A 144,179-nucleotide genomic window follows, 5' to 3' on the forward strand; every position below is an offset into this window, starting at 1 on the left:
TTGTAGGATTGTCTAGGTATCCTTTTCTCATTGATTTCTAATTTAGTTCCATTGTGACTGAAGAGTATAATTACAATTGTTGTGGTCTTTTTATGCAGGATGTTTTAATGACCTGACTGCACTCTAGTAATATAGAGAGGCAATGAGGACTTTATATTTTACAGGTTCTATTAATGTCAACTAGCTTAAGTTAAGGTCATATACACCTATTGATTTTTTCATTAATTACTAAAAGTAATGTTAAGACATTTTGTTGTACTTTTTAATGTCTTGGTATATATTTTACCTAAGGAAATGTTTTTTAGTAAGTAAGATAGCAAAGTAGGCTTTAAGATGCACTATATAGAGTCACAGGTTGATGTGATGAAAACATAGGTCAAACTAGTCAAAGGAACTCTTAACTATACATGTGCAAAAAGGAAGTTACGGCACATAGTTTGACTAATGTGGTTTGTAATATTTGTGAGATCCTTAGAGTTTTACAAATGAGAACAATGTCAAGCTAAACTCATCAATTAGAGCTTGTTATTGCTATTTTAAAATTCTTATCTCTGATATATCACTACTAAAATGTGAGTATTGTCTATATAAGGGAATCTTCACTTGACTACAGCCAGCAAGAAACTTAAAGCAGAATCCAGAGTGTGGGTTCCTGTTCCATCCCATAATCCATTCATCTCCCTGCTCAATCTACAAAGCCTCAACTACTCTCTCTGTGAAAAGAAAATTATTTTTTCCTAGATAGATTCACAGCAGAATTCTAGCAGCCTTTCAAAGAAAGTCTACAACCAATACTTTTGAATTTTCTTAAAAAATTAAAACAGAAGGAATGCTTCCAAACTCCTTCTATGAAGATAGTATTACTCTATACCAAAATCTAAGAGAGATTGATGGCTCCAAGGACCCATGTCAGATGCTCATAACTGTCTGTAACTAGAGCTCTAGGGGCGCCGTTGCCCATACTCACCTGCATAACACTCCTACTCACATATACATAGCTTTTAAGTTAAAAATAATACTAACTTTGGAGTCAAAGTCCTACTATACATGTTATCATTGAAATTAGAATGAATGAGTGCTGGCATTGGCTAATAATCCTAACCCATGCTTCCCTCCCAAAATAATTGTCATACTATCTTTATAATGTCACTTATGAGATAACTGACTAAACACAAGATTGATGAAATACACTAATGTCAAGATGAAAGAGTTTCAAATGTGGGACTCTCATCAACATGCTTTGCCAACAACCTTACACTGCTAACCATGCAGACTGACATATTTGTATCTAATTATTTTATTAATTAAATAATAAGCAGGTGAGTTTTAATATAATTTATAATATATTTACTACTTAAATAATTCTAGGAACTTGGAATGTGGAAAGTATTTCCTAGATTGATGTCAGTTTTTAATAGAAAAATTTAAAGTCTCCTTAATATTTGAATGTAACAATAATGGAAAGGGGAGGTTTTCATGTGGGTTAGAAATTCACTGAAAAGAAATAGTAAATGCAATTTAAAGTCTTTTACTTGAATATGTGGGTGACAAATCTGGGAAGTGGCCAAGAATGCAGAAGAAAGTCAAATATCTTGCTTTCCTCTATTGAAAGAATGGGTTCAGCATTAAATAGTTTCCATTTCCTGTGCTCCAGTTGAAGAATGCATAAATCTAAATGTCACTATAAACTAAAGATAAAATTACTATAAAACATGGAAAGTATTTGTGGAAAAAGAACTGCAGTGGGATTTAAGAGGATCCCAAAGTAAAAGTATTATTGTATAAGGAAAATTTAGTTAGGAGCTACTGTTATGATTTCCAGCTTAGTGGTAAAGCAAATCCCTTATGTAGTTATAATAGCAAACCATTAGTTCTGTTTGCCTTCTTACCTTCTCTCAATAAAAATGAGCTTTTGTAAACAATGGCTTCTTGGAATAATGGGTAGGGACATTTGTGCCCATTCTTTCTATTACGTATAGATTACACACATAGACATTAATTACAGAGCAAGCATGAAAATAGTTTGAAATGTAGAGAGATGACAAAACCCAAGCAAGTATCTTATGATAAAGTGATGAATTTTCTTGATCTTCTTTTTCTGTCTGTTTTACTTATCCCAGTCTTGAAGCCAAAGGAGCCAGCGATCACCTTTAGAAATAGCAAGCGTTAGACCAAAAAGGTTTAATGTAATCCCATTCTCTCTTTTATTAGAAGTACCATTTTCTTTAACTGAAGGACAAAATGGATAGCCAGATTCTCTCCTACCCTGAATGCATTAAAATGCCCAAACTTGAACTAGGGCAATTTCATAGAGACTGACTATAAAATGGTTGTCTACCTCCAAGTTTGGAGTCATGTCACAGGTGGCAAAGTAGATAGTCAGAAACTTTACCACTGATCAACAACAAGGCTACTCATGTACCATAGTGTTATCAGAGACTGAGTGGGGGATAGTAATGAGAAATTTACATTCTGCAACCAGGTTGAGACACCACTGTAGGAGAGGGAACCCCAACATCTGCTCAGAAATGATCACTTTTAATCTCATCACTATTAAAGGATATATGGTGAGAAACTTTGGCATGTACTTCTTTGTGAACATGCTGAAGCATCTCCACAAACATATCCACCTCTCCTCTTGGGATGGAGCCGGAAGAGGAGAATTAAATCATCTGGAGACTAATAACATAAGACCCAAATGACCGGATTTCAAAGAAAGTGGGAAGATGCCAAGCTACATAATAAATGAGTGGATAGATAGAGGCTCACAGAGAGACAATCATATTACAATGTTTTGCATCAATGGGCCTTATCCAGAGCTTAGGAAGATGCTTGAGACCAATGAAAGACAGAGACCCAAAGCAAAGAGACACTTTTTCATCAGAGATGAAAGAGAACCAAAGAGAATGAATGAGCTAAAAAATACAGCAATAAAATATAAACTTAAGGACAAGTTCAAAAGAACAGAGTAGAGAAAACAGAGTCAATGGAAAGCAGAACAACTGGAATTATTCCATCCAAACAGCACAGACAAAATACAAAATGTATACTAGGGACCAATAGCATCATGGTGATTAATTTTATTTGGTTATACAACAGCATTCTGATATTTGAACAGAAACTATGTCAGATGTTTCTATAAAAATATTTCTAGAAGAGACTAAGATTAACATTTGTAGACTTTGAATAAGACAAATTATTCTCCAGAATGAGTTAAACTCATCTAATCAGTAGAAGACTAGCTTCCAGGCAAGGACTTCTCTTAATCCAAAGCTCTCCTGAGTCATTCATTAGTACATTGGGCCAAGTGTAGCCCATTTTGTCTTGTCAAACATCTATAAAAACATCTATAATTGCTTAAAATGATTCCTCAAATATCATACGTGTGTGTGTGTGTGTGTGTGTGTGTGTGTGTGTGTGTGTGTGTATCCCATTGATTTTCTTTCCTTGTATATTACCAGTGTATGTACTGTAAAGGTAAAGACAACCTTTATGTCTGAGTCTCAAATTGATAGAAGAAAACAGGTAGAGCTAAAAGAGAAATAATGGGGGGAAACATTGGGAAAAATCATTAAAACATGATCCAGGAAGATGAATGAAACTCAGAGTAAACTCATGTCACTACAAAGACCTGTCACTGGCAGTTATGAATTAAGATGAAGACACAACATACTCAAACTTATGGGACACTTTGAAAGCAGTGCTAAGAGGAAAGTTCATAACACGAAGTGCCCACATGAACAAACTGGAGAATAGTCACACTAGAGAATTGACAGCACAACTGAAAGCTCTAGAACAAAAAGAAGCAAACTCACCCTGGAGGAATGATGCCAGGAAATAATCAAATTGAGGGCTGAAATCAATAAAGTAGAAACTAGGAAAACAATCCAAAGAATCAATGTAACAAAGAGTTGGTTCTTCAAGAAAATCAACAAGATAGACAAACCATTATCCAAACTTACTAAAACGTCAGAGAATGAACCTGCAAAATAATAAAATCAGAAATGAAAAGGGGGATATAAAGACAGACAAAGAGGAAATACAGAGAATCATCAGGTCATACTTTGAAAATCTGTGCTCCTCAAAATTTGAAAATCTAAAGGAAATGGACAATTTTCTGGGTAGATATTGGTTATCAAAATTAAATGAAGAACAGATAAGCAATTTAAATAGACTTATCAGGCCTAATGAAATAGAAGCAGTTATCAAAAGTCTTCTAATCAAGAAAAGCCCAGGGCAAGAGGACTTCAGTAAAAAATTCTACCAGAAATTCAAACAACAGCTAATATCAATTCTCCTCAAAGTGTTCCACACAATAGAAGCAGAGAGTCATTGCAAACTCCTTTTATGAGGCTTCAATAACCTTGGTACCCAAGCCACACAAAGACATAACAAAGAAAGAGAACTACAGACCAATATCCCTCATGAACATTGATGCAAAAATACTCATTAAAATACTGACAAATCAAATCCAAGAACACATCAGAAAAATCATCCACCATGATCATGTAGGCTTTATCCCAGGGATCAGGGATGGTTCAACAGATGAAAATCCATCAATGTAATCCACCATATAAACAAACTGAAAAAGAAAAACCAAATGATCATCCCACTAGATACTGAAAAAGCCTTTGACAAAATCCAACACCCCTTCATGATAAAGATCTTGGAGAGATCAGGAATAACAGGAACATACCTAAATAATAAAAGCAATATACACTAATCCAACAACCAGCATCAAACAAAAAGTAGAGAAAGTCAATGCGATTCCTCTAAAATCAGGAACAGGACAAGGCTGTCCACTCTCTCCATATCTCTTCAATATTATACTTGAATTTTTTTGGTTTGTTTTTTCTTCCATTTTTATTTAAATTAGAAACAAACTTGTTTTACATGTCAATCCCAGTTCCCCCTCTCTCTCCTCCTCCTCAGCCCCCCCCCATCAACACCCTATCCCATACCCTTTCTGTTCCCCAGGGAGGGTGAGGCCTTCCATGGGGGAATCTTAAGAGTCTGTCATATCATTTGGAGCAAGGCCTAGGCCCTCTCCCATGGGTCTAGGCTGATAGAATATCCCTCTATGTGAAGTGGGCTCCCAAAGTCCATTCCTATGCTAGGGATAAGTACTAATCTACTACCAGAGGCCACTTAGATTTTGGAGGTCTCCTCCCTGACATGCTCTGTCAGGGGGTCTGGAACAGTCCTATGCTGGTTTCCCAGCTTTCAGTCTGGGGTCCATGAGTTTCCCCTTGTTCAGATCAGCTGTTTCTGTGGGTTTCTCCAACCTGGTCTTGACCCCTGTGCTCATCACTCCTCCTTCTCTGCAACTGGATTCCAGGAGTTCAGTTCAGTGTTTATCTGTGGGTGTCTGCTTCTGCTTCCATCATCTATTGAATGAAGGCTCTAGGATGGCATATAAGTTAGTTTTCAATCTCTTTATCAGGGGAGGGCATTTAAGGTAGCCTATCCACTGTTGCTTAGATGGTTAGGTGGTGTCATTCTTGTAGATATCTGGACATTTCCCTATTGTATAGTATTTCTTAAGTCAAGGGGATACAAATTGGAAATGAAGAAGTCAAACTTCCACTATTTTCAGATATGATAGTTTACATAAGTGACCCTAAAAACTCTACCAGGGAACTCCTACGGTAGATAAACACGTTCGGCAAAGTGGCAGGATACAAGATTAACTCAAAGAAATCAGTAGCCCTACTATATATAGACTATAAATGGGCAGAGAAAGAAATCAGAGAAACATCACCCTTTAAAGTTGTCACAAACAACATAAAATACCTTGGTGCAAGAACTTTGAGTCTTTAAAAAAAGAAATTAAAGAAGATACCAGAAAATGAAAGATCTCCCATGCTCTTGGATAGGTAGAATCAACATAGTAAAAATGGCAATCTTGCCTAAAGCAATCTACAGATTCAATGCAATCCCCATCAAAATCCCAGTACAACTTTTCACAGACCTTGAAAGAACAATACTCAATTTTATATAGAAAAACAAAAGATCAAGGATAGCCAAAACAACCCTGTACAATACAGGAACATCCGGAGGCATCACCATCCTTGATTTCAAGCTCTATTATAGAGCTATAATCCCCAAAACAGCTTGATATTGGCACAAAAATAGACAGGTAGACAAATGGAATAGAGTTGAAAACCCTGATATTAACCCACACACCTACAAACACCTGATTTTTGACAAAGAAGCTAAAATTATACAATGGAAAAAAGAAAGTATCTTCAACAAATGGTGCTGGTGTAATTGTATGCTGGCAGGTAGAAGACTGAAGATAGATCCCTATCTATGGCCAATCACAAAACTTTAGTTCAAATGGTTCAAAGACCTCAACATAAATCCTCCACACTGAACCTCTAGAAGAGAAAGTAGGTGGTATCCTTGAACAAATTGGTACACGAGACCACTTCCTGAATATCACACCAGAATCACAGACAATGAGTTGGACAATTAATAAATGGTACCTCCTGAAACTGAGAAGCTTTTGTAAGGCAAAGGACACAGTCAATAAAACAAAATGTCAGCCCACAGAATGGGAAAAGATCTTCACCAACCCCACATCTGACAGAGGGCTTATTTCCAAAATATACAAAGAACTCAAGAAGCTAGTCAACAAATTACCAAATAATCCAATTAAAAAGTGGGGTACAGAACTAAATAGAGAATTCTCAATGGAGGAATCTAAAATGGATAAAAGACACATAAGAAAGTGCTGAACATCTTTAGCCATCAGGGAAACGCAAATCAAAACAACTCTGAAACACCATCTTGCTGGTATCAGAATGGCTAAAATCAAAAACACCAATGATAGCTTACACTGGAGAGGATGTGGAGAAAGGGGAAAACTCCTCCACTACTGTTGGGAGGGCCAACTTGTACAGCTACTTTGGAAATCAGTATGGCAGTTCCTCAGGAAAATGGGAATCAACTACCATAAGATCCAGCAATTCCACTCTTAGGCATATATATCCAAAAGATGCACATTCATACAATAAGGACATCTGTTCAATCATGTTCATAGCAGCATTATATTTGTAATAGCCAGAACCTGGAAGCAACCTAGATGCCCCTCAACTGAAGAATGGATGGAGAAAATGTGGTACATTTACAGAATGGAATACTACTCAGCAGGGGAAAAACAATGGAATCTTGAAATTTGCAGGCAAATGGATGAAACTAGAAGAAACCATCCTGAGTGAGGTAACCCAGTCACAAAAAAGACAAAACTAGTTTGTACTCACTCATATATGAATTTTAGGCATAGAGCAAAGAATACCAGACTATAATCCACATGCCAGAGAAGCTAGGAAACAAGGAAGGTCTTAAGAGAGACATGCATGGTCCTCTGGAGAAGTGGAAAGGGGCAAAAATCTCCTGAGCTAATTGGAGCATGGGGGATGGGAGAGGGAGCTAGAAGTAAGAAAGGGGGAGAAGAGGAGGGGAGATGAGCACATGAGTGAGCAAGAAGATTTAGGGGAAGAATTGAGGAGAACAAGAAAAGAGATACCACAACAGAGGGAGCCATTATAGGTTTGAAGAGAATTCTGGCACTAGGAAAATGTACAGAGATCTACAAGGTTGACCCCAATTAACAATCTAACCAGTGGTTGAGAGGCTACCTTAATTGCCCTTCTCCAATAATGAGATTGATGACTACCTTATATAACATCCTAGAGCCTTCATCCAGTAGGTGATGGAAGCAGACACAGACACGCACAGCTAAACCCTGAGATGAACTCTGGAATCCAGTTGCAGAGAGGGAGGAGTGACGAGCAAAGGGGTCAGATCAGATGGAAAAACCCACAGGGATAGCTGACCTGAACAAGAGGTTGCTCATGGACCCCAGACTGATACCTGGGAGAACTCCTGCTTGTGGGTGTCAGTTTGGAGGTCTGGGCAATCTATGGGGCCTCTGGTAGTGGATCAGTATTTATCCCTAATATACGAATGGACTTTGGGAGCCCTCTCCACATAGAGGGATACTCTCTCAACCTAGACACACAGGGGAGGGCTTAGGCTCTTCTCCAAAAGATATAACAGATATAACAGATGTTTCCCCATGGAAAGCCTCATCCTCCGTGAAGAGCAGAAAGGGGTTGGGATGGGGGGGGGCGATCAGAGGAGGATTGGAGGGAGAGGGAACTGGGATTCACATGTAAAAGAAGATTATTTCTAATAAAGAAAAATCAAGAAACAACCTATAAAGCAAAGTTTTTTTTTGGTTTAAATGTAGATTCAAAATCCACCCTTGTATTGATAACTTCTCTGATCATTCAGCTTTTATCCTGATATCTGACTCTGGGTTTTTATTATTAAGACTAATTGGGATTAGTCAGCCCAGTTCATGGAATTTAGTTATGGTGGGCAGAGTGGACTAAGTCAGGGAGAAACTGTATAGAGCATATACTGAGCCCAAGTACACTTCTTCCCTCCCATGAAAAACAAATATTTTCAAAATGTTTCACTGAAAAGAGTATTCTTTTTTTGTTTCAGAAATGTTCTAGTTTAGAAGGTTCTTTGAGATGCATTGGTATGGCATTAGGCAAGAGGCCTTACTCATGTGGTGCATCACACATACATACCACGTACACATATACATATACACATATACACATATACAAGCATACACACATGCACATGCATGCACACAAACACACACATACATAGACAAACACATACACACATATACAAACACACACATATGTACACACATATACAAACATACACACATTCACATGTGTGCACACAAACACACACATACATAAACACATGCATACATATACAAACACACATGTATGTACACAATACACACATATACAAACATACACACATACACATGTATGCACACAAATACATACATACATAGACAAACACACACACACACACACACACACACACACACACACACACACACACACACACCATGAATCCCTCAAGGCAGCTTTGTTATGTGTTGGGAAGTCACTGCTGCTCTCCTGTACTGGACCTTCAGGAAGTTAGCTGGCATGAATGTAGTTGGACAAATGGCAATGAAGCTTTCTTGAGATTTTTATTTCAAATAGTCAACTTGGAAATCAAAGAATTTATATCACCATATAAGAGGATGGATTAGCTGTGAATCCCCAGGATCGCTAGAGAAACTGCATCCTCACAGATTAGGTGTTAAGAGTTCAGGAGCAAGGTGACTTTCCATCCCCAGAGAAGCAAAGCAAATGCAACTCACTGATAACTGAACATGCAGCTGGACACTAAGCCCCCTAGAATGCAGAGGAGCTGTAGGATCAAGAACAAGAAATGGCCAGCGTGAACTTCCTGATGGCTCTTCTATGCCCAGCAGTCAGATAAGGTTTTCCTGTGTGTTCTCTCTGAATGTAAAATGTTCAGGGAGGGGGTCCGGGGAGAGTCTCTACAGAATCCATTCAAATACAAATATGCAAGGAATGCACAGGAGAAAGCAGAGATCTTCTGTTTGCTTTGCATTAGGGATGGATTCCTGATATTCACTGTCCCAGGCAGAAACACCAAGGCCAGTTCCTAGAAACCAACTTTCTTGCTTTTGTGGCCCTTTGGCAGGCTTGTAGAGAGCATTATCCACTGCACAAATAAAAGACCTGGGCTTCTTGTTCCTTCACTCTAGCTGCTTTCCTTAAGTTGGGAATTGAATGGCAGATTCCACCTTTCAGCCAAGAGCTCAAGATAATAGTATTTGAGAATTCAGAACATAAAGGACCTCCTGGGTAGCTGTGTTGTGCAATCACACAGTAAGCTAATGTCACTGCCATGAGACTCCACTTGAATCTAGAGACTGGAGTGTGAACCTTCCTTTGGGTATCCATTATTACGTTAATTTCTTCTCTTAAGCTACCAACAGCTTATAAGACAAATGACTTATGAATGTGGAATGGAACTAACTCATTCACTATGGAAAGCTTACCTATGAAAAAGCAAAAGTTAGCTTCCAGGCAGCTTGATGGCCAACTTGTAACCAGAGGACTCTGGTTACAATTCAGATAATCTCCGATGTGCAACTGTAGGGGATGCTGTAGCCACGCCTACTTAGGGGCTGGCTACAGGTGTGCCTGACCATGCCTTCGAGGGCGTGGTCAGGGTGATGTAGAGTGAGAGGCTTTCAGGTGGCTGGTTTTGGTTTTGGTTTCACTTTCAGCTTGTTGTACAGACTGCTGCCGCACAGGCTGGCTAGGTTGCTCTGTAAGTAAGGCTTTTTCCCTATTAAAATCCCTTGTATTTCTACCTGTCTCCATATTGGTAATTTCCCACATGCAACTGAACTACAGTTTTAACTAATGGAAGTGCCACAGACTACATCCTGCACATCACTGAACTTCTGCTACATTATAGGCCACCATCGTGTTATGTCACTGCTTCTATCAAGACCTTCCTATCTAATTTCCTCATGGCTAGACTTGAGAAAGCACCTTGGGTACAGAAGAGTCTAGCCCATCATAATATTGGGTAGTATTTATTGAATTACAACTAAGTATCAGCCACTAGCCAGGTTCTGCAGGTATTATGTTATTCAATGCTCACTGGGGAGAGAGACATTGTATCTATATCCCATGACCCATTTGTAACTGGTGTGTAGCCTGCTCTGAGATTGCATCTGTGCTAACTTATGAGGAGACTGGCATTGAATTTCGCCTCTTAATACTCATGCTCATTCTCCTACTGAGCCCATGTCACCAAAGAGTTCAATCCTCAGGGGACAAAGGGAATGTTGCTTTGGGACAGTGTCAGGATGCTGGTACATTTTAAGCCCTCTGAAGCTATCCTTACAAACTATTCCATATAGCATAGAAGGTGAATCCACCTGGTGGCATGAGTTTCTTTGTATGTTGCTCAGGACATTCTTTTGGGGCTGGTAGCTTTTGATAATTCCTTCTCTAAATTAAGCTTCAATCATTTGTCTGACCACACATGTTGTCTTCAGAACTGAATATGTTCTGGAGACAGAAGCTAGGGTATTTGTGTCATAGGCATTGTTTTTGTCAGTTTTATCCAAGGGAAGTACCGCCCACTATAGCCAAAATGACATTGAACTCCTAGTACATCATGAACCACCACAGTTGAAAGTCTTTTTCCATTTTTCTGAAGACCTTCCAGACTAATTTCAATATGGCTACACTTCAATAGTGTGCATGTCCATTTGTTCTCAGCCACCTCTCTTCTTTGCTGCCTACTCCTATACCCAGGACTTTCTTACATAAACTCTTCTCCTAATCTCCCCTGTTTCTGCTTTCATGTCATGCTTTGTGACACCTTCCCCTCTTCTCCCTCCCCAAATCACTTCCTTCTCCTTCTTGCTCCTCTTTCCCATTTAACAGTCTACAGAGAGACACACATATACTTAAGCACATACACAATTTTTTGATTATTTTTTATTAGTTCAAATTAGACCAAGCCTACTTCACATGTCAATCCCTGTTTACTCTCTCTCCCCTCCTCCCCCAACCTTCACCAACCCCCCACCCCATCTCTCCTCTGCTCCCAGGGAGGTTAAGGCCCTCCTAGAGCCTTCATCCAATGGCTGGTGGAAACAGAGGCAGACACCCACAGCTAAACACTGAACTGAAACCTGTAACCCAGTTGCAGAGAGGGAGGAATGATGAGCAAAGAGGCCAAGACCATGCTGAGGAAACCCACAGAAACAGCGGACCTGAAGAAGGGGGAGGGCATGGACCCCAGACTGATGGCTGGGAGGCCAGCATGGAACTGATCCAGACCCCTGAACATGGATGTCAGTGAGGAGGCCTCGGCACTCTATGGGGCCCCTGATAGTAGATCAGTATTTATCCCTAGGGTACGAAAGGACTTTGGGAGCCCATCCTACATGGAGGGATGCTCTCTCAGCCTGGACACATGGGGGACGACCTATGCCCTGCCCAGGATGACATAGCACATATACAATTTAAATCTAGATTCTGAATAATACAGACAATATGACATCCATCTTCCTGACTCTAGATTATTTCACTTAACATAATGATCTGCAGTTTAATCCATTTTCTTGTAAATGTGGTAATTTTACTTTTCTTTGATGGAACTAAATAACATTCCATTGTGTCTAAGTAGCACATTTTCTCTATCCGTTCATCTGTTGATGTACATTTAGGCTGGTTCTGTTTCTCAGCTATTGGCAGTGGTGCTCACCCCTTAATCTTTTCACCTGTAAACAAATTACATTTTTTAGAAAGCTCACCTTCCCTTTCAGCTTTGTTTTCATAATCTAGTTTCCTTGGCATCTACATATAACTTAAGATAGCAAATTAGAGTCTTAGTTTTCAGTCTCAATATGAAAGGGACAAAGAGAGGAATGGTTTCATAATGGCTTTTGTAAGCAGTCATTGATGTCTTCTGTATTCAACGCTGCAAAAAAAAAAAATTCATTCCACTCAAGATTTTCTTACTTCCCCCTCTCTCCATCCTAAATAATTTAAACTACTACCTTAAATAGCCACTGTACCCAGCCATGTTTTCCTACATACTTATTGCCTTATATGAGTAAAGGTACCAGAGGCAAAGAGGACACAATAGATATTCATCAGCATATCATTTCAACACAGAGCAATAACTAACTTCTGTCAGATAATCTGCATACTCCCATCGTGTCATTAGAAGTCACCACTTAGATTTGTGTTTCCATCCTGTTTCAATGTTGAGCAAATCAGACACAAGATATGTGTAAATAATGCTGAAACATCTGGATGAAAAGGAAGAAAATCAATTATCTGGATGTTTTGTCTACACAACATCAAAACATGTAAGCTCTGTGTAGACAAAACATTCAGATGATTGAATACTGCACTTTTCATCCAGACACTTTGCTGTCATGTGGACAAAAATCACTGCCAAGTTAAGACAAAGGAAAAAACAATCTAAAAAATGTAAAACACACAACAGAGCAAAACTTGCCTGATTTAAAGAATGTGATGGGATTGTTCCTAAGTCTGATGTGGGAAAGGGAGACAAGATAGTGTGCCGAATCAATTTCTGAAAACTCTTAAGTCATATTACAAGAATCATTTCACAGTTTCATAGTTATCTTAATAAATCATGGGCATGTTAAGAGGCACTTCATAAAAACACACAACCACTTTTTATTTGAGGCTGTGTTTTCAAATGAGATGGTGTGTTTACAGAAAAGGACAGTGATTCCTCCATGCCAATTTGTTTTCTGCAAGGACAAAAGCGGAAATTAATTCTAGTTGTCTAACAGTAAGTTGACTTACCAGGACAAAGTCAGTAATTATTCACAACCAGAGAGCAAGTAGCTGCATTCATTTCTTTTTCACAATCAGCCTATTGGTTTACTTACACAAAATATGTTTACTAGTAATTGCTACTCCTAGTTCACAGATACAGAACTGGGTCATGAAGATGAACGAAGAAACTTACCAATGTCTCACAAAATGGTCATTTCTACAAGTTCTATGGTGCTTAGCAGAAGTATTTATTTAATAGACCTTATTTTGAATGGGATATCTTTAAATAATAAATTTCAGAAAATGGATATCACAGTTCCTAAAAATCTGGGAATTATAGTTATACACACTACTATTCTATTTCATTTGACTTCACATTTATCACTATTATTCCATGTTCTAAACCAAGTAGACCTAAATGAGAGTCAACTCTGGGGAAAGGAGTTACTAATATTTGATGAGAACAGATATTATTATCCATGAAGAGCCTGACAGAAGTGTCCTTACTGGCCATCTGATATGACTGAGGGAGATAATATAGTAAGTTTCATGACTCACTGTCATATTCCTTCTTAGGTGTACAGCTCCAAAGGATGCACACAGAGGCCATTGGGGACACTACCTTCAGAGTCAGCTTTATTCACTTTCATTGTTTGGCAATGGCTTGGTTGGATGGGATAGAAAGAATGAGAGGAACTTTCCTGCCAAAACTTGTGTGATCAGAACCCAGTGGACTTGAACTTTCCAGGTCAAAAAAACATCAAAAATGTCATCTGGAGGGGAATGGGTCTGCAGAGGACAGCCATAGGGTGTTCCACTTGGGCTGTAGAAATGTATTACTCACAGCAAAGAAACTCACTCTTGTGATAATCCCTGAGTCTGCAGCCACTCCGGACGAACTGGAGATCACTGTGATTTATGAGTGTGGCATCAGGACTGGAACACAAACTCATATGCATTTCTGAGCAGGAGCATCAATAAACTGATTATGGAATTAGATGGCAGCAATGGGTATGACCCTGAGAAGATCCTGAGACGTACTGAGTTTTACCTTAAAAGGGTAGGGGGGTTACAGTATGTAACTGGCATTGCAGTTTAAAGAAAAGTATACCAGGCTAATTCAAATGGGTTCTTGGACATCAAATGCACAAAGCAGTATTTTGAGGATTTAATGTAAATGAAACAGAAACATATGGAGCAAATTTTTGCAAAATTACACACAATTTCAAAAATTAAGGGGGAAATGTTCTTGGCAAAACATAGTTGTGTTTTATCTATTCCAAAATATTTGAATAATAAAGCAAGACATTTCATAAACCAAAATACAGCTGTTTTTTCCATCCATTATATGTTTGTTAATTACAGTACTTCTCATTAAGTGCAGTTATCCTTGTATTGGAAAAAACAGCCAGTCAAGTACCCAGGTACAGAACTACCAATACTTAGGATATTTTAGAACACAAAGCAAGGCCACCTTGTGTAAAAGCTGCTGTAACACATTAAGCATTATTTTAAAGGAAATAGTATTCTCAGAAACAAAGGAGAAAGTTTTTCACACTATCTCCCTTGTTAAATTTAAGAGCCTAAGAATCACTAAGGTGAGTTAATCTTAAGCATCTCTCTATCCCTGCTACATGTTAACATCTCTGGGCATCCAAATGTCATTGCTACTGGAAGGTAATTCTTCTGCATGATATAATCAAATGAGGTTACAAAAGATAGATGCTTCCACATCTATCACAAATTTGAAATTATCCTGCCAAAGCCTTGACATCATTTCAAACCACACCCACGCTTATTTTCTCCTTTATCCTGCTGAGTCCTACGCTGTAAGTTCTCAGACAGCACTGCCAAATGTCCCTTCCATAGTGAGTTGATAGTATCTACAGGTCCTTTATACCTGTGAAGGTGGAAGTAGTTTTGACTTCCTACACATCTGCTCAGTGTAGTTTCTTCAAGGAAATTTCCTGGAATTCCAGGTTCCATTATTTACCCAGTGACTTTTTAATTCTACAAAGGCCAGAACATGGTTTGCCATCTCTCTTTCTTCACTGTCTTGCCCTCTGGAATATTCCTCTACATGGACAGACATTTAGTATTGTCTACTGTTCTCTAATAGTTTCAGGACTATCAGGAATTGCCAAGCGGTTGGAGTTTAAGTTATTAGTTAAGTGGCATTGACTACAAGGTAACAAGGAAATATTGGCGAAGTGTGTCCCAACTCACAAAGAGCAACATCTGAATAACTATAATTCAGGCTTAGAAAAGGGAGTGCTACACTTAGCTACTGGACACAGTTCAAGCACCTTCACAGATCTACTTAGAACTGGCTGTTTCAAAGCCTTGGAAATCTGCCCTGCTTTTAGGTCCATTGAAACATTCCGGGTTTCTCATATGATGGCAATCCCCCCACCCCTGCCTCTTGTCGTGTCATCCTGTGTCTTAACAGTATTGATTCTGATGGTCTGTGTCAGGAACAAGGATGTACAGCAGCAGAGAGGCAAAGCTCTTGTGTGTAGATTTTATTCTTCTGATACCATAGACATCTCTCTTCCTCAGCAGCTACATAGATAGCTGAACAACCAAAGAGAAAAAAGGATGAATTTACTGAATATACTGCCCCAGAAAGAATGTTCTGGGAAGCAATGTTCCATGCAGCCTTTCGGGGGACATCCTGTGTATCTACATAACCAGCTGAGTTTTCCAGTGAAGCTGTCATCAGCTTGGTGACATAAACACTTGGATTTTATTTCTCCCACTGCTAGACTTGGTTTTCCCTCTAGTCTTACTTCACTAAGATTGCAAAGTTTGTTGTAAAGAAATGCTAGGCATCTTGGATGAGATAATCAATAATAGGAAGACATCATTTGGAATAGCATGCCCCCACCTGTTTGGAGACAATGGGGATATGGATGTGAGAGCAACCGTCACCAAAGCTTCATGTATTGAAAACAGAGATATCAGGCAGCTGGAGACCAGGAACCCCAGAAAGTAAACTGACTGATATGACTGATGGGTGTAAAGAACATCGTGACAGCAAAGATGGTGGAGAAAACTGGGTATTTCCTTCTTCACATCAGACACTTGTAAGAAATGAGACTTAAATAAGAATTTTAAAGCATGGGGGCCTCTATGAAGGTTCTCTTTCTTCAGACATAAAAAATACACTGTATTGAAAACCAGGTCCTGTATTTGATCATTGGGGTGGTAGAGTTGTTGAGGTGATGTGTAGGTATTGTGTAAGTAAGTTCAAATCTAACAGGAATAATATAGGAAAGGGGACTGACAATCTCCCTCCCCCAGATCACAGAATTCTGCCAACCTGCAAATGAATCTCCTCAGAGTAATGAAGGAGAAAAACTTACTTTGCCTAAAAACTGCATGAGGACCTGAGTGGAGGTGCCTCTCAACATATCTTACCAATTTCTCCCAGAGTTCCTGCTCACAGCCCCCCACTGTAACTCCATTTTACTGAAGCAAAGGACTTAATCGTCTAAGGGAAAAGAGATCGATTTATGAGCAGAAATGGCAAAACAGGAGCAGGAGTGGGTTTGTTGTTTGATCTGTAGAAATCCATGGTGATCGTGTTTAAGAGAACCAGCAAGATAAAGAAATCCTTAGATGACTGAAATTTTCCTTGTTTGAGCAGTAAAATGTCAAAGTAAGAGGAGCTATGAGATGGTGCCAACATAGAAAAAGGAAATCCTAACGTTTTACCTGGTGTCTAGATCTAAGTTCATGCATAGTTCAGGAGACATGAGTTAAAGGAACGCTTGATAGTTGGAGTGAAGTAAACAGGAACCACACTCCCAAATGCTCCCACCAAAATAAGTCCATGGTCAACATCCAGGACCACTATGCTTTCTCACACAGTAGGATCCTACTGTGATTTAAATGGTCAAAAATTGCCTGCCTGGTCTTCTATTTAGGATAGACACTTTAAAGAGATTTGAGAGAAACACAGATGCAGAGCACTTCCAAAAATGTGCTTAGAGATGGTATTGAATGCATAGAGTTAGATTAGAAATTAAGCAGTAAGGTAGGTGAAAACATTAGTTACATGTGGTTAGGGAAGATGACAAGATGGCAGATTAGAGAGGAAAATTTAAATTAGGAAGGTGTCAGGCAACGTTCTCTTGTATGATTTCTATTTGTTCTCAGGAACTTCAGAGTGTCTGCTACATGGGTAGAAGAACAAAATAAGTTTTGCTCATAGCTATTCAAGAGAAAAGGTTCCGGAGTTCTTTTTGTCTTTCTTAGTTTTTAATTAATTTCGAAAGAAAGCCTTCATGCAGTGAGACTAAGGCAGGCAAAAATAGATGCCTGGGGTAAATCTCCGGTTAATGGGAAGGTGGTGATAGTGGAAAGACAGATTGGTTTGGCCAAGTTTCACTCTGTTCTTGCAATCTGGCCTTGGGCTAGTGGATTGGAATTGAAAAGGGTCTAGGGAGACATTAAATAGAAAAGAACTTTTGGAGACTGTTTCAGCTGAGGCTGTAGAAAATGAGCTTGAGGAAGAGTTTATATGCTCACACTTTCTCAAGTTTTGCAACAAGGAGAAGGAAAAGACATGAAACACAAGAAAAAAGGCAAAATATAATTATGAGGTGATACATTACCTAGATGACCACATTTTTCAAAGGAACAGTGCTATTGTTGGAATATAAAATATACCCGTGTGTCGAAGACTCAAAGCAGTGTTCAGAGACGTGGCTTTGAGGGAAGTGATTGGATAACAAAGACCTTTATTTCATCAATGAATTAATCCATTGGATTAATTTGATTGCACAAATGCCAGGCATCAATAATTGGCTTTAATTCAAGCTCCAGGGGATACAATATCCTCTTCCTGATGATGGTAGTACCTGTACATATGTACAAACCCACATAGAGACAGCCACTTGCACACATAACACAATAATAAAATAAATCTTTAAAAATATTTGTTAAGTGATATCCATCCAGAAAATTGTCCATTTCCTTTAAATTTTCCAATTTTGTGGAGTTTACAGGTTTTCAAAGTATGACCTGAAGATTCTCTGGATTTCCCCAGTGTCTGTTGTTATGTCCCCCTTTTCATTTCTGATTTTGTTAAAATCTATTTCAGATAGATCCATATCTATCACCATGCACAAAACTTACATCCAACTGGATCAAAGATATCAGCATAAATCCAGCCACACTGAACCTCTTAGAAGAGAAAGTGGGAGGTACCCTTGAACAAATTAGCACAGGAGACCACCTCCTGAACATAATGCCAGTAGCACAGATACTGAGATCAACAATTAATAAATCTAACCTCCTGAAACTGAGAAGCTTCTGTAAGGCAAAAGACACAGTCAAAAAGACAAAACAGCAGCCCACAGAATGGGAAAAGATCTTCACCAACCCCATATCTGACAGAGGCTTATTTCCAAAATATACAAAGAACTCAAGAAGCTAGTCACCAAAATACCAATCAATGAAATTAAAAAGTGGAGTACAGAACTAAATAGAGAATTCTCATTAGAGTAATATAAAATGACTGAAAGACACTTAAGTGCTCAAAATCATTAGCCATCAGGGAATTGCAAATCAAAACAACTGTGAGATATGATCTTATTCCTGCCAGAATGGCTAAAATCAAAAACACCAATGACAGTTTATGCTGGAGAAGATGTGGATAAAGGAGAATGCTTCTCCATTGCTAGTAGGAGTGCAAACTTGAAAGACCAATTTGGAAAATCAGTATGGCAGTTTCTCTGGAAAACAGAAACCAGTCTATCTAAATATCCAGAAATTCCACTCTTAGGTATATACCCAAAGGATGCACATTCATACAACAAGGACATCTGTTCAACTATGTTCATAGTAGCATTATTTGTAATAGCCAAAACCTGGAAGCAACCTAGATGCCCCTCAACTGAAGAATGGATAGAGAAAATGTGGTACACTTACACAATGGAGTACTATTCAGTGGGAAAAAAACACAATGAAATATTGAAATTTGCAGGTAAATGGATGGAACTAGAAGATACCGTCCTACATGAGGTAACCCAGCCACAGAAAGACAAACATGGTATATACTTACTCATATACAGATATTAGACATAGACCAAAGGTTTACCAGATTACAATCCACATTTCCAGAGAAGCTAGGAAACAAGGATATCTATAAGAGAGACATACACGGTCCCCCAGTGAAGAGGAAAGTGACAAGAGCCCCTAAACAAATGGGGAGCGTGGGGATGGGATAGGGAAGAGAAAGAGGAGGGGAGAAGAAGAGGGGGTAGGAGAACAAGAAGGATCAGGAAGATTGCGTTGGGAGATAAATAGAGGAGAGCAAGAAAAGAAACACATCAATAGAGGGGCCACTATAGGTTTAAAGAGAAATCTGGCACTAGGGAATTGTACAGAGTTCCACAAGGATGACCTCAACTAGGAATCCAAGCAATATTGGAAAGGCTACCTTAAATGCCCTTTCCCCATAATAAGAAGGATGACTACCTTAAATACCACTCTAGAGCCTTCATCCTGTAGCTGATGGAAGCAGAACCAGAGACCCACATTTAAACACTAAGCCAAACTCCTGGAATCCAGTTTCAGAGAAGGAGCATTGACAAACAAAAGGATCAAGACCATGTTGGAAAAACCCACAGAAACCCACTTGCTGACCTGAGCAAGTGGGAACTCATGGACCCCAATGTGACAGCTGGGGACCAACATAGGACCCAAGCAGGCCCCCTTAATGTGGGTGTCAGCTAGGAGCACTGGGAAGTCTATGAGGACTTTCTTTTTCCTTCATGTTCTGCTTCCAGGCTTCCAGGAGATGGGCTGGCTGCCTTATCTGCCACACAGCATTGCTGCCACGATTTTCTGTCTTGCCTCAGGCCAAAGCAATGGGTCCAGCCAAGGAGACTGAAAGTTCTGAAGCTCGGAGCCAAAAGAAATCTCTACTTCCTGAAGTTAATTTTCTCAGATATTTTGTTAGGGTGATAAGAAACTGACTAGTACAAGAAATGGCCAATGGCTTTTGGCCAAATATGAAGTTGATTAATCACTAAAATGAATAATCGATTTCAGCTAACATAAAAATAAATTATACATACTGACAATTAACAAGTTATAAAATAAATTAATTGATGGGAATAAAAGTACGAGTTATATATTTTATCAGATTAGAATAGCATACTTCCTAACCACTTCTGAAGAGAGACTAGAGTACATATTTTCACAGTCAACTCTGACATTTTTGTTATTTGCAAATGTCTCCAATAAACTTTAAAAAAAATTATTTTTTTTTTGAAATTGTAATTATATATTTTTTCCTTTCCATTCTTCCTTCCAAAGCCTCAAATATACTCCTCCTTGCTGTCTTTGAAATTCATGGCCTTTTTCATTAATTGTTGTTACATACAAATATGTATATCCATATCCATACATATTCTTAAATACATCAATACAACCAGCTCAATATGTGTGGTGTTGCTTGTATGTATGTCTTCAGGGCTGACCATTTGGTACTGGATAACCAGTTAGTGTGTTCTTCTCTGTGGAAGACTATTTCTCATGATCTCAGCATTCCCTAGTGGCCTGTAGTTCTTTGTAAAGGGTCGAAGTCTTTGGGACTTAAGAAAATTTCCCGATAAAAAGTGATGGTAGTAAAGAATCTGGTGTGACTATTTTTAGATCCTTCCTGATTTTCCTTATGTTTAATAACTATTTTAAAGAAAATAAAAACTTTCCAGAGGAGCAAAGCAGAACCTCTTCAGTGTTGCTAGGCACTTTTTCAATGTATCTATCTGGTGGATATCATCAGTCTAGTGATAAACCCAAGTAATGCTCAAAGATTATTCGTTGTCCCTAGACAGCTCTTGTGCTATGTGACCTCTTCCTTCCTTCCTTCCTTCCTTCCTTCCTTCCTTCCTTCCTTCCTTCCTTCCTTCCTTTGTTTCTGTGTGTAGTATGCAGTGTATGATATGTGTTTGTGTGTATGTGAGTAGGTGTGTGCACATCTGTGTGAGTAGGTGTATGTAAGCAAGTTTGTGCACATCTGTGTGAGTAGGTGCATGTGAGTAGGTGTGTGTACATGTGAGTAGGTATATGTGAGAAGGTGTGAGTACATCTGTGTGAGTAGGTGTATGTGAGTAAGTGTATGCACAACTACTTATGTGTAGTGAGTAGGCGTATGCAAGAAGGTGTGTGTACATCTGTGTGAGTAGGTGTGTGCACATCTGTGTGAGTAGGTGTATGTGAGTAGGTGTGTGCACATCTGTGTGAGTAGGTGTGTGCACATCTGTGTGAGTAGGTGTATGTGAGTAGGTGTGTGCACATCTGAGTGAGTAGGTGTGTGTACATCTGTGTGAGTGTACATGTGGAGGCCACAGCTTAGCAGGGAGTGTATCCTCCTTTCATTGCCACTTTTTTCTTTTTGAGACAGTGTCTCTCACTGAACATGGAAATCACAGGCTGTCTGGGATAACTTACTGGTATCTCCTAGAATCTGCCTGCCTTGGCCAACTCCATGTGCTAGCATTACTGATGGCCATTGCTACTCTTGGCTTTTATGTGGATTCTGAGACTCCAAACTCAAGCCATCACACATGAAATTTACTGTGACCAAGGCAACTTATGACAGAAGAAGCTCTTTCCCTACTGGGTCATCACCCCAGCCCTGTCTAGCCCTTCTCTATTTGTCACAGCCCCATGGGTCCTCAAGATTTTACCGAGTTTCTTCTAACACAACATCTGTTATCATAAAGATACACACAGAGAATCAAGTGGTTGATATAGACCATGAATGTTTAATCAGAAATAAAATTAACACCTCATTTAGGTACTGTTGATAGAACTGTTTCCCTGAATGACACACTGTTGGAGGTGAACATCATGCTAACCAGGTTTAATTATTTTAATTATTTTTTAAAGTTATTTTTATATTATTGTGCTAAAATACCATGACCAAGGCAACCTATAAAAGAAAGTGCTTTTAATTGTCTTACCCTTTCAGAGTTAGAATTTCTGAGTATCGTGGTAGGAAGCATGGCAGCAGGCAAGCAGGTAGGCATGGTGCTATAGCAATATGTGAAAGTTTATATCTTGATCCATAGCAACCATGAGGCAGGGGGAGGAGAGGAGGGAGAGAGAGAGAGAGAGAGAGAACTGGGAATGGCTTCACTTTTGAAACCATAAGCCTGCACCCAGGGACACACCTCCTTCATAAAGACAACACCCTCACACCCTCTAATCCTTCCCAAATAGTTCCACTAGCTGGAGGACCAGGTATTCAAATATATGGGAGCCATTCTCTTTCAAACCACCACAACAATGTATGCATGTATTGAGGCACTATACTGTGTCAGTCAACATAAAGAATGGTTATGAGTCATTTACACATAAGCTTGATAAGCAGTTTCTGAGCTGACTCTTAAAGTGGCCCCCCATATCAGGTCTCACTTTCTGATTCTTTCCAAGAAAGGGATGGATTTTCTTCACACATGTGAACACTTTTCAAAAGGATCTATTTTAAGGGCTCCTGGACGCCGAATTTGCGTCGTAGTTTGTTTTATGGAGCTCTTTCTACAGCCTGGCAGTTACATAGCCTTTTCTTACCCAAATCATGTAACATTGAAACCTCAAGAGCATTGGCTTACATAGTGTGTGGGAATACTGAGATCTCAAAATGGGATATTTTGAGAGCCCTTCAGATAATATGCACCACCTTTCACCTACCTGTGTTTGAAGTAGGATACTAAATTTCACACATGTTTGTAATAAACACACTAGGATATTTAGAGCTATCTAAACCTTTTTCTTTGTTTTTTTCTTAGCTTAATATAATGGAGAGCAAAAATTATTTGTTCAGTGAAAATGTCACATTTTGTGAGTCATTCATTCAGCGATGTTTGGTTAATTTGATTTTGTTGGGCATTTTTATATATCTGATATAAGAGGACTTTTGGCACTGGCAGCATATTAAAGTTAGAAAAAAAATAACCATGTAGCCTAGAATTGGGAAGACTCAATTGCATCCAGATGAGGGCCAAATCCACTTCAGATTCCTAAAGCAAACAAAATTAATTGTGTCAAAAATTAATCCTTTGGAGACCTCTGGAATGCATATTTATCACTATCGTAATTACTGTGGCATTCTGGTGACCCTATTTTGTATTATTTCACATCCACCTCCTGCTTTTTTGTCTTCCCTTTGGTTCATCATCCTTCCTCTTTCTGATTCACATCATTTTTGTGAACCCAGAATCAAAAGGTGGAATTGAGGCAGGTATATGGATAGCATTTGAGTTACTAAAATGTTTTCCGAGTTTTACTTCTCTCTGGTTAAAGGCAACAGCAGCTCATCTAACTTCCTTGGCTTGTGGAGCTCCATGCCCTCCTTTACCCAGCATGCCTCAACAGTCAATCATCCTGAGGGTGACATGTTTGGGTGTCTTACCTGTTTAAGGTCAAGTTGGAAGTTTTGAATGGCAATTTGGGAACAAATGAAAAGAACGTTATCAATGGAAATGGGGGAAGAGGTGGACCAAGACCACTTGGATTGCTGTATAAGATGATATGACCTGTGCATAATGGTTCCTGGTTGGTTTATGTCAGCCTGTCATAGATTTAAATGCCTCCCAGTTCATGTGGCGGCAAGAACAGTATGGAAAGCAGCAGTGAAACCCTTTACCAATGCCCAGAATGCACAGTGTCCACTTAAGAACAGTGTGACCTACCTCATTCCCTCGGTGTTCCCAGCATTGGTACACTAAAACGTTAAATTATTTTAGCCTCTGAAGAACTCATTTTCAATCAATATCACAGACTCCCCTGTAACTCCTCTGTATTCATCCATAAACATTATGGGGAAAATGGGGACTTATACTAAAGTAAGAATCTGTGCTTTAACATATATGATTACAAAAGCTGTAAGCAGAAAATTTGATATTGTCTGGTTATTGTAGACTAAATACTTGTGCCCACTCACCACAAAGATTTATAAGTTGAAATCATGTCCCTAATGCAATAACTAGGAAATGAGGTCTTTGAATGGTATAGGGGGGCAGCTGAACCAGGAAAGATGGAGTCTACCTAAGTAAAGTACAAATATAAGGCTGCTATCTCCTCTACTGTAGTAATACAAGCACTTATCTGGATTCTGGTTGACAAATACCCAGAATGGCCAGTGGCTTAATCATGTTGATTGGCCAGTGTTTTGAACATCAGATTCAATTACTTCTGCATCAATATTCAACACAGACCTGATCCACTGTAATTATATGATACAGTACCAAGTGAGACAATGAGCTGATTTTTGAGCCAGCCCAGAAAAATGGTAAATTATGCTCCAACTATTAACTACTTTGGGCCATAAGGCATTATTTCTAAAACTGATTTTGTTCCTCACTCCAACTCTTCACAAAGTTAAACCCAGGGACAGATGATGTACATATGAAAAGACTGTGAAACAACTCATGAGAATGAACTGAGAAACAGGATGACTGGAAGAAGCACAGCTCTGCAGAATGAAAAATGAATGTGGGTGTCAGTGAGGAGACCTTGGAAATCTATGGGGCCTCTTGTAGTGGATCAGTACTTACACCTAGCAATGGAATGGACTTTGGGAGCCCATCCCACATGGAGGGATACTCCCTGAGCCTAGACACAAGGCGGTTGGCCTAGGCCCTATCCCAAAGAATATGGCAGACTTTGAAGACCCCCTATGGAGGGCCTCACCCTCCCTGGGGAGCAGAAATGGTATGGGATAGGTAGGGTTTAGTTGGGGGAGCAGGGGAAGAGGGGAGGGAGAGGGACCTGGGATTGGCATATAAAATAATTTTCTTTCTAATAAAAAGAAAAAAATAATAAAGCATCTATTTATCTTTCAGCCAACCAGCAGGCCATCCTGCTAACACAGCAGTGTTAGCTGTTTCTTGCACAGGCATGTGGAGCCCTCAATCCATATGCATGAGTTTGACTCCTTGACTCTTCCAAAGCCATATTTTACAGCATTTTCTTAATCTCTCATGAATTCAAGGTGGTTCTAAGAAAATAAGAAGATTGCTCTATTTCTATGTTGAAAGGGGCCTTTTTTGTATTTATTTTAAGCCCAAGTAAATACATTTCTTTTAAAAGATTTTAAATTTAGCCTGTTTTCTCTCAATTAATCATGTTTTTTATTTGCAAAAAAGCTCCTACATTTTTACCATATGTATGAACTCAAGAAACTACTGTTTTAAAATAATCAGCACCAGTTATTCTTAAAGCATAGTACAAAAACATAGACACAGTTTACTGAGTGGTCTTCCTGTGTCTTTAGGAATCTCCAATGACTTTGATTTATAATATATGCCATTTTAATGTCCCAAAGTAGGCTGATAGGCTTATGTAAATGATACTCAGATTCTGCAATGTAGCTTAGACAGCCTGTTAGGCATAAATAGGCATTAATGTTTATAATGCTAGGCACAAAAGAGAGGTAAAATTTTTATAGCCTGACTTTATACACCCTTAAAAGAAACTTGAAAGCTGTCACTACACATACTAAAATGAAACAACCAAATGTCACAGGAATGACAAATGATGTGTGGTGCTATATATTTCAGACATATAAACCGTAGTCAGCCAGGTGTGGTGGTACTCGCCTTTAATAATTTCAGCACTCAGGAGGCAAAGACAGGTGGATTTCTATGAGTTCAAGGTCAGCCTGTTCTACAAATCAAGTTCTAGGACTGCTAGTGCTACACAGGGTAACCCTGTCTCAAACAAACTAATGATAACAGCAAAAGAAATGATAACAGCATGTAACTACCAAATCTGTAGTTAAACCAAATTTTTCTAATTTCACTCAAATGTTGAATATTAGACTTAGCATCATGTACATAGACTTTTTCCCTTTTGAACAAACCCAATGGAGACTTGATATTCATCTACATACCTTTGTAATATTTATTTTATAAACCCAAATCTGCAGGGCCTAGGGCAAGTTAGTGAAAGCTTTCTCAGACCACTGGAATGAATCATCTCTAGTATCATCTAATCTAAGTGTCTATGACTTGAGATTATCCCCAAACAGGAAAAAAAAAATCACAAAGACTTAATTCAAACACTGTAAACAAACAGTTGTGAGAATCTAGTTTTGTACCAGGCTTGATGCTTGCAATTGTTTAAAGTACCCCATTCTTCTGGACACTGTGGGCCCTGCACAGATGACCTTTGGGACTAAGACATTTGTGCCTCCACCTCCTAGGAAAATTATTTAATCTATAGAAGCTCACCTTTACCAAAGGAACTCACCTCAAATCACATCTCCCTTCTAATGTAACTATGAAACCAAAGACCTGTCTGCATTGCCTCAGGTTATGATAGTGTTGAATAATCACCTAACTCTGAAGAGTTCTTTGTGGGACCTTCTAGGGCTTCTCTTCCATCTCATTTCACTATCTCCCTTTGGGACATACTGTCTTCTTCATTTTCACCCAAATATTGCCAGCATCCTCTCATACACAAAACACAAAACATGTTGATTAGGGTTCCTATTGCTGTGAAGAGGCACCATGACCGTGGTAATTCTGATAAAGGGAAACAATTAATTGGGGTGGCTTACAGTTTCAGAGGTTTAGTACATTACCATCATGGTGGGACATGGTAATGTGTAGGCAGACATGCATGCACTACATCTTGAACAGAAGGTAATAGGAAGTGAACTGTCTCACCGGGCTTTTAATTTAAAATTTTAATGGAAATTTAACACAGAGCTATTAAAACCAGGACCCTTCTCATATATAGACAGGGCTCTCTGGAAAGTGCTATAATGCCAGATGGTTTCCCATTTGGTTTCAATAGAGTTGAAAAGAAGTATTTCTACAAAGATGGACAGAGACTGATAGAATACTGTCATCTTCAGAATGATAAGAAACAATAGAATGAAAGAAATGAAATGTCATAGCTCCTGCATTAATGACTCACTGTAAGATGACAGAAGAAAGCCCAGAAATATTGCAAGACCTAGAGGACCAGGAAGTCTAGTATGAAGCAATCTCTCTTAGAAATGTCTGCATAAACAAAACTGGAACAATAGCAATATCAATGGGCATGTCAGTGTGGAAGGGTGGAAATGCTGAAGGATTCCACCCCTAGAGAAATAACTAGAGGTAACTATTGACTTCGGCAAGAGGGAGAATTTATCTTCTCCAAGGGATTAGCCCCTTCACTGGTTGTTCAATGCAGAGTGTTCAGCCTTGAAATCATGCACACACAGATAACCAGAAGGGACTCAGCAGTTTCTATTTATATGCATACATAAAGATATTTGGAAACATATGTATAACAAATATAAGCAAAGGAAAAAAGGCTATCAGCTTGAGAGGGGCTATGGAATGGGTCTAAACAAAGGTAGGTGGGAGAAACTGGGATTAGGAAAGGGGGGAGTGCTGTAATTCTATTTTGTTTGTTTTGTCTTTTTAAAGAAAGAAGCCAGGTGTGGTGACACATGTCTTTAATCCCAGTACTTGGGAACCAGAGGCTGGAGGATCTCTGTGAGTTCAAGGCTGGCCTGGTCTACATAATGAGTTGCAGTACAGCCAGAATTACATAGAGAGACCCTGTCTCAATTCTCACCACACCAAAAAAGAAAAACAATAAAAGAAAGAAAAACAACACTGTGCTTATTTTAGCTCATAATGCGGGACTATTGAAGGAGAAGGTGCTGAAAGCCATATCTAGGTTAAGTTCAGGAAAGGTTGGTCATTAGTAAGGGTCTGCACCCTGAGAGCATCATAGGAGAGCCACAAAGTTTTTAGTAGCTGAACATGGAGGGAATGTGAAAGAAGACAATTAGCCAGGAAAGGGAGACCTGAACTTTTAAAGTAAATCAAAGACAACCCTGTCTGTCTAGCCCATAGTGTGATAGTTACTATTCTTCCTGAAGAAATGCTTGTAGAGAGACACACACACACACACACACACACACACACACACACACACACACACACACACACACACACACACACAGAAATATATTTGGGAGGCAATGGATTATTATTTAAACCGGGGTTTCCAGTTCATTGTTCTATAGTTTATGAAGTTCTGTGTTGAAAAGCTGTGCCTTGCCTTGATAGAAAGAGGTATTTGCAGCATTACAAGTGACACCAAGACTTTGGAACATCAAGAGAATAAGTCAGTGTTGTCAGTGGCTTCTGAAATGATGCCATCTGAATGGAGGTGACCTCTCCATCTGTAATGTGTTTTTGGACCTTTGTTGGCTTGCTGTCTCCTGTTGTGTGTCAGGCAACACAGGCAGAGCTGAGCTCTGCAACCAGTGCTGGTCCATAATTCACACTGAGAAACTGCCTCAAAGTCTGCTGTCATTTCCTTTTAAATCTGGGATCATAATCTATAGCATCACTAGCCAATACAACTCTAACAATAATGGAAGGCTTCATGTTCTTTGCAGACTAATCAAGTAGTTATATACATCTATTCAGCACTTAAAATGCTGGGAAACCCAATGTTTATGTAACTTTAATTGATTTATATTTAAGTGTACACCACCACCACCTAGGGTTACCTTATTGGAGAGTACAGATACAGGCTGCTACGTAGGTGCTAAAATCCTGTATTGCCTTTTCTCCACGAAGTAAGGAAACTCTGCCCCTTGTGTAAGTAATTGTGACATTTCTTGACTTTACTGAAGGTAAGTGCTCATTATCATACTTGATCAGCCTCTGATAGCAATTCAGCTTGCTACCACTTGAAACTAAAGTTGGAAATCTGTAGTCTGGAGGTTAAATGTAGCCTGAGGGTAGTTTTTGCAGAAAAACAGAAAAAACGGAAAAGCAGTAACAGTGGCATTGGAACACAGCATGCCCACTGGTTTAGAAAATCAACTACAACTGCTCTCCATGCAACAATGGCACGGCTGGATCATTTTGGCAGGGACAACCTGGGAAAGTGGAAAATATTTCTTCTAGATTTTACAAAATAAACTTGCCCATCCCTGAAGTAGAATAAAGTTAAAAACAAAGCCCAAATATTGTCTTTGTGTTTTCAAAACTATTTTTATCAGATGAGACTTTCACATCAACATGTTGGATGCTTTTCAACTTTATCATTTGACACTAATCAAATGTTATTGCCTGGGTAAGTTCAACCTTCACCTAGCCTCGATGCAAATTTTGACAGACTGGTCCTCATTTTTTGATAGCCTGTGTCTGAATAAATGACCAGACCCTGTGTTTGCCTGCTGGTGATTTCACAATGCTTCCCAAGACCTTGGCAATTCTTCTACGTGATCTTTCCCTCTTTCTTTTAAAAAATATAAAATTTAGTTATGGACTGTGGCCCCATTCACTGGTTTCCCAAACTTATGGGCTGGATTTATCCACATAGCAAAATATGCAAACTATCACTCATTCAATGTGGAAATATTAGTACTATTTCTCATTTTAAGTGAGATCCAAATTTGCATGAGACTTCTATTCTATCCTTGGCTTCTTTGACTTATCCATCCAGAAATCATGATGCATCTCAATCTTCTGCCTCACATTTACATGAGTGATGAAGATTCAAACTATCATCTTCATGTTTGCATGGCCAAGGCTTTAGGCATTGAGATACTTATACAGCCTCATAAGGTCTAGTTTTAGTGTGGAGGAAAAGATGGTCCTAACTTTTCAGTTTCACATTTCTGACCAGTTATTCAAAGAGTATTGAAAACCCAATAACCAAGCCTCTGTGAGGGCAAAACAAAATGAGCCAGTATGGTATGTAGTTGGGCTTGTTTGTACCTACTAAGCATGGCCTGGTCCTAATAGACACATTTCCCATCAAAGAAAAGGAATGAAAATACCAAACACCATGAATTAAGTAACTGCCCACATAAAGAATCCGTTAATTCACTGATGCTAAGTGCATCACCTTCACACTGATTACTGCAATTCTTGTACACTTACTTAAAATCAGTTTCTCATGTGAAGTATAAAATAACTCTTCGAACAAAGTAATAAACTTTTTTCTTGCTTGCTTTTTCACAGACTTCATGTCTTGATGAAAGTTAGAGTTTTCAGCATAAAATGTTGAATACATTTATACGCATACATGTACATACATATACACATACATGTACACACACCCACGTTGAACCTTGCATTAAAACACAATGATATTACTAAGCTACTTAAATATTATTTTACATATATAGTTTGGATTACATATTCAATTATGCTATGAGGTCTTGTAGGTGCCAATTTGGCAACTGACTTGCTAAACAAAATAGTCTGGAGTGAATTATAACATCACAGTGCCAACACAAATTCTTGTGCTTCTGTAACATCTACATAGATATTTGTATCCAGTCCTGAGTCTAGAATATGGTAATATTTTTAATTATTCATGTTTCTTTTATTTTTTCTTTTGCTTGACTTGTAACATATTAATATAATGGTTTTCTTGTGCTTTTTTTCTTTCATTATTTAAACTTTGTTTTCTGGTCATGTTTATGTCTTTTTATGTTTTTTTTCAGATTTTTTTATTTGAATTAGAATCAAGATTGTTTTACATGGCAATCCCAGTTCCCTCTCCCTCCCATCCTCCCTTACCAACCCCCCAACTAAAGCCCTACCTATCACATATCCTTTCTGCTCCCCGTGGATGGTGAGGCCTTCCATAGGGTGTCATCAGAGTCTATCATATCCTTTGGGATAGGGTCTAGGCCCACCCCCATGTGTCTTGGCTCAGGGAGTATTCCTCTATGTGGAATGGGATCCCAAAGTCCACACCTATGCTAGGGATAAGTACTGAACTACTACAGGAGGTCCTGTAGATTTCCGAGGTTACCTCAATGAAATCCATGTTCTTGGGGTCTGGATCAGTCCCATCCTGGTATCCCAGCTATCAGTCTGGGGAGCAAGAGTTCCCTGATGTTCTGGTCAGTTGTTTCTGTGGGTTTCACTAGCCTGGTCTGGACCCCTTTGTTCTTCACTCGTCCTTCTCTACATCTGGATTCCAGTTCAGTTCAGTGATAAGTTGTGGGTGTTGGCTTCTACTTCCACCAGCTGCTGGATGAAGGCTGCACGATGGCATATAAGGCAGTCATCAATCTCATTATCAGAGGGGGGCCATTTAAGGTAGCCTCTCCTCTGTTGCTTAGATTGTTAGCTGTGTCATCTTTGTAGATCTCCAGATATTTCCCTAGTGCCTGATCTCTCTGTAAACCTAAAATGTCTCCCTCTATTATGGTATCTCCATTCTTGTTATCTTCTATTCTTCCCCTGGCTCACCTTTCTGCTCCTGCATGTCCTCTGCATCCCTCCTCATCTCCCCTTCTCATTCTCCTAGCTCCCTCCCCTCTTCCTGTTCTCTCAATTTGCTCACACTTCCTTCTCCCTGGTTCTTCCTAAGTGTTGGGAAGGCAGTAGTGGAAGAAGATGCAGAGGCTATCTGTCAATTGACCATCCTTTGAAAAGCAGCAAATCTATCCCGTGGCACTGTGTGGGAGTCAGAAGAAGCAGGTCTGCAGCAGATGCTCCCGAATCATGCAGAGTGGCTTTTACTGAACTGTTTTCTCAGCATTATTCCAGTTCTGCCCATTATGAATCAAGATGGATAACATCTATGGTTCTGTTTATCGTGGTATGTAGAATGTTTTACTAGGACTTTCATGTCTTCTTGATGTGACCCCTCTACCATCTTTCCTTCTGATCACATTAAAGAGAGATTGCCTTGAGTTAGCAATGCTATGGCAGGCCAACACTGCTTATATTACATGCTGAGACTCTGGGGCTAATACAAAGGGTGGGGAAGGGGAATGAACTCTGTCCCAGTTTCTGCCCTTTCCTTTTCTCCTACTTCTCTGATTTCCTCCTCACACATTTTGTCAAGTGTAACTTCGCGTACCATCCTGAATAATATCATCTGTGATGAGGTAAAGAAGATGAAAAGGAATAGGTTGCATTCTACTGTGCCATCAAAGAAAGAGAGAGAGAGAGAGAGAGAGAGAGAGAGAGAGAGAGAGAGAGAGAGAGAGAGAGAAGAAGGAGAGAGAGAGAGAGAGAGAGAGAGAGAGACAGATAAAGAGGAGGAGATAAGGACAGAGAAGAGCAGGGGAGAGAGAAGGGGATATAAGGGGAGAGAGGAGAGGAGAAGAGAAGTTGGGAGAGAGCAGAGGAGAGCAAAGCAGGAATTTGACATTCTTTTTCCTTTTCCAGGGTGTGCTGGTTAGTCATGACTGCCAACTTGAATGGATCTGTGAGGAATTTTCTTGCTTGGTTCATTGAACTAGGAAGACATACCCTAAAAGTTAGCAGCACATTCCAGTGGCAACCAGACAAAAAAGAAGTGAGAAAAAGAAATACTTTTCCTTTCATCTGTTTGTTTTCACTTTGTGATGGCATGTTCTTCCATATTGTTGAGAAATTGTGATCCACAAGACACTGAGTGTAGTATGCAGAAGGGAGAAGTGCTGATTTTCAAACATCATAGTTAACTGCATGAGACTGGGGACTTCTTGGCAAACATTTCTCCTTATAACAAATTTGTTTTCAGAAAATGTAAAGAACTTTCCAAATTGAACATTAGAAAATGCAGTAAGTCAATAAAAATGCAACCAATTTGACGAGCCATTTCAATAAAGAAGGTGTGTGAGTCATATAAACATGTTAGTGACGTGCAACATAATTAGTTAGAAGTAAAACATAATTAGTTACTTATGAAATATAAATCAAGACCACACCGTGATACCACAGCAAACTCACTAACTGTTAACACCAAGACCCATACTGCTAATATTAGCAATTATTTAGGACCCAGAATTTTCAAACAAGCTGGTATAAATGTAAACTTTTGCTCATCCTTTGAGTAACAATTCTGTAGTTCCTTTAGAAATAATAATGTATGTCTTGTTTGAATTGAATATTGTACTCACTAGAATTTAAGGAAAGGAAAGTCTTGTTGATTGAGAAAGACTGGGCTGTAAATGACTTACAGCAATCCAAACCTGAAAACAACTCAAATGTCCATTAGTGGCTGAATATACACAAGTATGCTACATCTCTGCAGTGGGATGCCACTCAATAATAAAAATGAATTATTGATGTCCTCTCTCAGGTGAATCTCAAAGTAAGTATGTTAAGTGAGAAAAGTCAGAGAGAGAATAGAGGACAGATTGAATGGTCAGACTTAAATAGAATTCTAGGACATGCTAACCAAACTATAGTAACAGAAAGAAAAGCAGTTGTCACCTAAGGGTGAGGTTGGTTGTATCAAAACCTGCCAACCAAGAGGCTACAGGGGTCACAAAAATAAATTATAAAGATTGTGAATATGTTAATTACTGTTACTGTGTTTCAAAATGTATCAAATTGCACACAGTTCAAGAACTTTCAGGAAAAATAATAACATTCAGTTTATTTTGTAAACTGTATTTCAATAAAAACTTCTTATGTAAAGAAATGCCCCAGAAACCGTGGGGGTCTCTTTCCCACCCCTGTATTGGCAGAGGGTCTGGAATTACTAGCAGCACCCCCAGGTCTCTGCCCTGAGCATATGGATCTGGGGCAGGTGAACATATGGCCTGATCTGGACGTTCTAAAGAAATGGCCTTAAAGTTATTAAAAACTACAAAGAAGGACTTTGGTAAGAGTTTTGGTAAGTTTTTATGTTGACTGAGAAATGAGAAAAATGTAGGAGAGTAAAGTAATAAAGAGGGAAAGTGAAAGAGAAATTTGTCTAAGAATTTCTAAGGGAATCAGAGGAATGAACTGAAGTTATATAGAAAGTTATAGAGGGTCACAGAAGTCGTAAAAGGTTAGAGGAAAGTCGTAGATAGTCAGAGAAAAGTTTTAGAAGGTCAGAGGAAAATCATAGAAGGTCAGAGGAAAGTCATCAAAGGTCAGATAAAAGGTTGTTAAAAGTCAGAGAAAAATGTAAACTATGTTTGTTATGGTTTCTCATACTTACAAATACTAAATTTCAAAAATTGGTAATATAAGCTAAAAATTTAACCATATTAAGTTAATTCTATTTAAAAAGTTCTGTTTATTTCTCAAGTAAATTATGTATGCTTGTTTTAAAAAGTTCTATCTGTTTCCTGGAATAACCTAAGTTCTGTTACAAGCATACAGCTAAAACAAATGGTGCAGGTTACCACCATTTTGCATTCAGTCACATGACAAGCTGGTCACATGGCTGGCTGGTAACCATTTTGCTGAAGTTGAAAAAGATAATTGGACCGCCATCTTGACTAAAGGTGACCACATAGAAATTAAGAGGTACCATCTTATAAGCAAATTTTTCAATTAAGATTTAAAATGTTAATGCTTCTATATATTACAAAAAGACATTAATGTTTGTGCCTTTAAAATGTTTTTATTAATGTTTCAATTTAGAATCATTTTTAAGCAAAGCCTGACAATGTAAAGTTCTAGTTTTATAAAAGCTGCTAATCTAAGATTTTAAAAATACAAATTAATATAGTTTATGTTTTCAGAAGTTAAGCTTAAGCAAGCAACTAAAATGTGTACATGTAGCTACTGTTTAAATTCAACTGTGCTAAGTTTCAACTATTTTACTAAGTTAAAACCTGTTACAGTCAGACTAAAAATTAATTACAGAAATAAGGCCTTACCTAGCCACCTATGCGCTTAAGGCAAGTAACTAAAACAAACAGACAGAACTCTAATGCTTCAGAGACCTGCAGAATATGACATTTAAAATGATATTTTAAAAGTTTGTAATATCAGACAGACTGCCAGATCCTGACAGTGACCCAAAGTCTCCAAAGATGATTATGAGGCACCCCACTTTCTGCACCTGGTTGATGACGATGCTGACCAGTGAGCAAGATGCTCAAATATGACAGCTGCTGTCTGCCAGGACCTGATCAAGACTGTGAACAAAACCGCTGGATATTGGAAAATTTATTGTACCCCCTTTTCCTAGATAAAACAAGGTCAGTCTTTTCCATGTCCCTCTTCCACAGAGAGAAGAAACCTCTCACCTTATAGGCCTGGCAAAGATCACTGTTATTTGAGATTTCTGCCTCCAACGCTAATGGAGAGACTTGGGTATGGATAATTGTATATGGATTGGCTCCTGTCACTTTTTCATAGATTTGGAAACTGTATAAAATTTACCATTCTCAGATATCTGAAATATTAATTATTGTCAGCATCAGGCAGTCAGATCCACAAGACTATAGTCAGCTGGGTAGCTGATAATGTAGTGACTACCTACTGTTCAGTCACAAGCTCAAGCTTTTTAGGTTTATTTTAGTTGTCATCTAAGTATAAACTTAAAGGACTTTTTCATCAGGCCAAAGGCACCTCTGTCCAATCCATACCTGCTTTCTGGACAGAAGACAAATGTACATGGTTCTAGACCAAATTTATAGTTTTTGCTAGGACTCAAAATATATGTTCCTTCTGTTTGAACAGATATCTGTTTTTTCTGCACTGTGGATTTCAATAAATAAGTTTTAACTTCTGTTCCCAGTTTAAATATGTCTTAAACAGGTTTCTGCTTCTGGCAGACACATCTGAGTATCAGTTGCTGACTACAGCTTGCCCCTAAAGAACTGCGAGCCCTGGACTTGCTGGGGATGTGAACCAGTCCAACTGATGTGGACATCCCTGTCTCTTCAACAGAGTCTGCCAACCAGCTGCTTTCTGATTGCCTGAATTCCCCTTTTGCTTTTGGCTAGCATTTCAGCCTTCTTGGGTCCCTAACTTTGTCCCAAAGTCAGCAGGAAGTAGCATGGAAAAGAATACATCACCCATTTTCCCTGGTTGAAATGCTAAGTCAAAATAAACTCCCTTATATAGGGGTTGCCAATATCACTCACTCCCTGATGGGAACATCAGAGAGACAGCAATTCCATGATTAGAATCTCCAAAAAAGAAAATAGGGGAATGAAGGGACCAGCTCCCCATTTCAGCAGCCATAACAGCCTAACACGTGCCTGTCTGACGTTGCTTGGTCACTAGAAGGTCAGATGCCTGCCTTGTGGCAAGGAATCAATCAGAAGTTAGCTTGTGGTGCTATGCTTTACAGCTTTGAGTGTGCCTTATGGACAAGTGCAAGGCAACGACGGGCAGAGCATAACAACCACTCTGGGAGGGCCTATAAGCCATAATAATCAGTTGACCAATCAACACAGGGCAAGTCCTCCAAGCCTGGAGGAACACTAATCCTGAGCCTATGTGTACCCTTAGACACTCCCCTACCCTGCCCTATAAGATCTTTGTCCCATGGTTTCTCGGGGCCTTTTCCCAGCCATCCACAATGGTGGATGGATGAAAGGCCCGAGCTAATGGGGTTAGCTCATTAAACAACAGCAATAAGGCCTCTTGCTTTTTGCATCAAAAAAAAAAAAAGAAAGAAAGAAAGAAAGAGAGACAGAAATGCCCCAGGAAAGAGCTATGGAAAAGAACACAGACACAAATGCAAACAAGAACTGCATGTCTGTATCAAAAAACAGAAAAGTTTAACTATTCATCATAATACATGAAATAAAAAGCAGTCTTAGACATATTAGAGTTTAAAAATGAACACATTTTTTTTGCTTTTGGAGACTTTCATTTATCCTGAAATAGTATGTTGTGTGTGTCTTTATAAAAATAGAAGTGAAAGTTATAAGCAAAATGATTAAAAGTTAGAAAACAGATTCAGGAGAGAACAAAAAGCTAGGGATGTGCACACCTGTAATTCTCGAACTTAGGACGTGAGGCAGGGGATCAGGAGTTAAAAGTCATCCTTAGCTACATAGAAATTTGTAGGCTCTATAAGTCCTTATCTCAATATAAGAAAGAAAAATGAGGATAATGTCAAATTAACAAAGATAAAGTGTTTTTAGGTTCTGGCTATTACTAATAACAATGCTATGACCATAGTTGAACAGATGTCCTTGTATGAATGTGCTTATTTGGGTATATGCCTAAGAGTGGAATTTCTGGATCTTAAGGTAGACTGATTCCCATTTTCCTGAGAAACCACCATACTGATTTCCAAAGTGACTATGCAAGTTTGAACTCCCACCAGCAATGGGGAAGTGTTCCCCCTTCTCCACATCCTCTCCAGCACAAACTGTCATTGGTGTTTTTGACTTTAGCCATTCTAACAGGTGCGAGATAGTATCTCAGAGTTGTTTTGATTTTCATTTCCCTGATGGCTAAGGATGTTGAGCAATTTCTTAAGTGTCTTTCAGTCATTTTAGATTCCTCTATTGAGAATTGTCTATTTAGTTCTGTACCTCACTTTTTAATTGTATTATTTGGTGTTTTAGTGACTAGCTTCTTGAGTTCTTTATATATTTTGGAGATCAGCCCTCTGTCAGATGTGGGGTTGGTGAATATCTTTTCCCAGTCTGTGGACTGCCATTTTGTCTTGTTGACTGTGTCCTTTGCCTTATAGAAGCTTCTGAGTTTCAGAAGGTCCCATTTATTAATTGTCAATCTCAGTGTCTGTGCTACTGCATAATGTTCAGGAAGTGGTCTCCTGTACCAATTCGTTCAAGGGTAGCTAGCTCCCATTTTCTCTTCTAGGAGGTTTAGTGTGGCTGGATTTATGTTGAGGTCTTTGATCCATTTGGATATAAGCTTTGTGCATGGCCATAGATATGGATCTATCTGCAGTCCTCTACATGTCAGCATCCAGTTATACCAGCACCATTTGTTGACGATGCATTCTTTTTTCCATTGTATAGTTTTAGCTTCTTTTTCCAAAATCTGGTGTTTGTAGGTGTGTGGGAGGCATGGGAGGCATGGGAGGATGGGAGGGAGAGGGACCTGGGATTTATATGTAAAATAAGATTGTTTCTAATCTAAATAAAAATAAAAATAAAAAAACAAAGATAAAATGTATTTCAAAACAAAGGGCAGGCTGGCTCCATGCATAAAGGCTCTTGTCACACAAATCTAACTACCCTCAGTTTATTGTTCAGAAACCATGTAAAGGTGAAAGGAAGTTAGGAAATGGCTCCAAAAAGTTGTCCCTAAAGAAGCCATGACACCCATGCCCACACAAATATCAGACACACACACATACATACATACATACACACACACAAAAAAAAAAAAAAAAAAAAAAAAAAAAACCACCAGAAGAGTCACCACACCATGAGAAACTAGCCAGGCAAAACAAAGCATAAGAAATGAAACAAGACCAGAACCCAGCTTAAGCAAGTCAAAGACCACAGTGCTTTGTGAGCAATTGTGTGGTGGACATCTTCATCTAACACAAAAGTGGGGTCTTACAGTGCACAATAGTAATACACACATGGTCTGATGATGCTAAAACTGAGTTATTCTGAAACAAATGACCATGGAGCCTGTGACTCTGTCCTCAAGCAACACTGACTCCTATATTTGTTTATAGACAAAAATACTTATAAAAGTCACTGCTATGGGTGCTGAGGCTGGCTATATCAGCAAATAAACTGGATTGGGTGATTGCTCCAATGAAATTTGTTTTATTAGTAATTATCAAGCTGATTAAATCACTTGCAAACATGTTTTAAATTGTGCCTTTCTGAATTGTCCGCAGAGAGTAAATTTTTCTATCATTCAGTTTTAAAAGGCCTTCCTAGTGGTGGCTCAGAACAGTGTCATCAGTAGAGGTATTGAGAGCTGTTTCAATTCTTCGGCTTGAGAGGCATAGATAGAGGGGGCTTCCTTTATCTGTACTGTTTCTGAGCGGAAATATGAAATCAGTACTTCCTAAAAATAACATGATAGCATCCATCCTCTGACTCTCTCTGACATTGCTGCACGTCCCACCACTATCTTGGGTTTTTTGGGATGAGAAACGAGTTAGAAAGCATCTTCCAGATGCATGGTTCAAAAGTCAGGATTGTAATAATGTTGCCTAAAGAATTCCCAGCACCAGGGATTCTCCCAAAGAATGCTAAAGTCATGTTTATTCTCCACTCCTGCAGGCCTGAGCAGCCTGTAGCCCCTCAGACTTCAGGCTGCCAAGAGAAACACGAAAGTGAGAAACTATCTCTGAGAAACAGCCCAGCCATGCTTGCTGGTACTCCTCTTCTTGTTTTCTTTTTCTTTTCTTTCTTTTCTTCTGTTTCTTTCATTCTTTCTCAGCATGTCAGGAAAATCAGGTCAGTTAAACATTTTTTTTAAATAAGTCATTTTCCTTCATTGATTGTAGGTTTGCCTGGCTGAAAGTCTGGCTAAATAACCAAGGAAAAATAGCTTTTAAGAAAAGGAAAAGCATGCTACAGAAACACAGTAATGGAAACACTTGGTGTTGATTCTTTCAATATAAAATGTTTCATCTCTTCAAGGAGTGTTGCCTCTAAGGGAGTTGGCTCTGCCCTGGCAGGAAAGGGCAATGAAAGACCCCCCTGGTATTTAGAGAAAGTCAGAAGTGTGTTATTCTAAGATACTCAGTCCTTCCCTAAATCTACCACCTGGTTTTATCAAGGGTAAAATAGCATGAGGTATGCCCCTGGCTTCTCCCTTTCCAAAATGATTCACTCACTCAAGTGAAAGTTCACTGTAGATCCTTCGGTGGGCGCCTGAGCCTCAGAGCCCTCATCCAGTGGCTGATGGAAACAGAGGCAGACACCCACAGATATACACTGAACTGAACTCTGGAACTTAGTTGCAGAGAGGGAGGAATGAAGATCAAAGGGGTCAGTACCAGGCTGGTGAAACCCAAAGTAACAGCTGGCTTGAACAAGGCTGCTGTCTGGGAGGCCAGTACAGAACTGATCCAGACCCCTGAACATAGATGTCAATTAGGAGGCCTCCGCACTCTAGGGGGCCCCTGGTAGTGGATTAGTATTTTTCCCTGGTGTAAGAAGGGACTTTGAGAGCCCATCCCAAGTTTAGGGATGCACTCTAGGCCTAGACACATGGGGGAGGGCCTAGGCCCTGCCCAGCATGATGTGGTGGACTTTGGGGAGCCCCCAGGAGCCTGACTGGGGAGTGGAGGGTGCGGGGGGAGGGAGAGGGTGAAGGAATTGACATGTGAAACAAGCTTGTTCCTAATTTGAACTAATATAAAATTAGAAAAAAGAAAGTTCACTGTGTTTGCCACTCAGATAAAACTGCTAAAATATCTGATTACATATTTAACTACACATGAAAGTAGACAATAGATTATTCTACCTTATAATCAGGAAGGTTTATCTAGTGCAGTTCTAACAGAAGACACTGAAGTGTTAGGATCATTAGATGGGGATTTATTATGTTTATTCAAAGGGTGCTTCGGCCCCATTTCTCCCTTTATACCTCATCTAAAAAGGCAAAGAAATGCCATATGGTGGTTTGAATGAGAAATTCCACATAGGCTTGAGTATTTAAATACTTGTTCTCCAGTGGGTGGTGTTGTCTAGTGAAGTTGTAGAACCTGCAGGAGGTGCAGACTTGATGGAAGAAAGATATCCCTGGTTTCCAGGTTTTGAGAATTTATAGTCTTATCCACATCTAGTTCACTCTCTCCCATTCCTTTTTATGGCTGAAATGGGGTCAGCTGGTTCACTGCTCTGGCCTCTCACCGCCACACCTTCCTGACAACTATGGATTCCCACTCCTGAACCATAAGCCAAAATAAACACTTCCATAAGTGGATTTTAGTCATAGCATTTTATCATGGCAGTGGAAAAGTAACTGATACATGCAAATTTTGAGAGAACATCTACTATCTCTTTGTCTCCACTCACTTTAACTGGCCCCAAGATGAAAACTGCTCTTAATTCTGTGATTTCTTTGCTGTTCATTTTAGATGTACATTTTTTTATTTGTGCTAGGGGTGGTGACTGAGAACACTGGAAGATGATGTCAGCTCCACTGGTGCTGAAGCTACAGTTATCAGCAGCCCTGGGTGGGGGCTAAGAACTGAACTTGGGGCCTCTGGAATAGCAATCAGTGCTGGGAACTGCTAAGTCCTTATCCCAGCCTCTATTTTAGGGCTTCTTAGTCAAGGAAGGTCATAACATGGATGGATCTGTATGATGTGCAAAGAATCTAAGTTCTATGGCTGTTTGGCTTTGTGCTCTAAGTCAGTCAGTAGTACCTGGAGGTTGATGGTGTGCAGATCACATCAGAAGGAGTTTCCCAGGAGTACTGAACACAGAGCACTAGACTGCAGAAGCAAGAGCTCATGGATGAGAAAAAAAATACCAAAAGGAGACAGTGTAAAGTCCCCAAAAGAAGACCATAGGTTACACAGGCTATAATGTTTTATGAAGTGATAACAAGGAAAAGGGTCACTTCTTAGATGTCTTACTGCTTAAGTTTTTTTTTTGGATGTGAGGTTATGGAGTATCAATGCTCTTAAACACATCTTTTAACAACTATAGCCTTTTTAAAGAGAAATATGGATTTACCTCATGGAAGATAATTCCAAAACTAAAATTATCTGACATCTTATTTAGCATGGACTAAAAGGCAAATCCTATACACAGGGACATGCAATGTCTGTGAAATTAATTCTTCAGCCAAAGCAGCTTGTCCACCAGGAAGAATGAACACATGCTACTCCCATGTTCCAGGACCAAGATGTCTGTCTCTGCTTCCATCAGCCACTGGATGAGGGCTCTAGGATGGCATAAAGAGTAGTCATCAATCTCATTTTAGGGGAAGAGCTTTTAGGTTATCCTCTCCACCATTGCCTGGATTGTCAGATCATGTCATCCTTGTAGGTCTCTGGAGATCTCCCTGGTTCCAGATCTCTCCTCAAATCTATAGTGGCTCCCTCTAATATGGTATCTCTCATCCTGCTCTCTCTCCTCTATTCTTCCCCCTACTCAATATCTCTGGTCCTCCATTTCCTCTCCTCTACTCCTCTTCTCATGCTCTTATTGTGGCAGCACCCTCTCCCCTACCCTCATGCTCCCAATTAGCTCAGGAGTTCATGCCTCTTCCCATTCCTGGAGTCTATTTATCCCTTAGAGTCCTTCATGTTTCCTAGTTTCTTTGGTGAAGAGGATTATAGGCTGATAATCCTTTGCTCTATGTCTAAAATTCATATATGAGTGAGTACATACCACGTTTGTCTTTTTGTGACTGGGTTACCTCACTCAGGATGGTTTCTTCTAGTTCTATCTATTTGCCTGCAAATTTCAAGATTCCATTGCTTTTTTCTGCTGAGTAGTACTCCATTGTATAAATGTACCACATTTTCTCTATCCATTCTTCAGTTGAGGGGCATCTAGGTTGCTTCCAGGTTCTGGCTATTACAAACAATGCTACTATGAACATGGTTAAACATATATCCTTGTTGTATATATTTAACAATGAACATGCATTATTTGGGTATATACCCAAGAGAGGAATGGCTGGATCTTGAGGTAGATTGATTCCCATTTTTCTGAGCAACGGCCAAACTGATTTCCAGAGTGGTCTTACAAGTTCTCACTCCCACCAGCAATGGAGGAGTGTTCCTTCTTCTCCACATCCTCTCCAGCATAGATTGTCATTGGTATTTTTGATTTTAGCCATTCTGACAAGTGTGAGGTGGTATCTCAGAGTTGTTTTGAGTTGCATTTCTCTGATGGCCAAGGATTTTGAGCACTTTCTTAAGTGTCTTTCAGCCATTTCAGATTCCTCTGTTGAAAATTCTCTGTTTAGCTCTGCACCCCACTTTTTAATTTCATTGTTTGGTGTTTTGGTGACTAGCTTCTTGAGCTCAAGAAATTTTGCTACTGTTATGAACCATAATGTAAATATCTGATATGCAGGATATCTGATATGTGAGTCCAGTGGTTTGTTTGTCCCCAAAGGGATCGTGACCCACAGGTTGAGAACTGCTGAGTTAAAGGCAAGCATTCGTTTTTTTGTTTGTTTGTTTGTTTTGGGTTTTTTTGTTTTTTTGGATAATGAACTAAGAGGAGCAGATGATTCTCAACTCATCCCTTGCCTTTGATATTTGTTTCTTTTCCCATACAGAACACCTTTTACTGAAAAGCTTCCACTTCCTCCTAAAGATGGGGATGAATGTCTTTCCATTTATGACCTTAAATAAACCCAACTAGATGGGATTCACATAAGTCATCTTAAAGCTCTAGATAATTACAAACACCCTGAACTGTGAGACTAAATACAGAAGAAAACAGAAGCTAGAGCCCTCTTCCAGAAAAAGATGGAAGCAGATGGGGAAATCCACAACTAATCATTGGACCAAACTCCTGGAGTACAATCAAAGTGAGGGAGGAGTGATAATATGAACAAAGGAGTCAAGGCCATGATGGAGAAACCCACAGAATCAGCTGATCCAAGCTAGTTAGAGATCACTGACTCAGGTCTGACAAATGGGGAACCTGAATAAGACTGAACTAGACTCCCTTAATGTAGGTAACAATGGTGTGACTAGGTCAATATACGAGGCCACTGGCAGTGGGTCCAAGATCTAACACTAATGCACAAACTGACTTAGTGGAGCCCATTCTATAGAGAGATACCTTGCCCAGCCTAGACACAGGGGTGTGAGGGTGGAGAGGTGCCTTGGTCCTGTCTCAAGGAGATGATGGGACAGACTTAGTAGACTTCCTAGGGGTGGGAGGCCTTACCCTCTCAGAGGAGCAGATGGGAGATGGGGGAGGAGTGGAAGGAGAAAACAAAATCCTTAAAACTACTCTGCAATGACAACTTTATTTGCTTGAAGTGTGAATTCCTCTCCCTGCACTGTTCAGAAGGAATGACACTGAGCTGAATTGAAGGTGGGCTCACACTCCAGGAGCTTGCCCTAGACTCCACAGAAACTATAAACAGGCCTCGCTATTTTAGGTTTTATATGTGCCGTTCCCAAACTGACCACATCTGCCTAACCTGAAATGAACATGAACTTCTCTGGCTACAACTGACTTCAACATGCACAGAAAATATGATGGATTTTTCTCCTGTGTGAATGCCAGATGCAGACCAGATGTGTGTGTGCTATAGCCCGTTGGCCTCTTAGAGGCCGTCTGGACATTTACACTATAGACAGTCTCTGCTTTAGGATGACTTTGAGGTAATTTACTACAAACAGGAATTACCAAATGTGATTGTTGTCACTTGAAAACATCTACACTGTGGCATGTCATCACCGCTTCTTCCTTCTTCATCTCTTAGTGCTTTGGCTGTGTTTCCCATCTGTGAATGGATGTACCCTCTGTATCCTACAGGACCCACCCACATGTCAGAGGCCCCAGGAAGCCTCATTCCATCCAAGAGTGAACACCATCCTGCCTCTGTGCAAGTCCTGCTTTGCTCTACATGCCGATGTTTTTTTTCCTATAAACCAGACCTCTGTTCGCCTCTGGAATGCCATGAAGCAAGTCGAGCCCCTTCTTAGCTAAGGATGTTACCTTGTATTTCTCATAAGAACAAAGTTCTATGGCCAGGCATGTTGCATCAGCCCTCCACCCACAGCAACCCCATGCACAATTTTTATAAAAATGTCTTCATTCCTTCCAACATCTAGACCAGGAGATACATACCTCCACACACACACACACACACACACACACACACACACACACACACACACACACACACACACACTGGCCCAAGAGCCATCTCTAGTCCTCTGTTTTTGTATATCCTGCCAGCTTATAATAATTTTCACATTTTTAATAACTGGAAACTAAAAAGAATTTTTCCCAAATTTAAAATATTTATTCTCTAGCCTTTTATAGGTCTGCTTGTCTAAGATTTAGACCATTCTCTTTTCTCCTTTTCACAGAACAGAGAGGTCTCCCCTTCCTCCTGTAGAAACTGAACTTCCTGCACCTGCCTCTTCTATGCACTACTGCTCTGAATTGACCTTTGAACCCTTTAGACCCTGAATCTATCTCTTTTGCAGCCAGAGCCCATCAACCCACACCGAATGTTTCCTTCCTTACTCCTTGTACCTTCACTCTTTCTTTCCCTTGACTGCACAAGTTGTACTCCTCTTGGAGTCCTCTTTATTCCCCATTTCCCTTCTCCTATTAGGGTCCTTCTCTCAACTGTGGCTTTAAGTACTTTACCAGACTGGTATCTCCAAGTCTTCCCTTCAGCTCTCCCCTCCTCCACATACAGTCACATATCCTACTGTTGTCACGGTGGGTATCCACAATCTTTTCAACTTTAACCTGTCCTAAGCTGAAGGCTTGTTTTCCTTTAAAATTTGGTATTTATCACACTCCTCCTCATCTACTCTATTCTTGGTTAACTAAGAGCTCCTCTTGACTCTCCATTACACAAACACAAAGTCCTGAGAATTACACTTTCAATGTTTTCCTAAATCTCTTTGATGTTCTTAACCACATCATTATCTATAGACAGTAAGCATTGCCTAATTGGCATGGCAATTTATTGGCTGTGGTACTTAAGATACAGATCACACTATGAATATCTCTCCCTTCCAACAGCTCTTGATTATCATTTTTATCTAGAGAAGAAACTGAATCCAAGAGATGGGTCACTGTGTTCAATGTCCTGGTGTCCCTTCCTCCGACACTGGACTGTTTACAGGTGTGGTGAAGAGGACTGCATGGTCATCATGGAGAACTAGAGCATTACAGTTAAGAGAACCCAACAGCATAGCTGTGGCTAGGAGCAGATGTGATATCTAGGACTGGGTTAAACTAAGGAGTTAAGTAATAAAAAACAAAAGTCATCATATCAAAATGATCAACTCATAGAGTAAAAGGGGCTACCTCTGTGAATGACTCTCTCCAGGACTTCTCAAGGACAGAAATAGAAATGCCATCAGTGAGGGATACAGAAGAGACCCATAGACAACCAATAGTCAACTCACCCACATGGCCATTAGTGTATCTGAGAGCCTTGTCTTGTCTGTGTCCACCACATGGAAGGGTGACTAGAGCAAATACTAATGAGAGAGAGGGAGAGAGAAAGAGAGAGAGAGAGACAGAGACAGAGACAGAGACAGAGACAGAGACAGGGGGAAAAAGAGAGATGGACATCACTGTATCACTGTCATGGGATTAGGTGATGATTATGTAGAATGATAGAAACAAATTAATAAAACTTAAAAAATGAATGGACAGACTGAAATGGGGACATAAAATATAGTTTTAAAAAACTGATAGATGAAGCATAATTTGATCAAAGGCACCTAACAACAAGCTTCTGGAACAAGATACTGTCTAATGAAGGGATGACATTGCCTTTAGAATCCCAGCCAGGGACTGGCTCCTTATGAAGTCATATAAAGAAGCTCACATATCATATAGCTTTTCCCAGGGAGATATGAACAAACACCTATTAAAACGAAGGGGGTTTATGAGTCTCAGGTTCTTCAGTCTTGTGTTTCATGCTGCCTGGATCTTTTCAGGCTCCCTCGTCCCTATAGTGATGGATATTTTAATTCAGAAGACATGACTACACAACAGGTAGGGTTGTTTCTTAGTATAATTTGCTATCATATTTTGGTAGCGAGAATCTTACTTCTAAAATTCACTCATACAAAGAAGAGGTAAGTACTAGAGGAATTGGTTGGAAAGAAGAAAGTTGAAGAGAGTGAGAAGGGGATGAAAGACTGTAACAGCTGTGTGCATATGAGAACAACACACTGTATACATGTATGAAACTGTCAAAATTAAAAAGGAAATAACTAGAAAAGTAAATAGAAAATTAAAATGTACTGAACATCCCAGCTATTTGTGAATCAATATAAAATTGCATATCTGATGACAAGGCGACTGATTTGTTAAAAAATGCATCAAATAAATCTTAAAAATAAAAAGTAAAATTTGTAGTTATCAAAATAAATGTGTTTGGGGAAATTATTGAACTGCTTTATAACTATTTTGCCTATGTCTGAATAAACCTCCACATTTACCAAAGGACTATTATTAACATTTATCTTAGTACAAAAAATTGAAAATATATGTAATATGAAAGTATAATGGGGAAACACTAGAGGAAGAAATGTTTAAAGGGAGATAGACGGGCCAATATGGAAAGGGTGGACAGGGAAGGTCAACAAAATCTTTGAATATATGAAAAAAGCCATATAGAAACACTAATTTTAAGTTTATAATTTAAAATATCATTTTTTAAAGGGAACTTGAGCATAAAGACTCTGTATTTGGGTTAACTCTGCTCCCAGATGTCAAAGGTTTCCAAACACACCAGTGCTGGGTGTAGAATAGCTTTCTACAAGTTAGTTGCCTATGTAGCACCCAGATGCATTAAAAAAAACCATCTATTGTCAATGCTCTGAATTATCCACTACAACTGGATGAACACACTATTGCTGAACAACACATGCTCTGGATACAGGACATAGGGACACCAAACTGGAATTGAGCTAGAATTTTTTCCTGTTGGCCAGTGTTCATAAGGGCCAAAGGTGCCATGCAGGCTGATGAGGAAGAACACATATCAACAACCACTCCCCAGTGAAAACCTTGCACATCACCATGCTGAACTATCTGACAAGACAGGACTGCTACTACAACAGTAGCATGGATGTTCTTGGGGTCTCTAACAGTTTCTTGATTGGATTTGATGCCTGCTCCATCAGAGGAAATTCATTCCTGACAAAAGCCTACAACTATGGATGCTACAGGTTCTGTGCAGGAAATCTACTCTTGACGTTTTGCTAAATGAACATACAGTTAAAGTGACTTTCTAAACATTTGTGTGTATACCCATGTACTAGGGCAGCTCTCTTCCTTGGTCACAGTGGGTAACAGTCACAGTGAGGGCCTTTAACTGATAAAAGTGCTGGTAAGACATGCATGCTGTGTGCTTAGCCCTAAATAGAACATCTATGCCACACCTCTGAAGCCCAGGTAACATTGTAGAAAATAGATAAAAAGAACTGTGGGGAGCTAAGGATGTGAAGGAGTGTGATGCATAGCTGTCTTATGAATATGACATGGCCAGTACAGTCATGAGCATGTAACATGTGACTGCCTGCCATGGGTGCTGAACCAAAAATAAAAGCAAATTTATATAGATCAGTGGGTTGTATTTATGTGTTTAGGAATATATAATATGTATTATATATCATAATAAATAATGAAAAAGAGGTCATGGATTTGAAAGAGAACAAGGAGGGGTATATGAGAAGGTTTGGAGAGAGGAAAGGGAAGGGGAAATGATGTAATTACAATATCAAAAAATAAGCAATTTTTTTTTAATTAAAAGAAGGAAGGCAGGGAGGAAGGGGCCGGCTGTCAGCGGGAGTAGGAAGGGGTGAGATAAGGTCACAAAGGTGAATGAAACTGCCCTGGATATATGCAAGTGTATAACTGTCAATGTAAGGAAAAGGTATGGGATGTGTTGGTGAATTTTATTTCTTAGTTGAATAGATGAAACATGTTTAGCGGCTAGAGAGCTCATATATATATATATATATATATATATATATATATATATATATATATATTTGGAATAATCCATTATTTTTTCTTTAATCTCTAAATGGCTGTCCTCAAAGTGATGCTGCCCCTGCACTGTTACTGTAATGCAAGTATAAGAGATGCTGTTGTGCTGCCCTCGGTAAGAGACATTATTGACATCTGTAAGCTGAGAGGAAAAATAGTTTGGGGAAAAAATTTGTTCCTTCTAGCAGTTTTTCTCAGGGGCTTTGGAAAACTTTCTTCTGACTCATGGGCAGGAAACCCCCAACGTGCCTGTTAGAATTGGAGGTTGTGGCTGATTCTTGAAAAAGCTCGTCTTCCGTTTGCTTCCTCTCCTCTCCTCTGTCTCCTCATTTCCTTTCTTTTTAGCCAGAAACCTGTGAGAAACAATCTGGTTATATGGGTGATGAGAGATTTTATTTAAAAAGATGGCTTTAATGGGGAGGGAGGCTATTTAATATTGAGAATTCTGAATCATAAAATCTTTAAAAGTCTGGAAGTCAGAAAAAAAGATGCCTCAGTTATAGAAAATACTGAAGTCAGTGAGTATTTTCCTGCATATACTAAAATCATAGAAATATGTTATATAAGAAATATATGTATGTGATAGAATGCTAGACTTTCAAAGAAAGCATACTGCCATTTTTTACAACATATGTATATCACACTAAATAAAATAAGTGAAGCATGGTAAGGGAAATGTTTCACATTGTCCATTGTATGTAGAATCTAAAACAAGTTAAACACCTAAAAGCATAAAGTAGAGGTTGAGACAGAGGGACATAAGCAAGGGGAAATGGAAGAAACTGGGTACAGTTTTTCAGTCAGATGGGATAAATTTATTTTTAGTGTCCTCTTAGCCAGCATGGCAACGCTATTGATATTATATATTTCAAAATTACTAGAAGTCTAAATTACAAATGCTCTCAATACAAAAGTGAAACCAGTAAGATGATATGAGCATTATCTTGATTTAATAATTAGTCCCACCACTTGACATACAACAAAGCATCACACTGAATTCCATAAATGTATACAGTTATTACTCACCAATTGAAAACAAAAATCATAACACTTCTCTTTTTCACCTATAAGAAATGTTCATGTTCCTAAAACAAATAGACACATCTTTCTCCTACAAGTGACCTATCATAGGCTATTGAGCTCACTATTACCAGGGAAAATCAACACACCAACTTAACCCTTTGTAAGCTAGTGTTTGTCCTGGGACTCAAAAGACAGAAATAATAACTGGGATGTCTGAAGTCATAAATGTCAAAACTTGACCACTGAGGACCAGTTCCAAGAATTGCCTAATGAAGAAAGAAAAGTGACTCCTTCCCCAGCACATTGAAATGATGGGGACATTCAGCAATGGGGTCAATGAATGCCACTCACACCTTATACTAACCTAAACATGCCTTGACTTACTCACATACTGACTTATGCAATATGTAAAATGCACTCCACTTCTTGGTAACAACCCCATCACTCTTTTCTCTGGGCCTCTTCATCCTCAGCTCTCTCCACCTCTCCACTCAAAGTGGAGAGAACATTCCCAGTGCTACTATGCTATTGCTAAATACCACCTTCATCTGGACTGAGTGATTTGGTCTCCATTTTAAAATATGAGCAAGCGTCTTCTTTGTCCTTTTGATGGATGTTGGGCATTTGTCACTTGTCAACATTGTTTTATCTGCAATGATTTCTACAACACCCTTTCTCAAGGTGCAGGTTGAGCCAGACTGCTTAGAAAAGTCTGACCTAATGAACCTATAACTTAAGATATTTTAATTCCAAGTCAGTCATTTTAAAGACATTAATTATGTTAATAACTCAAATCCATGACTAACACATTAGTTCAATGTATATATGGAAATACTTTAAATCAGTGAACTGTTTGTCATACTCCAAGGCCGGCAAAGCTGTACATGAAAACCTTACACCTGGTATTGGCACATTTCTTCAGTTCTTTCTTCATAACCCAAAGCACAGGGAAGCAATCACATGGAAGGCCTATAAGATAAGGACAGCACTCCAGTGTCCATGAGCTTCCACTGCTCAGGTCATCTGTCTCTGTGGGTTTCCCCATCATGATCTTGACCCCCTCCCTTGCATATATAATCCCTCTCTTCTACTGAATTCCAGGACCTCTACCCAGTGCTTGGCTGTGAATCTCTGCATCTGCTTCCATCAGTTACTAGATGAAGGTCTATGAAGACAATTATGGTAGTCACCAATCTGATTACAGGAGAAGGCTGTTTCAGACATCCTCTCCACTATTGCTAGAAGTCTTAGGTGGTGTCATCCTTGTGGATTCCTGGGAATTTCCCTGCACTGGGTTTCTCCATAACCCCATAATGGGTCCCTCTATCAAGATATCTCTCCACCTCAGTCCCTCCCCTAACTCAACCATGATCACATTACCTCATGTTCTCATCTCCCACTGCCTCCCTTCTCCCACTCCAGTTTGCCCAGGAGATCTTATCTCCCTTCCTAGGACAATGACAGCTAGGGAGCCTGCATGGGACCAAACTAGGCCCTCTGAATGTGAGTGACAGTTGTGTGGCTTGGTCTACTTGTGGGACCCCTGACAATAGGACCAGGATTTATCCCTGGTGCATGAACTGGCTAATAGGACCAGGATTTATCCCTGGTGCATGAACTGGCTATTTGGAGCCCATTCCCTATGGTGGGATACCTTGCTCAGCCTGGATTCAGGGTGGGGAGAAGCTTGATCCTGCCTCAACTTGATTATGCTAGGCTTAGTTGACTCCCCGTGAGAAGCCTTACTCTCTCTGAGGAGGGGATGGGGAAATGGAGGAAAGTGGGGGGAGGTAACGGGACTGGGAGAGGGCAGAGAGAGAACTGTGGTTGGTATGTAAAATAAATTAAAAATTCAAAATAAAAAATTAAAGAATGCACCTATTCATGCCATTCAAAAAAAAAAAAAAAAGACAGCAACTTACCAGCCTCCCTTCCTAGGTGGGGACTTAGGAGCTGCAAAGTTAACAGAAGAGGGAAGCTGAGGAGTATTTGTTTCTTATTGTAAGGTCTTGTGCACTTTATTTTCCTCATCACTCTGAACCAGTTAAGTAATAGAAATTTCTAGATCTATGACATCTCAGTGAGAACCTGTCAATGGACACACCAACCATAATAACAGGTTTTCCATTTCCACAAGCATTGACACTTCCAATGTAAACACAAAAAGCCTCTGTAAAGCCAGAACTGCTGCAGAAGTGGAGGGGAGCTACAGGTGGTAGGAGATGCTCCAAGCCTTTCATTTACCTCACACCTAATGATGATCTTCCATCATTTGTCACATGGACATTTTGTGATCCTATAATTGCAGCTGTGAGTAAAGGGGAGGGGGCAGTAAATAGAGACAAACCCAGGAATTGCCAAACAATAGCTGATATAGCATCACACAGAACAGTCTCTTAGTGCTTTTTGATTGACTCTGTCAGGACCTGGCCTACTAAAGGTGTTGTGTGGTACAAATGAGAAATGTTTTCTGACTCCACAGCTTTACTCCTGTTCATTGGAGGAACATGAGAGAAAATACTATGGTTAGATCATTGATCTCTATGGTCAGAATTCTACTGCTCACTGCTTCCAAGATTGGGTGATAGAAATCAATTCACAGCCAAATTTTTGTACTGATTATTGATAGTCATTCGTGATTTGTTTTTAAATACCAGTAATTTTTCTTGAATGAGTATGGGATCATAGAATTTCAGCATTAGAAAAGATTTTGAGATTATACATCAACTCTACTACAGACCTAAAAATACACTTAAAAACTGAAATTGGCACTGGGGAATCACAATTTGTAAAGTGCTTTGTTTTGCATGCATGAAGTTTTAGCTACAATCGCTAGAAAGACATGAACAGGTAAAACATACCTGCAATTCCAGTATTCAGGAGGTAGAAGCAGGAAGACCAGAAGTTCAAGGTCATCCTCAGCTACAAAAGTCTGTAAGAGGCCATTCTTGGATTCATGAGCTTCTGTCTCACAAAAGAAAAAAAGAAGTCTAAAATAAAAAGTAGAATAAAAGTTTAACTGGTGTGTGTGTGTGTGTGTGTGTGTGTGTGTGTGTGTGTGTGTGTCATCTTTTCTCTTCCCAGCAAGAAGAAAACTGTGCCAACAATAGCACCTCTTGGAATCTAGGAAGAGGAATTCGACCAGAGATCACAGGTGCAAGGATGACATTCAAAACATTAGCAATTATTATGGAACAATCATTGGTCAGACACAACAGATATTGGCTACACAGAAAGAGTGGATTCCAGATGCTCCCAAGCTTCAGCCAATACTAATGAAGAGATCTAGTGGGAACAAGATCTCCCATGATGGAGTGGTCAGGGATGGTACCTTAGGACACACATGGTAGCTGCCTATCATTTAACCAACATATAGATATTTTGACTTCTAAACTGATTATACTGCCACAGAACAAGGTTAGCCCCTGTTCAGAAAGTAAGAAACAGAATAACCATGCCATTCAATGAGAAAAGGCACTCAGCTATCCATGTGTAATTTTCTATTTTTGAGGTTTGATCTTTTCCTGGGCTAGTGCAGCCTATATGCAATGCTATACTCTCTTGTGATGCTACATGCTATTTGAGCACATTAAATGTAGGATAGGATAAGCTATGATGTTGGGCAACCCAGGTTCACTAAATGTGCTTTTAGTATGCAGTGGTTTAAGCAAATAATGGAACATAACTGCACTGTACATTGAACAACATCTCTGCAGTTCATGACTTGTCAGACTGGAGTCTACTAAGCTACCAGTCCCCCTTTCCATGGCTAGACACTTATCTTAGGAGTCAAAAAAAAAAACAGAAAAACACAAAGAAGTAGCACAGAAGACAAGTTGCATGGCTCTACTGTTAGAATGTGCAAATGAAAGGTCTCCAATGTATTTGTCTTATGTAGGGATCAATGAACCCCTGTTGACACCTGGTTTTCTCAAAATAACATGGCTAAAAATGCATTTGACTAGGTTTCTTATCACCCAGCTCATCCCTGCAACAGGAAAGTAAGACATTACCCAGGAACATTCTCATGAAGTAATATCCTGGACTTGACAAGATCTACTAATGGACAATAATTGTTAGCTCCAGCTTTGTCACTTACCAAGGAATTTACTCTGTTCCAAGGGCTCCAAAATATCTCTGCTACCTGAGTATAGTATTGCTTAGGAGATATTCTGTCAATGTACACACCTGTCACTTCTACCTCTGAGATCCAAGTAGAGGCCTGAGAGCTTCAGTTGATATTCTATGTCCTTTCCCTTTGTTTTAGCTGGAGCAAGCTGACTCCAAGCATTCGAGTCCCACAAAAGGCTGATACCCTTCAATCTGTAATGAGATTTTTTTAAATGCCATTACAGAAATTTTAATGATCTAGCACCATAGAAACAAAGGTTAATTAAATTAACATAATTTGCTGTTATTGGATGACCTGTATCCCTGGCACACTGCTTTGAAGCTAAACATAGTAGCCTGAACTCTTCCTTCTCAAAGAGTTACTTCTAAGGATTCTTTGGTGTCTATAGAGAGTTGAGTAGTAGCCCCACAATACAAATGTTTATGCCGTGGCCTCCAGACATTAAGAATGTGACTTTATTTTAAAATATTTTACAGATGTAATTAAATTACATCAAAAGGGCATCATCATTGATTATCTTGGCAGGACTCAAATCCAATGATTGGAAATCTTTAAAACAAAAAAGTGTGATGTGGAAAAGACACTGCATGAAGGAGGTAGAGATTGTGGTGTGGGGGAGGGGAAGAAGTGGTGTGGCCATAATTCAAGTAATAACAATAGTGACCTGAACTTGGAAGAATGAACAATTTTTTTCTTTTCTAGAGCCTGGGCGGGGGCAATAACACCATCTTGACTTGAGGCTTCTGGTATATAAAACAGGAAAAGTGTAAATTTCTCTTGTTTCAAAACACTGAGTTTGCTGATAATGTATCATAGCACCCAAGAAAATTTATAGCCTTGAATTCTTGCTTCTGCCCTTACCCAACACCCATTTAGACACGATGGCCTCCATAGTCATGGTGGTTTACATGTGTGGTCAACACAATTGCATTTGGAAACAACTCACTCTGACATATGACTATGGATCCACCAGCCCTCCTAACTTTTATAGGCGAGAGAAAAGCTTGTCAGTAGAGTTCCATTAAAGTAGATAAATATATAATCCTAGATATTTTCAGATTCAGAAAATATTTTTCCTACTATCATTTCTGTTTCTCATACTTTAAGAAAATGAAAACTCAGGCTGTAAACATGAGCTGTGACAGGAAGGTCCCACTCTCAGAAATGACACTATTCACTTTTATAAGATGAATATTATTTCCTAATTAAGTGCTTATTCCTATTCATAACTTGGATTAACTATGGAGATTCAAATTATTCTTTAGGAGATCATTTCAAGGTGCACAAGAAAATCTAGATTGTGTCTAGTACTTGGGACAGTGCCTCAGAGGCAATTGATAAATGCCGGCCTTGTTAAACTGAAATTGACTATATATCTCAACCAAATAATTTACATTTTACAGTTCTCCATGTACAGACATTATCTTCATCATCTGATATACCATGTATTGCTATTTTCTCTCTTCTAAATCAAGGTGACACAGAAAGGCACAAAATACCATGAGAATTTAGAAGAGAAAGAAATTATTGTATCTAGGAAAAGAGGATTTTACTGAATTCACAGGGTGTTTGGTTTCAATTCTGTGGTCCTTGTAATAAATGTGTGTGTGTACACACAACCACATTACTGGGTAAATTTCTTGAAATTGGCTGTGTCTCTTAATCTCTCCTTTCTCACACAGAACATCCATCCACCAAAGTCCTTTTCATGCAGAAAAGGCTGAAACATGCATCATGCAGGAAAGCTTCCATGCTGTCCTGAACCCTCACCTCCAGAGACACTGCAAAAATCTTCATCCTCCATTGCATGTGGTGGCCCTGATACACAAATGATTTAAGTAGCAAATAGCCATGGCCACTCTCAGGACATACTTCTGTTGCAAACTTTCCGTTTCTGTCAGCACTCTCAAGAGAAGCTTTTGTCTTCCAGGGTTACAAAGTCAGAGACAGCTGGTTGACTTGGGCAGGCTCTTGGATCATTTGAGGTGTCCCCCAAGAACAAATTGAAATTCTCTGCATTAGTCAGTGTAGTCCAAAGTATAATTTATTTAAACCCAGCCTTTTGTCGTTAGAAACCTCAACTGGTCCAGTCAAATCCGTGCACTTCAGACCCCCATGTGTTTTTGCTCATTTTTTGGTTTCTTGTGCAAGTAAGTTTTGCAATTAGATTTCTCATCCTGTAAACTTGAGTTCTGCCAGTGTCAGGAGCCAAGATTTCAAGCTATGACTTGAATAAATTGCTATGAGAACTTAGGGGGAAATGGCAGCATTCTATGCATGGTTATTTTTATATTGGTTTTTAACTCCTGGATGTTGAAGCAGTTATGCCACTTCTGGGGCTAAAAAGGGGAGGGGTGATCTGGGTTTTGAATTTCCTTCCTTTTTGGATTTTATCTCATAATACTTGTGTTACGGGATTTTTTTCTTAAGTCGCTTTATGATTTTTCCTTGGGGAGTAGCTCTGCCTTTCTCCATCTCTTATAAAATGAAAACAGTTTGGTGGTGATATGTGTTAAGATGCTATTTGTTGAAGGGATACTGGCATCTGGGGAGGATGCAAGGTTTACACACCACGCACAGTGTGGCTTCTAAGTCACAAAGCAGACCTACTCAGCTCATATAGCAAATGTTTCATTCAGTTATTAGCATAGACATAAGCCCTGAAGTTTGAAAACAGGGATGTCTGTCTAGACTAATCCATTCACGTGTGCAACAGGAAACAATAAGGGACTTTGACCTAAGCCTTGGCTTCTCAGCATTAAAGTAATGTTGGCCCCATAGCACAGATCTGCATGGGAAGTTATGCTGTACTTGTACTGCCTGACTGAGGATCAGTTTAAAACAAATCCAGAGGATTTTTTTTTTAAACTTCCTCAGTGCTGAATTCTTGCACAATTCAGATAAGTAAATAAACACTTGGGGATTTACATATTACTATTTTCAACCTTAGTGCACTGTAATTGGTAAGTAAAAGCTGCATTTACTGAAAGTGCACAGAGTGGTGATTTCTATATGTATTTAGGGTGCACTGATTACCACAATCAAGTTAACCAACACATTCATCACCAAGTGAGACAGCGTGAGGTTTGAAGGGAAAAAAATACTAAAAATCCCCTTCACCAAGTTTCCAGCAAAGAACACTGTTTTATCTATAGCCATTATGCCATAAATTAGAGCACCTAATTTCAGTTTTACATCCATTATGCATGCGTGGTGTGGATGTCTGTGTGCATGCATGCTCATATATGCATATAGAGACCCAAAATTGATGTTGGGTGTCTTCCTCAGTGGCTCTCTACTCTCTTTAGTCTCTCGATGACTGCAGAGTTTCACTTCAACTGCTCTGTGTAGCCAGGTTGCCCCAGGGATCTCTGTCTCTGCCTCCCAAGGGCTGAAAGGTATAGATTCAGCCATGTCTTCCCAGATGTTATATGGGATCTGGGGGTCTGAACTCCAATCTTCACAATTATGGGTGGCATGCTTTAACCTTGAGCCAGTCTCCCAGGAGATGAACATTTTCAAATTTTACATTTGTGAGATTTTTGCAATGTTTGTCTTCTATATGTAGCTTATTTCACTTGACATAATATCCCCCAGCTTTATCTATACAGCGACTATTAGTGCTTATTCTTATGCAGATTTATAATGAAAAGGAACAAGCTGAGCAAGGAAAAATATAAAATGTACAGTTTGAGGAGAAAAGGAGCACCAGAAAGCATAACAAAGGTAAATCCAGTGCTCAAGAGGATAAGGTGAAAGAAAAGCCTGACACTAAATGGAAAAAGGAAGGGGTTATCTTGAAAACAAGACCCCACCCAGCAAAGCTTCCAAATTGTGAAAAGGAATTAAAGAAAAGCTTGGGGGGGTATAAGGAAAACCATCAAAAACAGAAACCTGACAAAAATATATTTGAACAAGGGGGGCAAGTTCTAGTCCCACAACCAGCAGAATTCAGCAGCTTCAGTCATGTGGTTCTGGCTTTAGAGTGATAATGGGGAATGTACTGTGTATGTGTTTTACTGGATGATAAATAAAATACTATAGCATTTACATATTATCCTTCTGTGGTCTTTGATAGAGTTGCAGACAGATAGCTATGGTTATAGTTTTCTTCAGTTATTATAGAAGATAAGTTATCCTTCTTTTTATTTAGATAGAAAAGAGGAAATGATGCGGAATGTACTGTGTATGTGTTTTACTGGATGATAAATAAAATACTGTTTGGCCAATGAGACAGCAAGTAGACAGGACTAGGAGCCAAAGAGGATTCTGGGAAATGTAGTAGAGAAGTGGTGATCCAGGCCAGAAGTGACATAGCAAGGAGACTCATATTTGAGGAAGGAGAAATAGGAAGGGTCCCTCTTTTTCTCTTCTACTCCTCCAGCGGCAGGATGTGAGCCACCGGCAAGAGAGGGTGCCAGAGAAAGGCATCCTCTATAAGTCTTATAAAATATATAGATTTATGATAATTAATACTGAGCTAACAGATGAGAATCCTAGTCATTGGCCAAGCAGCTTTAAACCTAATATAAGTCTCTTTGTGTATTAATTTGGGCCCTAACTCAGGCAGGCGGCTGGTGTAAAGCGCACCCATGGCAGTGGGGCTCAGGCAGCTTATGGCGGAAAGATTTATCTTAACAGAGTGAAGAATAGAAGAAAGGTGTTATGGAATCAGCCTCCACAACTAAGGATAGCTGTAGAGGCCAGGCTGTGTCAGAGATACCCCTGCACAGGGAGAGGCTTTTTCATGAAACTGGGAATGTAATGTCTGTATTGCCTTGGAGACACTAAGATGTTGGAGATGCCAGAGTCATTGGATACCTGCTGAAGAAAGCTGCAGACAAGATATGGAAGAGCCTAAGAGAGCTATAAGCCTATGAGGACCAGGGAGTGGAATCTTGTAATTCAAGTAGGAATGGCCCCCATAGACTCATATATTTGAATGCTTGGTCTTTGGGGAGTGGTGATACTAGCAGGGATTAGGAGGTAAGGTCTTGTTGGAGTAGGTAAGGCTTTGTTGGAGGAAGTGTGACACTGTGTGTTTTGAGGATTCAGAAGCCCATGCCAAGCTCAGAGTCTCTTCCTGCTGTCTTAGATCCAAATGTACAACCCTCAGCTCCTTCTTCACCGTATCTGCCTGCCTGCCACCATGCTGATAATGGACTAAAACTCTGAAACTGTAAGCAAGACCCAAGTAAATGGCTTACTTTATAAAAGCTGTTGTGGTCATAGTGTCTCTTCACAGCAATAGAACTTTAACAAAGACTCATAGATAACCTCCCCAAACATTACAGGCTATTGCCAATGCTGTTTGTTACCCTCTTGAACTTAATGGTCAGACCCTATTGCTGAAGACACTACATACTTATATAATGGAACACAGAAAAACTAGCATTTACTCAACTGGAAGCCTTACTCCTCTGGTTAGTGTTCATAGAATGATACTGTAGGATAAAGCATTATCATCATTCTCACCTTCAAGTTTAATAATGACCTACCTGCAAAATATGCCTATTGGTTCAATAGTGATACAAATGTCACGGGAGTAAAAGTAGCCACTTGATGATTGGATTTAATGACTGTTCCATGAGATGTATCTCTCATCTGACACTGATAAGAAGGCCAATAACCTTATAATAGATAGGTCATGGGCTTGGGGAAACTGACTACCTTTATTCTGTTAAATAAGCACAGCAATCACACGACTCCTAATGACATCTTACTATACCTATAAATCAGCACATCACTCAACCCCTATCACAGAAGCTTCTTGTTGCAGCAGATAGAAATTAACACAGAGACTCAAAATTGATAATGTGCAGAGAGTGAGAGACTGGAGTGTTCAGCCCTACATGAATGCCTTTATCAAAACCCTCCACCATGGCTCAGATATCTATGTGCAAAAGGAGGCAGAGAGATTGTAATATCCAGCAATGGTGGGTGATTCCAAGGACGCAGAATTTTCTAAATAAATCAGGGAAAGTACACATACAAACTTACAGAGATCATGGCAGCAATCACAAGAGCTATACACACTCAAGTCAGACAAAAATCTCTGCACAGAGGAGGGAAAATAGACACAAAGTCTCATCCCCAGCCAAGAAGTTACTCCAGTTGTTAGCTGCTGGGAGACAGGAAATCTATTTTTCTACAATGGAGGAACAATGAGTGGGTGTGTCAACCACTCTCCAGTGCAGCCTCATACTCAAGGGTTAGTTGTCTAACAAAAATTCGACCTCATGCTTTTGTTTTCCTTTTTTTAAGATAAAGAACATGAAATTTAGAGGGTAGGGAGATTGAAAGTAGGTAGAGCTGTGGGGGAGAGGAAAGAATATGGTCAAGGTAGATTGTATAAAATTCTCACATGATAAATAAAAATATTATAATATAGATTTTATTATTTTTAAAAATAAGCATATAATGTGTTAGGTATCATTATGACCAGCCCCTTGTCCTTCCCATGTAGGCTTCTCCCATAGATTCTTCTCCTCTCTGCTGCCCCATGCCTTTCATTACCTGACTCCCACCGCCACCTCCCTTCTTTATCACTCTCATCACTTCCTGTCACCCTCTGCTGGTTTCACTTCCAGGTTTTTAGGATTACTCACACTTACACCTGCTTGCATGTATTTGTGTATGTATACATTACAGGCTAGGGTCTGCATTTGAGAGATAACGTGGAGGTTTTCTCCATCTGAGTTCGGGTCACATCACTTTAATGTTGACTTAACTAAATGTGTTTTAGAGCAGCATGTGTCACTTGGAAATCTTAAATGGATCCTCTACTTCTTGTCCCTCCAAACACATTACCTAATGTCTCCTCCTCCTCACTCCAGAGCCTCATGTGTCTATTTAAAGACCCCTCCCTCTCCCACTCCTAGAGAGCCAGCTTGTTGGAGGCACTTGGTACAAAGGCAGGTCTCTTGGGGGAAATGAGTGGTGCAGTTTGCTGAGGATTTCTATGTTTTACAGAGCAGAGTAAGTACACCACAACATAATACTAGGCTTTGGATATGTGGTGCTGATTCTGAAGACTGATTTGAAAGATAAAAGGCTTGGCTTTGGGATAAACTTGGAGGAAAGTATATAACTCTTACAGAATGCAGTCTTAATGTGCACTTTTTGTATATGGCTAGGTTGTTTGCAAAGTAGGAAGTCTTCAGCTGTGTCACCAGGGAACTTTTCATGGATGCAGCAGTATCTGACCTCACTTTTGGAATCACCTAAACAACTTTGCTAGTGATCATAGAGTGTATTATACAGCTCTCCAGGGTGACAGCCTGCCAGACATCTTCCCCAAGCTCAGCTGTGCCTCCTCTTCCTCCTCTGTATCTTTCCCCTTTCTCTTTCTCTCCTACCCCCTTCACCCTCCTCCTCATTGCATTCTTTCTCTATAGTGGAAAATTATCAATATGGAGTCAAGTAGAAATACAAGGGTATTTAATAGGGAAAAGCCTTACTTACAGAGCGACCTAGCCAGTCAGCATGGCAGTGGTCTGTCCAGCAAGTACCAAAGTGAAACAGACAGAGAAAATGCAGTCCCCTGAAAGTCTCACTCTACGTTACCCTGACCACGCCTTTGCAAGCGTGGTCAGGCACACCTGTAGCCAACCCCTAAGTAGGCGTGGCTACAGCATCCCCTGCAATTCTCCTTTTAGTCTAAAAGAGGATTAAAACTTAATGTAAAGTATCCAAAATTAACAATCATAAAGTAAAATATAAGAAGATACAACAATCTGCTTATGTCACATCCTAACTATCTATTTTAACTAAACCCTAAAGTCATCTGAAAGAGGTGTCCAAGCCTGAACACCTCCTTCCAATCCCAACCATAAACAATAGGAAGCTATCCCTAACTAGGTATATACACTATCCTAAGTGACAACAATGGGGAAAGGGGGCGTAGCATCCTCCAAGTTATTTTCCCACTTCTCTCTCCTTTTCTCCTCCTCTATCTCCCCATCAGTATCCTCCTCTATTGCCTTCCCTGTTCATCCTCTCTCCTCGTTATCCTTCTCCTCCTGTCCTCTTCCTTCTCCAGCTCTGAAAGGCTTAATTTCTTTTCTGGATTTCCCTGATACTGAGAAAGGTTTTGATGTGAGGATGATCTAAAGCTACCATTAACCAGCATTTGGCATGGAGACATAGTACAGCACCACAGATGACTAGCCTAAGGAAAGATCAGAATTCTGAACATATGTGAATGCACCTTTGTTTTTGACCTTAGTAATGCTGGGGAAAAGCTTAAGTCAAATCATTGTAAACCATGGACCAGCTCCACTGAAGAGACAAATCATTTGATAAAGCAAGACACGTTTGCTTGGTGTTCTGAAGGTTTAGGCCTATTTTAGCATGTCCACCATTAATACCACATTTTCCCCTGAGTAGGTTATAAGGAAAACAGCCACCTTCCTCAGAAGTGTGACAATAAAACGTCCTCTCTTAGTTCCCCAAATCCCCAGCAATCGTCATAAATATTTCTTTTTGTGGTAGGCCAGTGAATCTGCTAACGATTAAGGACCTTTTCAAGTTCAGAACTGAGCCAATGTTCAGAATTGCTAAGTCACAGCCCAGTTCCTGCCCAAGGTCTAAGATTTTCTTTTAGCTGTGGGGAGCTCAGGAAAGGGTCTCATTAGTGTGTCTGTTCTTTAGACATTTGCTGAGGGTAGTCCAACAACAAAGTATCTTCTGCTGATTTTGTAAGAGAATCATTTTCTAAAACATTGTACAGGCCAGCCCTTGAGAGACAGCTGACTTGTCTTTCCTTTTAGAATTCTTAACACACTTGGCCAGCATAGTATGTGGCCAGACCCACTGACTATCTCAGGAAGCCAGGTGACCTCAGGTGCAAGCTTCCTCTACCCTCCAGTAGTCTCCCGTTCCACTCATCACCAAGCTTGCAGATTGCTGTTGAAATGGGTCAGCCAAGGTTCAGATGTCTTCTTTCCCAGGGCAGCTGTTCCCTGGATTGGAAATACCTTCAGCTTGTGGTGTGTCATGATTTCCTGTGTAGATAATATGCTGTTACCTATCTCCTGTCTCAGTGTTAGCCATGTGTGCGATGGACATTTCAGGCTCAGAGGGACAGTCTGAGATAAGAGGGTTAAAAATATCCTTTCAGCATCTTTCTTTGTTGTTAGACTTGATGGTCACAGACCAGTAGTTTGAACAGCTCAAATAAACTCCCCCCACAAGCACTTTTATTTTCCAAAAACTTGTTTTTTAAAAAAAATATTTATTTTCATTTTATGTATATGAACATGTTGTGCACTGTGAACTGTGAGCATGCCTGGTGACTTCTAACAGAAGCAGAAGCAGAAGCAGAAGCAGAAGCAGCAGCAGCGGCGGCGGAGGAGGAGGAGGAGGAGGAAGAGGAGGAGGAGGAGGAGGGAGGAGGAGAAGAAGAAGAAGAAGAAGAAGAAGAAGAAGAAGAAGAAGAAGAAGAAAAGAAGAAGAAGAAGAAGCTGAATTCCCTGGAATGGGACTAAAAAGGCCACTTGTGAGCCACTTTGTAAGCACTGTGTACCAAACCTAGGTCCCTTGCAAGAATAGCAAGTGCTCTCAACCATGGAGCCATCTCCCCAGTCCCACAGTTATTAACATTTACCATCATTGGATGATAATAAAACCTACTGTACATAGCCGTTGTTTCAGACTTTCCATGAACTTTAATTAGTTGGTGATAGACACTGAGGCTCACTAAACCCAGGTCCTTCCCAGCATCTCTGTGTCTAGCCGTGTCCTGACCAGCAGGCATCAGGCTCTGCTCCATGCTTCTCAGCAATGAAAATGAGAAGGACAGCTTAGCTTCTTCTCCCCTAGTTGTCCATCTGAACTGTATCTCACTAATGCATGGTCCCCACAGGAACAGCATAGGGGAGGTGATCAAACACTGACCAGTCCAGTCTCCAACCACTATTGATGGTTTCTTATCATGAAGTGTTTTTTGCATTGTTTGTTTTTTTCTTTGGTCGGTTGGTTAATTGGTTTTTAGAGACAGGGCTTCCCTGTGTAAAGCTCTGGCTGTCCTGGGATTGAAATTATCTCATATATAGAAGGTTGCCTGGTAGAATCTTTCTCCCTAAATTATAGGAAAATGGAAAAGGAACTTCTCTATTAAACACTTAACACTATTTATGCTACTGGGTTTTTTTAGTTAATGACTTTATTTAAGTTTTGTGTACAATGTATTTTGATCATATTCTTTTTATTTAAATTCTTTAATTGCTACCCATATTCACATATCCATCCTTCCCATTCCCTTGCCCTCCCATCCCCCATGTTCCCCATCAACCGTCGCCCAAACCATCCCCAAACTCCTCCCCAGGGATAGTGAGGCCCTCCACCAGGGACCGTCAATGTCTGTCATATCATTTGGGGGAGAGCCTAGGCCCTCCTTGCTGTATCTGGGCTGCAATAGTATCCCTCCATAGGGAATGGGCTCCCAAAGTCCATTTGTGCTCTAGGGTTAAAGACTGGCTCCACTGTTAGAGGTCTCATAGACTGTCTTAGCCTCCTAGCTGGCATCCACACTCAGAGGGCTTGGTTCTGTCCAATGCTGTTTCCGAAGCTTTATGACTAGGGTCTCCATGCTCTCACTAGGTCAGGTCAACTGTTTCTGCGGGTTTCTGCAGCACCATCTTGGCTCCTTTGCTCATCCCTCCTCCCTCTCCACAATTGGATTCCAGGGGTATTCAGTGCTTACCTGTGGGTGCCTGTTTCTGCTTCGAACAGCTACTGGATGAAGGCTCTAGGAATGGTAACCAAGGTAGACACCAATCTCATTATAAAGGAAGGGCATCAATGGGATTTTCTCCACCACTGCTTAGATCAGTCTTTATGCCTTCTCTTTTGCAGATCCCTGAGCCTTAAAGCAAGCAGTTTCATGAAGACATCTCATTTAGGGCTGAGTGTTGTGAAGTCTCTTGCTCTTTGAACACTGTCTACTGTGGATCTCTGTGGTGCATACCATATATTGCAAGAATCAGCTAATCCAATGATGTTGGATCAATGCACTGACTTATGGGTATAGCAGTAAGTCATTAGGAGTCACTTTATTGTTATGCTACTTTAGCAGAATAATAGTAGTAGTTTTTCCCCTAGGTACTTTACCAGTGTCCGGTAAGGGTTCTATCTCATGTAGTAGACTTAAGTCCAATCAAGCAGTGGTTAGATACCCTTAAAATATTTGTGTCCCTACCCCACCAGTATATCTTACAAGCAGATCACCTTTGTAAGTCTCAGGGTTTATATCTGGGTGATAATGATGATTACATTTCTCTTCCAATTGCATGAAAAATAGTTCCAGGACTATGAAGGCTAGCCAGTAGGGGTGAAGGTGCTAGTTGAACACCAGCTCAATTTCTCCAAGTTCAATGACTTAAGTAAGTTGTGTTTTCATCAATACAGCCTTTCTGTCAGGTTATGACAAGTAACAAATAGCTGTGGCAATGGCTTGTGATATTTGAGAGGTCTATGGGACTCATTTTGTTAATAACTCTCGGAAGATGTAACCCCTTCCTGGCAGTGAAGATTTTATTTTGTGATATAAGATGTCTAGATGGGGTATTGTCTCCCCTGTTATTGGTGACTCCATTTGGATTCCTTTCATAATACATGTTATATGGTAAGAAGTTTCTAGAGCAGTAGATTTCCATGTGGCTTTTCAAAAGGACTTGGGTGTTACTTATTAATCCCATATCCCCTTTCATCCTATATACTCTGCTGTTACTCTGGCCCTCCCTATTGAATCCTCCTTCTTTGAGTAGTGCATCTTGGAGTGTGATTAATTGTCCTACTTTTTTTCTGTTTCCAAGATTCCTTTATGGCTTCCAAATTGTAAATGAATATTCCTCTTTCTTTCTTTCTTTCTTTCTTTCTTTCTTTCTTTCTTTTGAGACAGTGTTTCTCTGTGTAGCTCTGGCTGTCCTTGAACTTGCTTTGTAGACCACTAGCCTCAAACTCACAGAAATCCATCTGCCTTTGCCTCCTGAGTACTGGGATTAAAGGCATGTGACTGGAGAATGTTCTTATAATTTATTTCTAACCTAAGTTTACTCATTAAAATACAGACATTCAATCCAAGTAGATTTATTTTTTCTGATCTTTGTAAGCAAGGTGTTGAATTATATTTATTCTAACAATGTTCAAAGACTCAGTGAAATTCTGAGTCATTTGGAAATTTGTAATGTTGCCAAAATTGTTTGTATAATGCTTATATATTTATTTGGAACCCTGTGGTGGTTTGAATAGGAAGAATCCACATAGACTGACTTATGTGTATGCTTGGCCCACAGGAAGTTGCATCATTAGGAGGTGTGGCCTTGTTGGAGGAATTGTGTCAAGGTGGGGGCAGGCTTTAAGGTCTTACATGTTCAAGTTATGCCTGGTGTAGCATGCAGTCTCCTTCCGATGCCCACAGTCAAGATGGAAAACTCTCAGCTACCTCTCCAGCACCATGTCTGCCTGCATGCCACCATGCATCTTGCCATGTCTAAATCTACGAAACTGTAAATCATCCCCAGTTAAATGTTTTCCTTTATAAGAAAGGTCATTGTAAATGTTTTCTTTTATAAGAGTTTCCATGCTGGCCTTGAACTCATGATCCTCCTGCCTCTGCCTCCTTAACATGGGAGAAGGGGAGGGCAAGGGAAGGGGGGATGGATATATAAATATGAGTAATTAAAAATAATAATAAAAAAGAACAGCAAAAATAAGAGTTTCCATGGTCACGGTGTCTCTTTGTAGCAATAAAATTCTAACTAAGACAAACACTCTATCAGATGTGCCTGGCACACAAGAAGAACAAATCGTGACATTATTGGATGACATGTGACATCAAAGCAGTGCAGGACCAAATAGCATTTTATCTGTATGATCAGGATTTGTGGGTTTTGAGGATAGCTCTATTGTGGGTATAGTTGGTTTGCTCCCTCCCTCAGTAAAGAGGACGAAGTCCTGTAACACATGGAGGAATGGGAAAATTAAATTTACAGATTAAACAGTACCATGTTACTGCCTCTGGTCAGCATTGTACTCATGCTGTTTCTTTGTATAGGAAAGAGTGTAGAGCTATGTTTCTCAAACAAGTGGATCACATGAAACCTCTCCAATATTTACAGCAGAAGAGACAGACATGAAACCACATGCTGGTAAGATTTTATAAAATCCATGCTATTGAGTGACTTCCCTGGGGGAGGGGAGACTTTGTAACCTCGCCCACAAAATGAATCATATAGATCAAAACATATATCTTGGCAGAGAATAAACCATGGGTTCCACATATCTTGTTGAAGCAATTTTGTCAGCACTCAGTGACTACATTTTTAAAATTCCATTAATGAGTATACCTCAAGTTATAAATAACCACTATTTCAAATGGTCCCCTTTCCAGAAAGAGCTTTTTCTAGCTATGAAAACAAGAGCATTTATTTTTAAAAATATTAAGTGGCCACACGAGAAAATGAATCCTGTAGCTGTGAGGGGTTGCTGCAGTAAAGCATCATAAAGAAGAGTTTCTTAGAGAAGGAGAGAAGTTAAAGCACTAAGAACTGAGATGCATAGGAAAAAGAGCGAGGACATTCTCAGGAAGGAAAACACAAATGAGAATTTCTCAGGTGTTACTGTTTTGAAATTTTGTTCCTCAAAAGTTAAATTCAAGTTTAAAGTGCCATGTTTTACCATCTTATTTAATGCAAAGTGTGTGTAAGTATTTAGGTTTAATCTTTCTATGAATATTAATAAGTACATATGAAAATTCTAGTTTCCCTCAGTCAGCTTAAAGAGTGTTTGGTCTCCAGACAGAGCCTCTTTGATTTCATGATCAGCATATTTGATTCTGCACTTTATTTTAGGCTCCATAGCTTTGCAGAGAATAAAAATTATTTTGGAAATGCACAAAACACTATACAAGAGACATCTTTCTTAGAAATAAAAAAGAGTTGTGTTTCATTCCAAACAATAGATCATCTCAGAGCACACTGTTTGACAGGCAAGTGGACTGAGCATCAGGCATTAGTAAAAACAGCTTGCAGAGAAAGCACAAGGTGAGATGTTGAAACAGATCTGTCTGAAAGGCATTTGTAGAGCCAGCAGTTGATAAAAGAGACTCCTTGTTTATTCACCTTGCACACTCATGCTTTGAATGGGTACCAGGGTGGTTTTTCATACCTCAGTCCACATCTCTTTAGTCTTGCATGGCATACATTCTTTGCTCTTAGTGCGTAAGTGATTTTTTTTTTAACTTGAGATGCATCCCTTTCTCACTTCTAGAGCTCCTGGCAACTCACTGAACCCTTTGCAACACCCTGGCTTTTATACTTTCCTTTCCCTCTTTCCTCCTCCCAGTCCAGCCTGTCCCCACCTACTCTTTATGTCCTTCAACACCCTTTGCCTGCATGCCAGTTCTCATTCTTAGAACCATTTCACAATTAATATACAAAAACTTTGCCCACCCCAACTCCCCTTAGACAGTCTCTTGGGGGGGGATTTCTGTAAAGCTTTCCAGGCCAGCAGCATGGCACCATAGCTCTTCTTTGTAATACTTTACAGTGTTCAGCTGAAATGGTCAGGGAGGCATGAATAATGCTTTTTCTCTCATGCCTTAGGAACACTTAAGGTGCCGTGTAATTCATGCAGAATTACCATGGGAGAATTCTCTTTCCTGAGCTGTTTTGTCTTGTATCCCTGGGGACATGTCAGTTCCAAGAATGATCCTATAACCACACAATTCCACCATCAATCCTCCTTTTAGAAGTACCTGCTTTATTGACTTTTCTAAAACTAGCAGGCTCTTATTATTTTTCCTCTCAACTAAAATACCCAAGCACAAAGGTTAATAGTGGGCACTTCTCATTGATTTTATAGGGCTTATGGCTGAGACAAATGTACAAGCAGGGTCCATGGCAGTAATGAGAAGACTTTAAGTCTAGTCCTTTATTCCAAGATTTAAACGTTTTCTGAGAATTTGCTGTACTGAATTTGGGTCTTGTGATTCTTTCTTCAAATCAGGTTGGACTCACACTATGTTGGCAATTATCACAGGATCTTTTCCCTTTGTCAGAAAGGCGCTGGGGGTGGAGGGGGAGAAATGTATATTAAAAGCTCCCGGTGTCTTAATTAAAAATAGAGTCCATTCATGTTCTTTTTACTCAGGGTGACTACAAGAATAAAAAGTGTTTTTATCACTTTTTTATTTTTATTTTTTTATTTTTTTTGTTGTTTTTTTTTTTTAATTTTATTTTATTTTATTAGTTCTAGTTAGGGAACAAGCTTATTTCAAGTCCCTTCTCCCTCTCCCTCCCCTCACCCCCAAACTTTCTCCCCCACCCCCAGCCCATCCCCCCAACCCCATCCACCCACTACTCCCCAGGCAGGGTAGGGCCCTCAACGGGAGCTCAGCAAAGTCCACCAAGTCTTCCTATGCTGATCCTGGGCCCTTCCCCATGTGTCCAGGGCCAGAGTGTAACCCTTCATATGGGATGGGCTCTCAAAGTCCCTTCTTGCACCAGGGAAAAATACTAATCCACTACCAGAGGCTCCCTGGAGTGCAGAGGCCTCCTTATTGACATCCATGTTCTGGGGTCTGGATCAGTCTTGTACAGGCCTCCTGGACAGCATCTGGGGTCGATGTGCTCTCCCTTGTTCAGGCCAACAGTTCCTGTGGGTTTCTCCATCCTAGTACAGACCCCTTCGTTCTTCATTCCTCCCTCTCTTCAACTAAATTCCCGATTTCGGCTCATTGTATATCTGTGGATGTCTGTCTCTGTTTCCATCAGCCACTGGGTGAGGGCTCTAGGATGGCATAAAGAGAAGTCATCAATCTCATTTTAGGGGGAGGGTTTTTAGGTTATCCTCTCCACCATTGCCTGGATTGTCAGATCGTGTCATCCTTGTAGGTCTCTGGAGATCTCCCTGGTTCCTGATCCCTTCTCGGGCCTACAGTGGCTCCCTCTGATATCGTATCTCTCATCTTGCTCTCTTTCCTCTATTCTTCCCCCAACTCAATGTTTCTGCCCCTCCATTTCCTCTCCTCTTCTCCTCTTCTCTTGCTCTTATTGTAGCAGCTCCTTCCCCCCCCCACCCTCATGCCCCCAATTAGTTCGGGAGTTCATGCCACTTCCATTCCTGGGGACCATTTAACCCTTAGAGTCCTTCATGTTTCCTAGTTTCTTTGGTGAAGAGCATTATATACTGGTAGTCTTTTGTTCTATGTCTAAAATTCATATATCAGTGAGTACATACCTTGCTTGTCTTTTTGTGACTGGGTTACCTCACTCAGGATGGTTTCCTCTAGTTCCATCCATTTGCCTGCGAATTTCAAGATTCCATTGCTTTTTTCTGCTGAGTAGTACTCCATTGTATAAATGTACCACATTTTCTCAATCCATTCTTCAATAGAGGGGCATCTAGGTTGTTTCCAGGTTCTGGCTATTACAAACAATGCTGCTATGAACATGGTTGAACATATGTCCTTGTTGTAAGTACATGCCCTATTTGGGTATATACCCAAGAGAGGAATGGCTGGATCTTGAGGTACACTGATTCCCATTTTTCTGAGCAACCGCCATACTGATTTCCAGAGTGGTCTTACAAGATCGCACTCCCACCAGCAATGGAGGAGTGTTCCTTTTTCTCCACATCCTCTCCAGCATAGATTGTCATTGGTGTTTTTTATTTTAGCCATTCTGACAGGCGTGAGATGGTATCTCAGAGTTGTTTTGAGTTGCATTTCTCTGATGGCCAATGATTTTGAGCACTTTTTTAAGTGTCTTTCAGCCATTTCAGATTCCTCTGTTGAGAATTCCCTATTTAGTTCTGCACCCCACTTTTTAATTTCGTTGTTTGGTGTTTTGGTGGCTAGCTTCTTGAGCTCCTTATATATTTTGGAAATCAGTCCTCTGTCAGATGTGTGATCGGTGAAGATCTTTTCCCATTCTGTGGGTGGTCGTTCACTTTTTTATTTTAAAACAATCTTTTCTCATACCAATCCTAGTTCCCACTCCCTCTTCTCCTCCTGTTCTCCCCACCAAGGCCCTCCCCCAAATATCTAAGCTGAGCAAGGTATCTCTCCAAAGAGAATGGGCTCCAAAACTTGGTTTGAGTACTAGGAATAAATCTTGGTACCACTGCCAGTGGCCCTAGAGACTGCCAAAGCCACGCAATTGTCAAACACATTCAGAGGGCCTAGTTTGGTCCTATACAGGTTCCCCTGCTGTCAGTCCAAAGTCAGTGAGCTCTCAGTAGCTCAGGTCAGCTGTTTCTGTGGATATCTCCAAAATAGTCTTGACCCCTTTGCTCATATTATCACTCCTCCCACTCTTTGGCTGGACTCTGGAAGCTTGTCCCAGTGCTTAGCTGTGGATCTCTGCATCTGCTTCCATCAGTTTCTAGATGGAGGTTCTATGGTGATAATTCAGGTAGTCATCAATCTGATAACAGGGGAAGGCAAATGGAGGCACGCTCTCCACTGATGCTTGGGGTCTTAGCTGAGGTCATCCTTGTGGATTCCTGGAAATTTCCTTAGTGCCAGGTTTCTCACTAGTACTATAATGACTCCCTCAATCAACATATCTATTTCCTTGTTCTCCCTCTCTGTCCTTCCCCCATCTCAATCATCCTGTTCCCTTTCTCCTCTCCCCCTCCTTCTAGTTCACAATGCAGAAAAATTTTAGTTTAAGCTATCCCCAAACTGTACAATGATCTCGTGGTAATTCTTTTCTGTAAACCTGGAAATGCTTTATAAATGGATTCCAAGAAATTATGATAAATGAAGTATTCCTGTCTTCTACTCAACCATGCTTCCTTCCTGGACAAGGAAGGACACAAATCTTTTTATGCAAAAGGCATGGTTGTAGGAGGAAAACGACATTAGGGCCACTGCATCTCTGGTAGTCTGCTGTCTCCTCATTATTACTAATGGTCTTCTGAATTGGTTTTCTGTGGCAACGACAAAATTATTGAGACTGAGTAATTTTTAAATAATAGAGATTTATTAGTCTTATGACTTTTAAAAGCAAAGAGTATGGTGATTACCTGATAAAGTCCTCTTGCTGTATCATACCAAGACAGAGGGCATCACATGATGAGACAGAGTGAGTATGTTAGTTCAGGCCCCTTCCCCTTCCTCTAAAGCCATGAATGTCACCATGGGTAATCTCACTCTGAAGACTGCACTGATCTCAATTATCTCCTATATTGGCTAGTTTTATATCAACTCAACAGAAGCTGGAGTCATCTGAAAGGAAGGAACCACAACTGAAGAAATGTTTCCATAATACCAGGCTGTAGGCAAACCTATAGTTTTCTTAATTAATGATTGATGGGGGAAGCTCCAGCCCACTGTGGATGATGTCATCATTGGTCTGGTGGTCCTGGGTGCTAGAAGAAAGCAGGCTGAGCGAGCCATAGGTAACAGACCAGTAAGCAGCACTCCTCCATAGCCTTTGCATTAACTTCTGTTTCCACATTCCTGCCATGTTTAAATTCCTGCCTGGGCTTCCTTCAGTGGAGTGAGGTTTAGTATATATAAGCCAAATAAACCATTTCCTCCCCCAAGTTGCTTTTGACTATGGTGGTTCATCACAATAGCAATTCTAGGACACTTCCCGAAGGTCCAACTTTCAAACAGTGTAAACTTAAGACTCTTAGGATTAAACATCCAACATCAGACTCAAGCATACATCCAAACCATAGCAGTCTCCATTCATTCAAGAGTCCTGTTTCTCTAAAATCCAGGACATGTAGCCAGAACCACACAGTCTAGGGTCCTGTGACACTGTTACCTATTAACTTCTGGTTAACACTACCTGTGTATTACAGCCATTAAGAATTTTTCCAATATCTTTCTCTCTGCTTCCTTTCTAGTCTCTAATGACAATGTCTGTATAAAGGGGGCCTTTAGAACTCAAATGCCATATAAGAAGGGTATTTAGAACTCTTGTTATAACACCCTGCCTCCTCAATTCTAAAAACCTTTCTCTCTTCATTATATTAATTATCATGGCCTGGACCATGTTATTATTGATCAAAACATTTGCTGCAATATTTCCTTCCTCTTAAGAATAAAATAACTCCCTTGATTTTCTAGGTATCAATTAGACATGGCTTGAATCAAAACCACTCTTGATGTTGTTCTATGCTTTCTATGGCCCCTCTATCACCTTCCTCCATCCTTAGCCCCAATGTGTTGTTGAATCTACTTCTATGCCATAAATGTTCTCACTGACTAATATATTGTCCCAATCCACAATCCCAGTAGACTCAGGTATTAGATGCTCTAATGAACATTACATCACATAGCCCTTCATGCATCTTGAAATAGCTGATAGAATGTCTGTGTTTCTTTCCAGAGTTGTTAAGCTTTCCTGCTTCTTTTATGGGTACCTCTTACAGATTGCTCATCTCTTAAGCTTCTTTCATTTTATTTCCTATCAGGCTTACCTGAATAATCTACTATAATCCCAACTTTTAGTTGAACCATGCTTATATGCTAGTTACTTTCAAACTGATTCCTCAGCCTCTTCTTCAAGTTTTATCATATTAACACAATGTATTACATAACTCCATGCATTTGTCTCAATCAAGTCTCATACTCAACACACTAATAAAGCAATTCATAATTTTCCTAAAGATGTTCTCATGTCTAATATGCCTGGTGGATGAGTAACCATATCCACTAACAAGGTATTAGTATGGTGCCTTGTTCATAGCAAATTCGTAATAAAATTTAAAAATTGATATCTAGCCAGGCATTGGTGACTCATGCCTTTAATCCCAGCACTCGGGAGGCAGAGGCAGGCAGATCTCTGTGAGTTTGAGGCCAGCCTGGTCTCCAGAGAGAGTGCCAAAAAAATTGATATCTAAAAAGCTTGTAATCTGAAAGGCTAATGAAGATAAGATTACTCTGTAATGCCTAAATCTAAACAAATAACATGATAGGTTGTTAATTTGATGCTAAATATACCTATAGCAAATAGTAAACAATATATACACTCTATTATTACTTTCTTAGGAAAGTAAGGAAACACTAAAATAGTAAGGCTGTCTTCTACCACCAACTGCTTTCTGTGAAATGCTTCCTTTGTCTATAAATCATTACTGACTTGCTGCCTAGTTTTGTGTCAACTTGATACAGGATGCAGTCATCTGAGAGGAGGGCACCTCAACTGAGAAAATGCCTCATAAGATCAGGCTATAGCCAAACCTATATAATGAAAGAGCATTTTATTAATTAGTGTTTAATGTGGGAAGGCCCAGTCCATTGTGGGTAGTATCACCCCTGGGCTGGTGGTCCTGGGTTCTATAAGAAAACAGAATAAGCAAGTCATGGGGAGCCAGACAATGAATAGCAATCCTCTGTGGTCTCTGCATCAGCTCCTGCCTCCAGGTTCCTGTTCTGTTTTAGTTCCTGCCCTGACTTCCTCCAATGATGGACAGTGACATAGAACTGAAAGCCAGATGAACCCTTTCTTCTGCATGTTTTTGTGGGGTGTCATGGTATTTTACCACAGCAATAGTAACCCTAAGACACTGACTATCTTTGCTATACTATGTTCACTTCATTCTCCCATCTCTGTTTTATAAAGTCTGCCAAACTGTGGAGGTGTTAAAAGTGGTTCTATACACTGATGAGTTTTCTCCCTGAAAAACTCTCAGGGTAAGTACAGTTGTTTGTGAACAGTAAAAGTATTATTTGGAAAAAGAGGTTGTGAATTCTAGAAAGTTGAGGGGATCAGAGAAGAGAAAATTCCTAATGGAACCAGCAGTCAGACACTGGGTTCTACATCAGCAGATTCAAAAAGGGAGTCAAGTAGTGAAGAAAGGAGAGGCAGGGTTCTATCATGAACTGATGAAGGTGGCCCAGGTTTCAAGGATAAACAAGTAAGAATTGAGAAATCTAGAGCTAGAGATGATCCAGTGGTTAAGAGTGCTTGCTTCTCAGTCATCAGGACCTTAGTTCAGATTCCAGCACACAAACTCTCTCTCTCTCTCTCTCTCTCTCTCTCTTTCTCTCTCTCTCTCTCTCTCTCTCTCTCTCTCTCTCTCACACACACACACACACACACACACACACACACACACACACACACACTCATATTCCCCTGCATGCTACATGAATGTGAAAAGTAAGACATTCTTAAAGGACTATCACATTCCCTGATGTGTCTGTGTTACGGCAAGGTGATAGACAGCACAGTGACACACAGGACCGTTTTCATACAGCTACAGCATTCCTCTACAGAGACTGGCAAATTCCAAACTTCCAAACAAGTTTCCCCAACACATGGGGCTTATTAGAGGCCTCCATTTTCTTTGGCAGGGAGACAAGTTGCATTTAAATACTAACCCAAGCTGTTTTCCATAATGTATGCTGAGTGGGCTTCACCAATGTGTTGGAATGACATCAGCCATCCCCAGCCCCATACTACAAAGGTTCCAAATTGCTGTGTGCCAGAAAGATGAAAAAAGTGGGACAGTTATACATAGGAAAACATGGACAAATTTACTGTCTCCAGCTAGCAGATGACTTGTGTATTTGCCTCCAATTAAGTAAAATCTTTTTCAAAAATGTCCAAACTTAGCTAGAGAATTTATTCATTATTTTCCATCGATAGAAAGATAAAGTTCTGGGGAACATGTCAAGCATTTGCATTGTCAACTGGTGCCTCAGCAATGTTGTACTATTCTCTGCTACTTTCTGAATTTGCTCAGTGACCCCTGAAGTGTGTACTGTACAGGAAACAAGATGAGAGCCAAACACCTTCTTCTGGGCTCTTGCCAAACACAAAACTTTCACAGACCCTAATCTTCCATCTAATTCAAAGACACATGGTTATTGAAAAGAAAGATTAACACTGTGGCATATCAACGTTTACAGACATGAATTTTTTAAAAAAGGAGCTTATGAAATACAATACTCCCCAATGTTTTTGCATTGGCAGCATTTGGTTGGTTTCTTGCCCTTGAAGATAATACTGGTTCTGGTGCCTGCTCATAGACAGTGGGAAGCCAAGACTCTGAACCTGTTGCTTACAAGGAAGAAGATAGACTCACCAGGCTGCAGCTATACTATCTATGAGAAATAGTCATTTAAAAACAGCATGGTTTGATGAAGCACAAAGTTTCTTTCTTCTCCACATACCACTACAGCAGAAAGAATTTCATAGAGTCTCTAGTGGAAAAGGAAGATATGTGGAATTTTTAAAAATGCTTTCTGTCTAGAAAGAAAAATATATTTAGGGTTATAAGGTTTGGTTCCAAGTTGAGTCTTTGCTGTGGTCTGAGTGATCTTAAAAATTCTTAGCTTCCCAACTGTAAATTCTCTCCACCCAATGAGACAGGATGGGAATACTGGATCATCTTTGAGGTCCATTGCACTCCTAAGTTTCTGAATCCTGACAGCAGTGTGTCCTTGTTGTAAGAAAATGTCCCAGCAAAGGCATCTTATGTAAGAGGTTGTGTTGGCACACTCTTACAGGGTGCAGTCCATCATGATAAAGAAGTGATGGTGACAAGAGCTTAAAGCAGCTGGTCACATTTTACCCATACTCAAGAAGGAGAAAGAAGTAAGTCCTCATGCTCTTTAGGCTCCTCTTTTCTATGTAGTATGGGCAAATGTCCAGGAATGTTACCTGCTTTAAGGTGTATCTTCCCACTCATTTAACCTACTTTAGATAATCCCTCAGAAGTATGCTCAAAGGCTTATCTCTTTCTTCATTTGGGAACTTATCAATTCAACAATCGATGTTAGCCATCACACCATGTGTTTTGTACTAAGTCAGTTTTTGCATTGCTAAAGAATGCAGAATGGTAACCACTCTTAGTTTGTTATGGACCAAGGGCTACACCTTCCAAATTCTCATTCCACTGCCAATGTCCCCATTGTTACTCTGTTTAGAGAATAAGCCTCTGAGGTTAGTAAAGCCAAATGAAATTACTAAGAATTAACAACACTAACCCCGATGTCATAGGTGCCTTTTCAGTAAGAGGACAAGACACATTCTCACTCTCTCTGAAGACAAATATCAAGGAAAGGGCACTCATCAGACACAGATCCTGCTGGACTTTGATCTTAGACGTCTAATCTCTAGGAGTATTTTTAAAGACAGACTTCCGTTGTTTAAGTCACCTGGTTAATGTATTCTGTTATGACAGCCCAAGCATATTAACATATATTTACATTTTTAGAAACTATTAAAACTCAACCCCTATGCTTATAACCTTGATTCAAATATTATTAGATCCAGGATCTTCCTGGACTCATGCCAATTCTATATGACTACCACTTCGCGTTTGATCTTTTGGGAAAACACATGAAACTTAGACTTTTCCTTGCTTCTGAGAAACAATGCACTTTTCTCTAGTGAGCTCAAGTGCCCAGTTGATTTTCAATTAAGATACCAAGCCACTCACTGGGGAAAAGGATAGACTTTTCAACAAATGGTTTTCAGAAAGAAGAGATAATCTAGAGAATGGGAGAAAATATTTGCAAGCTATACATCTGGAAAGGGTTAACAGCTAAAATATGTAAGTAACTCAAACAGCTCAGGAGTTTAAGAAAACAAAACGTCATATTTAGAGAATGGGGAAAGGAACAGACTAGACATCCCCCAAAAGAAGACATACACATGGACAGCAGGTGTATGAACAATGCTCAGCATCCCTGCTTATCATGGAAATATTAACTAAAAACCAATGAAATGCCACTTCATACTTGCCAGAAGAGCTCATCTCAAAAGGAAACTGGGGCCAAAATCTGGAGAAATGTGAAGTCTTGTTCAAGTTTGGTGGAAATGAAAATTAATGTAGCCATTAGGGAAATCAGTAAGATTCCTTTAAAAATTAACAGTAGAATCACCATATGTGATCTAGCAATTGCATACTGATTGTATATTTTAAAATGAACATGTAATCTTAGATGCACAGACAAAAGCAGTTTCTAAACTTAGTCAAAGATGCCTCATCTTACAGTGAATGGTAGGAAACAGAGAGAGATTGTGGCTGCCCATGATGCAGAAAATAAGTGACAGTTTTGTGCCAATCCCTAAATAAATTTATACTACCCTCTATGGTTAAGGGAATGTTTTAGACTAGCAAAGATGAAAGAGCTAGAAGTTGGAGTGAAGGACTACAAAATGCTGTTTTCTAGACTCAACACAACTACTTCAATAACTAGCTTACAACAGCTAACTATAGTTAACCTATATTAGGCTATCATAAGACCTTCCCTATCAAAAATAAGTCAAGGAAGGGGGAGCTCATGGGTTCCCACCATTTGCCTCTGAACTGTTGGCTATTGATAAATTCTGAGAGACAAGGGATACTATCTCTAGTTGTATACTAACTGATAAGTATAAGTCTACCAGGCTCCCAATAGATAGTTCCAAACCCATGGTGACAGAGATGTCTCTGGTTAATTATAGTGTGTCACAAAGCAAAGGTAGCATAAATAAGCATGCAGAAAGATTTCTACAATGGAAGGAGGCAGAAGTGGTGGTGTAGAGTTGAGGGACATGCAATAACTACATCTGTGAAACTGTCCAAGAACAAATTCAATTGATAAAAATGAAATCAGTACACCAAAGAGATATCTTTGATGTCCATGTTTACAGGAACACGACATACTGGCTAAGATCTGGAACCAATCTAATGTCTAGCAATAGATGAATATATAAGGGAAGGTGGCATATTGACAAAGTGGAATGCTGCCATGAAAAATGAAAGCCTGACATTTTTGACAACACAGAAGAATTTTTTTAAGGAGTTAAGTCAGACACAGAAAGACAAATACAGTATGACCTCACACACATGTGAAACAAAGAAAGGACTGCTTTTTGTAAAAGTGGAAAATGAATGAAGGTTTTAAGGGAGTGGGAGTTGAAAGGAAGATAATTAGAAGGATGTTGGTCAAAGGACACAAAATTTCAGTTAAAAATAAGATCAAAAGCGCTGGTGTAATGATTTATGACAACACATTTTGTTCTTGAGAAACACAAGAGTAATTTTCACCAAAGGGGATGATAATGCAAGGTAATGTATATAGTTTAGTTAAGTAGCTATATTTAGTAAATGTACAATGTATGCATGAAAGGACATTTCTTTCTTAAAACAGTCATTTTTATCCATTCTTTGAAAATTTTATACAATATATCTTCATCATATTTATTCCTCTCCCTCAACTTCTCCAAGATCCTCCTCCACCTCTCTACCCACCAAACTTTATTCATCTTTTCTCCTTTACCCTCTCCCTCCCTCCCCCTCTTCCTCTCCCTCTCTCAAATTCTAATCCACAAAGTTCTGGTTTGTGTTGACTCCAGGGCATGCAGCCTACCCTTGAATGTAGTCAATATACCAGGAATGATTCCACTGAAGAAAACTCACTTACCCTTGTCCAGCCACAAACAAATGCCAATAGATCCTTAGGGAGGAGTGAAATTTATGCTCAAGAATAATAGAAGAGAAATTTCTAGAACTAACCAAAGATGAGAGTTTTTGTTCTCCAAGGTCACTTCAGTGTCAAAGAAAATAATTGCCAATTCCCTCAGATATAAACATAAATACCTCTCAGAAATCCAAATCCAAATCACAAATCACAAATCCAAATCACAAATCAGGGAGACAGAAACCGAGCTCCATAATCCAAACGTGAGAAACATCAGGGGCAGTTTTAAAAAAATGGGAAGACTGGATGTTGACAAGCCCTATCTGCCATGAGGGACACTGTTATGGATAAAAAACAACTTTGAAACTCCAGCAGACAACATGGCATCCACAACTGTATCCCTGAGGCAAGCTGCATAATGTTTAGTGGGCTTTGAAAGTACAGAGTAGATCTGTCGGTACAACTCTCAATGTTGTGGTTGTTCCCCAACTCCCAGTGCACTGTGGAATGCTCACAACTGGGACAACAGTTGCCCTACCCAGGATGTAAAAACTGGGGAGTTCAGAGGGGTAGGAGAACTAGCCTGGACCACGCACTGCAAAGGCAAATGTGGCCAGCAGAGACACCGGTACACAAAGGAGGTGAGCTATTTAAGTCAGACAGCAATGCAAGGCATCTGACATTTGTTCAGCCTCCTACCTACATAAATCACCAGAAAGATGCATCTATAAGGTGAGATGGCAGCATGTACCCAAATGAGCTTCTAGAAGATTTGCTGTTACATTGTTGCTCTTTTTATCCCTGGCTTTCCCCCTTTTGTAATTTTTTCTGCCCTACTTTTAGTAGCATTTTAACTTTTTCCATCTCTTCTTCACCTAATATTTTGCTGTCTCTGTTGTTCCTTCATAAACCCCACTTCAAATGTCTACTTAATTTTCCATTATTTTATCTGAACTTGCTTCTTTTTTGTTGTCTATCATCTAGTCCTCTCTTTACCTCCTTTACATGGGCTACTTATACATTTACTCCAGATATTTTTAAATGTTATACCACATTCCAAATTAGTTTTGCCAGTCTCTGTCCTTTGGTCATGTATCAATGGTGGTGTTGCAACAGAAGCATTCTTATTTGTCCTATTAAGTTAGTCTACAGATAGAGCCATCAAAGGCAGACTGCTCACTAAATCCACCTAGATGAAAATGCTGGAGCTATCCAAACAATATGATGTGAAGATTGCCACACATACATACAAGAAACATGAAAAACAAGGTAGCATGTCCCTACCCAAAGTTCTGACTCCACAAATGCTTAACTCAAAGGTAATGGATTACACACAGTGCTCTGAAAATTCAACACCCCTTCATGATAAAGGAGAAATAAGGGATAACAGGAACATACTTAAACATAATAAAGATAATATACAATAAACCAACAGCCAACAGCCAACTAAGATGGAGAGAAACACAATGTGATTCCTCTAAAGTCAGAAACAACACAAGGTTGTCCACTCCTCTCCATATCTCTTTAATATTGTACTCAAAGTTCTGGCTAGAGAAATAAGACAACAAAAGGAGATCAAAGGGATACAAACTGGAAAGGAAGAAGTAAAACATTCATTATTTTCAGATGATAGTTTACATAAGAGGCCCAAAGAATTCTACCCGGGGAACTCCCTCAGCTGATAAACACCTTCAGCAAAGTGGCAGGATACAAGATAAACTCATAAAACTCAGTAGCCTTGAATGAATTGGCACAGGAGGCCACTTCCTGAACAGAAAGCCAGTAGCACGGACACTGAGATCAACAATCAATAAATGGGACCTCCTGAAACTGAGAAGCTTCTGTAAAGCAAGACACAGTCAACAAGACAGAATGGCAGCCCACAGAATGGGAAAAGATCTTCGCCAACCCACATCTGATAGAGGACTGATTTCCAAAATATACAAAGAACTCAAGAAGCTAGTCACCAAAACACCAAATAATCCAATTAAAATTGGGGTACAGAACTAAACAGAGAATTCTCAATAGAGGAATCTAAAATGGCTGAAAGACACTTAAGAAAGTGATCAACATCCTAGCCATCAAGGAAATACAACTCAAAACCACTCTGAGATACCATCTTACTCCTGTCAGAATGGCTAAAATCAATGACACAAATGACAGTTTATGATGGAGAGGATGTGGAGAAAGGGAAATTTCCTCGTTGCTGGTGAGAGTGCAAACTTGTACAATCACTTTGGAAATCAGTATGGAAGTTTCTCAGGAAAACGGGAATCATTCTACCTAAAGATCCAGCAATTCCACTCTTATGTATATACCCAAAGGATTCAAATTCATACAACAAGGACATCTGTTCAACTATGTTCATAGAAGAATTATTTATAATAGCCAGAACCTTGAATCAACCAAGATGCCCCTCAACTGAAGAATGGAACCAGAAAATGTGGTACATTTACACAATGGAGTACTACTCAGCAGAAAAAAAAAAAAAAAAAAAAACAATGGAATCTTGAAATTTGCAGACAAATGGGTGGAACTAGAAGATACCATCCTAAATGAGGTAACCTATCCACAGAAAGACAAACATAGTATGTACTCACTTATATATGAATATTAGACATAGAGCAAAGGTTTACCAGACTACAATCCACACCTCCAGAGAAGCTAGGAAACAGGGAGGATGGTAAGAGAGACACACATGGTCCCCTGGTGAAGGGAAAAGGGATAAGAGCTCCTGAACAAATTGGGAGCATGGGGGGAGTGAGGTAGGAGAAAGAGGAGGGGAGAAGAGGATGGGGGAGGAGAATATGAGAATCAGGAAGATTGAGTCGGGAGATGAATAAAGGAGAGCAGGAAAAGATCTGCATCAATACAGGGAGCCATTAAAGGTTTAAAGAGAAATTTGGCACTAGGGAATTGTATAGAGATCTGCAAGGATAACTCCAACTAGGACCCTAAGCAATAGTGGAGGCACCACCTTAAATGCCTATCCCCTATAATGATGACCACTTTGAATGCCATCCTAGAGCCTTCATCCAGTAGCGGATGGAAGCAGAAGCAGAGATCCACAGCTAAGCACTGAGCCAAACTCCGGGAATCCAGTTTCAGAGAAGGAGGAGTGATGAACAAAAGGGTCAAGACCATTCTGGAAAAACCCACAGAAACAGCTGACCTGAGCAAGTGGGAACTCATGGACCCCAGTCTAACAGCTGGGGAACCAACATAGGACCAAACCAGGCCCCTGAATGTGAATGTCAGCTAGAAGGACTGGGCAGTCTATGGGGCCTCTGGCAGTGGGACCAGGATGTATCTCTAGTGCATGAATGGGCTTCGGGAACCCATTTCCCATGGAGGGATACTCTCTTAGCCTAGATACACAGGGAAGGGCCCAGGCCATGTCCCAAATGACTTAATAGATTTTAATGATCCCCTCGTGGAAGGTCTCACCCTCAGTGGGGACCTGATGGGGGATGGGATGGGAGGCTCTGTGGGGGGCAGGGAAGGATGGGAGGGAGAGGGAACTGGGATTAATATGTAAAATAAGATTGCTTCTAATTTAAATAAAATTTACAAAAATAAGAAAGAAGGAAGGAAGGAAGGAAGGAAGGAAAGACAGACAGACAGACAGACAGACAGACAGACAGACAGACAGACAGAAAGAAAGAAAGAAAGAAAGAAAGAAAGAAAGAAAGAAAGAAAAATACATGCAGAGGACTGGAGTGCAGTTCCCAGAACTCACATTGGGTGGCTCACAAGCACCTGTCACAGTAACTACGGAGGATCTAACACCCTCTTCTATCCCCTGAGGGTACCTGCTTATATGTGTGAGTACTTGTGTGTGTGCGCGCACACACACACACACACATAAGTAAATACTTTTGTAAAGTTATGAAAGTATACATTTAGAGTTATACAGGAAGCCAGCAAAATAAGACCAAAAACAGATATTTAAAAATAATTAAGAAATAGGTTCCTGTAAGTATATATGGCACTAGAATATTAGGTCTGTAAAATTTTAAAGAACTTTACATATTTCATATTATATATTCATTCAGTCAATATGAACAAGTGCAGTGTTAAATCTGAGAGTAGAACCACAAACAGAACAAACAAACCCTTTTCCTTCTAAAGGCTCTCATTGTAATGCTAAAACTTACAATACATTAGTTACATCAGATGTGAACATTTGTTGGATTTAGAGCCCAATGTACATGGGTATAATTTTGATCTTATTTTTTATTACAAATATCTTTAAATTATTGGAATTTTATTTGTGTGTGTCTCATTTTCTGAAAACTATAAAAAGGCTGTTACTGCTGTGCTTAATGGCTCCTACATATGCCACTAATATTTCTAAAATGTCAAATGCTATGAATGTGGTGTTTGTCATCACAAATCCTAGCCAGTCCACCCTCATACTCTATTCCTAGTCAGAATGGCTCCTGTTAGAGCTCCAAATTGGGGGTTCTATTTCATGCTTATCAAGATGGCAGGCAGGCAAGAAACAAAGAAGTGAAACTAGTGGGTAGGGCAAAGGATACATGTGAGTTTGGCAAGATGATGATGTGACCACAGAAGTTCTAAGTTCTTACCCCGACTTAATCTCTACATACCTTGAATAAGTCATCACTCATAACTCTTTCTGAGTCTTGATACAATCCATAAATGAATTTTGTGATGTCTAAAAATTATGTCTAAGCACTTACATGATAAAGAGTTTAGTAACTTCAGAGGACTATTTAATTATTGATTGTTTTATTTCCGTCCCCAACATTACTTACTTTTTAGCAGGGCTCTTGTTTTTCTAGGTAACTTAACTACTTAGACAATAAAGTACTTATAAAACTAAAATGGCAAGCACAGGAGTTTGGCAGCCCAAGGGTATTTGGGGCATAGAGTTAACATTGCAGGTCCTTAACCTCACATTTATAGCAACTCACACTTAGTCTAGGTTTCTCTGGAAGCATATTTAAGAAGACTAGAAGTGAGATGCATCAACAGTTTGCTGGTGGCCACACACTCCCTTCCAAATGCTTGGGTTCAATAAAATCCCAGATGTGTCTGGACCTGGGAAAATTATGTTTGTTAAGCCCATGTGTGTTTTAGTGAAAATTCTGCCATTCTTTTTTTATTTGTTTACCTGTAAGTCACTGAAAATTAGTTTATTTCATAGTTATCTAATATCAAAAAGGTTTTATGAGTATTTAAAAGATCTTTCCTTAAAAAGTAAAAGTAACTGGCTACTCTAAGTAAGAGGCCCAAAGCAGGCATTTGTGGTTTTTCAAAATTAAATAAAATGTATACACCTCAAGTTTTCATTTTGAGTCAAAACTCCAAATCTGTCATCTCCATGCTGAGTCTAAAGAAACCTTAACAAAACAAGTTCTCTCCAAAACAAGCTGAGAAATGCCAGGTAAAAACAGACTTAAAGTAACAAAAACTGGTGTCCATTCCCACAAGTACAAACTGGCATTAGCTGGTTGGTGTGAAAATACTGGATACTTAACACAGAACCAAATGGAGATGTTAGCGTCTCTGGTTGATGAGGAATTTCAAGAAGTCATTTGCTGTAATCTTAACTTACTTCCTGTTGGTGAATATGGAGTTGCAGAGACTGCCCTGTTTATTTCAAGATGTTGAAGACACATACGGAGTAGGGGAGAAGGAGCTAGGAGAATGAGAAGGGGCAAAGAGGAGGGGTGAGGAGGACAGGAGCGATCAGGAAGATTGAGTTGGGCGAAGAATAGAAGAGAACAAGATAAGAGATATCATAATAGAGGGAGACATTATACGTTTAAAGAGAATTTAGGCACTACGAAAATGTCTGGGGATCTACAAACATGACACCACCTAACAATCTAAGCAGCAAAGGAGAGGCTACCTTAAATGCCCTCTCCTGATAATGAGATTGAAGACTAACTTATATGCCATCCTATAGTCTTCATCCAGCAGCTGGTGGAAGTAGAAGCAGACACCCACAGTAAACCTTGAACTGAACTGGAATCCAGTTGCAGAGGAGGAGGACTGAGCAAAGGGGTCCAGACCAGGCTGTTGAAACCCACAGAAACAGCTGACCTGAACAAGGAGGAACTCTTGGTCCCCAGACTGATAGTTGGGAAACCAGCATGGGACTGATCCAGAATCCATGAATGTGGGTGTCAATGAGGAGACCTGGAAAATCTATGGGGTCCCTTGTAGTAGATCAGTACTTATCCCTAGCATAGGAATGGACTTTGGGAGCCCAATCACACATAGAGGGATATTCCCTGAGCCTAGAAACACCGGATGGGCCTAGGCCCTATCCCAAAGGATATGACAGAATCATAAGAACCCCTATGGAAGTCCTCACCCTCCCTGAGGAGCAGAAAAGTTATAGGATAGGTAGGGTGTTAGTTTGGGGGTGGGGAAGGGAAGTGGAATTGACATGTAAAACAATCTTGTTTCTTATTCAAATAAAAAATAATAATAGATAAATAAAAAACCCCTTAAAGTGCATAAAGTGCTGTGAAATTGCATTGTATTTAAAGATGAGAAGGACATAAAAGCATAACCACCATGATGGCACCAGTTATACAAAATAGCAACTTGTTAATTTCAATGGAAGGCTACTTGTGGAAAAATAACATGAAGAAATGTGGATCTGGATGTTTCTTTAATACATAATCATCAGATTAATGATACTCTCACATTAATTCAGCACTTCAGTGTTAATTGGTCCAAAGATAGTCACATTTTTAGAATTCTTCAATGTAGAACATAAATAAGTATTTACAATGTGCTACCCTATTGATGCATATTACCTCATTCAATCCTCGCTTAATCCTGTTAAGTAGATAGCATGATCCTCAATTTATAAGGATGGTAACTGTAAGAAATTATTTCAAGTTTATGTAATAGTAGGTAACAGAATACTAAAGAAAAAAAAGGTCTTTGGGCCTCATGTCTTTCATTTATTTTATTGATTCCATCTTCAACTTGTCAAAAATGTAAAGAAATTTCCACTAAAAATGTTTTGATTAGTCCTGGAAGAAATGACAACTATTTTTAAAATTGTCCTGGTGCAATGTTTTCTTGCCATCTGTGAGTGATTTCTAATGGTGTGTCTTTGAATATTGACTTAACCATTAAACCTTCATTTAAACTGGATTGTATGATTCAGAAGGAAATTTTCATTGCTTTTGGAGTGTTGGGATATATGTCTAACTCTTTGCCTGAGCAGGTGTGCTGGTTTGAAAGAAAATGGTACCCTGTTGTGGAATATTATTTTAACTAAGTAAAGATACATTACATTTGTTTATGCTGCTGAATATTACTTTAACTGTGTAAAGATGTATTACATTTCTTTATTCTTGTTTAGTGCTGTAAGGATATGTTAACATTTGTTCATGCTCATAGCTAGGGGGCGTTTGTATCAGGGTGAATGCTGCCTTGAATCTCACACAGATTTACTTTATGTGTGATTTTTGACTTTTGACTTCTGAGGTGAGTATGGAACGGGTTAAGACCTTTGAAGGCTGTTGGGAATTGCATGTTAGAAGGACATTCAATTTGGAGATCAAGGTTAGAGCTCTATAGTTTGAGTATGAAACCTGGAGTTCATGTGTCAGAAATTCAATCTCCATTGCCGTGTAATGTATTCTTTAGAAGGTAATTGGGTCACACATGCTCTGCCCATGGGAATAGATTAATGTTATATAAGTTCCTCATATCAATGAGTTGGCTGCCCCGCCAAATGTCTCACCAATGTGATATATTCCCTCTTGATACATGCAACATGAAGACCTTCACTAGATTCTGGGACCTTGAACTTAATGAATACAGGACAAATTTTCTTGTACACATTACCCAAGATCTTATATTGTTTTGTATTGAACATGTGCATAGAATATTAGTACCTTTGTCAATTGTCTATTTAGAAAATTCTTTTAAAAACTCTTCCACAGGCTTTTGCAGCACTCACATAATTATCTTCCTTCTAAGTTATTGACCATGCAAGGAAATTTTTAGCCACTATTTAAGAATGAATAAAAATCCAAAGTTCTGGCCTCTCCTTCCAACAAAAATAAACAGATACTGCTCACAGTCTCACTTCCCTGGAGGGGCTTCTTTTGCTTAGTTTTTCAAGTAACAGTCAGGGCCAGCATTCTGTTGGAAGACAGTTCTTTATGACTGGCTTGTATTGGCATTTCTGAGCTTCTGGTGAACATAATTACTGATGATCTATTTCTACACTATATTTAAAAGACATGCAAATACAAATGACTATAGATGCCAGACATTTTGTTTTATGCAAAGTAGAAGCCATGCTTCAACTGCTGAGGGCCATGAAGAGTATAAAGCATTATTCTACTTATACAATGATTGCATGTAAAGTCAGAAGTCATTGGGTCATACCAACTTAATTCCTTATATTCTATTTTCACTTGACATGTGAGTTTAACTTGGTCCTATCCTCCTAACTAGGACTTTGTAACTAAGTCCTAGTTAACTCTTCCCAAGTGAGAATATTATGCTGGAAGGTGAAAGGTCTTTATGGGTCAGTAGTTTGTTGCTAAATAAAGGACAGCAATGAGATCATTACCTTTTAGAGAAAGATATGGTAGCCATGTCAAGAAGATATAGAGTTTGGTTTTCTAAGAGGCCCCTGTGGGGAGAGGTTGCCTTATGCCAGATGGTACAATCATCAGTTACAGAGACTTACAGTTCAAAGAGGTCATTGGGGTTATGGGGTCCCAGAGGTACCAAGAAAATGCCACAGGCTTCTGGATAACTTCTCCCATAGTCTGTTGGTTTGGCTGACACTCAACCATGGTGATTTATGAGTTGACTGGTATGCATAAGAAAATAGAATGCCAAGGGAATTACACATGTTCCAATACCTAAAGGATCCTATAAGGTATAGAGCATCCTTTTTGATGTTGTGAAGACGGATTTGGATTCTCCTTGACTTCAAAAAGTATAAAGCATTGTGTATTCATCCATAGACTAGGGGAAAAGCTGTCAAGCAGGACTCTAGATTTTTGTCTGTTCTGTTTGTCAGTGCCCATTGGCTAATAGACTTATAGATCCCATTATGGTAATGCCATGCAGATTGATGCTTCTGTGTTGCTAACTAACAAGACAGATACAACAAAAATATATGAATGTCAGAAGAAAGAGACTCTCTATCCCTGACCATCATGCTAATGGAAAGTAGCCCGAACTTTTCTTTCACTAACATTTTCCTACTTACATGTTGTACAGCTGTTTCCTCCAAATTCATGTAAAACAATCTTTTTTCTAATTTAAATAAAAAATGGAAAAAAAGAAAAAAATTCAATGGAAACTTTTCCAGATACAACAGGACTGATGCACATATGAACTCACAGAGATTGTAGCAGCACTCGTAAGGCCTACACAGGCTCTACCCAGACAAAAGCCCAGCAGTGGGAAAGAGAGGTGCACACAAAGTCCTGCCCATAACAAAGAAGCTACTTGCAATAGATACCTTCTGGGAAATGGAAAATCAGGTTTCTCCAGTGAAGGCTTCTGGCTATTTCAACCACTCATCAGCATGGGCCCCATGTCAAGGAGTCTTTGCTGATTTGTGTGTTTCCACCATTGCCTTGATGTTGATGTTTTTTTGCTGTTGCTTTTTGAGAGAAAGGAGTCGGGGAGAGGGGGCAGAGAGAGAGAGAGAGAGAGAGAGAGAGAGAGAGAGAGAGAGAGAGAGAGACAGACAGACAGACAGACAGACAGACAGACAGACAGAGGAGAGAGGACATGAAATTATGGGATAAAAATGTAGTTAGTATCTGGGAGTACTGGTGAAAGGGAAAGAATATGATCAAAATATGTTGTATGAAAAAAATTAATTAAAACAATAAATAAAATATACAAAGCTCAGGATGCTCCCCAAAGTTATAAGACTCACAAGGCCCCAAACACTGCTGGGGAAAGCAGATGCTCAGAGTGGCTAAGCTGCCTACAAGTTGTACAGCGAGCCCCAGGAATACAGTTTTCATGAGCATTTGCTCCTTCCAGTGTGAGTTTTATCATGGTCCAGTCTCCTTAAGTAGCCACTTACTCCGATCCCTATAAATGACCCTATAATAATGTCACTATTTGACTATGCTGGGCTTGAGTGGAGTAATTTCTTTAGTCTATTGTCAGTGCTGTATCTGGGAGTGAACATGCGTTGACATTACACAACTGTGTCACACCCTGGTTGGGATAGTTACTTATTGTGGATATCAATGCAATAACTGTCATTATACTTACAGATATAGACACAATAACAACAGCATATTGAGTTAAGGCAAGAGGCTCCATATACAGTACACAGTATTCTATCTCTTTCATAATTTTCCTTTACACGTTGGTGGTGACATGTGGTATTTAGAGCTGTTTCAAAACAAAGAAGTCCTCAGCTAATCTTAGTTAGGATACTTTCAAAAACTGTGAAACTGTGTAAAAAGAGTAGAAAGGGTCAAATGTCACAGGAGACAGACTCTGAACTGTTTTCTATTGTGTGATCTAGAGGATGCTCCTGATTAGACAAGGGTATGATCCACCCCAAAAGTCTTTGATTTCATGGCCCACATGTTTTATTTCTGCTTTGGAGAATCCTTTACTCAGCAGGATATGGTAGAGTAGCTAGAGACACATTAGCTTAGGTCTCATGACTTACTGCCCCCTGTCATGATAGATCTTCCTCACTTCTTGAATATTTAAAGAATACAAAAATCCTACAGCAACATCCAAGAGGACTATTTTAATTTTACTGCATGAGCTCAGGCTCTCAAAAGTCTTCAATAAGATAGTAGAGGAGTCTTGCTGCCCATTGTAAAAGGATCCATTGCTGCTGTATCTTCTAAAATTCTCTAGCCAGATTTATAAGAGTCACCTTCCCATTTTTTTCTTCCAAAAAAAGTCAAGTCTCCATTCCTACCTCTTTTTCATCAGCAAAACCTTTTTACAACTATGAATGAACTGAGTTCATAGAATACTTGAAAAGAAATACATTATCCTACCATAGACTCATGGGCTCTAGCAGAAGACATGAGTCTCCTGGGTCATAGGTAAGAATACTTATAGCCCACAACACAGAAAATTCAATGTGCTGTTTGTGTTGGTTTCCTTTGGCTCTAGGCCCTAGTAGGAAAATTTTAAAGCATCGAAGACAAATATTGTACATGTAATGGGTTTGCATAACAGCTGAGAATTCCACATCTGGAAACCCCAATTATTTAATAATGGACTTCAAACAAACCTGCCTATGTTTGCCTGAGAAGTTGGTGTTACATTATATTTTATTGGACAGTATTAGGGTAATTCTATTCCCTTTGTATGCACATTAGACGAAATAGAGTCACTGACAGCCTTTATCCAGACTAATTTTTCAGACTGCTTCATGCAATATTCCATGAACCACAGACAGAGTATCAGAAAAGTATTCAGGAGCACTTGAATATCACAGACACTATTATTTTGTTCTTACTTAAACTTTGTACCTTTTTGGATTCCTCTATTAACAGGTTACAAAACATGCTCAAAGGAGGTATATGTTAAGGATGTTTGCATGAGCCTTTATGAATCATATCATTTTTATCTAAAATTATTTATAATACATATACATACAGAGTTTAAATGACTTGAGTTCTTAATGCCCATCGCAAGAGCAATAGAGCATGTAACAAAAACCATAGTGCCCAGCATGAAAAAGTCCCTTTCTAGTTTTTGATCAGGGGAGTCGAAGGGAATCCTGAAACAATATAGGATATGGCTGTTGGTTTTAGCCATCTCCCAGAAGTTGAAGATAAGTAACTATTGCTGAAGACACCATGTACTTTGAACACAGGGTTTGGAGAATCTGAGCCGGATCTGACTGAAAACCCCCTCCATATGGACTAGCACTCAATCTATATAAGAAGCCAAAGGAGGAAATCAATTACTAGTCCCAGCCAGCTGGGATGCTAATTAACTGCAAGAATGATCGGCATGGCAATATATTCCTAAAGGTGCAATAGTGGCATTCATATCTTAGTGGTAACCAAGAGCTATAGAATTAGAATAAAGAACTTATCAAACATTGTAGAGGATATTTACCTAGTGCAATAGTCTACCTTAAGAGGCTACCTTAAATGCTGTTCTCCAATAATGAGATTGATGACTACCTTATATGCCATCCTAGAGCCTTCATCCAGTAGCTAATGGAAGCAGAAGCAGATACCCACAGCTAAACACTGAGCTGAACTATAGAATCCAGTTGCAGAGAGGGAGGAGTGATGAGCAAAGGGGGTCAAGACCAGGCTGGAGAAACTCACAGAAAAAGGGGGAGCTCATGGATCCCAGACTGATAGCTGGGAAACCAGCACAGGACTTTTCCAGACCCCCTGAATGTGGGTGTCAGTTAGGAGGCCTGGGCAGTCCATGGGGCCTCTAGTAGTGGATCAGTATTTATCCCTAGTACTAGAATGGATTTTGGGAGCCCACTCCATATAGAAGGATACTCTCTCAGCCTAGACACATTGTGTGTATGTGTGTGTGTGGGGGGGGGGTCTAGGCCCTGCTCCAAATGATGTGACAGACTTTGAAGATCCACCATGGAAGGCCTCACTCTCCCTGGGGAGCAGAAAGGGGATGGGATTGGGGTTCAGTGGGGGGCAGGGGAGGAGGGAAGGGAGAGGGAACTGGGATTGATATGTGAAAGAAGCTTGTTTCTAACTTAAATTAAAAAAAGAAAAAATAATAAAAAAGAACTTATCAAACAGATTGAAATCATGCCTGGTACTGGAAACCTAGCCAATTACCTAGTAAGGTCATGGGTCTTAGTGAAAAAGTGTACTGCTACCACCTTACTAGATCAGCCTAATTTTTAACTACAGTCTTATTACTTACCCTTATATCCACAAGCTAGTATAGTTGCCAACCATTACCAAAGAAATGTCTGTTTGCAACGGACAAAGACCATCATAGAAAACAACTGTTTGAAGTTCAAAGAACAAGAAATTGTGGGGTTCCTAGTCTAAGTGGATACATCCACAACTCTGTACCTAAGGCTCAAAGAGCTTGAAGGGAAAAGGAACAGAAAGATTTTAAGATCCAGATGACTGGAAAATTTGTTATGGGGAAATTGTGTCTCCAAGAAATGACAAGGAAGCTTCATCTGTGATATTGCACAAATATTGCTACCTAAATAACATGAACAAATACAACAACAGTCATACTAACATAGAAGGAGGAACTCTCAAGGAAACTCCATACCACAGCATAAAACTATAAACAACTAAACAAACCTGAGAGTGAGAGAATTAGTATTCCCAAGGGGTAAGCCCCTTCATTGGCTATCTAATACCAAATGCACATCTTTGAAGTGGTATACAACAAACAACACTAAATTAACTCAGAAGGTTGTAGTTATATAGTAGTGTGTGTGTGTGATACGAACAATTAAGGAAAAGGGTCATGATTTTGAAAAGGGGATAGAGGATGAGAGGAGGTGAGAGGAGGAAAGAGAATGAGGATGGTACAATTTTATTTTAATTTAAAAATTGAATCTAATTCTTAGACTTCTTTCTCCTTGCTTCCTTTCATATACTTAAGTAGTTCAGCACAAACCTGTTTCAGAATACTGCCATCTTACTTGATATCTGCATATAAATTAATGTTGATGAATGAGAACAAAATCCTATTATCTGAACATATTATAAATCTGTGAGCATGTTCTAGAGTAGAAATTGTGTTCCATTATGGGTTCATCACACTGGAATCTCACCAGCACTGGACATTATTGACCCCTCTCCTTGAAACATATTCTTGAAAATAAGCATTTCACGGGCAATATTTCAATTATATTTCTACTTAAATATTTGAAGACAAAATTAATGTACCTAATAAGGCCCCCATTCATCTGCCACATTTTCCTACGCCTAATCTTCATCCAATTAAAACAGAACACTACTGCCCACTCAGTTGTTGCAGCCCTACACCTAAAAGTAATTTTTAACCATTGCCTTTCCTAAACACCATTACAACTGTTCCGCACAATAGAAGCAGATGGGATATTGCCAAACTCTTTTTACGAGGCTACAATCACTTTGATACCCAAGCCACACAAAGATAAGACTAAGAAATATTTCAACAAATTACATCATTCTCCATCTAACATGTGTTGAAACTTTTGTCATCTCTCACATACATATGCCCTGGTCTAATAAAACTTCCATCTTGCCTTTGATGACCTCTTTATGTGAGCCCTGAAGATTATTTCTCTAGTAAAACAACAAGTTTTATTTTCTAAAAGCCAGGATTCTAAATGTATTTTTGTTACCTTTCCTAAGATAATAGAAACATTGACCAGCTGAGCAGTAAGACACTTGAAGACATTATAGTTATTGTTGACATTCTGTTATCAACCATCCTTTCTGGTTTTTCATTTATGAAGCTCACAACATCAAATGCAAAATTCCATGATCTCAAAAAAACGTTTGAAATATTTTACCTGTAATTTAGAGGCTCAGATTATTTTCTGGGGCTCGGAGCATTTGGAAAGTATTTTTATAGCACAAAGTGAGGTAGTTCTATTGCTCAAACTAGAGGCATATATTGGGGCCCTCTGTTTAGTGTTCTGTGTAGCACTCCAAAAAGAAATACTGCAAGGCTCAGGAGATTGAGCAGTCTTTAAGGTACTAACTTCACATGCACAAGTACCTGTGTTTGGACCCCCAGCCAAAATATAAAAAGCTAGGTGTAGGGATAAAGCATAGTTAGAGGTACCGCTGACCATGGTACCTCTAACCATGCTTTCATTCTACAGCTAGGCATGGGAACATACATAGGGCTATAACCCCAGTGCTGGGGAGATGGAAACTGCTAGACAATGGTGACTTTTAGATAGACAATATAGCTGAGATGGTGAACTCCAAGAGCAGTGAGTGTTTTAACTACAAAAATAAGGTAGATCGAAATAGTGACAGAATCCTATTGTTGATTTCTGGCCTCTAAACATGCATATACAGACACCATTATCCCCCCAAACAAATAAATAATAATAAGTTATGTGTATAACTACACATGTATGTATAACCACATAATTATATCACAGATGTTTTGTAGCCACCCTTGGCTAATTGTTACATTCCTTAACTTTGTTTGTGGAAGAGACACACAGTGTCTTCAGGTCCTAGTTAGCCTGAGGTCTATGACAGACTCTCATTTGAGGAACTGTACAAATAAGATTGGCCTATGGCTATGTCTGTAAGGGACTCTCTTAGCTGCTGATAGATATAGGAGACCCCACACCATTGCAGGCAGTGCCACCCCAAGGCAGGAGGTCATGTGATCTATAAGAAAGTTAACTGAGTGTTAGCAGGCCAGTGGGGAGCTGAAAAGCAGTCTTCCTCCATGGTTCCTACTTGGGTTCCTGCCCTGGTTGCCCATAATAATGGACTACCAACCGAAGAGTAACACAAATAGACATTTGCTCCCCTAAGTTGCTTTTGGTCAGAGTGTTGTATCACAGCAAAAGAAAGAAAACTGGGATAGAGAATGAGATCAGGAAAGTGGGGGCTGCTATGATGGACCTGACCATGTACCATTTTTATAACTTTGAGCCATGTTGTTGTAGGATTGTGTAGATTTGGGCATCTTGTACTGGAAAAGCCATCCAATGCTCAGTGTTTAATGAGTTTTTCTTATGGAAGTTTGAAAGATAAGAATATTGAGAGAAATGTAGCAATGAAAGCCTGACTTGTGACATTTCAGAGGGAAGCAGAGACATTATCAGGGTCGTTTATATGATATTTTGGAATAGAATCTGTGTTTTCTGGGCACTTTGTGATTATCTATGTTTAGTAAGACAGAAACACCACTAAAATGAAAACATCTGTGTGTCCTTGGAACAGTGGGAATAGCACACAAAAGCTTGTGATCCAGGGAAACCAAGGATGTATCTTCAGCTTGAAACCAAACTTGTTGCTGTGTAACAGTCACCCATGTGATACTGGCTTTGAAGACATAAAAGCTCGAGTTTGAGGTTGTCATGGAGAGCATCTGAGGCTTGTTACTATGTAGCAGGGTTGGAGTTCCTGAAAAGAGGCCAGGAGAGACTTCGAGTGATTGTGCACTCTCGATTGCAGTAGAGACCATAGAATATTTCAGTGCCAGAACAGTGGGCCATCTGCCAAGGACATCGAAACATGTAAAGTGGAGTCAACTTAAGCCTAAAACAAGCTGGGTGTGTTAGAAATGGCAGAGTTGGAGAGGTGGGACTGCCCAAACTTTTTGGAACCCAGAAATCATGAGTGAGTCCAAATGCTGAGCATTGAGCTGTAGGATTTTATTTACATAGTTAGACTTTTAGTATTGCTTTGATCTGATTTCCAATCCTCCGCTCTTTTCTTTTTGAACTAAGACATGTTTCAGTTGTTTTTCTAATTGTCTAGGAGGCCACAGTCAAGAGACTATGGATTTTTTAAAAAAATAACCTTGACTTTTAATGCTTTAAAATTTCAAAAGACTACGGTAGGACTTTTAAAGTAGGACTGCCTTTTATACTATAATACCAGCATGAGCTCCTGGAGACAAGAAATGAAAAGTGATGGCTTAAAGGGATGTGTTTGTCTGTTGAGTTGACAAGGAATGGATGGTCCAGATGACATAGCCTAGAATCATCTGGGGGAGTCTCAGTTGTGAGAATGCCCACATCAGATTGGCTATAGCTGTGTCTGCAAACTCACTTGATTGTTGATAGATATGAATGGTTGAGGCTACAGCTGACAGTGCCATCCCTAGTCAGATGGTCTTGGACTCTATAAGAAATAAGTGAGCATGACACTGTGAGAAAGCCAGTGTGTGAGAGCCAACAGGCAGTGTTCCTCTATTGTTTCATCTTCAAGGTCCTGCCTGAGTTCTTGCCTTGAATGCCCTTAATTATGGACTAACATGTAGAAGAATAAGCTAAACAAACCATTTGCTTTCCTAAATTCCTTTTGGTCTCAGAATGTTTTATCAATGTAATGAGAAGGAGACTAGGGTAGTGAACACTCTGAGTGCAACTTAACACCACCATTCTCCTTCCAAACACCCTCTCAAGGCTATACAAATTCTGCGTGAGTCACATTTGCAAAGTAGAAACCTACTGTCTCTCAGGGTCTAGCCTCTAACCTATTGAATCCTAAACTTCCTAGGACTTCTTTTGTTAATATTAAATATACTCCTTTGATACTAAAAAAAAAATATGTTTTGAAAGTGCCATAAGAAAGCCCTGCAGCAGATTCTGGGTCTCTTTTCTGTTTGTATGAAGTGTCTGAATGCCTGCTTGTTTTATTTCAACATATGGGCTAAATTACATCTTCCTTTTTAAAGTGTACTTTAAATCACCTTGCTACCTAGCAGTTTGTCAAAAGTTGGAGACCTGGAGGAGTCTACCAAGATTACAAACTAAGAACTGAGCTCTGTGCTAATCCCAGCATCTGCAATCCAACATTTCAACACACATCTATTAACCATTCAAATGCTACTTTGAGGAATACCTGTATCTCTGAGAGGTAGGTTCAGCACATGCTGGATACATGTATGTTTGGCACAACCAGAGGTGAACTGTGCACATTCCATAGTAGAAACACAATGTTGGGGGAAGAGTTTGGATGAGTATCTGAAATACTCACAGAATTTCAGAGGTGGTGATGGAGCTAAAAGAGAGACCAAATTAGTCCTTATACCTGTTTCTCTGCAGACATTTTTGTTGTTGTTGTTGTTTTCCCTTTTTTATTAGAAAGAAAATTATTTTACATGTCAATCCCAGGTCCCACTCCCTCCTCCCCTGCCCACCCCCAACTAATGCCCTACCTATCCCATACCCTTTCTGCTCCCAAGGGAGGGTGAGGTTTTCCAAAGGGGTTCTTCAAAGTCTGCCATTCTTTGAGATAGGGCCAAGGCCAACCCCCTTGTGTCTAGGCTCAGGGAGTATCCCTCCATGTGGAATGGGCTCCTAAAGTCCATTCCTATAGTAGCGATAAGTACCGATCCACTACTAGAGGCCCCATAGATTTCCGAGGTCTTCAGACATTTTTTTGAAGCTACTAAAGGAGAACATTATCTTGCATATTTCCTTATGATAACATATCAGTGCTCCAAAGAGAAGAAAAGTAGAGGATTTCCTTCGTGTCTGTATTCTATAAGCCCAGAGGCATCTTCTTCAAACTTCACTCCTTATACAAGTTTCAGATTTGACAGGGGGGCGGTGCACTTAGTTTTGAAAATTTGCCAAGTCCCCAAGGAGCCTCTGTGGTGCTCAAGGATATGGGGGATGAGTAAGAAAGTCACAGCCTTTTAAACATGGGGCTTCTATTCCATACATTACAACAGAGCAGGAGGGCTCTGGCAAGAGGGTCAGTGAGGAGGAGTACTTGCCATCAAGTCTGACAGCCAGCTCTCGACCCCTAGAAACCACACGATGAAGCGCTGACCTCCATATGTGCACGTGACATACACATACCACCCTCCACATAATACACAAATACACAAACATAAAAATGCATAGGAAATGTTTTAAAGTGTATCAGAGGAGGGCAGCAGTTGGTGCTACTACAGTCCTCCCTTTTATTATTTCTTTTTATTTCTGTTAGAAAGTTCCCAAATTGCATGGCAGGATTCACAGCTATGACCAGGTGAGAGGCAGGACAGCTATATACAGGTGAGAGATAGGACAAAACATGATTATGTAGAGCCCTTAAAAAGCCCCATTTCATACCATAGATTCTAATTTGAAAATATCTACCACATTGGGTCATAGATGTAGATGACTGTTGATTTTTGTTTTTTTATTTGTTTTTGTCTATACTTCAGTAGAGTAGAAGAGGCACATGGGTCAGAGGAAGAGATGAATGGCAATGCTCAGTATTCTATAACTGACATTGCACAACATGGATCACATAGTTTTCCATCACAAAATGGCACCTTTAATATCATTTAGTATCTCTCACCCATGTGTGGATCATTTTCACTTTCCAATAACCTATGGGTTCAATATAATAATCCACATACAACTGACAAGAAAATACAGATTGAACAGGATATGTTAAGGAATGCATATATATATATATATATATATATATATATATTATATGTATAGAGAGAGAGAGACAAACAGACACAGAGGCAGAAGCAGATAGATAGATAGATAGATAGATAGATAGATAGATAGATAGATAGATAGATAGATAATAGATAGAAATATAGACAGACAGATAGATAGACATGCATTCAGTAACAATTAGTGAAAAAGAGTCCATGAATTTGAAGGAGAACAGGGAGGGGATATGAGGATTTAAAGGGAAAAATGTTGTAATTAAATTATAATCTCAAAAGTAGAAAACAAATGCTTATTTAAAAAATTAATTAAGGCTGAAAAGGACAGGTGGCTTATTCAAAATCATGTTGGGAGCAGCAGCCTTGAACCAGTTTTTTTTTTCTTTAACTTGATGAGTTGCTTTTCTTTCAGTATTAAATGTCTACATGAAATGAACTATATCATTCTTTGGTCTTTGATTCATCCAATAAGTGAATAAGCAAATGAAACCCATGCTACTCTTGTCTTTAAAAGGAAGAAAATTCAAGCCCTTGGCAGAGATACATATTTCCTCAGGACCCAAATTTTTTAAAAAAATATAGATTTCTTTTTAAGGGATAACAAATGGAATATTAAAAGGAAACTAAATATCTGTAAAACATGCAGAAAACTCACCAAATGCATACTTTATTATGTGACAGACATTTCAGAGGCTGAGCACATAATTAATTCACTTCTACTCAGTAAAAGTATGCATTGTAAGTCTAAGACAATATGGTCTACATCCTATCTAGGAAAGGCACTTGGAAAATCTCAAATAAGCTTCCTCAACTATTAAGTGTGTTATATGAGCAATTTGTAGTTGTTGCTGTCATACACAGATGGGTTTCCTAGCATTGCATCATAGTATCTGTTAGCTTAGAGTAAAGAGATTCTATGTTGTTGACATAATGAGTAGAAAGTAAAGATTTTCACAGCTCTGAAATTATTAATGCAAGATTGTTTTTCACTGTCTCTAGGTGTACCTCACCCACATGAGCACTCAATGGAATTTGTAAACCAGGAGAAATGTAGTCATGGATAGAACTCTGAGCCTATTGGATCATGGCAAAACTACTTTTTTCACATGAGAAATGTGCTGGAATTACAAACCAATATTAGACATTTCCACTTTCTCTTACAAAAGGGGGCTTTTCCTCCAGCGTATTCCAGTTTCAGCAATATCACAGATACAATCCTCTTTTAAAGGTGAATTGATTTTGACAGTCTTAACCTTTCCGTTTAAATTAAGTACCAGAATGGGTTGATATTACTCATGCCAAAATGTTCTCTAGACACAAAGAATGATCATAATGATTTGGCATTTTCTCAGCAGCATGTATAACATATACACAAGTGAGCACATTTTTTAAGTTAATTCACATAGGTTATAATAGTATTAACATTTTCCCAGCATTTTGCATGTCTGGAGAGAATCAGTTCTAACATAATTTGTCAACAGAAATAATACATAGGGTTACCCCACTGCGATGCTATAATAACTAAATATTTTGACCACTCTTCATTTGTACTGTATTAAACTTATTATGTTATATATCTGAACACACACACACACACACACACACACACACACACACACACACACACACACACAATCCAACCAACTTTGGTTGCAGGATCTGTTTAGATAATTTTAATGTCTCTTTATTCTAAGCTTTCCAACTTCCTGAATTAAAGTTTAAACCTTCAAAATTCTCAAAAAATGTGTGTTCCTCAGACATATTTTAGGTACAACTGTGATACAGGCTTTGCCTACCCCTTGATTTTTATAGAAAGAATGAAATTTAGTTGCAAATCCAATGATATCATCTACAGAAATATCCTTGTAAATTTTAGCACCTAGTCACAAACTGCTCTTGTTTCTCACCAGTGGTGGGACATGGCCAGTGAGAGTTTATCAGATCTAATAGTGCCTATTTCTAGAATCCAAATCAGATCCAGACAGATGCAAATTGAATACATAAAATAATTCACATGAAACATATCTGAATATAAAATAATTCATAAATAAATGTGGGGGATATGTTCTTTTAACATGGATTCTGCTTCTGGTTGGTAATACAAAATGTTGTCAAATTTAACCCTCCCACATAAACAGTTACAGTGCAGACCAACATACATTTTGAGATCATTTTCTGATATTGGACACTGGCCTACAAGTACAATAATATTGACTAATGCAAACATGGGATGTGAGTCCAACATTTGCTCCAGCTTTCAGAAGAGTGATGCTCATTCATACAAAGTGATAAAGGAGGTCCCATGTGTTTACAAAAAAGGAGGTATCTTCTGTTGCTAACTCAGGTGAAGGCTTGTGGAATGTCTAGGAAGAAGCACATAGAGAACACTGTACACAGGGAGTATGGAATATGGGGAGCACTAAACAAAAAGAGCATGGCACACAGAGAGCACTGCACACATGGAGATTACTGCACTTCACATGGAGAGTATGTCATGGGGAGAGCACTGCACACAGGGAGCACTACTGCACATGGGGAGCGCTGCACACAGAGAGCAATGCACACGGGGAGTGCTGTACCCTGGGAGCGGTGCACACCGAGAGCACTGCACAAGGAGAGCACTGCACACAGGGAGCACTGCACATGGAGCACAGTCTTCACAGGGGCTTTCACTTGAGACCCATCTGAGACTGAACCACTCATGCCCATAGCAAGACAAACGGTGACTAACTTAGCATAAGTGCTGTAGTCTAAGCACCACAGAGGCATGCTAAATCCACACACTGCTGAAAGCTGAATTCCAGTCCAACCCGAGGGTATCTCAGAGACACGAGTAAGTAACTCACATGTTCAGTGTGGACCCAAGACAGATAACATTGTGGAAACAAGGAGCATGCCCTATAGAAAGAAATAAAGTCTAAAGGAAAGGATAACCAAATACACATCTGATGAAAAACAGTAAACCAATATGTGACAAAGACAGTGCTGCAATAAGGAATTTGCTTTCCAAAAAACACCATTTTCTAATGCAAGAAGACAGTCAACAGACATTCTACAATACATCCTGTTATTCTGTATCGTCATGCACACATGAACACCCACACAGTAGATGTGTTAATGAAAAGTAGAATAACACAGCAAGGTGGAGAGAAGATACAAAACCATGAACAGAAACAGATAACAATGTCAGAATTGGGATATTAAGTGCTAAAATCAATCACTATGTTTGAAGACTTGAAACACAAACATAATGAGAGAACAATAGGAATGTCACCAGAGCAATGATTTAAGACATAGTAGAAACACTACAAATTACCAGAGTACTAGATGGGAGTAAGAGTGGATTGTGATAGACTGATTCCCATTTTCCTGAGAAATTGCCATACAGATTTCCAAAGTGGCTGTACAAGTTGGCACTCCCACCAGCAGTAGAGGAGTGTCCCCCTTTCTCCACATCCTCGCCAGCATAACCTGCCATTGGTATTTTTGATTTTAGCCATTCTGACAGGTGTGAGGTAGTATCTCAGTGTTGTTTTGATTTGCATTTCCCTGATGGTTAAGGATGTTGAACACTTTTTTATGTGTCTTTCAGCCATTATAGATTCCTCTATTGAGAATTGTCTATTTAGTTCTGTAACCCACTTTTTAATTGAATTGTTTGGTCTTTTGGAGACTAGCTTCTTGAGTTCTTTGTAAATTTTGGAGATCAGTCCTCTGTCAGATGTGGGGTTGGTGAATATCTTTTCCCAATCCGCGGACTGTTGTTTTGTCTTGTTGACTGTGGTCCTTTGCGTTGCAGAAGCTTCTCAGTTTCAGGAGGTACCATTTATTAATTGTTTTTCTCAGTGTCTGTGCTACTGGTGTTATGTTCAGGAAGAAGTCTCCTGTACCAATTCGTTCAAGGGTATTTCCTACTTTCTCTTCTAATAAGTTCAGTGTGGCTGGTTTATGTTGAGGTCTTTGATCCATTTTGACTTAAGTTTTGTACATGGAGATAGACATGGATCTATCTGCAGTCTTCTACATGCCAGCATCCAGTTATGCCAGCACCATTTGTTGAAGATGCTTTCTTTGTTCCATTGTATAGCTTTAGTCCCTTTGTCAAAAATCAGGTGTTCCTAGGTGAGCGAGTTAATATCAGGGTTTTCAACTTGATTCCATTGGTTTACCTGTCTATTTTTGTGCCAATACCAAGCTGTTTTCAGGACTATAGCTCTATAATAGAGCTTGAAATCAGGGATGGTGATGCCTCCAGAAGTTCTGTTATTGTACATGGTTGTTTTGGCTATCCTGGGTCATTTGTTTTTCCATATAAAGTTGAGAATTGTTTTTTCAAGGTCTGTGAAAAACTGTGCTGGGATTTTGATGGGGATTGCGTTGAATGTGTAGATTGCTTTTGGAAAGATTGCCATTTTTACTATGTTGATCCTACCTATCCAAGAACATGGGAGGTCCTTCCATTTTCTGGTATCTTCTTTAATTTCTTTCTTTAAAGACTCAAAATTCTTATGATTCAGTCTACCACAATATCCAGCAATTCCACTCTTAGACATATACCCAAAAGAAGCACATTCATACAACAAGGACATCTGTTCAACTATGTTAATTACAGCATTATCTGTAATAGCCAGAACCTGGAAACAACCAAGATGCCCCTCAACTGAAGAATGGATAGAGAAAACGTGGTACATTTACACAATGGAGTACTACTCAGTGGAAAAAATAACCAATGGAATCTTGAAATTTGCAGGCAAATGGATAGAACTAGAAGAAACCATTATAAGTGGGGTAACCCATTCACAAAAAGACAAACATGGTATGTACTCACTGATATGTGAATTTTAGACATAAAGGATTACCAGTCTACAATCCATACTGCCAGAGAAGCTAGTAAAAAAGGAGTACCCTAAGAGAGACATACATGGTCCCCTGGAGAAGTGGAAAGGGACAGGATCTCCTGAGAAAATTGGGAGCACAGGGGGTGGGGGAGAGGGAACTAGGAGAATGAGAAGGGGAGAACAGGAGGGGTGAGGAAGACATGATGGAGCAGGGAGGTTGAGTTGAGGGAAGAACAGAAGAGAGCAAGATAAGAGATAATATAACAGAGGGAGACATTATAGGTTTAAAGAGAAATCAGGAACTAGGGAAATGTCTGGAGAGCTACAAAGATGACCCCAAATAACAATCTAAGCAACAGAGGAGAGGCTACCTTAAATGCCCTCTCCTGATAATGGGATAGATGAATAATTCATATGACATCGTATAGCCTTTATCCAACAGCTGGTGGAAGTAGAAGCAGACACCCATGGCTAAACCTTGACCTGAACTGGAATCCAGTTGCAGAGAAGGAGAACTGATGAGCAAAGGGGTCCACACCAGGCTGGTGAAACCCAAAGGAACAGCTGACCTGAACAAGGGAGAGCTCTTGGTCCCCAGACTGATAGCTGGGAAACCAGCATGAGACTGATTCAGACCCCCTGACTGTGGGTGTCAGTGAGGAGACCTTGGAAATCTATGGGACCTCTTGTAGTGGATCAATACTTATCCCTAGCATAGGAATGGACTTTGGGAGCCCATCCCACATGGAGGAGGGATACTGCCTGGGCCTAGACACAAGGGGGTTGGCCTAGGCCCCAAGACAGACTTTTAAGACCCCCTATGGAAGGCCTCACCCTCCCTTGGGAGCAGAAAGGGTATGGGATAGGTAGGGTGTTAATTGAGGAAGCAGGGGAGAAGAGGAAGGAAAGGGATCTGGGATTGACATGTAAAATAAGTTTCTTTCTAATTAAAATAAAAAAGAATGGATTGTGAGGGACTAGGTCCCAACTGGTAGCCTGGAGAACACTGTGGAACTGTTCCTCAAAGAAAGAAATATAGCCATTGAAAATAGCTAGAAAAAAATCAAACGTTTGATGTTTTTGGAAAATTGCTCTACCAGAATGTAGCAAACATAATAAGTCTAATAAAAATCTACTGAAATATCATTGAGCAGTAAATGTATGTGACATTTAAGCCTTGTTGTCACTTCAACCATCTGAGAAGGAAGCAGTGCTCCATACAGGTGCAGTTTTGGGTGTTCAGGTAGAAGTCAGAGGTCAATGTTGGATGTCTTTCTTGATCACTTTCCACCCTATCATTTTGGTGCTTAGTGATTGGCTGGTTTGTCTTACCAGCAAGTTCTGAACATCTTCTTAGATCTCTTAGCCCCTTTTCCCCATTTCATTCCTATGCTAAGGTTAGAAATGCACACAACCATGTCCAGCTGTTGAATGTGAGTGCTCAGAATCCAAACTCACTCATTCTGCTATTGTAACCAGACACTAAGCCACCTCCATGCTCCCTGCAATAAACTTCAAAAACATGTGTGGTAAAACATGAAGTAGAGACTCAAACTACTTTTCCATTTAAAAGAACTAACAGGAAATAAAAATTCATCAACATTAGTTTATATATACTCTGATTACACAATTATGATATTTCTTCATAAGATATAATAGATGACATTTTATGGTTGTTTTTAATTTTATGACATGCAAGAAAATGTGACCATTTTTCCATTTGACAGTTTTCTATTTCAAAATTTTACTCCACACTCAGTATTCTCTACAAATACATTCATTTAGTGCTTTTCTGATTTTCATATAATAGTTCCCTCTTTAAAATGACTTTTTGTCTTTACTGAATATTAAGGAGATTGCAAAGTCAAGCATGGGTTATTAAATATTCAGCTACAGGAATATGTTTAGATTATACATAGATGATATAAATTTTTCTAGGTCAGTGTATACTCAAATTTTAATTTAATCCTATACTACTTGGGGCATTACTGTTGACTCAAATTATCAGAAATGTTACTAACTAATACATATAAATTTTCAACCTATTAATAACATATATATATATATATATATATAAATTTCTTAATTCTATGATTACTTTCTTGTGCCAAATACTAGTGCTTTAAAATATCTTCATGATAGATGAACTAGACAGAGACAGATTAAGCATGGAGTTTTAAAACATTTTTAAAAGAAAATGTTAAATGTGAATGTCTCTGAAGATGAGCCATACTTATCGAGTGTTATCCCATTCCTTGTTTGCGGTGATTGCTTCCCTTACGAGAACTCAAGATGTAGAAACATGGACTAAGGGGAAAAAAAGACAATTTCAAACCAGAAACGAAAAATGCAAAACTGACTGGGAGAGATAATATGAAGTTCTGATATCAAGCTAATGGGAATTCTTAAAACCTATTAGAGGTGCAGGAACATGTTTCAGGGCCATTCAAACACAGCTACTAGAAAACTCTGTTGTTCTTGTTTTTGTTTTTGTTTTTTTTTTTTTTTAACGATGACAGAGTGAAAACCAAGCAAGTCTACTTTGCATTTTGAAAAGCTTTTTCTCCTTGGAGCACCTGCCTTTTGAAAGTGCATCATGGAAAGATGCAGTCCAAGATCCACAGATAGTGAAAAGAAAGTAATGGGCTTCTGGTTTGCAACACTTTTTCTTTAAAATGTCCAGTTCTCATTCAACACGCATTGTCACCAAAAACAATTTTCATTTTCTTTGGTGGTGTGTACAAACTACTTCATTCCACATCTGTCCTTCCCGTTCCACCCTTTTCTACAGTTTTCTCCAGAGGAGATCGTGAGAGAGTCTCCTCAGGCCTTGAAAGGTTTTTTGGCTTTGTGTACTTTAATCTTATGTTCCTGTTGTTTTGAAATAACCAAGCCATTTTTTTTTCTCAAACTGCTTTCCATAGAACATGAAGCTTCCATCCATTGTAGGGTCCATTCACATAAACAGACCCAAGAGCAGTTGTTTTCCTGAACAGACATTTCAAACAACAAATAAGGAACTCTGAAGGCACTTCTCTAAGGAGTGGAAATGTTTCTTCAACTCAATTGCACTCCTTGGGATTCAGTGGGGAGATGCAATGTTTCCTTTTCTCGAGATGGAGGAGGAGAAGTCAATATATAGTCTTGGCAAACTTAGAAATGTCATTCTTCTAAACACGAGCTGAATCTTGAAATGTGCAGGCTCTTTCCCAAATGAACTCTTCAGAATGCAGTGGAAACCTGTTATCCCATTTCTTATCCAGAAAAGGGAGAAAACTCCCCAGAAGCAATGCTGAAAGGGCCTTATGTGAAGCTTCTCCCAGATCGTGCCTTTGGTTGAAGTAGGCACTCACCTGAGGGTCCTTGGTGATGCTGATCCCTGGGGAAATGACACAGATCAGCCACTGCAAAGCAGCTGTGAAGAGAGTAGCATGCAATATATGCACCTTGAATGAGATTTATTTAGGCTAGAAAATTGCATAGATGATTTGAAAGACAAAAAAGAAACAATATTGATTTTGCCCACCTTGATGAAATACAAGGCTGAATTCCAAATGCCAAGTTGGAAGTTCCTGCTGTCTTTTTCTCCTGAGTGTCTCCTCTGGTTCCTCTTGCATGCTGTAATTTTATAAGCCAATTCTAAAATTTATATGGAAATTTAAAGATTTGCAATAGTAACAGCATCTTGAAAAAAGGGAATACAATATAAGACCTGTGTCCTCTGAGTTAAAGATCTATAAGAAAGATGAAACTAGAAAGAAAGAAAGAATGAGCTTGGAAAATAATAATCAGAGCATAAAATCTAGATGTGAATTCATATATACATATTATTAAATAATTCTAGTTGAAGAGATACACAAAGCAGGTAAGAGTAGTTCTAAACTATTAGTGGAATTCAGAGGAAAGTATTGTCCAAGTGGGAATTCAAGTCCTTGATGTATTCCAGAGTGTCTCAGTTAGAGTTTCTATTGCTGTGCAGAAACACCAAGACCAAAAGCAACTTCGGGAGAAAATTGTTTGTTTGGTTGCTTCCGTAAGGCAGGAACCTGGAGGCAGGAGCTGATGAAGAGGTCATGAAGGAGTACTACTTACTGGCTTGTTCCACATGGCCTGCTTAGCCTGCTTTCTTATAGCACCTGACCACCTGCCCAGTGGTGGTACCACCCACAGTGAGCTGGGCCCTCACACATTAACCATTAATCAACAGAGGAAGAATGGATCTGGCATAGAGGGGAGGTAAAGGGTGGGACTGGGAGGAGTGGAGGGAGGGGAAACTGTGGCTGGATGTAATATATGAAAGAAGAATGAAAGGAAGGAAAGAGGAAAGGAAGGAAGGAAGGAAGGAAGGAAAACAGAGAAAGAAAGAAAGAAAGAAAGAAAGAAAGAAAGAAAGAAAGAAAGAAAGATGGACTTGCCTATAGCCTGAACTTATGGAACTATTTTCTCAGTTGAGGTTCCCTCCTATTAGATGATCTTAACTTGTGTTTGACATAAAACCTGCCAGCAAAACTGACCCTTTGTCAAACTGATACACGAATACATTACTGTCAAGCCACAACCTTCTTTTTTTCTCTTCATCCCCAAGATCATACATTAAAAATTGACATTAAAATATAAACATTCCAGATTTTAAAAGTTCCATAGTCTTTAAAAATTCAACTGCTTAAAATTCAATCATTTTAAAATATCCAGTCTCTTTTAAAACCCAAAGTCTTTGTCAAATTCTAAATCTCTTTAAAAATTAAGTTTCAAGATCTCCTGAGCAAACTGGGAGCATGGGCAGGGGGACCAGGGAGAGACCGGGGAGAAGGAGTTAGGAGATAGAGAAGGAGAGAAGAGGAGGAGGAAGAGACATGAGGGAGCCAGAAGATGGAGTCAGGGGTAGAATAGAGGAAAGCAAGAAAAAGCTCCCTTAATAGAGGGAGCCATTATAGGTTTAAAGAGAAATCTGACATTAGGGAAATGTCCAGAGATCTACAGGGATAATCCCAACTAAGAATCTATGCAATAGCGGAGAGGCTGCTTTAAATGCCCTTTCCTTATAATCAGATTGATGCCTACCTTATATGCCATCCTAGAGCCTTCATCCAGTAGCTGATGGAAGCAGAAGCAGAGACCCACAGCTAAGCACTGAGCCAAACTCCTGGAATCCAGTTGCAGAGAGGGAGGAGTGATGAGTAATGGGGTCAAGACCAGACTGGAGAAACACATAGAAACAGCTGACCTGAACAAGGGGGAGCTCATGGACCCCAGACTGCCAGCTGGGAAACCAGCATAGGACCAAACCAGGCCCACTGAATGTGGGTGTCAGTTAGGAGGCCTGCGCAGACCATGGGGCCTCTGGTAGTGGATCAGTATTTATTCCTAGTGTATAAATGGACTTTGGGAGCCCACTCCCCATAGAGGGATACTCTCTCAGCCTAGACACATGGGGAAGGGCCTAAGCCCTGCTCCAAATGATGTGACAGACTTTGATGATTCCCCCATGGAAGGCCTCATCCTCCCTGGGGAGCTGAAAGGGGATCAGTGGGGGGCATGGGATGATGGGAGGGAGAGGGAGCTGGGATTGATATGTAAAATAAGATTGTAATTTAAATTTAAAAAAATTAGTTTATCGATGGTGGGATCCTATTAAAGAAAGTTTAAGTTAAAGTCTGTACTTCAAGAGGGAAGAACCAGGGCACAGTTTCAATTGGAACAAAACAAACCCAGACTCCAACAGTTGAAATAACTCAGTGTCTAATATCTGGGATTCACTTATCTCCTGGACACCTTCAAATGGCTTGGGCTACTTCTGTGGCTCTGTTCTCTGCAACACACACATCTAGTCTTCTAGGCTCTGGCTGGTTCTACTCTCCTGCTGATGCTGTTCTTGGCAATTGTCCCATAGTATTGAAACCTCCAAAATTCTGAGGTCTCTTGATACAACTGGCCTGCATTTTTATCAATAGTCTACCTAGACTGTCTTCAAGAATTCCATACTTGCCACACAGTGCCAAGCCTCAGTTGTTCTCCATGGCCCCTTCATGCCTTCAAAATCACCTGGGTGACTCTTATACCAACAAGTTCAGTTGCCAGCATAAGATACATCCTTGACCACCTCTGAAACACAGCTTCTATGATCTGACTCTTGGAAACACTTCCCAGAATATTTCACCTCAATGATGCTGGTCTCTTCTTAATCACTACTAATTTCTCAGCTCCACCTGATCAGCATCAATTGTTCCAGTAAAATAAAGATTTTATTTATGTGATGCTGGTCGCTTGTTAATGACAACTGACTCTTTAGCCCTAGCTGACCTGAACTACAAATACTTAATAAAAATATGTAACAGCCATGAGGAAGTCTTTAAGTGATTCTCAAACTTCTCTCTGGAACTTCACAAGCCAAGCCTCCACTGTCTGCATTTCTCCCAACATTAATTTCCAAATTTCCACAGAACAGATCTTTGGACACTCAATGGTTTTTCTAGCTTAAAGTTCCAAAATCTTTCCACAGTCCTCCCAAAACCTACATGTTCAAGTCTTTCAGCAATATTCCACAATCCTGGTACCAACTTCTGTCTTAAGGTTGTTATTGCAGGGATGAAACACCATGGCCAAAGGCAACTCAAAGATGAAAGTGTTTCTTTGGCTGTGTTTCCACATTACTTTTCATCACTAAAGGAAGTTGGGACAGGATCTCAAGCAAGGCAGGAGCCTGGAGTCAGGAGCTAATGCAGAGGCCATGGAGGAGTGCTGCTTACTGACTTACTCTACATGGCTTGCTTTCTTATAACACCCAGGACCACCTGTCAAGGAATGACTCTACTCATAGTGAGCTGGCACTTCCTATATCAATGATCAAACAAGAAAATGCACTACAGGCTTGCCTATAGGCCAGTATCATAGAGGGTATTCTCTCAGTGAGGCTACCTCCTGTATGATAACTCTAGCTTGGGCCAAGTTGACACAACACACAGAACAAAAGACGGTTACATACAGAAGGAAGCCCTGGGGTTTGCTATATCAGGTGGATGCAGTGGGGTAAGGAGTATGCAGATTTGTCTCCTATGCCTAGAAGTTTGGACTTTTCTTCCCTATAGTCAGAATTATCAATATTTCTTTGCCTCTTTTTCAACATACCTGTTTTAGAAAAACTCATCTGGAAATATCCTGTATTATAAATTATTTTATAATTGCTCTGCATGTTTGTGAGTTCTGCTGTTCTGTCTCAACTAACTGAAGATTAAAAAAAAACATATAAGAAAACCTGATATGTGTGAACACACACTGACGCCTTTTTCTTGTCAGTATTCTCTAAATAATACAGTGTTTATCTACACCTCAAATTTGATTAAGTGTAACAGGTAGGCTATAGTTGAGTCTGAGTATAAAGGATGCTATGCACAAATAAAGGCCAATACTTCAGTATGTTACTAAGGATGAGGAGTATCCTTGGATTTTGGTCTACAGGGGGTCTGGATCTAACCCACAAAGTCAGTAGGGGAAGATTGCATTTGGTTTCTATCTATAATCAAATGTCTTTTGGTGGGGGATGTTCTTTTGTATATATGTTTTATTGGTTGATAAATAAAACACTGTTTGGACAATAGAGGCAGGAAGATAGGTGGGACAAGGAGACAAGGAGAATTCTGGGAAAGATAGGCAGAGGGAGACTTTGAAGAGACACCATGTAGCAGAGAAAGGAGTATCAGGTTCAGATCTTTCTCTCGAAAGATAAGACCACTTGGAAATATTTAGATTAATAGAAATGGGTTAATAATTAAAACAGAGCTAGCCAATAAGAAGCCCCAGCAATCAGCCAACAGTTTTATAATTAATATAGACTCTGTGTGTGCATTTGGGGATGAAGCGGTGAGACCTGGCAGGAAAGAAAACCCCAGCAACAGTCTTTCTATTCCTTTAAATCTGTATATCATGCCAACTGCACTTATACACTGTTAGAAATGCAACACTTCTCTGGGCAGCTTGACTAAAAGATGTTAAAGAACTTGGTTTATCTAACCAGAAGAAAGAAAATAAACACAGTCTCCCTGCTGAAAAGAGCTGTCACTTCCATTTTTTTCTTCTTTTGGAACACAGAAGATATCGAGTTCAGGTGAGAAGGAAATAGGCTTACAATAATGTTTTCCAAAGGTATAAACATATGGCTGGCTCTGTGAAAATTTTCAAGGAACAAAACCAGTTCTTTACCCATTTATGTTGGCAAGCTCACACTGAGTTAAACTGGCAGAAAATTCAGCACTATGACATCTTGGAGCACCAGCACAATAAATGTGTTGGCAGAATATTTGAATCCTCCAATTAAATGCACTCTGTTTTGATAATAGCTGAACCAACTGAGCTATACTTCACAATATATTGTCGGCTTCATACACCCAATAATGTCTTGTTGTATTTTAACACAATGATACAAATAAATCTTGCTTAGACACCTATTTTGAGATATTTTATAAGGCTATATTATCAGGGATTATATCACACAATTTCAAAATGTGTTGCTTAGAGACAAACGATGAGATCTGCATGCAATCAATGTATCAGGATTTCATTTTAAAAAAACAAGCATTATGCTGAAATTTCAAGGGAGAAAGTTATAACACAGGGAAATGTAATCTTACCTAATTATTTCAAGTCCATGCTGAATTCATCATCACATGGGGACCCTTGAAAGCCACTGGCACAATTTCACATTTGCCATCTGCAGATGTCAGCTGCCCCTAAAGGATGATGGCTTCTCTACAGACCCCACCTCCAAACCTCATGCAAATGCCACTCACTGGCAGAATTTATACCAAATCACCATTGGCTGGTAAACTCAGTTATTGTTTCTTCCAAATTGCAAAATCCCATGTTTCAAGATAGAATTCAAGACAATAAAGACCATACTATGTGTAGGAATACACTAAGTACTCCAGACACATCTACTAAATATTCAAAAAAAACAGTGTTAGGCTTTTGACTACACTGTCAGAACTATTCCTCAACCTGACAAGTATGTGTCCAACATACCCCACCCCCACCAAAGTCAACACAAATCTCCTGATGTCAGTTTCTACTCTAGATATCCATTGTTTCTATCTCTACCAATTACTCTAGAAGCATGGGGACTAGCACTGTTTCTTCTATAAGCTAGTACACCAGGATGGGATAAAATAATCTAACCAAGTGATTTATATCTAAACTGTGTGAAGGAAGACCACAAACAGAATGCCTAATGTCCTTTCTGTAATTGATCAAGAGGCTCTGGGTTGGAATTTACTCCTTCTGAGCATTTCATAGCCTCCATGTGCCAAGTCAAACCCAGAAGTATTTTTGCCTCTATTAGGTAACTGATTTTCATCAGCAGTAGTATAAGCAGCACAATCCAGCCCCTCTGTGCTATTGGCATGTTTCTCCATCCCAGATGACAATATGAACTCTGTTTTATTTTCTCACAGTAGTCAGGATTATACCCCACAGTCAGTAAAAGTGCCCTTCAGTGTCCCTTCTTTGTTATTTCAATGACACTGGAAGTAAGATATGTCCAACTTACAGTCTGAAGTCTGATTTCCATGTCCTCCTGGTTTAATTTTTCTTTCTCTGAAAATAAGATCTCAGAATAATTAGAACCCAAGGGTATGAGAAACATGAGTACATAAGACCTGTGATTTTTCTCTGTTGGAGAAAATGGCATATCATGTTCACAGTCAAAGGCATTTGATTTAGATGCTGAAAATCATTGTCCCATAGCTGTATACACATTTTATTCACTATATGAAACCATTCTCCAACCAGGACAGCTTTTAACATTATAAAATTATTTCCTTGAATCAACAGTAGCAACCACCTGTAATCTAAGCACTTGAGAGGAAGAGGCAAGAGGATCAAGAGTTCCTACCAGGACTCAGAGGAAGCCAGAAAAGGAGAAACATACAGACAAGAGAGGGCCTGGTTGTGTGCCAAAATCCTTGAGGAATTCATAGTGAGTGTCTTATTGAAGCTTGCCAGTGACTACATATAGCATTCCTGCATCTACTACTGACTGTTAAGGTGAGGAAGGCTGGCAGCTTTAAGGAACTCTTAGTGGCTGGTAGAACAGCATGCTGAAATATAGTAGGAGTTCTCTCTACAAACCAAATTCCTCCCAAAATTCAAAACTGCATCTCTTCCTTAGAGACTAGGAGGAGAAGGCAACAGAAAACATTGCTTTTCTCATTTAAAAATAACATTTCCACAATCCTAGAGCTCATTGACATGTCAAGACAGTGGTATTTTAATGATATTATTTCCCACAATTTGCCCTACATGTACTTCAGCAGATCTTTTAAAGTGTTATCTGTGCTGTAATTTAAGAAAAGTGGCTCTTGAGAGAAAGCCACCATGTAACAGGGTTCAAGCTCAGGGTTTTTTTATTAGGGAAAGGGATCATAAGAAGGAAAGGGGAGGGGAGATCAGCCTCCAGGGACAGGAGAAGCAGGAGAGAGGAGAAATAAAAGGGGGAGAGAGGAAAGAAGGAGAGAGGAAAGAGGGAGAGAGAGGGGCAGAGGGGGAACAGACAGAGAATGGGAGAGAAACAAAGAGAGAAGGATGGGAGGTGGGCAGGCCCCTTTTAAAAGGGAACATAATGATTGTGCACAGCTCTTAGTGGCTGAAGTTGAGGGTATATCCTGTCAGAACCCCAAGTACAGGACAGTACAGAAGCCTGAATACTAACAATCTGTACCCTGCTCATCCAGTTTCAATCATGACACTATCAATATAGGAGACAACCTAAATACTTTGGGTCTGTGCTACAATTAAGGTATGTGGGTTAGATTATGACAGATTATGACAGTCACTAGAAAACTCACATGTATCTGAAGTGGGTCAGCTAAGCTATACTGTTCTTAAAGGTGAAAAAAATGTTTCTAATTGCCTGTATTTATTGGTATAGACAAGAAGACACTTTTTGAACAAGTGATTGGAACATAGGTCTCTAAGTTCCTTCAGTCCCATCTCTGAGTGAGGCAATGAAACTTGAGTGGCAGGGAGGTGTCCACATTCTATTCAAGTTCAAGTCAAACTCCAAACGTGGTGTGATCATTTGTGTATAAAGTATCCTTCCTTAGACTATTGTGTTAAAGGTTGTTCCCTCAGCTGATGGATTTAATCATTACAGTCTGCCTGAATCATGAGAGCGCTTACTCAACTGACCTAAGCCGTGGGTTCACCATCCATTGATGGATTCATAACTTAATGGCATTATTGAGAGAGATAATAAGAGGTGGGACCTGGTTGAAGCAAGTAAGTCACTGCAACATGCTTTGGAGGTTAGCTTTTTAACTGAGTCTTTCTCTCTCTTGTTCCTGACCTTACCCCACACTTCTTGATCTTCATGTGGTGAGAAACCTGCTAGAGGTCACATGTTCTTGCCACCACTATATCCTGCTTTATAATGACCCCTACATTGAGGCAGCCTATTGATCAAGAATAAACCCATGACCTCATTCATTACCTAAGAGAACCTAACCAAAAGGACAATGTGGGATGCTCAGTGTAGCTCTATTATCCTAGAATTACTCAATCCCTTTCACTAGAAGGCAATGTCTTTAAGGGTAGAAACCCTATCATCTTTGTCTTCACGGGACCCAAAAGAACTCACTGTTCTAAGCAAACAATGGAGAGTAAGTAAGAAAAAAATCATGAGAGTATAGCCTCTCATGTGTTGATGATCCTTTTTCCTTTGGCTCAGTAGCATGATGAATGATTGAAAATAAAAGTTCACTCTTAGAGATATACCTGAAGGAATCAAAGAGTGTACACTATAGATACCTTCACATCCAAGTTATTCAAAACTATTCAAAACCAAATTTATGGAGTCAGCCTGGATGTCCACGAACAGATTTGTTAGTAAATAAAATGTGATCACATACATACACACACACACACACACACACACACACACACACACACACACACCTTCTGTTCAACTATACAGAAGAACCAATTGTGTCATTTTCAGTAAAATGGCTGGTTAAAAATAGAAATCATCGCGTTGAATGAATCAACGAAGATTTAAAAAGATAAATATTGCACATTTTCTCTCTCATGAGGAATCTACAGTATATGTTGCATATATGACATAGAAGTAGAAATGGGATTATGTTGGAGGAAGAAGGGAACCAGAGGGAGGGAAGAGGGAAGCTAGATGGTAATGGGGAGGAAGATTGGCAAAGCACATGACATACACCTATGGAAATGCCATAATAAAACCCATCATTTAATGTAAATTAGAATGAAAGTTATTGAAAACTGTGTAGAAGTTTCATAAAAAGTAAAAGCAGAGATATCCTATGACTGAAATGCCACTTCTCATACATCTTCAAAGATATGAAATCCCATTGTCAAATAGGTATCTATACTTATGGTTTCTTTTTCAATACTATCTGCAATATTCAGTAAATGAACACACTTAACTATTTGTTGATGGAGAAATGGATAAAGACTATATACACCGTGGAACACTAGTAAGCATCTTGTTGGTTTGAACCAGAACTGCACCCCCATAGGCTCTTGTGTTTAAACACTTTTGAGTCTAATTGTTTGTACTATTGGGGGAAGTTACACAGAGGTACATACTTGTTAGAAGCAGGAGCAGATTTTGAGACTGCATAATCTCACTCCACTTCTAGTTTTCTCTCTGATCCATGTGTATGGATGGAGATGTGATCTCTCAGATTCTGACTTCTGCCATTGTGCCTACCTGCTGCCATACCTCCTTGCCATGATGGACTTCTGACCCTGAGGACATCAAGCTGTAAGGGAAAGGTACTGGGCCTAGATACCCATTCACAGAAACTATTTATTTTCCTTACAACATTGACAGAGAAATTTTCCAAAAAAGCAAGTAAAGAGAATTTTACAAGTCTACAGTGCAAAATCAGGCATCAGATACTACATAATGAGTTTATATGTAGGGGGAATTAGAGCACAGGAATGTCTGAAATTTATTAGGGTTATATTTCATGGCTTCCAAATCATTTATCACCTCTGCTTTGCAATTCCATAAGCAAATCCTCTGGTTCCTTGTTCTGCCCCGTCCAGAACTTATCACCAAATACTTTGTTTGAATAGCTTCTAATTCGTGTAAGTGTGATACAACCCAGTTGTATTTGTCAGGGTTCTTGAAAGTTTCACAACCTATATAATGATTCTCTATATAGAGAAAGGAGCTTTATTAGAATGACTTACAGGCCATAGTCCAGCTAACCCAACAATGGCTGCCTATAAACAGAAAGTCCAAGAATCCAGTTCAGGCAACAAGTCTGCATGTCTCAACTGGTTGTCAGTACACACCAGATTCCCAAAGTAGTAGGCTCTAATGGCCATGAAGGAAAGCACTTGCTAGAAAGAATGAGAACAAGCAGGCAAAGAGTGAGGCTCCCTTCTTCCTTGGCCTAATATACGCTGCCAGCAGAGGGTGTTGTGCAGATTAAAGGTGCATCTTTGAACCTCAGAAAGTCTGAAATAAAAATTTATCTTCCCACCTCAAAGATCTTGGCTACAAGTGGATCTTCCCACTTCAAATAATCTAATTAAAAAGAAATACCTCACAGGTGTGCCCAGTCATTTGCCTTTATGTGGGTATAAACATAGATACTTAAGAAGAATTTTGATGCTGTGTTACTTTAGCTAAGCAACAGTACCAGACTTCTTCCTAAGGCTAAGGAATTGCCAGTCATAGTTTTTGTTTTGTTTTTATTATATTTATGGTACCAGATGTGAATTTACTTTTGTGGAATGGACCTCAAATTCAATTAGAGGCAAATTGCTTTCCCCTTAATATCTCAGCCATTATTACATCAAAGGACATATTTTGACTGGCAGGTTGGTATTTTAGTGTGACTGTTGATCTGTTTATACCCACAGAAAAGGGCTACTGGTATTAATCAGAGAAGCTTCTCTTTGTGATAAAGTGAATGAAAAGACACATGGATGTTCAAGGTGCTGAGACTAAGTGATGATTGAGGGCTTATAGCGACATGGAAGGACAAAAGAAGAAAAGAGCGAGAAGACATAGAGAAGGGCTGCAGAACTGCCCTCTTCTGACATAATACAGCCATAGCAATCATGAATTCACAGCAGTTGTGTTTAAATGACCCCGAATCTACAAAATAAATGTCTTAGCTGATAGTCAGCTGTGTCTGAGGGAAGTGGTTATAGGGCCCTACTACTCATAAATAAACTATTAGCAAATAGCAGAGTCTGGGAAAAGAGAATACAGTTATACACCACTGGTGAGCCCACCTGGCTCCAATGTTACAGTTCCAAATCCATGTTCACACAGACATGACCCTAATTAAGTTCAGTGAGACACAATATAATTACATAATTTCCCTATTGCCTTTCTTCCCTCAAATAGCCCTCCTTGTACTTTCAAATTCATGGCCTCTTTTTAATTAATTGTTGTACATACATACATGTAAATATTCCTGAATCTGGAATTGACCTGAAAGCCTTATCCCTGTGGACTAACTTTCATGGTACCAAAGGTGTCACATAAGCTTTCAAATGAGGGAAGCAACCATTAGTCCTATCCAGCTACTATGTGTATGAACCACAACAATGATTAGCATGGCACATAACCCTAAGGGGGTTATAGTGGCATGCATACCTGTACAGTAACCAACAACTCTCTAACTGAAGTTAGGATCTTCAAAACAAGAGGGAAACCATGCCTGGTACTGAAAAAAACCTAACCAACTACTCATGGATCCTGCTGAAAATTTTGAATTAGATTTAAAAGTCTAGACCTCTCTTGATGTCCTGAGTCAAACTGGATCATGATAATCTCTTTGTATACTTTTACATTTACACATTATATTTTAAGTAAACTCATTAGACAACCATCATAGTTCTAGCTACCATAAAAGATGAACATAGGCTGTATAACAGCAAGCGTTTATTTCTCATGGTTGTAGATAAAGACAAGGTCAAGAAAGATTATGTCTATAAGTTTCCTGCCTGGTTCCTAGACATAATCTTCTCACTATGTTCTCTCATAGTAGAGAGAGGGGTGGGAGTTCTCTGGAATCCCTTCATCATAAGGTCATTGTTCACTTCATGAAGGTCACATCATTAGGGCTTAATAAACAGTCTATGGAAAACAAACACATTTGAAACAGTCAGCAGAAAAACAAAAGTTCTTCAGCACAGGTTCCTTGTTAAAGCTGAGCCTCCTTGAGAAATGTTTTCCCTGGTTCAGCCATGGAGACACTTGGAGGCTGCTGTAGTTATGATCCAAAGGGACCCAGTTATACCTCACCCTGGAAGCAGGACTCAGAACTTTGCGGGAGAGCAACTTGGCTGACACACAAGTTTAAGGGTCATGGAGGCTTTCACTTAGAGAAATATCTTTTAGATCAACCAATTTATGACAGTGCTGTAAGGAGGCTGAGAGGCCAATTTGTGAATCCATGAAGGTAAAGAGTAAGTTGCAATGGAAACACATGAGTCAGATGAAGAGTCTGGCTAGGAAAGACACAGGCATTGAGTAAAGCCAACACAAAACAAAGGCCTTGTGTGCTGCAAATAAGAGCCATATGGATAGGACTACCAAAGCCCATTAGAGACAGCTGACACCACCATGAGCCCCACATGCCAGACATAGAGATGTAGGGGTTAATGTTTCCTTTGCTGTATTTCAGCATTACTTTTGTTCAGCGTGTCCTTGCTATCCTTATGTTATTGGGGGGTGAGAATGTTTACTCTGTGGCATTGTATATTGGAAGGCTATAATTTAGTTTTGTTTTACAGGGGCTGAAAGCTAAGAGACTGATTTGAGTCTTGGAACATACTTTGAAACTTTGAAGGTTTGGGGAACTATTAAGACTGTGAGGACTTTTGAAGCTGGACTAAATCTATTTTGTATTATGAGATGACTATGAGTCTATGGAGCCAGTCACAGAATGGCATAGCTTTAATTTGAAGTGTATCCCACAGGCTCACACGTCTGAGCATTTAGTTCACAGATGGTAGTAATGTTTGGGAGGCAAGAGGCATGGCTATTGAGGTGGTCATTAAAGGTGGGTTCTTCTTCTTCTTCTTCTTCTTCTTCTTCTTCTTCTTCTTCTTCTTCTTCTTCTTCTTCTTCTTCTTCATCATCATCATCATCATCATCATCATCTTCTTCTTCTTCTTCTTCCTTCTTCTTCTTCTTCTTCTTCTTCTTCTTCTTCTTCTTCTTCTTCTTCTTCTTCTTCTTCTTCTTCTTCTTCTTCTTCTATTTTTAAAGATTTATTTATTTATTATGTATATGATGTTCTGTCTGCATGTATCCCTGCAGACCAGAAGAGGGCACCAGATCTCATTATGAATGGTTGTGAGCCATCATGTGGTTGCTGGAAGAGCAGCCAGTGCTCTTAACCTCTGATCCATCTCTCCAGCCCCGAAGGTGGGTTCTTGAGTTATATCCTAGCTGTATGTTCAGCCTAAGTTCTTTCTTCTTCCTGACTTAACCAATGTATGAAAATAGTGGAACACAATTTCCTTTCACAATGACCTCCACTATGCCTTCACTATCATAACAGATTAGTAGTACCTTTAACCATGGACTAGAATATTCCTTCGCCTTTAAGTTGCTTCTATCAGATATTTTGGCAGAGAAACAATTAAAGTAGCTAATTTAATAGATTTGCAGTCCATATCCACCCAGGTATATACTTTTATTGAGTAATTTTTTTCTTTAGAATTAGGTAATGAAAGTGTGTTATCGGGCTTCCACCACTGTTTCAAAGTACAAAGGGACAAAGGTTGAACTTATCTCATAGTTTCAGATATTTTAGCTCACATTTGGCTGGCTCTATTGCTTTAGGCATGTGGCAAGGGAAAAACTCATGCCAAAAGAGCATCATGTGGCAAAGTTGCTCATATCAGGCACTCTGTAAACAAAAAAAGCTAGCAAGAAACTAGGATGAAGATCTACCTTTCAAAGACATGCTGTCCTGCATCCTTTAATTTGCCCCACATGCTACAGTTTCCACTATGTCCAGCTAGTTATTAAATTGTAAATATATTACTGGATCAGTCCATTTGAAGAAGTCAGAGCCCTCATATCCCAATCACTTTCCAAAAGTCTCATCCTTGAACATTCTTTGCATTGTGGACAAAGCCTTCACCACAAGAGCCTCTCAAGAACACTGTATCCAAAGATAACTGATAAGTATTTAATAAACTTCATTTAATTTACATAAATTGCCTAACATATTTCAAATTTATGATACATAAAACACCAAGGCACCTAAAAGTTGGCAATTCCCCCAAAAGGATGGAGTCATTGAAAAGTTTGGCTGTAACACAAGACAGAATATGCGCTGCCATTTGAATCACTTAATACTTCATTTTTATCAGTTGACTACTGCAGATTACTTTATAGTTAAACTTATGAGAGTGATAGTTTGATGGTGGACTGTAGATTCTAGAGAGAAGAAGAAACTAAACTTTTTGAATTGATCAATGAATCATTTCAGGTGTGCCCCTTTCCTGAAAAAGAGAGGGGGGACAGGTTTCAGGGTAAGTGTTAAGTTTTATTACTGAACACTGGAGAATTTAATGACGACTAGGTAAACATATTAGTGACTATTCCACTCATATGCATGGCTCCATCTCTCCCAATCACCATTAACTGCCCCTAGTGAGAGGTGGGGCCTCAGGAGCTCCCTTCTGCATGCTGAAATGGTGATGGGGCCAGTCCTGTACAGATCTCTTGCAGGTAACCACTGTGAATTCATAAGTGTGATGACTATATCACAGCTGGAAAGTTTTATTTTGAAACATTCACACCTAAACTCTGACTCCTCCATTCTTCTGCATTTGTCCTGAATGAGGGGATAATAGAAATGTCTCTTTCACATCAGAGCACTCCATAGTCACTTATTCTCTATATTGGCCCACTTGCAAGTCTCTGCATTGACTAACATCAACTTCAAAAAGAACTTTGAAGTCTGGAAGCATCACTAATCTATGGGTATGAAAGTAAGTATTTAGAAGGCAATTTACTACATTGACCATTTATCGAAACAATGGTAGCACATTCTCCATGACCTCCCAGCCATGGGTTCCTGACCATATTTACCATACCAGGAATGATTTCCCTCATGTAGAAATGGAAAGCCATTGAATATCTCTGTAATAGTCATGTCACTTGCCCCAGAGGATATATCTTGCAAGGAAGGTTATCATTGTAACTCATGGGGTCTACACCTGAGTAAGACCATTGATGACATACCTCTCATGTAGCAACTTGCTTGAATCTTCTGGCTCTGTGAAAATTAGCCAACAAGTGCAAAACTGACAGCCCACACCCAGGTTGAGTTCTTGATGTCCTACAGCTAAAATAGGTTGTCTTCAGCAATAGAATCTTAAAATTTAGCACTGGATGGAAATCAAGGGCATTGACAACATCCTGTAGTGTTTTGGGGGTACTTCTGGGGTCATCCTCACCCACAGCTCATAGAAAGTTATCCTCCATGGTACTGGGAATTCCATTTGCTAACTTTAGGTATCTGGTGGGGGCATTATCTACCAAAGTCAGATGCCTCCACTCAAACCTTTCTTTAAAATTGTGCTTTTAATGGACTTACAACATAGTAGGTTTCCCTGGGACTTTTTCTATACATCATTGATTTTGGTTAACACTTTCCCCAACCCCTATTTCCACCTCTCTTCCATTCCTAATCCCTCTGAAACTTCTTCTCCCCTGTATTCCACATTCTGCTATCACATGGGTATAGTGGGAAATTACCAATACGGAGTCAGGTAGAAATATAAGGGTTACTTACAGAGCAACCTAGCCAGCCGGCACAGTAGCAGTCTGTCCAGCAAGAAGCAAAGAGAAACCGAAACCGCAAACGCAGTCACACTACGTCACTCTGACCACGCCCTCACAAGCATGGTCAGGCACACCTGTAGCCAGCCCCTAAGAAGGCGTGGCTACAGCTTCCCCTACACATGGGCTCTTCTAGCCCCGTTCTATCTTTCTGGCCATTATGGGCACTTCAAAAATAGTAGTAAAAGAATCTCAAGTTGGATCCACACATAGAGAAAATGTGGCATTTATCTACTTGGGCCTGGATCACCGTGTTGAGTATAATTTATTTTCAGTTCCATCTATTTTCCTGAAATTTCGTTTATCTTTATAGCTGAACATTATTCTGTTGAGTATATGAACCACATTTTCATTATCCATTCATCATTTGATGGACAGCTAGGCTGTTTCCTGGCCTTGTGAATACAGCATCGATAAACTGCGAGTTCAGGTCTCCTTAGAATTAAAACATCAATGCCCTAACTCCCAAATGTGCTGCTTATTTTTAGATGGGGCCTTTGAGAGATAACCCGGGTCAGATGAAGACAATTGGCGAAGTTTCACCGTGTGGTTAAAGTCTAGAAGAAGAGATCTGGCACTAGGGAGAATTCCAGAGATCTACAAGGATGACACCAACTGGCAATCTAGGAAATAGTGGAGAGGCTTCCTTAAAGTCTAGAAGAAGAGAATAAAAGATGGACATGGTTACACATGCCAGTAATCAAGAAAGGACCACAAGTTTAAGGTGAGACCAGGCTCTTGTCTCTACCAAGTGAAGACATAACTAGTAGGGTAGATTTGTTCTGGCTTGGAAAAGAGCCCTCACCAGAAACTCAATTTGCCAGTACCTTGATCTTGGATTTCCAGCCTCCATGGACAATAAATGTCTGTTGTTTAAGCCATTGCCTTGTGGTACTTGTTACAGCAGCCTGAACTAAGAGTGACCAAGTAAAGGAAATGGACAAAGAACATAGGGTGTGGATGAATATCAATTATTCCCTATGGCCCTGAGCAAGCCATGTAGTCTCAGATTCCACTCCCATAATGACAACTGATACGATGTATTTAAACATCACAGAAAGTAGACAGCTAAGCAACATGGACTCTCCAGAGAAAAGTGGGGCAGGTGGTTTTCCATGTCCAGTCAGCATTCTGTTGTTCATCATACCAAGAGTTCTATCTTCCCTATGTAGCAAAGCATAACAATCAACTGCTTTATTCCAAATTTAGTACATTCCCCTTGCAAAACAGTCACACATTCAGGTCAAATGTGTGATGTCCTGATTTTGATTTGAGGACCTAGTCTTGCAGATAGGATCAGAGCACTTGTCCTTTATCTGAGACAGTTTTGACTTTACAGGTGCAAATATTTAAGCAGCCTATGATAAGCAGCCCATCCTTCATTGAGCTATTTGGCAGTTTCTCTGAAAGGAAGAAGGAGATGGGCATAAAGATTCAAGATAAAGGGCTCAGCTATCAAGCCTTCCATACTTATTGAGGAGCTGCATTAAATATAACCTTGGCTTGACACTTGTTGCTATTTCCTTTTCCCAAAGTTTCTGTTGTCTCCTTCTTTGAATGCTATTTCCAGCTCTAGAAACTGTTTTATGTTAAGTCAATGTGTAAGGATAAGGAAACCCTGCAAGAGGATAATTTGAAATGATCACTGAGACACTTCTAAAGATTTTTTGTTTGTTTTTTATTTGTAACATAAAGGTTATTTTACTCAAAAGTGTAGTTTCCTAAAAGCGATTTAAAAAATTGGGGTCACCATAATAAAGTTGTTTTCCTCAAGAAGCAAAAAACAACTGCAAAGGGGCTAGCCAGCCTCTAAGCACTGCACAGGCTCAGTATTAAATTTTGAGCTAAAATATCAAGATGCATCTAGACATGTATGGATAAAAGCAGCTTTTTATGGTTCAAGATTTGAGTTTAGGTATTGTTCCCAGTAACTAATCTTAGAGATGGCTTCTGAGGCATGGTATTTGAAAGACATTAGGTATCAGAGAAATTCCGTTCCACTTGCATGAACTTTATGAACACAGAGTAGAGCTTCCTAAGGATAACTCTACCTAAGACACTGTTCTGTTTCCTACTGTAAACATACAAGAGCCTCAATTCTAATAGAATGTGTGCAGAGAGAAATGTTTACATAATGACACTATACAAGTTGCCTAAACCTGGAGCTTCTCAGAGGTAAACAAAGGGATCCGCTGAGAGCAACTGACCTCATATTCTGCAGAGACTGTAATCAGTTGATTAAATATAGATTCAAGACACTGTGACTCTCTGGAATATTATCAAATATATTGTTGATTACTGGCTCAAGTAATCTCACAAAGTTGGTGTTCTGCACCAGCACCCTGAAGAAGGGGGCTACAGAAAAAAATCAAGAAATGTAAAAGAAGCTGTACTTGCTTTAGACATTCAAAACTCAAAGTGGAGATACAAGGAGAATGTCTGTTGAGAAAAACAAAAAACACAGCAAACCACAGCACAACAAAACAAAGTAAAACCTTTTGTTTTATGCTCTCAGCTTCTTCCTTACCACAGACTAAGGAACTTCATCCTCTTTAGGGTAGCAGAGGAGCCAAAGGACAGCATGAGATGCTTGTGTGTCTATGAAACTCTGAGCGTGGAACACTACCATTCTAATCAGTTAACACTCTCAGTTGCCACTTCACAGAGAGATCAAACAGCAGAGGCACAGGACAGTAACGGTTGCTGTTAGAGCTTCAGAGCATGGAAGACTCTGTTCTACACAAACACAGGATAGCATTAGCCTAGGCTGAAGCATGAACAGACAAAGAAGCCTCAAGGGAGACTTTGTAGGTAGCTTCAGAGAATGTCCCATGGTGGAACACCAGAAATGGCACAGATATAATGAAGGTCAGAGCTAGGGCTGTGTGTTAATGGTGAGGACTGAGGCAGGGGCAGCCTAATGTGCCTTTCCAAGATCCAGATAGGACAGCGAAGCCAAGGTCCAGACATAGGAAGACAAACAAGGGTTAGCAAAGCTGGCTTCTTCCCCAAGCAGAGTGAAGAGCATGTATAACATCAAGATCATTGCAACATAGGTCTAGGGAAGAGAATTGAAACTGGAGAACTATCAAAGCTCAAATGCCCATTCTGGTAGAATGATGAAGGGCATGAGGGTGAAAACAGAATGAAATGATTTGTTTAAATAATGGAAATCAAAGAACCCCGGAGTCTGAGTTTTGGCATCCCTAGTCACCTAATTAAAGATTCCATTTTTCAGTCTTCTGAAGTAACTCTCATCATGAAAGAAAAAATCATAACCTTTTCAGTGTTGGATGAGCCTGGGCCCTCCTCAGAGCACTCTAAGCCATTCTCTTCTAAGGTGGTGTGGGAATGCCATCAGCCCTTGGAGCGCATCTAACATCTCAGTGACTGCATCCCCCAGATACACCCCAAGCACATCACTCAAGGGCTGAACCTTTGCCAGTTATGTCAGTGGAAGAGTTTGCTTTCATCCTATACTATGTGCTGAGTCCTGGAGCTGCTGTGCCTGATCTCTGGCATTTCCCTCTGAACCCCACTCTCTGCATCTTCCAACAGCTTCCTTAAGATTCTTTGTGGGAACCTGTGCTTGCTCTCACTCTCGGGCAGCTGTGTTGCTTCTCAAGGACCATCATTCTTCTGCAGGCTGTGGTGATAGGATGGACTTTTAAACTCTTGGCAAAAAAGTTACTTCCTGCTCAAAGAGAAAGATGAAAGTGAACCCCACACTGTGCAGAAGCACAGACATCCTGATGTTTTCTACACAGCTTGCCCCCACATAGCATCCCAGAATACCACTGCCTTGAGGCATCCCGGCCTGGACCCCATGAACTGCATCTACCTCAGTTGATGTCACACCAGCTCAAAGGAAGGCTATTTTCAAATACATGGGTAATCTACTTCGCATTCTTCAATGTTCAGGCAAATCTCTGCATCCCCATGGTTTTCATAAGTTCTAACTAAGCCACCCCCAATAATTGAAAATTCTGCATTATGCATTAAAGAATAACTGCCCCGCTATCTTCCCTGAAGCTACATTAGAAGAAGGCAGCAGAATGATACTTATGATTATTGGTAGGAAATAAGCATCAGTATTTCTGATTATATATTGACTTCACTATAAGCCAGGTTAAATAAGAGAGGTGTTTCTCAGTTTGCTTGTTCAATTTTGTCTCCATACATGAAAGAGAGTCCATAGAAAATCCTGGTGTGGTTTGAATAATCAAGAGTACAGGAGGCTGTAGTTGTGGGAAGAATCCCAGAAAATAAACTGTAGATACTTAAGCCTCATCCCAGAACCACTCTTGTATACCTTTCCTCATATCTTGTGTGTCTGTTGACCATGGAGATCTGGTGTACTTTCGCTTCTTTGTAGCCATTATTCCACCCCTCTACCCTGCCTCCTTGTTGTTTTAAATTACCATACTGCCTGATACACAGGAAGAGTTCAGTAGGTATTTGGTATTACAACTGGATTAAAGAAAGGTCTCCCTGGCATCTCTGTCTCCCTCTGAGCATTAAGGAGTTTCCCACAAAGCACAAATTCTCTTTAGTGAGAAAGATGAAGACAAGAGCTTAGAGAGGTAGTTCAGCTAATACAGTGCATGTATGCCATGCATAAAAACCTAGGTTTAATCCACACTTCTTCATGAACCAGTACCTAGAATTTCAGTAAAAACCTAGGTTCAATCCATATTTCTTCATGAACCAGTATCTAGAATTTCAGTAAAAACCTAGGTTCAATCCATATTTCTTCATGAACCAGTATCTAGAATTTCAGTAAAAACCTAGGTTCAATGCACATTTCTTCATGAACCACTATCTAGAATTTCAGTAAAAACCTAGGTTCAATCCACATTTCTTCATGAACCAGTACCTAAAATTTCAGTAAAAACCTAGGTTCAATACACATTTCTTCATGAACCAGTACCTAAAATTTCAGTACTCAAGAGGTGGAAGTAGAAGGATCAGAAGTTCAACACCCTCCTGGGCTACATAGTGAGTTTGAGGCCAACCTGGCCTGCATGAGACTCTGTCTGACAGAGATGGGAGACACAGTCCCAAACAGGAGTGGCACAATCTCAGTAAGGACAGCAGACTTCCTAGCCACTACCAGCAACTTACTAGGCTCTAATTCGATGTTCCTCAATTTGTGCCCAGATTGCTTTGGAGGTCCTGACTCCAAGCACATGACGTTCTGCAAGGACATATGCAAAGCCAGGGAAACAGGAAGTTGAAAAAGCTATAAAAAAAAAGAGAGAGAAATATAGATGACAGATTGAGAAAATGGCTCTTAGCAAACTTTTTCAGAGAATGTGAGATCCAAGGGACAGATGAGCAGCCCTCCACTGTAATTTTACTCCACATCAGAAATTTTGTCCTGTGGTGCAGGACATGCATACTGGGTGTCACGGGTGGGTGACTGGCTGTATCTTGGAAATGAAACTACTATAGTTTTTCTTGTTCTCCCTTAATAGGATTGGCTCCCTACTAAAGGTTAAAATAAAAAATAAAAGAAAATGAAAAAAAAGAAATAAAACAAAAAGCCAAAAAATTCGAAAACATGAGTTTATTTAGGTTCTATTCAACAGATATCCATCAACCATGCTGGAACTTCATTGATGTTACCTTCTTTGAAGATGTTAATGTTTTGTTTATCATAAATTGGATTTGAGGAATTATTTTTGTTTTTATAAAATATTGCATCAGTCCCAGGAGGATAACAGACAGAGTGGCACAGAACTTTTGGCATAGAATGCCCTGCCTTCCATCCTCGATACCAAAAACAAAGTACTGCATTAGACATTTCTTTTCTTTTTTTATTAGTTCAAATTAGAAACAGGCTTGCGTCACCTGTCAATCCCTTCTCCCTCGCCCTCCCCTCCCTCCAGCTCCCCCCCACCAGCCCCCACCTCATCACCTCTCTGCTCCCCAGGGAGGGAAAGGCCCCCATGGGGGCTCCCCAAAGTCCTAAACATTTCTTTTTTATATCTTAGGGTTTTTGTGCCTTCTTAAATTCTGTACCATATCACATTATTAGGACTTCCACAACAAATTAGCACAAACAAGGTGACTTAAAACAATACAAATAATCCTTCTTGGTTCTGAAGCTGTAAGTCTAACTGGAGTCAGCAGAGTCCAATCCCTTCAGAATCTCTAGGAGTAGATATGCCTTTGCATACTCTGATCTTGTTTCTTGGCTTATGCAAGCAGCACTCTGATTCATGCTACCATCTTTACATGGTCTCCCCGTGTGCCTATGAAGTTTCCCTCTATACCCCTTTAATGAGAAAACCTACCACCTGAAATCCATGATAGTCTCATCTTGACGTTCTTGTTTACACTTGCAAATAACTTCTGCCAAATATGTCCCACTCGTGGATGCCTGCAGTTAGATTTGGGCATATATTCCCAAAGGGAACTCTTCATCCCCTCATGACTCCAAAGGCAAGTGCCTCACTAACTCATTCTAAGCCTTAGAATGTGTTCCTCATGGGCTCCATCTCATCCCTGGTGTCACAGATGGTTCACATAGTTGGTATGAAAATAAGTGGATAGAAAAATGAAAAACAATGAACAATACACAAAAGGAGTATAGATGTTCCAAAGCCTGATTCTACTCACAAAAGGGGTGTTTGAAAAGAAGAAAAGGGTGACAATTTCCTACATGGAGGACTTTCACATGCCTTGGAGTTGTAGAGAAGTCACTGAAATTCTGCTGTTACAATGACACAACGTTTTTGTTTTATTACACATAATTGTATCTTTTCCTTGACTTATTTCATTTCAATAATTACTACACACACACACACACACACACACACACACACACACAAAAATCCTTGTGATATTTTTGTGTTGTTAAAAGTACAGCTGCATGGCTGTCGTGAACTAAAATTCTTCAAGCATGATCTTCTTCCTATGATCGTGGGAAAGAGCAAGCTACTTTAAAAACACACACATGCACATGCCTCTTGAAGCCATATGGAAGTTTTACGAATGCAAATTGAACTTCATTTTTTTTCTCAAAATTTCCCACAAAATTCTCATCAGCAGAAAGAAAATGTTCATCCCTTAATAGGACCAGTTAGGATAATCTACCTACAACTAAATTTCTTGCTTCAACTTTGTGATATGTAAATCCTTCATTACCACTTTGGTGGCATCAAGAAGTTCACTAAGAAAAAATGAGAATAAAAGTTGCACTTAGTTGTTAGACAGCTTACTTTTCTTTAAACAAAGTGTAATTTCAGACAAATCTATACACAGATTTTCACAATATTATTCAAACTGTGTATTATCTCAAAAAAGTAGATAAATTCATGTGTTAGAATAAATCTCAAATCTTCAGAATGTTTAAAACTTGGCCTCATGTGAGCAAATCATTCGCAGACTGCTAGATGGAGTGAATCGTCTGACAGCATATGGAGACTATTTATGGACCACAGCAATTTCCACTCTGCTGATCACGTGTAAGATAAACAATGTAACCGAAGTGAATTATTACTACCCCATTATTTTCATGGTATATTACATTTAGTGTTTAAATTGGGAGATTCTCTCCGATGTGTCTCGCTGTCTGTTGGTTAGAAAGAGCTTGCTGTTTTTTTTGACTTTAACAGAAAAAACAAAAAAAAAAACAAAAAAAAACATGCTTTCCTCTTCCTCAAAGTCAGCCGATATTTTGTATATGAGATTCACTATCAAAGCATTATGGTAATTTATCCCTGTGCAATCAGTGACTTAGAAAGCATATTGTGAGGGAAGAAAGTGACAAATAAAACGTGTCAGAATGGGCCAGGATGCCAGTTACAGAAAATGTGAGTTTGGTTTTTAGCATGCATAATCTTCTCCCAAGCTAGACCCCCGTGAATGATCTCTGAAGGCAGGAAGGATCTTGGTGAGCACTGAAAAACTCTCTAGGACACATCTTGGGCAACAGCTACCTAAACAACCTCAAGATCTTTTGAGTGCTCTCATGTAGCTTGAACTTGACTGCCCATTGCATCATAACTGCTCTCTTTCCTATGAGACAGCCTCATAGAGCCTATATACTCTGCTAAAAATCATTTATCGAAACTGCAGATTCAATCTGTTCGTGTTGCTGGCAGTTTTAGTTACTTTTCTACTGCTGTTGTAAAACACTGTGACCTCTGGGCATGATGGAACATGCCTTTAATCCTAGAAGAGGCAGGCAAATTTCTGTGAGTTTAAGGCCAGCCTGCTCTACATATTGAGTTCCAGAACAGCCAGGACTACACACAAGGAAGCCCTGTATCAAAACAAAATGAAAAAAAAAATCTAATTTGTGTGACGATTTCAAAGGGTTAACACCCATGATGGCAAAGTGAAGGAACAGCTAAGAGTTCATACCTCTTGATCTACAACCACAAGGCACTAGGACAGCACTGGGAATAAAAGTCCATGTCCCATGACACACCTTCTCCAAAAAGGTCACAATTCCTACTCCTTCCAAAACAATTCCATCAATTAACAATTCCAATCTATAAACTTATGGGGACCATTCTCACTCAAACCACTATACTGACCCACAGTGTCTTGTGACTTATTGCATAGCAATGCTCTAACTCCACAGCCTACCTCTCTGCTATGCATAGTAAACCTGATCCCATACCCACCCTGTTCCTGTGCTCCCAGTCCCCTCTTTCGACAGAATAATCTACAGTTCAACAGTAAAGACAGAAAAGCAGTAACAGGAAGTGTGAGGGACAAGCCTTTCCCAACCCTGAGACAACTGAAGCAATGGAGAGGAAGTCTTTACATGTAGTGCTTCAGGTGAGATACAGAGACACAATAGGGTCACCTTACAAACAAACTGTGGTGAGGAGAACTCTTTTTATAACATATTATTGTACCCTCTTAAAATCTTACTCCAAGCCTGGAGTAAGATTTGGTGGTGCATACCTTTAATCCCAGCACTTGGGAACCAGAGGCAATGGATCTCTGTGAGTTCAAGGCCAGCCTGGTCTACAGAGTGAGTTCCAGGACAACCTCCAAAGCCACACAGAGAAATCCTGTCTCAAAAAAAATAACCCCAACCTTACTCCATATTTTATAGTCACACAGGTACTTAGTTTGCTTTCTCCAAATAAAATCAGGTGTCCATATGTTTACTACTTATGAACAGCGATTTGATACAGAATGTCTGTGCTCCTATAAATTGCAGTTACTGAAAAAAAAAAACATTAGAACTCAAACATCAATTACAAGGTAAGCTCTGTAGTTACAGGGCTCACACTTAAGACCTTCAGGGGCATTGGAGAATTGGATTCATATATCCATGAAAAGGTCACCAACTTAATAGGAGCTCAGTGTCCCATGCCAGTCTCATTTAGACAAAAACCACAAAGAAATGGAGAAGAGATATTAGGGGATGTTTTTGTCTTGAGGAAAACTGTGAGGAATGAGACAGGGAAAGCAGAGAGGAGGTGAGGTGGGGAGTTTCTGGAGCATGGATGAATGGTGGGGAGATGTGGCAGGCAGACAGCAAAGGTCTTAGCATTAAAGAGGTAGAGGACTCAGTGCTTTGTCCTTCATGTGCACCTGACTGTGCTGAATGTGAGTTTCTATGACATAGTAAGAGATACTGAATGTTACCAAATGGTCAGGATGTAGAAACACCCAAGAGATAAGCTTCTGAACTGTTGCAGATTGTCCAGACTATGTTAACTGAAGTGAGAAGGCTTATGCTAAAAGTGGGTGGCTGCTATGGAACAATCCCTTTCTATACTATGAATATGTATTGCTTTCATTGGTTAATAGAAAGCTGACAGGCAGGTAGCTGGCCAGGAAGTTAGGCAGGAGGGCAGAGTCGGGGGAGATGCCAGCTAGCCACCGAGCAAACAGGACGTGTAAAAAAAAATAAGGTAACAACCCATGAGCCACATGGCAAAGCATAAATAGAAATATGGGTTAATTTATGTGTAAGAAATAGCTAGTAACAAGCCTGAGCTATTGATTAGGCATTTATAAGTGATATTAAGCCTCCGTGCAGTTATTTGGGACTGGCAGTCAGGATAGGAAATGTTCATTTATAGGTGACACCATTCCCTTGGCTTAAGTGCTGTTCTGCATAAAAAGGAGACATGTAGACTAGCATCTGTATTCCTTGCAATCTACTTCCTGGTTGTAGGCTTCCCTTCCATGATGCACTGGACCCTCTAACTATGAGCCAAAATAAGTTCTTCCTTCCTTAAATGGTTTTTGCGATTTCAGAGTACTTTGTCACATTAAGAGGCAAAGTTCTAATACAGATCGTTTTTAAGGCTTTAATTGGTTCTTTGTCTCTGTATTCCTTACAAACGAGTCACTATTTTAGTTTCTTTAGGCTTCTGTGACAAAATAGACCGGGTAGCATGTAAGGGATAGAGGTGAAGTTCTCACAGTTCTGAAGGCTAGATGGGATGAGGGTCCTGTGTGGTCAGGCTTGGGTAAGTGCCCCATGTGGTCTGTAAACTGAAAGCTTCTCACTGCATCCTCATGTGAGAGAAGAGGCAGGAGCCCCTGGGACCTGTCCTTTTTTATTAGTTTATGTGGCTTTTACAAGATGGGTAATTTCGTTATAATATCAAACATGTGGCTTGGATCAAGTTCCTCTTCAGTGTCTTGCCACCCTTTTCACAGATCCCCTTATGCCACCAATAGTCCCTCTTCTGCTTTTATGTCTTTACATTTTTCTAGATTTCACATGGGAAACAAAACATGAGAGTTGTGTTTCTAAACTTGCCTTATTTGACATAACAGAATGATCTCCAGTTCCATCTATTTTCCTTTAAATGATAAGATTTTGTTCTTATTTATGGATGAGTAATACTCCATTGTGTATACGTGCCATATGTTTTCTCTTTATCCATCTGTTAGCGAGCACTTAGACTGGTTCCATAACTTGACTACTGTAAATACAGTATGCTTTTGGGAATCTCTGCTGTATTTCTACTTGATTTCTTCAGTTGTATACCAAGGTTTGGTATAGCTGGATCATACAAGAAATGCTATTTGTAGTTTTTGGAATATTTTCCCTATTGATTTTAATAGTGGCTGTAGTAATTTACATTTTTTACACTCTGAGGCCTGTTTTGTATGGCCATTGCTGTTGTTTCTGAGTGTTCCATCTTTGGGGCCTAATGGTCACCTGAAGTTCTTGCCTCATAATTTCACTGCTTTTGGATTTTGGATTTTAACAAATGATAGCCCTACTATAGACAGATGATAAATCCAATGAGAAAGGAATCAGGGAAACATTACCCTTTCACAATATCCACAAGCAACATAAAATACATGGGTAACATTATCCAAAAATGTGAAAGACCTGTACGGTAAGACCTTTGAGACTTAAAAGAAAGAAATTAAAGGAGATACCAGAAAATGGAAAGATCTCCCATGCTCTTGGATAGGTAGAATCAACATAGTAAATATGGCAATATTGCCAAAAGTAATCTACAGAGTCAACACAATCCCCATCAAAATCCCAACACAGTTCTTCACAGACCTTGAAAGAACAATATTCAACTTTATATGGAAAAATAAAAAACCCAGGATAGCCAAAACAACTCTGTACACTAAAGGATCTTCTGGAGGCATCACCATCCCTGACTTCAAGCTCTATTATAGAGCCATAGTTATGAAAACAGCTTGGTATTGGCAAAAAATAGACAGATAGACCAATGGAATCAAATTGAAAACCCTGATATTAACCCACACACCTACGAACACCTTATTTTTGACAAAGATGCTAAATCTATACAATGGAAAAAAAGATAGCATCTTCAAAAAATGGTGCTGGCACAACTGGATTCAGACATGCTGAAGACTGCAGATAGATCCATACCTGTCACCATGCACAAAACTTAAGTGCAAATGGGTCAAAGATCTCAACATAAATCCAGCCACACTGAATCTTCTAGAAAAGAAATTGGGAGATACCCTTGAACAAATTGGCACAAAAGACGGCTTCCTGAACATTATGCCAGTAGCACAGACACTGAGGTCTGCAATTAATAAATTGGACCTCCTGAAACTGAGAAGCTTCTGCAAGGCAAAGGATACAATCAGTAAGACAAAATGACAGCCCACAGAATGGGAAAAGATCTTCACCAACTACAAATCTGACAGAGGGCTGATTTCCAAAATATACAAGGATCTCAAGAAGCTAGCCACCAAAATACCAAACAATGAAATTAAAAAGTGGGGTGCAAAACTAAATAGAGAATTCTCAACAGAGGAATCTGAAATGGCTGAAAGACACTTAAGAAAGTGCTCAAAATCCTTGGCCATCAGAGAAATGCAACTCAAAACAACTCTGAGATACCACCTTACACCTGTCAGAGTGGCTAAAATCGAAAATACCAATGACAATCTATGCTGGAGATGATATGGAGAAAAAGAAACACTCCTCCATTGCTGGTGGGAGTGTGTACTTGTAAGACCACTCTGGAAATCAGTATGGAGGTTGCTCAGAAAAATGGGAATCAGTCTACCTCAAGATCCAGCCATTCCTCTCTTGGGTATATACCCAAATAATGCATGTTCATACAACAAGGACATATGTTCATGGCAGCATTGTTTGTAATGGCCAGAATCTGGAAGCAACCTCGATGCCCCTCAACTGAAGAATGGATAGAGAAAATATGGTACATTTATACAATGGAGTACTACTCAGCAGAGAAAAAGCAATGGAATCTTGAAATTTGCAGGCAAATGGATGGAACTAGAAGAAACCATCCTGAGTGTGGTAACCCAGTCACAAAAAGTCAAGCATGGTATGTACTCACTCATATTTAAATTTTAGACATAGAGAAAAGGATAATCAGCTTATAATCCTCTTCACCAAAGAAACTAGGAAACATGAAGGACGCTAAGGGATAAAGGAATGGACCCCAGGAATTGGAAGAGGCAGGAACTCCTGAGCTAATTGGGAGCATGAGGGTAGGGGAGAGGGAGATGCCAGATTGAGAGCAGAAGAGGAGTGGAGGTGAGGAAATGGAGGAGCAGAAATATTTAATTGGGGATGAATAGAGGAGAGAGAGCAGGATGAGAGATTGCATATTAGCGGGAACCATTATAGGTCCGAGGAGAGATTTGGCACTAGGGAGATTTCCAGAGACCTACAAGGATGACATGAACCCAGGCTGTTAAGATAAATCTTTCTGCCAAAAGCTGCTGAGCCCCACCGCCTCGTGTGAGCTTTACACCAGCTGCCTGCCCAAGTTAGGCCCAAATGAATACACAGAAACTTGTATTAGGTTCAATGCAGCTTGGCCAATGACTAGGATTCCTAAACTGTTAGCTCAGTCTTAACTATCATAAATCTATATATGTTATAAGACTTAGCTTATCGGACACCTTATTGGCATCCCTCCTTGCCGGTAGCTCACATCCTGCCGCTGGAGGAGGCAAACGGGAAAAAAGGACCCTTCCTGGTTCTCCTTCGTTTAAATATGAGTCTCCTTGCTATGTCACTTCCTGCCTGGATCAGCACGTCTCTACTACATTTCCCAGAATCCTCTTTGACTCCTAGTCCTGTCTACTTGCTGTCTCATTGTCCAAACAGTATGTTATTTAACAATCAATAAGATAAACATACACAGTACATTCCCCATCACCAGGCAATGGTGGAGAGGATAAACTAAATGCCCTTCCCCTAAAATGAAATTGATGACTACCTTTTATGCCATCCTAGAGCCCTCATCCAGTGGCTGATGGAAGCAGAGACAGACATCCACAGATATACTCTGAACTGAACTCTGGAACTTAGTTGAAGAGAGGGAGGAATGAAGATTGAAGGGGTCAGTAACAGGTTAGAGAAACCCACAGAAACAGCTGTCCTGAACAAGGGGGAACACATCGACCCCAGATGCTGTCTGGGAGGCCAGTACAGGACTGATCTAGACCCCTGAACATTCATGTCAATAAGGAGGCCTCTGCACTCCAGGGGCCCCTGGTAGTGGATTAGTATTTTTCCCTGGTGTTAGAAGTGATTTTGAGAGCCCATCACACGTGAAGGGATGCACTCTTGCCCTGGACACAGGGGGAAGGGCCTAGGCCTAGCCCAGGATGAGGTGGTGGACTTTGCAGAGCCCTGAGGGGTTGAAGGCCCCACCCTGCCTGGGGACTGGAGGATGGATGGGGTGGGGGATAGGTCAGCGATGGTGGAGGAGGGATGTGGGTGAGGGGAGGGAGAGGGGAAGGTATCCACATGTGAAACAAGCTTGTTCCTAATTTGAACTAAAAAAAAAAAAAATCCAGTCCCAAGAGGAGCTGAAGATGGATCTCCTGTACCTATCCCAACTATTGGTAAACAGAGTAGGGTCATTAATCAAAAAGCTAGGGATTTTCCTCTATGTATATACTTTTAAATGAATGTTCACATAGTGCTGTAAGAAGCAAGGTATGGTAGCCATTTATCAGCTAAAACCATGGAACAAATGACCTTCAAGTGGAGCAGCTTGTGATATAACATTTACCCTTTACAGTTACAAGTCTGGTGGTTGGCCAGAATGGCTTTACTCTGGACTGAGGGTAGCTTGAGTTTGCTTTTGTATAAATATCACTTTCTGAAGAGCAGGCTGAAGAATCAGTACTTAGTAAAGGTCATTAATATACCATCATTATAAAAAACAAACCCCAAAAGATTTGCACAACTTTGCAAGTGAAATTACAGACTCAGAAACACACTAACAGAAATCCTAATCACTCTTGGCTTTAAAAAAAAGAAATAACAAAATTTAGGCCTTAAAAAGTCTTTTGGATTATCAGCCAAAATGTTTATATCTTATATCATATCTTCTTAGACTAAAACAAAAGTTTATGGATGAAAAAATATATCTCCTATCTGGGGCTGTCACATCAAACAACTACTAAGTAAAGTTGTTTTCTTCTTAGTCAGAGAGTCAAAGTAAAAGTGAGCAGAGGTGGTTATGAATGCAAACCTGACAGCCACATTTCAGGATGAGGAGACACCTGTGTCTCCTTCCAATCCACCATCTGCCGCTTCTTGAAGCCTGGTTGCCTTCAAAGCCTTGCGATACACCACATGTGCAAAGAGGAGACATAATGCTGTTGTCTTCAAAGTGATAAACTCAGCCTTTGCAGCTGGCGCTAAAATTGCTCTCCTTAAGGAAGAGCACTTAAAGGGTTCCGGACTGTGATCAGATGCCAGCCAGTGCCAATCAGCAAGGAGAAGTAAAGCTTCCTGCCTCACACTATGTCTGGCAGGCTCCAAGTAGAATTTTTGTCCTGAATACAGTCATAAACTCTATATTTCCTGGATTCCCATGCCCAGGCGTGATGGATGTAAAGATAACTTGTCAAGGGTGTGGGCATGCATTGGGACGATTACAAGTAATTATTGACACACTTGCAGTATCTCTAGACAGCTTCTCTGAGCAAGTATTTCCCTGTAAAGGCAAGCTGTAAAGCCCTTGCATGAAGGACTGACATGACAGGTATACTCACAACCATTTTTATGTCTTATTTCCATTTTGAGCTTCACTTCAGCAGAATGGCAGGATACAAATTCATCTTCCTTATGGTTTATCATGTAGTAGCCATGTGTTCTGTTCATTTATCAATTATCCACAAATAATTATAAATGATGAGAAGAAGAAAGAGGGAGGAGAGGGAGAGGAGGAAGGGGAGAGGGACAAAGGGGGTCTCTCTATGTAACCTCTGTCTATGTTTTTCACTGGTGAATCTGTCCCCCATGTCTTGGGGGCCATTCAAAGTCATCTTGGTGAAGAAGGGGCAAATGTGTGACACTGAGTCACTCAGTCCTCCCCTGAAATGTCCATTGTTTTGAACTGTGTAGAAAAGCAGTCCCAAGGGCTGGGACATTGCTGCATCTTTGGCCAGGCATGGAGAATGACAACTTGCCAAGGACTCTGACAGCCTTGTACAGTCTGCTTCCCCAATCCAGTGCCAGGAAGCTGAGTTTCATCTACAGGGTGGTATACTGATATTCACCCTCCCCTGACTATGGGATGGACTGGGTGGCAAGAGTTAGGATTAATAGCAAATTCTGATGTGGGGTCTGGTGGTGGTCACCTGCAACCAGAGAATATGGAAAGATGAAGTTCACCAATAACAAGTTTAAGGAAAACCTGTGTTACTTAGCAAGATCTCAAGAGAGAAAAAACAAAGTTTGAAAACGAAGGCAAATTGTGCCTCTAATGTTGGCTTCTGGACAGCAAAAATCTGTTTTTCTGTATTCCTGGGTATATAATTAGAAGAAATAAATACCAAGAGCTGTTCTAATTTGTGTGTTTTTCCACCTCTACTCTCACTTGCAGTAAATTTATCTTAAGTGGTTCATTTCATAGAAAACTTTGTGAAAGCCACAACTCATGTGTTACCCTTGTCTAACGTGGCTTGCTAATGTGGACATCTTTGATACCTTGTGTTGAAAGTCATACAGTCAATTAATTCCATGAGTGTGAATTTGGCAGAATCTCTAAGTTAGCCTTGTGAGAAAGCTGCCAGGATCCAAATACTGCTATTTAATTTTACATAAAATATTTATTTCTCTGACCTGATGCATGTTGCTCTAATTGATGAAGCATGAACCAAAAATTCTCTTCTGCCCCTGTTTCCAGTAAGATTTCTGAGCATAATGTGTTTCCATAAGTGGGGAGTTCTGCTTGCTCACCTCTGCAGAAACTGTCAGTTTGCAGTGAGAAATGATTTAGTAACAAGAAATTCCAAAATCTACTGTCCCAAAGCAAACACACACAAATTATAATATGGGGAAGAGGTGCAGAAGACGGTGGTGAGAGAAGGAGAGACAGAGAGAGGGGAGGGAGAGTTCTCCTTCACCCTGTGTAGAACAGAAGTTGGCAATCGCCTCAGGCCCTGTATAAATTGGTCAGTGAATCAGGCTGATGGCACAACTAGTTTTTAAATGTTGCATATTTGGGAGAGAAAAGGCATTGTGAAAGCTATTGATCTTGGAATTAAATAGTTCAGTTCACACTTCATTGGCCACTGCTGGTCCTTGGGCCTCACTACAACACGCACGGCTGGAAACTGAACATTTATGAATCCAGAGGAGGAGGATCATGGCATTTTGGAAAGCTGTGCTAATGATGAATACTTTTGAATTCAGCCTAATTTAAACTTCTAGAACATGGGCAGAACATGGCCATGTTATTTTTGCCAGCTTTTAACATGAATGGCCAGAAGAATTCTGGTTCTCCTGTGCAAACTCATGAACCTACACTGCACCATCAACATCTTCAGCAACTTTGTGCTCTTCTGAGCACAATAGCCCAACATGCTCTGCTTAAAGCATTTGAGAGAGTCCCTGTCCTGTAGCTACAATCCCTTGCACATTTTCTCTAGCAGCCTAAGAACCGCATGGTGAGATTCTCACAGCAACTGATCCCACTTCTCAGTACCAGTTTTCTAAATTGGTTACTTTTGTTATGGCTGTAACCAAATGTCTGGCAAAAAATAGGCAACATAAGGAAGAGTTACTTCCTGTTAGCTCACAAGGAGACATAGTCTCTCAGAGGTGCACCATCCATTTTAACAAGGAGGGTAAGGCACAAACAACTTATGGTGGCTAGTAGTGTAGCTTATGCCTTAAATCTCCATGCCTCAACATAGCCATGCAGAGAGACAAGGTCAGAAGTAAGGCCTCCCATCAGCGACCCGGTTCCTTTGGCTAAGCCTCACTCTGTAAAGCTTCCACAACTTCCTAAGATAGCCCTACCACACAAACCTTTGGGAAACACCTCCCACTCAAGTCATAACACCCCAAACCCCAGAGATTTAAAATGATCCTATCTTTTCTGAAAAGTGTACCTGATGTCCATGGGTCTCCCCATGGGCTGCAGCTCAGAAGGCTTCACTCTTATGGCTTTCAGCTCCTCTCCATCAAGAAGGTTTTAATTACCAATGGCATTGTGTCCTTTCCTGTAGCTATAGTAAAGACAATTATACCATTCTTAGCTATGTTTACCTCATTGTGGTATAGAACTAGTTCATATTTCCATCCACAGTGTATACTCCAGCTCCCCTTCCTATGTGGCCCTATGTTTGCTTTCTTGTTGTTTGAACTGGTAATTCTAACTTGTATTATCACTCTTTCTATAAGGGGAGGAGCTTGGAAATTCTATTTTGCCACTCACCTCACTTTTGCAGTGGTTACTGCTATCTATAGTTGAGCTACAGAATAACTCAGTTCTGAACTTTTGACATTTTAATGAAGTTTGCTTTCTGATTATACACATATCTATTCTTTGTTAAAAGAGACAAAATCAGGAGGTTTATGTAAGGTTTATATTTTGAAGCATCTTATATTATGAAACACTTACACAATACTTGAGGTTTTCATGTAAAATGGAGTAGAGAAAAACCTTAAATGTAAGTAAAAAAGGGAAGTGCTCCTTAAAATATAAGGGTCAAAATATTTATAGACTTTGGCATGGACAAAGGTAAAAATTGGTAAGTCATCTGTTTAGCAAATTGTCCTGAATTTTCAGATACTTTAATTCTCAAAAAAAGACACTTTTAAAAACCAACAATATTATGGTATACGGACAAATGTTAGTTATGTCAATATCAATAAGCTTGCTAATGATAGTCCATAACTTTACAGAGTGCATATAATTTTATAGAAAGTGATACCATAATGAAATAAAAAGTTTCTTTGGAAGAATTTCAGTGTGATGATGATGTTACAAAGGTGCCCTAAAATATGATTGAGTTGTGGGGAGATTTTCCAAGAGTAACTATTCTACTCCTGTTAGTTTTAATTTTCAGATGATTAATAAAAAGTCTTCTTTTTAAATACAATACACATGGTTATACATTACTTTTTCCTGTGCAATATTCTGCTTCTTAAAGATTGTTGTGAATAAGGCCCTATGTAGGTCTATTAGTTGAATAAAATCATTATGCAGCTCAGTAAATGATTACCTTAAAAATTATATTAGTGTTTCCTTTAAACTTTAAAAATGCATCTGTATCATAAATCATCTAGTCACATTCGTGGTGATTAAAAGATACAATTTCTCATTTTGTAAATGTTGATGATCATACCTGTCGATTGTAATCCATATGATGTAGACCTAATTCACAATTGCATCCAAACACTTAATCATGCAATGTGGAAGCTGCTGCTACCAAAATGCACAAACATTTTATATATTGTAGTTGAAGCAACTGAACTAGGAAACTTCCTCCATGTTTGACTACTCAATCCCTTTCTTCTTTATTTCAAATTTTCCCACCTGGATGAGCATTCTGCACCTTAATTCTCTGCACCCTCATCTGTAGGATCAGAATACATCTCATTGTCCTGCAATTCTTTTGGAAAGGTTCAATTCCTGAGTCCAAAACTTGAGGCTCCTAATAAGTACGTCTAACCTCCAGCTCAAGTATATCCACTTTGTATACCCTTCTTCCCTTGCCCAAAAGATTCAGACAGCTTGTATGGTAACAGATAAGGAATCACAGTCTAAAGCACATGACTTTCATTTCATAATGAAGAGAGTGCATGCTTTTGTTATCATCAAGAAAATTTGACCTTCGCTAACCTGGAAGTTCCCACCCCTTACAGATCACCCTGTTAATACCTAACTTTATGCAACCATCCAATCGGCACAGCATACTTCTAGACCCAAATGATTCTCCTGCTTCTACCTCTAGAATAGCTGGGACTGCACCCAGTACATCCCTTTCTGTGAGTGGAGTATTTCTCCATCATCTATAAACTCATCTATATGGGAAGCTATTCCCTGACCAATATCCTGTTCTAATTCTAATAACTTTCAAAAGAAAACAATGCTTATTGAGCCTTAGCACTAACACTACACTGCCTGCTGGATGGAGTCTGCAGACATGGAGAATGTATATAAGAGTCTTCAAGGAGGTGGCCAGGGGCTGCCTCTTTCCACTCCCTTGTCCCTGTGCCCAGGTACCTCTACCAGAGAAGTGTGGGTGCTAGCATGAATTGCCACGAACTCCACTGTGTGTACATATAATCTCCAGCCAACTCAGAATATGCAAGACTGACAAACCCTCAAGAATGTCATTTTCCCTGGAAATACTATTATCTCTCCTTCATTTCCTTGATGGTGCTTGTCCCAAATCCGTTCTCAGTCTCAGGCAATTTCAGTTGCTCACTCCTCCTATTCACTTGACATCTAATTGCTCCTTCAACTGACAATACTGCAGATCAAGTAAACACTTCCTTAAAATGAATTAATTTTTCATGCAGGTATATAATATATTTTGGTCATTTTCTCCACTGTTACCCTCTCTCATTCCAACCCACTCCAGATGAACCCTATCTTCTTCCCATCAAGTTCCTCTTCTATTTTTGTGTCTTTTTTGTTTTGTCTTTATTGTTGTTAAACTAGTGTTGTGTCCAGGACCTTGGGTGAGGAGTCCTTGACCAGAGCATAAGCTACTTACCAGTAGCTAAGCCGCTCTTCTCCTCTAACAAGCATTGTCTACAAATACTTACCCTGTAACAGGGAAGAATACTAGGACCTCAGAAGATCCATGATGGATGTTGATGGGTCCCATCTTGTCGAGATCTTGTATGAGTAACCATATCTGTTGTGAGTTCATAAGTGCAATAGCTTTTCATGTCCAGAAGGCAGAGTTTCATAGCATTCTTCATCATCCTCCAGGTTTTACATTCTATCCACAAGGATAATACTAGACCAAAGCAAGACTGAAAAACATCTGGGCAAACTCCAAACTCTGCATTTCCACATCTGTTGTCAAAATGCTCTTCAGATTTCCAGCTTTGTTGACAGAAACACAATTCTTTCTCTTGGGCTGTTTTCACTCCCTGTTTTCAGCTCTCCTCAGCAGGTATCCCTTGACTCTGGCATCTTCAACATCTTGGGTTCTCCAAAACAATCTGGGCTTCAACTTCACAGCTTCACACAATCACTGTTCTACTAAACTTCCATTCAGGGACACCCCCTGACACATGCCTGGCCTCAGAAGCCCACCCCCACAGTGACATAGTTCTTCCAACAGGGCCAGCCCCACTTCAACAAAGCCACACCTCCTAATGGTGTCACTCCCTATCAGATTATGGGAGCCAATTATATTCAATCTACCACATATGGTATCTCTGTTGAACCATTCTTTTAAAGTTATGTTCTTTTGCCAGGCAGTGGTGGCACCTGCCTTTTAATCCTAACACTTGGGAGGCAGAGGCAGGCAGATCTCTGTGAGTTCGAGGCCAGCTTGGTCTACAGAGTGAGTTCCAGGACAGGCTCCAAAGCTACAGAGAAACCCTGTCTCAAAAATCAAAAACAAAAACAAAAAAACATGATCTTTAACTAATTTACAACCTAGTAGGTTTCTATATAACTTTTTACACATAATTAGTTTTGGTTGCTCTCTTCCATACTGTCTCTTCTTACTCACTCTTCCACTCCTGAATGAACCCTTCGGGACTCTGAGAAAGAAAGCAGTGCTTCACCGTATACTGACACCGTATACTGAGTTGCCTTGGTTGTGGACCTCACAACCTCTGTAAATGTAGGAAGTAAATTTGTATGGTTTATAAGCCACTCATGTATGATATCCTAATATAGCAGCCGGAATGAATGAACACACTCTGTCTTCAGGGACAGTCACACTGATGCATTTTATGATCACCTGCCTGTACTGGGTGAATTACCACATTAAGAGGGAGATAGGAAGAACACCTAGTCAGGCTTGGACAGTAGCTGAGTGGTAGAGTGAGGGCCTAGCATATGTGAGCACCTGGATCCATTCCCCAACAATGCCAAAATAAAATAACACAAAAATATTACCAGACATACTACACACCTGTGATCCCATCACCAAATAAAGGTAGATTTGTAAAGACTGAAGGTTCAAGGAAACCTTTGAACCTTTTGAACTATAGCAAGTTTGATGTCAGCCTGGACTACAGGGGACCCTGCTCAAAGGTGGACGATGAAAGAAACAGACAAACAAAAAGAATAGCCCTGAGAATAGGGTCATAAACTCACATGTCTGAACAAAGTCCCATTTGTTTCCTTGAGAAACCCTTTCTCAAGAGATTGTATACTTTGACCAAATTTAAGAGTGCAAAAAAAAGGTTCTTTAACTTTTTCATTCATGTTTAGAGTTGCTCTTGGGATAGAAGACTTAAATGGCCACAGTTGGTACCACTCCTATAGAAGCAGAGCATAGTGGCCATAAACCTTCAGAGAAGGTCCTATTCTTACACACGTGTACATTCTGAATCTCCATGTGTTTGACTGTATGGCGTTATTGATCACTAGTGAAGCATGTGCTTAGAGTTTGTTTTCCCTCTTAGTGACTATGCAA

Source organism: Cricetulus griseus, chromosome 2 (genome assembly GCF_003668045.3).
Source record: "Cricetulus griseus strain 17A/GY chromosome 2, alternate assembly CriGri-PICRH-1.0, whole genome shotgun sequence".
Taxonomy (NCBI): domain Eukaryota; kingdom Metazoa; phylum Chordata; class Mammalia; order Rodentia; family Cricetidae; genus Cricetulus; species Cricetulus griseus.